The 142,616-nt window shown below is 35.2% G+C and overlaps 1 protein-coding gene and 1 pseudogene across 1 annotated transcript; both read left to right on the forward strand.

Annotated features, from left to right (window-relative positions):
* The first annotated feature begins 14,138 nt into the window (after positions 1–14,138).
* RRAGD (Ras related GTP binding D) lies at positions 14,139–104,769 on the forward strand. The gene is made up of 9 exons (XM_074310305.1): positions 14,139–14,261; positions 14,456–14,515; positions 38,670–41,159; positions 61,048–61,343; positions 76,750–76,949; positions 78,202–78,316; positions 79,820–79,962; positions 98,925–99,073; positions 104,405–104,769. The coding sequence occupies exons 3-9, from the start codon at positions 41,009–41,011 to the stop codon at positions 104,554–104,556; spliced, it is 1,206 nt and encodes a 401-aa protein (XP_074166406.1). The 5' UTR covers positions 14,139–14,261; positions 14,456–14,515; positions 38,670–41,008; the 3' UTR covers positions 104,557–104,769.
* On the forward strand, positions 67,965–72,692 carry LOC141541230 (large ribosomal subunit protein eL6-like; annotated as a pseudogene).
* Positions 104,770–142,616: the final 37,847 nt, after the last annotated feature.

A 142,616-nucleotide genomic window follows, 5' to 3' on the forward strand; every position in this document is an offset into this window, starting at 1 on the left:
TACTTTTTCCATCTCTCTATCTCATGCTGATTAAAGAATAAGGTGATTATTATATAATCATATAGTAGAAAATATAATCAAAATAGATCTACCAATCCATACAAGAAAAATCAAGCTGGTAAAGAATTCATATGTCCTAAATATACGAATTACTGAATTATTCTAACTATATATCTTAAGTAAGATTGTAAATGGTCAGTGAGTTAGCACTAGAAATGAAAATAAGAAAGGTAGAGATGATCTCTGAAGGAAAAGAGAGAGTAAATGCAAGCTATTATCTATCACAAAAGTACATTTTTTGAACATCATATTTTCCTTATGATGCTATATAGTTGAAAATAATGAAACATTCTCATTATCATTTTTCATTCATCCTATTAACCTCCTTAATTTCATGTACATGTCTCAAAGGGAGACAAAAAGTTATATGCTGAGTGTACATAATTAAAAGGATCTGTGTATATTTTTATATTCACTTACAGTCTCCCCATAAGAATGTATGGATACATTCTTGGATGTATAATATGGATGCATGGATAGTAGTGTTCAGTTCATTTCTTGTATTTGTATTCACAACAATTAGTACAATATCAAGCACACAATAGGAGTTTAATAAATATTTACTGATTGACAGCATTTTAAGGTTTGAAAAGCATTCTGTACAACCACCATATAAGATTGATAGTACAACTCTAATTAAGATCTATATGTGAGTCATCCTAATCCCATGTATCATATCATGAAGATAAGCTTTGTCCTGTATTAATCATTGTGGCCACTTCAAATGCCCTCTCTTCATTTAGGATGCAGTTCAAACACCGTACTTTGCATGAAATCTTTCCTTATCCACCAACCGCTATTACCACCCCCCAAAAAAAAATCTGTTTTGTCTATAATTGTATTTCTTAATTTTATATATTACTGTGTATGTTTTTATATTCACTTGTAGTCTCCCTCTTAAAAATGTAAGTCATGGAATGTAGAATTTATTTCATTCTTTACATTTGATTTCACAATGACTAGTCCAGTGTCTAGCAATGAGTAGGAACTTAATAAATATTTACTGATTGAATGATAGCACTTTAAGGTTTGAATAGTATTTTGTATAATACCCTATAAGATAAATGGCACAACTCTAATTGTTGTACCATTGCAAATGGGAAGACCCAGGGCAGATAAATTGCCCGTGGTTATATAGCTGGTAAGTATCTAATGTGGAAATCAAATTCATGTTCTCCAGACTCTAAATCCAAGACTCCTTTTGTAGATGATGCTGGTTCTCCATATCTCCTATGAGTTTTAATGTAAAGACACAGGGAAAAATAAAAGGAGAGAAGGGAAGAGAACAAGTATTTATTAAGTGCCTACTATGTGCTAAGCATTTTACAAATATTTTTCATTTGATTCTTACAACAGCTCTGTGAGGAGGTAATAGTTAAGGAAATTAAGGCAGAAAGTTGTTATGACTTGCTCAGGATCATACAGCTAAGGTTTGAGGCAGATCTTCCTAACTTCAGGCCCAAGGCTTTATCCTCTGCTTTTCCTAGCTATTTTGAAACTGGAAACACAAATTGAAAACAATTAGAAATGTAATTAAAATGACAAATAGAATTAGGGTTAGAAAAAGATTTAGAATTAGTATTAGAATAGAATGAGAAGATAAGTTATCATTAACATTTATGGAAAGAAATAGTCATGAATCCAGTGAAGTATCCAAAAGAAATAATGAATAAGTATGACCACCCATCAGAGAAAAATATAATTTCAAAAATAATTTGGCTTTGTAATACATTTTCATTATAAATTCACAGTAAAGTGTCTTTCTAGTTGTATTTTGCTTACATTGATTTATAACTAAGCAGCAGTTTCTGCTTAGTGTAATAGAGATGGCTGGCCTTGGCAAAACAAATCCCTTCATTGACTGTGTCCAAAAAGAAATATATCTGAATCTGTAATCTGAGCCCATAACATCTCTCTCAGGAGGTATGTAACATGCTTCATTGTGATTCCTCTGGAATTACCTCACAGAGATGTTTTAAGGATCAAACAAAATGATATATAATAATAATAACAATAACTTGTCAGACTTAACTGGTGTCCACAATCACTATACTTTAACACTGTCACACAAAAATTAGCAATAAGATTTTAACAGATGTTGCCATAACAAATACTGATAATTACTGATTGACATATAAGAAAAGCTTTTGAAATACAGAAATCTTCAGAAATTCTTTTTCATAGTGACACCCATCTTCAAAATCTTCTCAGCTATTTCAGAATGCTGGAGATTATAGGTAGAGACACTTCCCTTGCCAATGAAATAGCAGTAAAAGGTTGAAATATCAATAGTTCATGAATGTAAATGTTATTTCCTACAAAATTATCAGAGACTGAAGCTGGGAAACCACACAGATTTGCTGAATCTTTACGGAGAAGTTCTCATGCAAATTTTTTTAGTGTGGCTTCAAATATGTTTTAACCAAGAATTTGAAAAAACTAAAATTATGCAAAAACAGGATGGGCTCCATTTCATCCTGTCCAGTAAGGTCTGCGACTGGAGTTGTCCCCAAGATGATTCAGTTAACCTATAGAAGGTGTAAACTTACATTCTAAAACTTCAATTATAAAAAGAAGTTATTTTATCTATTTGTGTAACACTATATAAAACAAAGGGAAAAAAAAAACAAAACAAAGGATAGCAATTTGTCCCAGGAATGTTTTCTGAACTCCTTTGGAATAATGATAATGATAATAATAATAGTACCAAAAACTATAAGAACATGACCTATTGGTTGAAGATAAAAAAGAACATTTTCTTTTTTATTTATTTATTTAGAATTTTTTTCCCCAGTATATATGCATGAGTAATTTTCTTTTCTTTTTTTTTTTTTTACAATATTATCCCTTGTATTCATTTTTCCAAATTATCCCCTCTCTCCCTCTACTCCCTCCCCCTGATGACAGGCAATCCCAAACATTTTACATGTGTTACAACATAACCTAGATACAATATATGTGTGTAAATACCATTTTCTTGTTGTACATTAAGTATTAGATTCCGAAGGTATAAGTAACCTGGATAGATAGACAGTAGTGCTAACAATTTACATTCACTTCCCAGTGTAAAAAAGAACATTTTCAAAAAGCACCAGAAATACCTCAACAAACAAGAGCAATTTGTTCTTAATCCCATTCTCAGTGAATAAACTGCCTGAAAACTACCTAACATTTATAATGTCTTTGCTGATTACTTCAAAGATTTTGACTCCATTCTACACTGATGGCTTATTCATATACTACAACTATATACATATATTAATAAACTTCAAATATATGAGTTAGACCCACATATAATGAGAACTAAAGTATTCAACGTTCATTAGGAAAAAAGTTCTCTATTTAAAACTTACCACTAACACAATAGGGTAAAAAAACAATTAATATAAAAAGTGGCATTTTTCAAAGAGATAATTTAAGCCCATTATAGTTTTAAACCTACCACCTGGCTCAAAGCTATTATTTTTATCCCTCCAAGGAAAAAATGGAAATTTAATGAAATGGTGGACTTTTCAGGTATTCCTGTGAGGGGGGACTTTTTTTTAATAGCCTATTATTTTCAAAATACATGCAAAGATAGTTTTAAATATTCACCCTTGTAAAATCTTGTGTTCCAAATTTTTCTCCCTCCCTTCTACCACTCTCTCCAATAAATGTTAAACATATACAATTCTTCTACATATACTTCCACATTTATCATGTTGCATAAGAAAAATCAGATCAAAAAGGAAAAATAAATGAGAAAAAAGCAAAAAGCAAGCAAACTGCAACAAAAAAAATGAAAAAAAAAAAACTATGTTGTAATCCACGTTCAGTCTCAACAGACTTCTTTTTGGATGCAAATGGCTCTCTCCATCACAAGTCCACTGGAATTGACTTGAATCACCTTGTTGTTGCTGTGTACAATATTCTCTTGAGTCTACTCATTTCATTTAGTATTAGCTCATGTACTCTCCAGGCCTTTTTGAAATCCTGCTGATCATTTCTTATAGAACAATAATATTCCATAACATTCATACACTATAACTTACTCAATCATTCCCCAACTGTCAGATATCTACTCAGTTTCTGGTTCCCTGCTGCTACAAAAAGGGCTGCTACAAACATTTTTGCACATGTGGGTTCTTGTCCCTTTTTTACGATCTCTTTGAGATACAGGTCCAATAAAGTAGCTAGATAAAAATGTATGCACAATCTGAGAGCCCTTTGCTCTCCAGAATGGTTGGATCAGTTCACAATTCCACCAACAAGGTGTCCTAGTTTTTCCACATCCCCTCCAACATCTTTTACTCTCATCTTAGCCAATTTGAGAAGTGTGTAGTGGTACCTCAGAGTTGTCTTAATTTGCACTCAAATCCATTATTATCTCACCTAAAAAATAACTAAATATGTCTTCAATTTAAAGAAGTCAATTTAAAACATCTTAGCAATTATCTAATTTACTAAGATGAGATAAAATATTGTTCCATTGAAAAATTGATAAAAATAAATCCTTTATTCAATGACATATACCAATAACATCAAAATATGAGTTGAACTTGATAAATGTAAAATTTTCAATGTATATCAAAGAAAAATTGATTGTAAGTTTCAAATGCAGAACCAAAGGTTCTTTGAATCAATAAATTAATGTGATATATTACAAATACTTACTCTTCCCAGGAAAGAAAAAATAGAATAGAATAAAGTTATCAAAGGTGAGTCTGAGGCTGAATAGGTTAAGATTTATAGCTGTCCTGAAATCAAATCTGGAAAGGACACATTGAAAATGATTAATACTTAAGCAATACTAGTTTTCATGTGCACTTTCAAAATAGATCATAACAAGTTTGAAAAGTAACCTTACAAAAACCCAAACAATATTAAATAAATACAGGGCCCATCAACCTTAGCTAACTATATAGTAAGGCTAATGCTTTTTCACCAAGAAAAAGGAAAAAGAGGACTGACAGACATTCTTATGAGGTCAAAACCTGTCAGAAATATTTTTAGAAAAAAAAGCAGATACCACCTCATCAAGAAATGGTAAAGTGCTGGTAATAGACGTAAGCCAGTAGATTTGTTAAATGAAACCAAAAGAAGCTCAGTTCTGGATGAAACCTATGAAATGGCTTAAGATCCAAGACCAGTATCAAAGAGCTTCCAGGGGCTATATCTGCATCCACTCAGCCAATGTGTCAGCAAAATAGCACCAAACAAAAGGCGGAGTCATGTGGATTAGTTTGTGGAAATAAGAGTTTTTGAAGGCAATTCAGGACCAGGCCTGGAAAAAAAAAAAAGCCACTAAAAATGATGGAAGTTTGTCTTTAAAGAGCCTAGATGCAGTGATTAGAATATAGTAACACAAGGAAAAGACATTCAACATTCCACTACAGACTGTAAAAATTTAGTACTTACCAATAAAATACTTAACAAGACATGCTCTAGCAGCTAGTGTTAAACATGAGACACTCTTTCATGGAATAACATGACAAATGCTCATATTACAGACACAAACCTCAAAATATCTTAGAAAATCAAACCAATACAATGTACCAGAACTGAGCCATCATCACACACTAAATTAGCACCAACCATTACCAGAGCATAACATGAATCTATAAACACTTAAGAACAATATTCTTAATAGATAGTTCCATGTCAAGTAATCAGTCTCCAAGCTACAGGAAAGGAAATGTTTTAATAACACAGAGACCTAGGAGAGGAGATCAAAAATCATGTGGGAACAAGATGGGATATGTGTGTGTGTGTGTATATATACAGACATATGTGTGTGTAGCACACATAAATTCTTGCTGTTCTCTCTGATTATAGAATTATATTGGGAATGCTTTTGAGTTTTCTTGTACAAAATGATATGTACATGAATAATATATATCTGATTGCTTCCATCTTAGGAAGTAGGGAGAGAGGCAAAAAAGGAAAGGGATAGAATTTGAAATAAAGAACTTTAAATTAAAATGCTATAAGATTTTTTTAAATAAGACTAAAATAAAAAAGAATAACCAAACAAGGCATTTTGCCTATTGTAAATATTCAAATTAATTATCAAGGACATATGAAGAAAACATTATCTACATCCAGAAAAGGAACTGATAGAAGTATATATAGAATAATTTTACATAGATACATATGTAGATATTATGTGTGTGTGTTTATATATGTGTGTGTATGTCTAATGGTAGCAGGCAGCAGAGAGGGCAAGGAAGACTAAAAAGAAATTTACATTATAATTTTATTATATATTTAATAGGAATAACAAAGTTGTATATAATAGATTTGCAGTTTTGTATGCAATCATTTTCATAATGTTATGTTATAAAAATGCCAGCTTTATTCCATAAATTTATAAATTTTACATATATATATATATATATATATATACACATATACACATTATATATATTAAGCTCTTCACAGGTGTTTCATGTCATGCTCATAACAATCTTGTGAGCTAAATGCTATAGATATCTGTTTTGTAAAGTTGAGAAATCTGATGTTTAGAGATTAAGTGATTTTCCCAATAACAAAAATGATTATGAGGCAGAATGAAAACTCAATTAGTCCTGCCTCCAAGTGCAATACTCTTGCTTTGTTATTATAAATTAATAAACTTTAAGATTCAGATATTCTCCAAATGACTTCAGTGTACCTCGGAATCTGTACATATTCTATCCATATTTCTAACAAATATTTTTAAATGGATGTACAAATTTGATTAATCTGTTTTATAAGAACTAATGTCAGGTGTATCATTTTAATAAAAAATGTTTTAGTGTTCTTTTTGCATTCTGAAATCTTAATATTTCTTTAAAATGAAATTGTTTTATTTTCAAATCTAATCATGCTACTTTTAAAAAATAATTCTAATCAAAGATAAGATTTTGAACTATTCACAACAATAGCAGAACAAAGTGCTACAGCAAAACTCAATGGACAATATATTAATTATTGAACAAAGTAAACTCAAAAAGTAGGAGATGAACAGAATATGAGGAAAAATAAATAGGCAGATGTAAAAGTTGAAAAAATACATGTGTAATAAGTGTTGTAACCCCATGAAGCATGCAGGAGTGTGAGCTATGTTGTCCTTGTCACCTCTGTGGAAGCATGCTCACCTACAAAAGACCTGTAACTTTAGAATGATGCAATAAAAATAAGATGTTCCCCTAGTCCCTCATCCTGTGATGGCATAAGGGGGAAGAAACAGATACAGCTGGTCCCTAATATAGGACGAGTAGTTCACTCAGTGGTCTTTGAAAAAAAAAAGTTATTCTGCGTTCTCTGTCTCTCCTATTTTTCTTTCTTCCTCCATCCTTCCCCTCTTCCCTTCCCCTTTTCTCTTGTTTTGATTCTCCAGGTATTATCACATAACTCTAGCACTTCTTATGAGAGATGCCATCACAGTAACTACTCCCACGCAGCAGATATGGCTGGTATTTAGTTTGGTGAGCTTGAGCCTAGACTTCTTTGGTTGCTTCCTTTGTGTTTCTGTGTTTATCTGCTTTGTGTTTCTTTATCTAACCATAGGTGACCAACCCCTATCAAAAATTGTTCATAGCAGTCTTGGAAATAGAGTCCTCAGTATACTATGTGGTCTCTTTATATTCACTATAGTTTGATGATCACTGACAAGAGGCTAAATTCAAATGATGGCCTAGCTTGTCAAAAGACATGGATCTGGACAGAACTGTTTGGACAGAATAGAACAGAAGTGAAATACTTATGGGTCATGTATATTAAGCGCTTCTTTCTAGTTCATCTTTAGATGAGATAAAGAGCTTTTCTTTACCTCATGAATGTTATATATTATCATTTTTTAATTCCTCCAGTTTTCTTAAAGAAAGTTCTAGATATGAGCTCAAACACTTCAGCTTTAATTTTCTTCAGGGCTTCAGGATCAGAGTATAAGGATCAGAACAAATAAGACAATAATCTAATTACTCTTGGAAGTCAGGCTCCCTTAGACTTGAATCTGGCCCAAAGTGGGGACCCTTAATGAAGGAGTAAGAAAGCACTACCCTCTATTCTATTTAGTGGTAGTAACTATTAAAAATATTATATATATATATATATATGTATGTATGTATGTATGTGTATATATATATAAATATATATATATATATATATATATATATATATATATATAAAATAAAATGGTTAGGAATATATTTTGTAATTAAAATATAAAATGAAATCTCTTTCATCTACCTCCTCTCCTCATAAGTTATCACTTCTTGCCTACACTATTGCTAATACCTTCCCAACTGGTCTCTTGGCTTCTAGTTTGTCTGACCCACTTCCAAATTCGTGTGCCCAAATCAAGAAAGCTATCTTCCAAAAGTACCAATTTGACCATATCACTCCTTTGCTCAAAGACTTTCCATAGTTCCTCTCTTCCTCTGAGATGAAATATAAATTTCTCAAATGCCTTTAAAGCTCTCCACAAATTGATACAAGCTTATCTTTTGAGGCTTATTTTACACTATTCTCTTTCATTCTCTAGTCAAATTGGATTAACTGTTCCTTGGACTTGATCTCAAGGATCATACAGTTTATTGGCAGACAATATTTTCATAAATAAATATATGGAAAATGAACACAGGATAAATTTTTTGTGGTCTAGAAAGCCTTCATTTAGGAGGTATCACTTGAGCAGAATTAGGGGGAATTTTATTTTATTTTTAAATTTCCATACTATCTTATTTTTCCAATTACATGCAAAGATAGCTATCAATATTCACCCCTGTAATATTTTGAGTTCCAAATTCCATCCCCCACCCAAGACAACAAGCAATCTGGTATAGATTATATCTCTCCCTGGATGCAGATGACATTTTCCAGTCCAAGTTTATTGAAACTGTTTTAGATGACTGTATAGTTGAAAAGAGCTAAGCCCATCATAGTTGGACATAAGACAGTCTTGCTGTTATGGTATATGATGTTCTCCTGATTTTGTTTACTTCACTTTGAATCAGTTCATGTAAGCCTTTCCAAACTTCTCTGAAATCAATCTGCTCATCATTTCTTATAGAACAGTATTATTCCATTACATGCATATACCATAACTTATTCAGCCATTCCCCAATTGAGGAGTATCCACTTAATTTCTAATTCCCTGCCACCACAAAAAAGGTGCTAAAAACATTTTTGCACATATGGGTCCTTCCCTCTTTTATAATATCTTCTGGATACAGAGTAAATAGTGGCAGTCCTTGCTGGATCAAAGATTTTCTAGCCTTTGGGCACAGTTCTAAATAGTTAAGCAGAATTTTCAAGAAAATGTATGATACTGAGAAGCAAAAGATGGAAGTACATTCCTAGAATAAACAAAGGCTAGTATAGAGGTTCAGAGATTATGTAGAAGGAACAACAGGAAGGCCATTCTGAACCAGATTGTAATAAATGAGAATGTACTTGCAGTCCCTGACAATTATAATCATCATTTAACTAGAACTTATTCATCCAGAGATCCCCATAATCTTCTCTTCAAAAAGCACATCTGAAGTACCAAGAATCCACAGCGGATCAGAACTCTTCCATGGGTAGTATTTTCCCCATTAGAATGTGAGATTTTTCTAAAGAATTCTGGGAAATGAGTGTGAACCATTACATAGAATTCCCAATCCCTCTATTTTTTATTTCCTTCAAAGGCTAATTGTACATTATTTCAAAGTCTGATTCTTCTTGTGCAGCAAAATATCTATATGGACATGTATAGATATATTGTATTTAACATATTTAACATGTATTGGTCTACCTGCCATCTGGGGAAGAGGTGGAGAGGAGGAGGGGAAATAGTGGAACAAAAGATTTTTCAACTGTCTATGCTGAAAAATTACCCATGTATATATCTTGTAAATAAAAAGCTATAAAAAAAGGAAATAAAATCCTTAAATCTAAAAAAAAAAAAAAAGAATGTGAGCTCTTTGAGAACAAGAACTAACTCAAATAAAAAATACAAGTGGGAAATTGAACTAACTTTTAAAATATAGAGAAAGCCCTAGAAGGAATTCTTATTATTCTCCCCAAGCTTCCAGTAATTCAATGGAGGAAAGGAGAGTGAAGAATTAACAAATAAATGCAAAATATTAGCACAAAGGGAAAGCTGGAAAAAAAACCAAAACTATGTAGAACAAATATAAACAACAAAAAATGTTGTAAGCCACCTTTTACTACAATAGACATCAAAGCTATTCTGGAGTACTGTCCATCCTAATATTCAACATAATAAGTCTTCTACCCCATTGTTCTAATAGGTATAATACCTCACTTATATTCAGTAATAAAGACTCAAATACAAAGAGTCACAATACATTATGCTACATTGTAAATGTGCTTCAGTTCATCATCATCATCATCATCATCTAATCTTTTCTATTAGAAAGAAGTAAGAAGTTTAACAACAAATCATGATGTGAAAATGTGGAACAACAAACATTTATTAAAAATAGCTACTGTTGCTAAGTACTAAGAATTCAAGATGAAAAGGAATAGCACAAGCCCTCAAGGAGCTTATAATCTATTAGGGGAGACAAGTTTTTTTATACTTTTAATGGTTCTAAACTTAGCAAAAGACATTTTACTTCACAGCAGGTGTATGGAATAAATCTACACATCAGTATATTTCTCTTTGTGTGTACTCCTTTAAAATTTTATGAAAAGGACATTTAGGGGAATTCAATCATATTTTGCAAGTATTTCCTCAACATTTTTCAATCTGTTTCAGTCTGAGACCCACTTGCCAATTTTCTTAGAGACATAAGAATAGTCTCTCCCTCTCCTAATCGAACCAGCTATCTGCCTTCCTCCATCCATTAAAGCTATTGGCATCTCAACCAGCCCAGACTCATGCAAAAGCTGGCAAACAACAATAAGGGAGAGATAGAAGATCCTGTGAAAAACATCCATAACACTTGCAGTCTTCAAAATTTGCCACACATTAATGAAGAAAAATCACTAACTAGTTAGATAGCTCATAATTTCAAGGAATTTTGTGGTAGATTCTGTTGTAAACTGTTAGATCCTCTTGTGATTTAAAAAAAATCTCTAACATCTCTTTCCTGAATTCAAAATTATGGGTCTTCTTACATAATGGCACTTTGTAAGTAGCATATAAAGGTGAGAAGAGGTGATATTTATAGTATGATGGTAAAGGCACCAGACCATAAGTCAGTCTACTCTAAACTTTTCCATTTTGAGCAATTCACTTAATACCTCAGGCCCTCAGTTTTCTTCCTTTGTAAAATGGAGGGAATTGAACTAAATAATATCCAAGGTCCTTTCAGTTACTTGGCACAGAAGAGTACTATAACTTCTGTCAGAAAACTTATGTTAAAATTTCCTGTTTCATTATTGTGAGAGACCTGAGACTCTGGACAAAAATCACTCAACTCAGTTTCCTCACTGGTAAAATTGGGCTAATACATGCTGTATTTATATCAAAAGGTTGTTATTGAAAGGAAAGCACTTTTCAATTCTTTATATTCTAATTCTGTGATAAGGATCTTGCTTAGTTCCAAAATATGACTTCCTAACCATATTTCCATCACCCTCACCAATTCCTGTCCTTATCTCTAGGTTAACTCTATTGTGAGTTCATTCTGATATATCCTCATTCCCTCTCCCAATATAATGTACTTGTCTATGGCTCAATACACCTCAAAACTTCCCTGGAAATGAAATTTTTTATTCTAAAACAAGTATAACAAGTTGATTAGATAGAGCAGAAGTTCTTAAATTTTTCCACTCCCAATCCCTTTTCACCAGAAAAATTTTTATGCTTCCCAGTTATACAAATCAAACATTTACTGAAAATAAATCATAATTTCTCTTCTTTCCCCTCCCCCCCATTCAGTTGCAATCCCACTTAGGGTCTTGACTTAGTTTAATAAGCTTTGAGATTGATCACAGTGAATCATATGAATATTTTATACAAAAACTATTAGACCTAATAACCATAATAATAAGAATCTTAATCAAAACTGCTTTTGAAAGGATCTTACAGTGGTAGTCAGTTAGATGTTTAAAATCTTACACAATATTCCTGAACAATTTGCATGAAAATAATCTACTACACAGGGAAGCAAATTTTTTTCTTATAATTCTTTCAGAATTGAAGTAGAAGGTTTTTTGTTTTGTTTTTCATTTGCACGTTCTGGATAGTTGGATGAGATTTAGCCTCCACAAAACTGGCTCAACACACCCACCTATCCCAACCCAGGGTTAACAAATGAAGGAGGGAAAAAGCCTTCAGTTACAAGAGTTATGAACAAAACAGAGAACTGAACTTCAAATCTTTTTAAAGTTTTCTTTCTTTTTTTTCCCCCTGTGGTTTCTGCCTCATTTTCAAGCATGCTTTTTTCAGTGTTTGTTTCTCAGTTAACAAGTTCTGTAAGACTTATATAAGCAGGTCTTTGTGAAAATGTTTATTTTTTTTTCTCTTGAGAGGGCTTCTCAATAAAAAGGAAACATGTATGAACAAAAGATTATCATGTTAGCATTGCTCCCCCTCTTCCCAAACACCTTCCCCCTCAAAAAAAAAATCCCCCCTCCCAAATAGCTCATTAACTATGAAATACATTCTTGGCTGACTTTACTGTCACCTCTAAGTCACAGGGAGCAGCGAAAAGATACAGGAAACCTCCCCCCGCCGCAAGCCAAACCAAATACAAACCAAATACCCTCATGGAGCAAACTAGCTGAAGTACTTGGTTACCACAGCCCAGGGAGATGACACCTGATGACTCTATAAACTTCAATGCAGCCAGTGGGAAAGAATAGCTTTACTCAGGGTGGCTTCCAAATCTCCTATCTTCCAACCCGCCAGGGAAAGAACAGCAGCATCCATTCAATCCCCCTCCCTATAAGGGGATTTTGAATAGGCCGTGTTTTGAAAAGTTCCGAGTGGAGAAGAGAGTGGTGTTCTGAGGAGTAAAGCTGTCCCCACCTCTGCTTCCTGAGGCCTCCAAGAAAAGAAGTGCGATTTATGCATACAAAAATAAATTACCAGAGCCTCGGGAATTCTGGATGAAACCAAGCGGATCAAAAAAGACACAAACATATTTTCCTTAACAACAAGCAAGCGCCTCCTACGGTGTGTCACAACGTGAACTTAGATGGAACTGCAGCAACCCCGGTCCTCAAAGAGCTTACGTTCTACTGGGTGTTGTCCCTCATAGCAGGGATTTTTAACCACTTATGCAACCTGGAACCTTTAGTAGTCTTTTGAAGCCTATGGATGCCCCATTCAGAATGTTTTTAAAGGTATAACACGAAATACATAGGATTAGTAAGAAAATTATACGGAAATATCCTTATCTACGTATTTTATAAAAACAAGTTCAAGAATCTTAGGTTAAGCACTTTTGCAAAAAGAGTTTCCAACTCCAGCTACGGCTACAAGTTTTCAGAAGTGTGTAGGGGCAGAAGATGAAAAAGTTTGAAATTCCGAGAAAAGTTTTAAATTCTCAGTAGGAAACTAAGGGGAAACGAAGGAAAAAACACATACCCGCACCCATCGCCCACTCTGGATAGTCTGGAGGGCTTTCCGGGGATCCCAGCAAGAGGGGGGAGGAGGTCTTTAAGCCCTCCACGGACAATCATTCAACAGGTGGGAGGGGGAGGTGTCTGACCTTCTAGCCTACTTCTGCTCTCTTGCCCCGAGGAGCAAGGACCGGGAGGAAACGGGGGGGGGGTTTGAGTGGGAAATGGAGTAAAGGAAGTGGGGGGACATTACTCTGTACCTTTCTCTTCCATAATCATGCAGGCATCCGCTCCGCCAGGGCTTACGATGCAGGAAACTGGGGAAGTGGCTAAAGAAAGGAGCAGCCCGCCCGCTCGCTCCGAGGGCCCCTCCGGACCTGGCTCGGCACAGCCGGCCCTACTCCACCGTCTCCAGCCAGGCCCCCACCTCTCAGCAGCAGCAGCAGCAGCAGCAGCCCTCTCTCTCAGCAGGTTACCTGCTCCCAGCCCCTCCCTCCCGTGCCCCGCCCCTCTCCTCTCCGCCTGCATCCTCCCTTCCCGGGAGCACGGAGTTCTTTGATTAAGGAGGCAGCGCCCCCGCGTGTCCGCGGAGCGGGGAAGGAGCAAAGTGAGGAAAATGGAGAGGATAAAATTACACCCACCCCAACTGGCTATTATTCTCCAAGTGGCAAAGTGAATAGGCCTGGAACATAGGATCTTCAGTCTAGAGCTCAAAGGTGCCTTAAATGATTATTCGCTACAACCCACCCGTTTTTTACGGATAAACTGAGGACCTGGAATGTGAGATGATGATCATGTTATTAAGGGCACTAATAAATAGAGTCTGGATTCAAAGAAGCTGTGATTTGAAAATCTGCACTCTTTTCATACGGTTGCCTGTAATGATGATAATTTTCATTTTCTTTAAAAGTTTAATGTAGCTGTTTGTCAAGACTGTGTAAAGGTAAAGAAATCGGGTTTGAAGGTTCAAGTAAGTCACTTCAGATCCTCATTGATGTGATTTAGGAGAGCAATTTCAACTCAAATGATGTGATTTATGTAGGCACCAAATGTTAGAGTCATGTAAAGAATTCACAATGGCCATTCTCTTTGGCAAAAGGTATTTTTACTTAGAAGAGGTTACAGACAAAATGAAGAAATACAATAGATAGCAGGAATGGTAAATATGAAATAGAGTTGGAAGAACATAGAGTCAGCAAGGAAAGGAGTTTAAAAAATTAATGATGGAGATCACTAACCTTGAAGTCAGGATGACCTGAGTTCAAATTTGGCTTCAGACAGTAAACACATCCTAGCTGTATGACCCTGGGGTAAGTCACTTAACCCCAATTGCCTCAGCAAAATTAAATTAAATTAAATTAATGATGGAAAAGACAAATTTGCTAATGGAACTTAGAATTAACCAAGAGAAAAGGAACCCCTCCTAAAGATGGAGAATGTCCTTAGCTGACAAGCCAGATTCATAGAAGAGTTTAGCAAGCTAAAAGAGTTAGTGAGCTATAAGAAGGAGAAAGACACCATGAAACAAGGTATGGTGAGATGAGGAGAGGCACCACGTGGCATAGGAGAGGAATAAGGAGAAAGAAAGACATCTAGAGGCAGAGTGCCATGGTGGGCTATAATCCCAAAGGCATTCTGCAAAAATGGCATGAATTATGCACAGATTTATAAGGGAAATTGAATCTCAGGGGTTTGTCCTAACTCAGATTTCTGACCCACATGGAAAGATGGGGCTGCCCACCACCTCCAAATGGGTAGAACTATGAGGTTAAATTGATCCCTATTAGTGCCCTTCCCTGTTTGCTTCAAGGAGTAATTCCCTCAATTCCTCAAGACTTCATCACTGATCATCTCTGTTCCTGGAGTAATGAAAGAACAGCTTTAATGGCAACTATTAAACTGACATTCCTAAAACACAGAGCTGATTAAGTCACTCCTCTTCTCAAAAAGCTTCAGTAACTCCTTATTTCCTCTTAGATAAAATAGACTCTTCAGTTTTACTTTTAAAATCCTTCACAATTTGATTCCAATCTATTATTTTAAACTGATCACAAAGTACTACTCTGCCTCACAATTTCTATCTGCCAGTTAAACTGTCCCACTTACTGTTCCTCCTATCCAACATTCCATATACTGTTTCCCATTCTTGGATCTCCTTCTTCACCTGTATTTGATGGAACCCTTAGTTCCGTTAGGTTTTAACTCAAGTAAACCTACAAGAAGACTTTATTGATGAATGCTTCTCCCACATTCATCCTATGTTAGCTATAACTTTGCATGTATCCTGTATATATTTTATATTTACTTATTCATGTGTTGTCCCCTCCAGTAAAATGCAAGTTTCTTGAAAGCAGGGGCTAGCACAATACCTGCTATTTGTCAAATTGAGTTGTCTGACCTTGGACAGTTTACTCCCTATATCCCTCTGAGCCTCATATGCTCTTAAGTAAAAGGAAAAGTTTAGACTAGATAACCTCGAAGTTTCCTTCTAGCTTTAAACCTATGTTCCAAAATTTTAGGGACAAGTAGGTGGTATAGTAGATAGAGTGCCTGGCCCGTGTCAGGAATATTCATCTTTATGAGTTCAAATCTGATCTCATAGTTATTAGCTGTGTGACCCTGAGCAAGTCACTTAAACCTGTTTGTCTCAGTTTCCTCATCTATAAAATGAGCTGGACAAGGAAATGGCAAACCATTCCAGCATCTTTGCCAAGAAAACCCCAAATGAGGTCACAAAGAATCAGTCACAATTGAAAATGATTTAAACAACAACAATAATTATACTAGAAGAATGGAACATAACTGAAATGACTAAACATACTCCCACAATCCTGACAATCCTACCCTGAGAATGGGTAATGAAAGTGTTAAAGGACCATATTATAGATTTGTAAACAGAGGTTCCAAAAAAATTATAAGGAAGGGAAAATGAAAGTTTAGTAGTCAGAATAAGGAAGGTTTATTAATTATAATAGCTGACATTTATGTAGTGATTTAAAATTTGCAAAGCACTTTGCATACAGTATCTAATTTGATTTCATCCAATTTTCAGGGCAGGGATTGCCTCATTGTTTACTTCAGGAGATAGCAACACATTTTTTTCTATGAGTAGGCATAGAGAAAGAAAACAGTTCCTTAGCTCTTTTCCACCTATTTCCTAGCACATATCTCTTATGTTCTCAAAGTTACATAGGTAAGAACTGGGCTTGCTTTGTAAAAATGAAATAACAATAACCTCAATGAATAATGAATGCTGATGATTCATGGACACTATTGGAGGCGGGAAATGGAGCCTTTATCCCACAATACTCTTACTTTTCTGACTTCACTGAAGTCACTACACATTAGTCAGGTTAGAGAAATGAGCATGCTCTGTTTATTATCCTGAAATAACCTTAAAGAGCTCTTAAGTACAGAAATGCCTCATGACCCCACAAGGCCAAAAATCTGAGAATGCAATTCAGAATTAGACTAGCTTCTTAAGCCAGTCCTTAATTAGTCTTTAAAGCTTATTTTAACTTTCTTTTACATACCTCCTTTGAAATAGGCCCCTAGTTTCTAGCAAAAAGGAAAGACTAACCCAACCAAATCTACACTATCTAGATCATGAGGTATAAGCATTTTTGTGTTATATACTCCTCTGATATTCTGATGAAGACTTGGATCCCTTTTCAGAATTTTTTTAAATATATAATTACAGAAAACAATTAATTTCAGTTATAGGTTAGATAAAATAATTATTTTTTTTCCATCTAAGCTCATGGAGCCCTTAAATTTAACTTCATGGATCTCTGCTCTAAATTCTGGGGAATAGAGCTTAATTCTCCCTCAAGGTTTCCTCTGGCTTTATTCACATATATCATAAATCCAGGGAAGAGAAGAGGATTTCTCCAGAAGGAGATCAAACACTTTTATTTTCCCCAGATGCTAGGGGAACTAGCTGCCCACCATCCTGTTATCAGCAAGGCTGACATTTATCTGCAGAGGTCTGAAATATCATTAGGTAAAGAACTAAAAAGACTAGGTAACCTTCCCTGAGCCCCTCACTCTGACACATTTTGGTGGTAGTATAATGTTTGCCAGATTGAGTCAAAGTTCCTCAGAGGTCTTGGGGATATAAAGATAAATATGAAGCAATCTCTGTCCTCAAGAAGCTTATATTCTACTATGACAGAGGACACAAAATATACACAGATGAATAAATGACAAATATATACAAAACAAAAGCAACCTAATTATGATGGTAGAAAGGAAGGTGGTTCACTGAGAGTCAAGAGAAGCATTAATTACTGAGGGAATCAGGAAAATCCTCTTCCTATGTAACTTTTATTTCATAATATTTCTTTCCACCTATTCCATATTCCAGCCAAACTAGACTATTCTATGTGGTTTGTTCAAGCCCTCTAGCATATCTGGAATAGATTTCCCTTTCCTATCGTCTCTCCAATTTCAATATACATCTGGTCTATTTGGGCTCCCACGACCCCACTCAGATGCTACCTCTGCTATAAACTCATGATTGCCCCCTCCTCCTTCATATTTCTCTATAGCCCTTTTCTTTGAGGTGTTTTTTGTATTTCTCTTCTTTTTAATTAGAACTGCATGTACCTTTTTCTTTTCCCTACATGAATGTGAACTCCTTGAAATCATGCTTTGTGTCATATCTCACATAGGACCTTGAATAAATTACAGTATTTTATAATCCCTAATATGGATCCTTGCTCCACTGATCAAAATTCCTTCCAATACTCAGAAGACAGAGAGGCAGAATGATATGATAGCTTGTCAGAATATTAGGAGATACCCAATTTTCCAGAGCTAAGATCCAGGAAGCAGGCTATGTCCTGAGCTTGGCAAAACAACAATTCTTTGCACTCACCCTCAGGATGATCTCATCCACAGCAAAATTCCACAATTGGGGCTTATGATTTCCTTATTTCACAAGGGACTCTGACATGAGAGGTGGAACTACAGCCAATATATTGCAGCAGAAAGTGATCAATCATATCTCCTGATACTCTGAATAAATCCCTGCTCTTGTAATTGCTGAGTGAACTGAACCTAGTGCTTTGCTCCTAGTTCCCATCATGCTAACTCTAGTTCTGTATGACCCTTAAGGCTTGAAACATGGCGGCAGCTAGGTGGCAAAGTGGATAGAGCACCAGCCTTGAATTCAGGAGGACCCGAGTTCAAATCTGATCTCAGACACTTAACACTTCCTAACTGTGTGACCCTGGGCAAGTCATTTAACCCCAGCCTCAGAAAAAAAGAAAAAAAAAAAAAGAAAGAAAGAAAGAAAAAAAAAAAAAGGCTTGAAACAGTCACAAGGCTCAATGATTCTAATAACTTGAAGACTGCTCACACAGAATCCAAAAATGCCTGTACATTTGGGCCTGCCATGGGAACTGTTTACTCAAGACCTAAGAATGACTGCCTTGGTTCTATCTTTTTGTGGTTTTCATGCTTAAAAACCTTATCCCTGCCACAAGTAAGCAAGCCCTCCTTCTCAGGATGACTTCTGCTTACAAATATTTTCCTGACTTTGAAATTAAACTTCTGTTTGATTTCTGACTTTCTTGTTTTTAACCTGCTTTGTTCAGCTTTCTTCACGCACAGCTTAGAGGCTGGTTCCATCCAGTTGACAATCTGGACTTGGAGTCAAGAAAATTAGAGTCCAAATCTCACCTCAGAAACTTATTAACTCTGTGAGTCTGGGTAAGTCATTAGAACTCTCTAAACTTCAGTTTATTCATTTATCAAATGGGAATTGTAAATTAGAAACAACTACTCAGCCAGGTGGTACAGTGAATAAAGTGCTGGACCTGGAGTCTCAATGATTCATTTAGCTGAGTTGAAATATGGCCTCAGACATTTACTAGCCCTGGACAAATCATTTAATCCTGTCTGCTTCAGTTTCCTCATTTGTAAAATGCCCTGAAGAAGAAAATGGCAAAGTACTCTAGCCTTATTACCAAAGAAAACCTCAAATAGGTAAACAAAAAGTCAAACATAGCTAAAATGACTGAATAACAGCAAAGGATTTTAAGGATCAAATGAGAAAATGCAAACTTTACAAACTTTAAAGTGCTCTGTAGGTATGAGTTATTATTTATGAATTGCCCTGTGGCCATTCTTTCATTAAACTTTCAGTGATTAATGATTAGTCTTTCAAAACTCATCTAGACTTGTCCTAGAGTAAAAGTATGGTCACCAGGATCATTTTTAAAGTCTTTCCAACTTGATAGATCCTACAGAGCCTGTTACAGCCAAAGTTATCTCCATGATATGATGAAAAAACTTAAATGGAACTCTTGGCACGTGGTAGATATGTAACAGAAATTTGCTGAATTTGTTGAATTCCTTTTCCCTTATCTTTCATAAATAATTACTAAATATGTGATTTCTTCATCTGAAACATCTCTCACTTCTATCTTTTTCTTTCTCCATTACCTTTAACTTAGTTCAAGCCTCCATTATCTCCTTTGACTACATACAGTAACATCCTAACAGGGATTGTTTTTACTTTTCTGCCTCCGAGTGTTATTTATACAACTGCCAAACTAATATTCATCTATGCATAGATTTGATCATTGAAAAAATTTTCATCACCTCCTACTAAGTGAAGTTCAAATTCTTTGTTATTCTAGTTCACAATCTGGGATGCCTCTTTTAAATGACACAGACTCAATCATATAGATTCTCTTGATTTCTAGCTTTGGATCCACTCCCTGGTGAATTGTTGTTTTGTTTTCCTATGTGGAGGCTACTAGAGGCTCAGAATTATACCAATCAGATATCAAATCTCTCAGGGGTAATCATAACTGTTCTCAGATGCTAGTATGCCTCAATGGAAAAGTGGTGCTGACAACCATAGTGCCAGTCAAAGTTGACACCAGGCTGGGGATGTCTATCTTAATTCTCAATCATGTCCATATTCCCACATTTCAAGGCATATTATAAAATTGAATTTAATTCTCTCAGGAAAAATTCCAAACAACCTGGGTGCTGGGAATCCACACCCAAACAACCCTGACAACATGTGTACTGACTCACTATAATAACATTCCCTCACATTTGTACAGTCAGGTTAACCAATTAATCTTGTATACACAGAGCTATAACCTACTAATATTGGTGCCCAGGGCAAACAGCATGAATTTCACAAATTCCAAGCAGCATAAGTTCACTTAAAGGGGGGGGTAGTTAATAAAATGTCTCACAGATAGGTGTTATTAACAATGCTTACCATATTTGGTACGTTCTCTATTTAATGATGCTTGGGGGCATTAAGTTCAATTGTTTATGTAACCTATTTTTTAAATTGTATACTTTTTATAAAAAATTACCCAAAATTTGCATGCCTTCTAAATTTTAATTGCTTGTGACAAAGACACAGTTTCCCTGCCCCAGCGGGGAATTATTTATTCTGATTATTTATTATAATTATCTACATTGTCTCCCCACAAGTCTCCCCACAAAGTCTCCATATTGTTTCCCCTATAAGCCTCATGACAGCAGGCATACTTTTTTTTTTTTAGTTAAAACTTCCCTTCTCTTGATTCCTAAAACAATGCATTGCAGAAAATGTTTAATAAATGTTAATGGCACTGAACTATCACACTTTAAGTTATTATAAGCTCCTTATGAGGAGTGAATTTTCTTATCTTTACCTATTTGTTCCTAGCACTATGTCCCCTGGCACATAGTTGTTGTTTAATAAATGTTTATTCAATTAAACTGAATTAGTGGCATATCCAGGACTAGAACTCAGCTCACCTAAATTCTAGTTTAATGCTCTGGGGAGTTCTGAGCTTTCTGAACATTTCTATCTTCCTGATCAATGACAGCTCTTGCCTTACTCAACAGGCAAGAAAATTCTCTTGGCTACCTCCTTCTGAAGTCCTTACAAGGCATTCCAACTAAGGGATATTAGGAGCTATACCAATTAATCAGGGCCCATAGAGAATTGTTGCCTGATTGGTTCCTGGTAGCTTTCATATGTGATGCCAGCTGGCTTAGACCTTTAGTTTCTTTCAGCAAAATTAATGGGTAATTTTTCTGAGTGCACACAAACAGAGCTAGAAAGAATCTCAGTATTGTTTTTTATGGTGATGTTTTAAAAGCATTAGCAGATGGTTGAAGCCTCTCACAATACAGTAAAACCTTGTTATAGATATCATATCATATCATAGGGTTGAGAACTGAAAGAGACCTTTGAGATTATCTAGTCCAACCCTTTCTTTAATGGATGAAAAAACACTGCTACACAGAGTGGTTCAAATGACATACGAAAGACTAAACAGTAAATAGAGGAGTTGGGATACAAAACAATGTTCCCTAACAAAAGAACAATTAACAGTGACTTCTTAGCAGGAAACCCCTGAGAGGAAATAGACAGTATGTATCTTTGTCTTTTCTTCCCTTCATCACCCACATCTAAATAATTGTTAGGTCCTTTTACTTCTGCTTCTGATAGACATCCACAAGTCACCCTCTTTTTTCTTTTCCATTGCTATCAATGTAGAGGCCTTTCTTATCATCCACTTAGTCAATTATTGTAATAGTCTCCTGAGAAATTTCCTTAACTTCAGGCTTGCTCCTTTCTAAATATCCTTCATATTGTTACCAAATTAATCTTATTTATGCACACATCTGCTCAGTTCACTTCTCTGCTCAACTTCCTTCAACAGCATCTACTAAGTTAAGTAGCATCATACTTCTTTGCTAGTCATTCAAGGATTTCTATAATCTGGTACCATCCTCATTTTCTGTTCTTATATTACATGATATCCACCCAAGCATCTATCCTATATTCCAGCAAAACTGGACTACTTTCTATTCTTCCTCATTGCTGGGACCCTATCTCAGCAAACTATGTCATATCACTAATATTCAATATGTAGATATCTACATCTATCTTTCTATGATAACATACACACACACACACATGTTATCTCCCCTTTAAGAATGTAAACTGCAGGGTAGGCATACCATTTCTATAATACCTGCTCCTGAGAAAGCTGAGATTGGTAGATTGCCTGAGCTCCAGAGTTTTAAGCTGTCAGTAGGTCCAAGCTGACCAAGTGTTCTCACCACTTCTGATATTGATATATGAGCTTCTGGAAGTAGGGGCCACCAGACTGCCAAAGAAGGGAAATAATTACCACAGATCAGTAAAACCTGGCAAGTCATGGCTTCAGTGATAATCACTGATGGGGCTGGATATGATGATGATGATGATTATGATGATGATGATAGTGTCTATATGGCATGTTTGGAAAATGCTTTGCATATATGGACTCATCTTTGTGCATTCAAATTCAACCTTAGTCACATATTAGCTATGTGACTCTGGACAAGTTACTTAACCCTATTTGTCTCAGCTTCCTCTTCTATAAAATGAACTAGAGAAGAAAATGGCAAATCACTCCAGTATCTTTGTTAAGAAAACTCCAAATTGGGTCTATCAAGAGTTGGACACAATTGAATGATACACAAATAATTACACATTATATCATTTTCTCCTCACAATCTTGTATGGTAAGAGCTATTATTATCCCCATTTTTCAAAGGAGAAAACTGAAACAAATAGAGGATAAGTGATTTGGCAGATATCACACAGTATCTGAGGTGGGACTTGAATTCAGGACTGTCCTGACTCTAAAGTCAGAGCTCTTTCCATTATACCACCTAGCTCCCTTCAAAAATTGTGGATTAATTGATACTGTAAGCTGTTCTGCATCTTTGTTTCTTATACTCTTCCTCTAATTTTTGCCTTGAAATTCTTTCCATCACATACATCCCAGTTTATTTAAATTAATACAGGCCCACAGATCAAGAGCCAGAAAATAATAGTTCATTATTGTTTAATATGATTTGTGTAGGTATATGTTTTGTTAACAGGTAAAGGCAAGATGATCTAGGAGGGAGAGAATTCTTTTATGATGCCTTCCCAGATCTTTGTTGTTGTTGTTTGTCCTTCATTCTAGAAGAGGACCATGATATCAGGGAGGTGATGTCATGACATGGAAGTGAATTGGATTTAAGTGAAGGAGGGCTGTGCAAAGTTACTAGTCTCACTTTCTCCTTTGGAAATATATGGGATTCGTGGAAAGATATAGATCAGAATAACTGGAGATGGCCCTGGATGCAGTGGGAGATCATAGCTTTTTTTTTTTTAATAGTTTTTATTTACCAGCTATATGCATGGGTAATTTTACAATATTGACAATTGCCAAACCTTTTGTTTCAATTTTCCCCTCCTTCCTCTCCCCCAGATGGCAGGTTGACCAATACATGTTAAATATGTTAAAGTATAAATTAAATACTATATATATATATATATATATATATATATATATATATATATATATATATATATATGTACAAACAGTTGTTTTGCTGTACAAAAATAATCAGACTTTGAAATAGTGTACAATTAGACTGTGAAGGAAATCCAAAATGCAGGCGGACAAAAATAGAGGGATTGGGAATTCTATGTAGTGGTTCATAGTCATCTCCCAGAGTTCTTTCCCTGGGTGTAGCTGGTTCAGTTCATTACTGCTCTATTGGAACTGATTTGGTTCATCTCATTGTTGAAAATGGCCACATCCATCAGAATTGATCATCATATAGTATTGTTGTTGAAGTATACAACGATCTCCTGGTCCTACTCATTTCACTCAGCATCAGTTCATGTAAGTCTTTCCAGGCCTTTCCGAAATCATCCTGTTGGTCATTTCTTACAGAATAATAATATTCCATAACATTCATATACCACAATTTATTCAGCCATTCTCCAGTTGATGGGCATCCACTTAGTTTCCAGTTTCTGGACACTACAAAGAGGGCTGCCACAAACATTCTTGCACATACCGGTCCCTTTCCCTTCTTTAAGATCTCTTTGGGATATAAGCCCAGTAGTAACACTGCTGGGAGACCATAGCCTTTTAAAACTAAGTTCTTTAAGGGGTCTCAGTCACCTAAGAGATCATCCAAACAGTGATTAAGGCTAGGCAAGAAACGAGGTAGAGAATGATCTCTTTTACCTAGTTTTATACACATACACACACACTTAATATTGTGTGTGTGTGTGTGTGGGGGGGTGTATCTAACCAAAACAGAAACAATTGCTATTTAAATTCATTCTGAGCCAATTAGAGATCAAAACATGACTGACTGGGATTTGACCTGGGACCTATTGTTGGATAATCAATGAGAGCTAAAGTGATTTTGGTTTAAGGCATGATCCTAAGCCCATAAACTCAAGATAAGTGTCATGTTTCAGCAATCAAATTTTACATTCCTTTGGGGAAAGTACCTGCTGATAAGGTATGATACCCTATATGGACAGAGGGAAAGAAAAAGAGAGAAGAAAGAAAAGAGTAAGAAATCAGATCATTATACTCTACCTTCCTGTCTTCTACTATATATAATACATATTTTCACCTATTATATGTTTAGAATATATCATTTTGTTGTATAATATTTGCATGTATATTATAGCCCTATTCTAGACTGTGGACTTCTTTTAAGTTTTCCCCTAGTACCTAGAATTTATGTTTACTTCAGTTAAAATTGAAATAATGAACTTATCTACTGATAAAAACCCAGTGGTTTACTTCTTACGTTTTTCCACAGTCATAATAAAGACTTGTTAGATTGAATTGGAAGGGATTTTTTCAAGAATGCAATGGACACCCAGAAGAGCTCAGCTATTGATGCCTGCCTTTTGTCAATGATCTTGGAACAGTAAAGCTAGATAGATGAACTTTTCTCCATATATATTTCTAGCACCTAGTACTCCTTTTTTTTTTTTTAAAGTAAAGGCTTATTGATTAATTAATTAAAGGCAATAAGAAAGGCTTATTGATTAATTGATTAATTTGGTTTGCAGTCCTCCTGGAACCATAAAAATTGATCATCCTTGCCCTGTAGTTAACTATTAGTCTTTGCCATAGTATTTATCATTAATATTACCCAGATCAATATGATAATTTGTTTTGCTTGATTAAGTATATTTATTACAAAGGTTTTAATTGCTTTCCACCCATCACCTAGAGAGAGATGGGAGGTAGGAAAGGGAATGGTTGGAAATTTTTTTAAATTAAAAAAAAATTTGAACAGAAGCATCAGTACCAATAGTAGGACAAGTAATATTGTAAAATATGCAAAGCATGCAATAAATTCCTTCCTGTTTCCTATATATCCTTCCCTAATTCAAATCTCAAATTCCTTAAAATACTTACCTCTCTGGTCTCTGTTGCACATTCAAGAATTAACATTTAATAAGAACTCTTTACATATTTGTAAATATCAGGCATTTTTAGGGGGCATTTGCATCTATCTTTGTGCAAGGAAAGATTATATTCTAGTCAGAGAAATATAAGAAAGTAGGAAGGGCTAGATTAAAAAAAATGTTTTTCTCCCTCTCACCTCACTATCCCCCAAATCCGGAGGGAGTCAGGAGAAAGACAAACCCATACAACAAATATACATAGTCAAGTCAAACAAATTCCCATATTGGCCACATCCAAAAAATGTATATCTAATTCTATATCCCAAATCAATACCTCTCTGTCAGATGGTGGACATTATGTTTCATCATCAGTCCTTTGGAATGAAGTTTGGTCATTGCATTTATCAGATCTTAAGTCTTTCAAAATTGTCTGTCTTTACAATGTTATCATCATTAAATTAATTGTTTTTATTCTGTTCATTTCACTCTACTTCAGTTTATACAAATTTTTCCAGGTTTCTCTGGAGCCATCACAAGAGGGTAAATATTTAAATAAACCCCTGAAATCATACCACTATTATTTTGTTTGTTTTTGTTGTTATTATTCATCAGTCATATCCAACTCTTCTGACTTTATTTGGAGTTTTCCTGGCAAAGATACTGACTGGAATGGTTTGCCAGTTCCTTGTCCAGCTCATTTTACAAGAAATGGAGGCAAACAGGATTAAGTGACTAGCCTAAGGTCCTGAAGTTTGTAAGTCTCTAAGGCTGGCTTTGAACTCATGAAGATGAGTATTACTTATTCCAAGCCTAGCACTCTATTCATTTCACCACTCACCTGCCTTTGACTACTACAATCCATTCATTCTACTTCATCTCCTGGTAAAATGATCTTCATAAGAAATTTCCCCAATATTCAACCAACAGCAGAGGGCTCTAGTTCTCCTATTACCCATTCAGGATCCTCCTGCCCAGGGATGCTGTGACAATGCTCCTTGCAAGCAACCCACACTTTTTTTTCTCTTTGGGTTTTGAGAGCAGAGCAGAGAAGAAAAAGTAAACAATTTAAAAAAAAAAGAAAAAGAAAACAGTTTTGTTTTTCAGGAAAGGATTTGGAACTCAGTCTCACTTAAAAAAAGTTAAAAGGATCACAGATCAAGAAGGAACTTCAAAGATCCATCCACATTTTACAGATGAGGAAACTAATATCCAAAAAGGCTAAGAGATTTTTCAGAAGGTCATAGAAGTAGTAAATATCTCAAGTGAGAGATGTTTAACACCACAACCAATACTTTTTCCACTGGACCAAGCTGATAAAAACTAAAAAAAAAAATTCCTTTCCTCCCACATTAAAATTACTATAGTTATTGTTAGTATGTTGCTTGAATTTTTTTTTAAATTTCAAATGCATTATCTCATTTGAACCTCAAAAACTATGGTTGGTGCTATACGTTTTTCTTACCATATGAAAAAAACTGAGGGTAAGAGATTAAATGTGACTTGTCCATAGTCATACAGCTTGTAAGTATTGGAGGTGAGATTTAAATCCAGGCCTCTTTGGTTCCTTGTCCAATATTAATCAACTCAAAATTAATAAAGACTCAAAGCAGTTTTCTCCATCATTCTTATTCCCACAACCAGCCTCCAGATCATATAATATCAGGAGGAAAGTAGGTGGAGAAGTGGATAGTGCTGGATTTGGAAAGTTGGAAATCTTCCATAAATAATTACTAGCTGTGAGACCTTACACAACTTTGTCTCAGTTTTATCATTTATAACATGGAGATGATAATAGCTAGTCTGTCCCAGGGCTGTGGTAAGGATAAAATGAGATAACACATTAAAAGAACTTTGCAAATTTTAAAAGTGCTATATAAGTGTTAACTATTATTATAAGTTATTATTACTGATATCTGGTAAGTACCAAAAAAAACCCAAAAAAACAAAAAAAAAACCTCCCGACACTGGAATTGGCTGTAATTACTCTGGGGGAAAAAAAAGCCTCTTTCCAATTGTCTTTTTTTTTTTTTCTTTGATTTTTTGAAAGGCAATTCAGCTTAAGTGGTTTACCCAGGGTTATTCAGTTAGTAATTTTTAAGTATCTGAGTACAAATTTGAACTTAAGTCCTCCTGATTTCAAGACCAGTGCTCTATCCACAGTACCATTTGGCTGCCCCATTTTATTGTTTTTGAAAAAAGTTAGAGAGAAAGGGTGGTCTGAAGTTAGGTCTGAATTCAAATCCTGTCTCTGCTGCTTAATATATATGTGATCCAAGGCAAGTCACTTAAGTAACTTTGTTGAGCCTCTAAATTTCTTAAACTATGCCTATATATCCAGGTTTGTGTAAAAATCTCTTGGATAAGAAGGGGTCGTGAATGGAAAAAGTTTAAGAAGCCCTGGACTAGCTAATATTTAATGGTTCTATGTAGCATTTGATGACATTATTACCAGCTGCCATTTGTAGTCCTAGTTACACTTATTTGAGGTGTGAACTGTCCCTTTCATGTAAGTTCACTGTTCAGATATGTCGCCTTCATGCATGGTCCTTTTGTGCATTTACACTCTCCATCAATGCTATGCATTTGGTGAAAAAGTATTGGCTAATGATTGATGTGGGGAAGTATGTGGGAGAGCCCCCAGGCCTCAAATGCACTTTTAGTTTACATACTGCCTTTTGGAACCTCTGAATTCCTTTAAAATTCCCTTTCAAGTGCCATGGGAAGCATTTTCTGGTCATCTCCAGCTATTTGTGCCTTCTACCAAAATTTATTTTTTATTATTTATCAGTCATGAAATAGTAATTATTGCAAATAGCTGCTGTTCTGGGTCAGACATGAGCTATACACTGGACTAAATCACCTCCACAGTCCCAGCAAACTTTAAATTTATGTTCATGCGATACACAAGCATAACTAGCAATCTTTAAACCTGGGACAAGCAGTGAAAAAAGGAAGGGAACAGGAAGAACTTTAGGGAATCATGAGGTTGCCATGCTGCTGAATCATGGGGTTGTGGTCAGATATAACAAATGTCAAGAGCATAGGCAATAGCTAAGAAAGTACCTTTTGAATATTGTGAACTTTTTAAACTACTAAAAAAGGGAGGAAGCATATAATACAGTTATTCCTTCCAGATCTCAACTTTCCCTATCTTGGTTTTGATATATCAAAGGTCACGGTAAGAAACTAAATTGTGAGAGTTTTGTGGAAGCTGGAGACAATAAGCAAAAGCCAGCAGAGGGCATAGTAAAAGTTTTGAAACTCAGAAAAGCATAAAATATATAAACAGTACTATATAATATCAAATCAAATTTTATAATAAAGCATAGTAAATATCCCACAAAAGAAAAAAAAGAAAAAAATTAAACAACTTCTTTGGTATGAAGGGAGGGCTGAAAAATTTTATATGGATTTACCAGATAGTGAAGATGACACGGAATAAGTGCATAACATTTATATTATGTGCCAGAAGCTTTACGAATACTTCAGCTCTTCCTCACAACAACTCTTTTATCGTTGAGGAAACTGAGACAAATAAATGAAGTGACTTGCCCAAGCTCATACAACTTATAAGCATCCAAGACACCAACATTCACTAACATAGCCTTATTTGATCTATTACTGATTACCCCCACTGACACTGTGTATTTGTTAATACTTTTCATTCAGATAGCCCAGCTATCTCTCCTCCCATTTCATATCCACTTATTATAGGATTAGAGGTCAGTTGCCTGGAAGGTGTCTAGGGACTGATGAAAGTCATCAGATAGTGTTATTGGATTAACCCAAATCATTTGTCACTCCTAAAAAAACTATATAGTGAGTAGCATCATTGTTTTATACAAAATATTATCAGTTACACAAGGGATTTCATTGGTATGTTATAGGCAAGGAAACTCCCTCTTACAATGCAGGTTAGTGGACTTTCTCTGCTGAAAGTTACTTGCTTAAGTCACAGAGAGGTTTAAGTAAGTTGCCTGGGCCACAAAGCAGGTAACATTTGATCTAATCTTTCTAACTTCATGGCCAGCTCTCTAGTCCGTTATGTCTAGGTAGCCTTTTGCACAATGTGAGTGACAAACATTTGTATCCCTATTTTATAGTGAGGAAATTAGCACAGTCATGAAATCTCAGGCATCTCCAAGATCATCTAGTTCAAATTAGCACTGGAACTGGAATGCCCTCTACAACCTTCCAGTCAAGTGATTACTTAGCTTCTGTGTAAAAACCTCCACTGATGGGTAGCCTACTGACTTTCAAGGCAATCCATTCTGCTTTTGTATTGCATGAATTTTTTTCAAATTGTTTTAATTTTTTCAATTTGTAAAAATCTTGTCTTTTTTCCCTCCCACCTCCCAAACCCAATCCCAAATGATAACGAAAGAAAAACAAAACCTCTGTTACAAACATATATGGTCAAGCAAAATAAATTTTTACATTGGCCATGTCCAAAAAAGAGTTTTATTCTGCACTGAGTCCTTTACAAAGAGAGCTTTCAGGAGGTGGGTAGCATGTTTCATCACAAATCCTCTGAAATCATGGTTGGCCATTACTTTAGTCAGAGTTTCCAATTTTTTCAACACTGTTTCTCTTTATTGTATTGTTGCCATTGTATACATTTTTCTTTGACTTCTGTTTATTTCACTCTAGCATTTAATCTTTAGAATGATGTTTCTTATTCTTGTAATTCTGTCCTCAGGGGCTAAGGCTAATTCTTCTATCTTTCATATAGTTGAAGACATTGATTATTTCTGTTCTAAATTTTCTCTTCTACAAGCTATATATTCTCCAATGCCTTCAACTAACTGTCATATAACAGTTCTCAGTCCCCTTACTATTCAGATCATCCTCCTTTGGACTGGAGCCATTTTGTTTCTGTTTGTTAAACTATGATGCTGAGAGACTAATGATTTGCACAAGTTAAGTATCAAGATTTTTTAAAGTACAATTTGAAACCCAACTGTCATATTTCTAGACTGAACTATTTGAGCATATTTTGAACTCTTTGAGTCTAAACACTAATAAAATTATATGCATGATATTCCTTCTGACTTTCCCAGACAATAGTTTATACCGAGTGAAGAAAAGTCCACCTGATCACACATACAAAATTTTCAAAGGGGTTAATATGGATTGAGAACTCTATTCAGCCCAGTAAGTTTTCTTGTTTCCAAATATCTCTTCTACCTTCTGCCTGATACTCCAAAAAATCCTGAATTTGAATCAACACTACAACCCATAGTTTTCTAATTAGCATTTGAAGCCTAACTTTTCTATATCATAAGTCAGACCTAGGTTACAACTATAACATTTCCTTTTCACTAGATTCTTTATCAGGATCACTCCTGATTCTATCATGCTGACTTCTCCCACTAATAATAATTGCAAGCCAGAATCATCTAGCTCATGAACCTTTAATACGGAAAAAAACCCCTATCTTACTAAATTAATTATTCTTCAACTATCCCTAATCATAGCTTTCACTTCATCAGAGCTAATTATGTTTTATATCCTATTGAAACAACCCTAATCCCTACCTTTATTATCATTATCCGATGAGGAAACCAAAATGAATGACTTAACCCAGGCCTATATTTCCTCTTCTATACACTAATCGGATCTCTTCCACTTCTAGTTGCCCTCCTTCATCTACACACAAACCTGGGCTCCCTTCATATACTAATGTTTGAAATTCCTTTAATGTAAGAAAGCCTTTTATCACACAATTCAGAAAATATTTAAAATAAAAAATAATTCTAGATAAGATAATGTATAGTGTGGACTAATCACACTATGGAGTTAATGACTGATATCAGATTTTTTTTGAAAGTCTGTTTTTGATAAGGGAAAAGGCTCTAAAAGGTGTAGAGTTGGGGGGAGAACAAAATATGAAGCTTGAAAACAAACTTCTTACAATTCACCTACACTGATCATTCTTAACAGAGAAATAAATGATAGTCTTATTTATTTTATAGACTAAAACAAGCATTTTTATAACATAATAAAAAGACAATTGTACTTGAAACTACAAATCTACTGTGCACAACTTGCTATTCCTTTCAAATATACAATGAAGTTATCATGTTAATTTTTTTTTCTCTTCCCTGTCCCATCCCCATAGATAGCTCACATTAGGCACAAATATATACGTATATATATAAAATTATTCTATACATACTTCTGTTTGTCAGTTCTTTCTTTGGATGCATTCATATATCTTATTGCTTATTTGGGTATTTATAATAGGCAAGATTACTTATTTAGTTCATTAATTGAGAGATGGCAGAATAAGTATAGGATTGTGAATGAATATTATTGTACTACAAGAAATGATGAGATCAGTGATTCTAGAAAAAGATGGTCTTATTGTCTGAAAGATGTCACAGGAAGTACAGTTATTTCTAGAACTAGAGATGATTATATATTTTTCAGCATATATTTCAACATAACTTGTAACGAGCTGTCGTCTCCAGAAGCTGCTGGATCGCTCTCTGGGAAGAGATCTGCTGTGTCTACTACTCAAATCTCTCCGACAGATTCTTCTTCCTGTAACGAACCGTTGTCTCCAGGCAGTTGCTGTTAACTCTTGTCCAAAGAAGTGACTTCCCTTCCTGCAGAGAGCCCCGTCAGGCCTGATGAAATGCAGAGAGTCTCCTTCTTTCTCTGAGAGTCCTCTCTTTTATTCTCCCAGAGAATGGGCGTGGGATAATGCAAAGGCTTCTGGGAAGAACCACCCCAGCCAATGAGCTTGCCCCCTCTTATCAAGTCAACCTGAGTTCTCACCTTGTAATTGTCCAGAAAACCTGAATTCTCACCTTGTCACCCTCCAGACAACCTGAGTTCTCACTTAGTAATCCTAACATCTCCCCCTTTCTTTTGATTTAGAACATAGGACAGTCATGACCTTGAAACATAAATCCATCAATATGGGAAGTATTACAGATAATTACATAAATGACCTTGAAACATAAATCCATCAATATGGGAAGTATTACAGATAATTACATGAATTACATAAGCACATAGTAACATAGTAACATAACACATGCTAGAAGTATATAACATAATCATAAATTGAAAATTTATAAATGTCCATAAGTCCATTGTCCATTTTTATTGCTTGTGGCACACCCATAATTGCAAAAGCCTGTATAAGGAATTCAGTGACCACTCGGGCTGTCTCTTTTGCTGCTGGCATTGCAAATGTGAATCCTGAAAAGGTGTCTACCACAACATGAATAAAAGATAGACGACCAAAAGATTTATAATGGGTCACATCCATTTGCCAGATTTCATTGGGTCTCAAACCACGAGGATTCTTCCCTGGAGGGAGTGTAGGAGCGTGGAAAGGAAGACAAGCTGTACAGCTTTTTACTATGCTCCTAGCTTCCTCTCTTGTGATTCCAAATTGTAAACGTAAAGCTCGAGCAGCCTGATGATATTTAGAATGAGATTCTTGTGCTTCCTGAAATAAAGGACTACTGACTAACATGGTTAGAAGGCTATCTGCCTTTGAATTTCCATCAAAAATGGGACCTGGAAGTCCACTATGTGAGTGGACATGCAAGATATAAATCTTGCCTGGATGTTTTCTCACTTGCTCTTGAAGTTCCTTAAAGAGCTGATAAATATTGGAGGCTGCAAATTTTATTTGGGCTGTGGCAATTCTTTGTACTACACCTACTGAATAGGCTGAATCAGTAATTATATTTACGTCTCCTGGGTAATAAGTGAGAGCTAGCATGATAGCAAATAATTCATTCTGTTGAGTGGATTGAAAAGGAGTCCTGATTACTCTCTTTATGGTTAAATCATGAGAGTATATGGCACAAATATTTTCTTTGGAGGCATCTGTAAAGATTGTTGGTCCTTTAAGAGGAACCTTAGAAACCTTTTCTTCAAAAATCCATCGCCAATTATGTAGTAGCCGGGTAATCTTTAATGGAGATCCATGTGCAAAATTTGGAGCGGTGGCCAATAAAATTTGCCATTCTGGGATGGTCTCACAGCATACATTAATTTGTGCGTTAGTATAGAATGTGTATATTTTTTCAGGACTTATTCCAGATAATTGTGTTACTCTCTTAATAGCCTTTAATAAAATCCTAGCCACAAGCACTGGGTAAGGTGTAAGGCTTTGTTCTGGTTGTGCTGGGAGGTTCACCCACTCAATCACTCTGTCTCCTTGATGAAGGACTGCTGTGGGTGCCTCTTTTGTAGCAAAAACTGATATTTCCAAGGGTTTTTGAGTGACTCTTTCAACCACATTGGATAAAGCCAGTTCAACTTCTCTCAAAGCCTTTTGTGCTTCTTTTGTAAGCTGGCGTGGTGAATTTAAAGCACTGTCTCCCCTTAAAATGTCATATAGTGGTTGTAGTTGATTGGTAGTTAAGCCTAACACTGGACGCATCCATTGGATATCTCCTATTAATTTTTGAAAGTCATTTAAGGTGTTCAACTTCTCTGTTCTTAAAGAAAGCTTTTGTACTGTGAGTGTCTTAGGATATACTTCATATCCTAAATATTGAAAAGGAGCATGTCTTTGAATTTTTTCTGTAGCTATATGCAGTTTGTAGTACTTTAATGTTTCCATGGTCCTTTGTAGACATGCCTCTAACATTTGTTCCTCAGGTGCACATCCCAAAATATCATCCATATAATGTAACAATATTACTTTTGGAAAGGCTTTTCTTACTGGAGCAAGAGCAGCTGCAACATACATTTGGCACATAGTAGGGCTGTTTTTCATTCCCTGTGGCAAAACTGTCCATTCATATCTTTTATAAGGCTCAGCCAAATTAACACTAGGCACTGAAAAAGCAAATCTTTTCATATCCTCCTTATCTAGAGGAATAGAATAGAAACAATCCTTAATGTCTATAACCCATAGAGGCCATTCTCTTGGCAACTGAGTAGGAGATGGAAGTCCAGGCTGAAGAGTTCCCATAGTTTCCATCTGTTCATTTACTCTTCTTAGATCAGTTATCATCCTCCATTTTCCAGATTTCTTTTTCACCACAAATACTGGGGAATTCCAAGGACTTAGAGAAGGCCGCAAGTGTCCTTGGTCAAGTTGTTCTTGCACTATGTCTAATAAGGCCTGAATTTTATCACTTCTTAAGGGCCACTGTTCTACCCACACTGGTGAATCAGTCTTCCACTGAATAGGAACTGGTGAAAGTGCAGGTAGGCCTTCAACAGCAGCCCTGCCTAAAAAGCCGAAGTGCTTATTTGTAATCCTATCTGCTGTAAAATGTCTCTTCCCCACAGATTGATGGGGATTTTTTCAACCACAAAAGGAGTAAAAGCTCCTGTTTCTCCTTCAAATACCCATCTCAAAGGTCTAGCACTAACTTCTGCTGCTATTGATCCTCCCACCCCAGACATATAGGTGTCTGCTTTAATCTTTGGCCAGTGAACGGGCCAATTGGCACCTCTAATAACTGTACGATCTGCACCCGTGTCTACCAATCCTTCAAATGGTATTCCGTTTATATAAATAGTAAGCATAGGTCGGTCAGCTGTCACAGCTGCTGTCCAATATATTCCTGGATTTTGTTCATTGGAGTCAAAATCTAGGCGACTATCACTAGGTTGCTTATTAGGGGTCCGTAACAATAAGCCTGATGCTACTACTTCTCCTGGTTGATAAATCACACGTTGTCTGCCTGTGTTAGTGACTGGGATATTAGATACACGTTCTCCAGTCTCCCACATCAGTGTATGGATGGACACTGTTTTGTAGGCACTCTCAGAAGGTGAAATGGTCAAGCCTACTGTGCCTGGAGGCAAAGGATCCATAGGCTCAACAGGAACAGATTTCACTTCTCCAGGGAGTATCTCGGTAGTCTCTACTGCACACAACTCTATTTTTCCTAATTTCAATCCCTTTCTTCCATCTGATTGCCTTTTGGCTGATTGATCGTGTCTTAAAATTCTCTGGATGTAACCTCGGCTGCCATCATGCCCCACTTGGGGGGCTGAAGCTGGGTCCCACCTGTCATTTCCCTGGGTCAATCTACATTCGGAGGCCCAGTGGAGGCCCTTGTGACATTTTGGACATGGAGTTTTAGGTCTTCTCTCACCCTGTCTTCTCACTGTATCTCCATATCTACACTGAGCTCTTAGATGCCCAATTTTTCCACATTGAAAACATCGCCGAGTTTCTCTAGAAGTCCCTTGCCAGGAGGGACCCTGCCTTTCCACATTCATCATTGTCCGGGTGTAAAAAGCATTTGTTCCCACTGTAGCACAGCGTCTTATGATCTCCTCTAAAGGAGCATCTTTGTCTAATCCCCATATAATTCTTTTGCAAATCTCATTGGCATTTTCCTTAGCCAGATGTCTGGTCATTATTTCTGTAGCTGAATTTTCTCCAATAGTTCTTTTGACAGCAGTTTGCAAACGTCCCACAAAATCTGCAAAAGGTTCATTGGGACCTTGCTGTATTTTAGTGAAAGCCTCTCCACGATCTTTCTGTCCAGGAAGGACACCCCAAGCTTTTATTGCAGCCTTAGCAATTTGCTCATATATTGTCATGGTATAATTAATCTGTTCCGAATTCTCTCCATACTGACCTTCACCAGCTAAGTGCTCAAAAGTGAATTGTGTGTTAACTCCTATTTCCAAATTGCATCTGACTTGAATTTTACATAATTCATGAAATTCCGCAAGCCATAATAAATTTTCTCCAGGTTCCAGACATGTCCTTGCTATGGATTTCCAATCATTCGGGGTTAGGACTTCATAAGACAAACCATCTAGTAACATTTTGACATAAGCTGATGTAGCCCCATAAAGGGTACAACCTTTTTTCAAATCCTTAATTGTATTCAAATCTAAAGGTGCATATCTTCTCCTTTTTTTACCTACAGAGTCAGTATTTTCAATCACAGGATATGCATGTATAAAATCACTTATATCCTGTCCTTCTCTCTTAGCTTTAACCAATGCTTTTTCTAATCTTGTCATAGGCTTAGGCTTCTTCACAGGCAATTCTGTTTGTGTTTCTGCCTCTTCCCCTCTTTCTTCCTCCATCTCTGAAGGTGGGGTTGATGTGGGCCTGTCAATAATCTGTTCTCTAGGCAGGGTTGAAGCTTCTTCAAGAGAATCATACCATAATTCCTCATTTAAATCCTCTTGCTCTAGGGAAAGATCTTGATCTTTCCTTTTTTCCTCACACTTCCTCCTCTGTTCATTTTTAGAACTTTTCCTTCTCCTACAACTTGCTTGATAGTTTAAAGCTAATTGAACTATGTTGTAGATATAAAATACTTCTGCAGAAATTGAACGAGGCCCATTTTTTGCTTGAAATTCTTTCATTTCATATCCCACTAGCTTCCATTTATCTACATCTATCTTTTCTTCCTCTAAGAACCAAGGGGATGTGCGTCTTAATGCAGCCAAGAGTTTAGCAATCTGTACCCAGGTTACAAGTAAACTCTGCTCCTCAATTATCTTGATTATACTCTCTATAGTACCACTCCTGAATGGAGCTGAGGTTGCGTCTGGGGCTAGCCGGCTAGCTCAGTCGGTAGAGAGCATGAGGACTCTTAATCTCAGGGTCGTGGGTTCGAGCCCCACGTTGGGCGCCAATTGTAACGAGCTGTCGTCTCCAGAAGCTGCTGGATCGCTCTCTGGGAAGAGATCTGCTGTGTCTACTACTCAAATCTCTCCGACAGATTCTTCTTCCTGTAACGAACCGTTGTCTCCAGGCAGTTGCTGTTAACTCTTGTCCAAAGAAGTGACTTCCCTTCCTGCAGAGAGCCCCGTCAGGCCTGATGAAATGCAGAGAGTCTCCTTCTTTCTCTGAGAGTCCTCTCTTTTATTCTCCCAGAGAATGGGCGTGGGATAATGCAAAGGCTTCTGGGAAGAACCACCCCAGCCAATGAGCTTGCCCCCTCTTATCAAGTCAACCTGAGTTCTCACCTTGTAATTGTCCAGAAAACCTGAATTCTCACCTTGTCACCCTCCAGACAACCTGAGTTCTCACTTAGTAATCCTAACACCACCCCAGCCAATGAGCTTGCCCCCTCTTATCAAGTCAACCTGAGTTCTCACCTTGTAATTGTCCAGAAAACCTGAATTCTCACCTTGTCACCCTCCAGACAACCTGAGTTCTCACTTAGTAATCCTAACAATAACTAATTTTAAAATTGACAACACTGAGATGATTTTGACAAAAAGGAAATATATATATTAAATTATTTTATTGCTATTATAATATTATTCATTCTTGAGACAAAAATAAAATGAAACATTGTACAGCTATACATCTGTTTGCTTCTCTTAACCAATCAGATGTGCTGAGGGGTACATTAATTTACCTTTCTAGAATATTAAGTTTTAGTTACATCTCTCAGGTTATTTAACACATTAGTGCCTTCTAGGGGGGGCTCTATGATCAAATACCATTCTGCCCTCTCCCCTTCCCTGAATTATGGATTCCTGTGGAAGGAAAAAGATTATCTGATGCTTAGATAATCAAGAAAGAATATCATTTGAGGCTTCTAGAATCATTTTTGTATAGGGTCACAAGGTTTTCAAAGTAATTTTTTCTCCTAAACTTTCTTGGATTGTGGAAGTATTATTAGTTCTAAGAGTCTGAGGGGTTCAGTGACCATGATCACAGAGAATCTGGATTGTCTGATCCCAAGATCCATGCTCTTCTCATTACATCATGAAGTTAAAGGGTCCCTTAGCTGGAACTTCTGAATTTTGGAGGAAAACCATGGTCCTGAATATTTGAGTCTGGGATCAAGGCTTGGGCTAGCTCAGAGATTTTTCCCAAGCAGACAGACGAATTTTTGAGGGAATCTTGTTAACTAATGACAGGTTTCTTTTTAATCCACTCTTTATCCCATGAAGTTGACTTTCCTGCTTCTAGGAAGAACCTAGAATGACCTCTGCTCATTCAGGAACAGAAGTTCTGAAACAGCCTTCATCTCCAGGAATGACTGCGGCTAGACTCACACATCTATGGACAGAGAAGCTTGGTTTAGCCCTGGAAACTTCTTTGGAACCTAGTCTCAGAGGACCCAGGTAAATATCTATAAGTACCTGGCACGTGTCAGGCACAGTCCTAAGCTAGGAACCTCTCTAAACCATTGATTGGATGGTCTTCCAACAGCTCTGTTAAGGTTTGCAAAGTAGTCTTACATATGGTGTCTCATTTGATAGTCAAAATGACCCTGTAGGATACGTGCCATTATTATCCCCCTTTTACAGATGAGGAAACTGACTCAGAGGAATGAAGTGATTTACCTAGTCAGAACAGAGTCTGGAATTCCAATACAGCTTTTCTGATTACAAGTCCAATTCTGCCACTAAACTATATGTAATTACATATACATAAACATATGTGTGTATTTGTATATATGTACACAAACACAAAAACATTCATGTTCAATATGTGAGCCAAAAGAGTAGTAAAAGTAGTTCCACCTACCCTTTAGTTATACCTCTGTATCTTCTCACCTGTACCTTCTGGTGTGTGTGTGTGTGTGTGTGTGTGTGTGTGTGTGTGTGTGTGTCCATACACATAGACATACACAATGCTAATCTACCCTGGTACCTGACTGGTTTGAATCCTTTCATTGGTCATCCCATTTATCTTACATTGCACTCCTCAGAAGGAACAACCAGAAAGGGTAGGTATAAAATGCCACATTTTGTAATGAAACTAAGGCCTTTGAATAAAATATGTTTTATTCTAACCTTCTATCTCCTTCCACTCCCCAATTTTGCTGCCAAGTCTAAATTATAGGATTTAAAACTCATAGATCCTAACTTTATTTTGTGTTCAAACTTTCCTTCTCCCCCTCCCCCATTTTTGTGCCTGAATCTTTGCTTCTCTATTTGGGGTTTTCTTGGCAAAAGATACTGGAGCAGTTTGCCATTTCCTTCTCCAGCTTATTTTACAGATGAGGAAACTGAGGCAAACTGGGTTAAGTGAGTTGCCCAGGGTCAAACAGCTAATGTCTGAGGCCACATTTGAACTCAGAAAGATGAGTCTTCCTGACTTCCCCATCCAGCACTCTAGCCCTTTCACCACCTAGCTGCCCCCAACTTTATTTCACAAAAGAGGAAACTGAGGATTAAGCCATTTTACCAAGGTCATGAAAGAAATTGTTAAATCAACAAGCTTTTGGCTTATTCTGTGCCAAGTACAGAAAACAATCATTTAAGCACCTATTACGTGACAGGCAGTAACGTCCTGAGGACTTTATGAATAGTATCTCATTTGATCCTCACAGCCACGCTGGGAGGTTGGTGGGATTTGAACCCTAGTCTCCTAGAAATTCATGAAGACGCTGCACCGTCGGCTGATCTGTGGATTTCTCTCTGGAGAGCTAATCTTTGGCTTCTAAAGCAATTCTCTCGCCTGGAAGACTAAGTACGACCATGTAGGGAGTGGTCGAACTTGTTACAGTGCCTGGGTACATCAGCATAAGTCTACAAACAGTGCAGTGCATTGGTGCCCGGATATCTTCCAGCCCCCTCCCCCTCCCCATGCACGAGGGATAACAATGTGAGTGGGGATAGGGTGTGTGTGTGTGTGTGATGTACTGCGGTGCTTTTTCGCCAGAGTAAGAACAGATCTGCACGAGTGTGTGAGGAGCAACCACGTGCAGGAGCGGTGGGGTATGGGGTCCCCAGCGCATCTACCGGATTGCGGCCCCGTGTGTGCGCGCAGTGCCCGTGTATGGCTGCGTTTGTGCGGGCAGCTTGCATGAGTAGTTTTCTGTGTGTGCTCGGTTTCCCAGTCCCGGCGCCGAGGGAGTGTGAGTGTGAGTGTGTGTGTGTGTGTGTGTGTGTGTGTGTGTGTGTGTGTGTGTGTGTGTGTGTGTGTGTGTGACAATGTGTGTCAGGTGACTCGGGTCACGCAGTCTCTCTCTCTCTCCCTCTCTCTCTCCTCGGGGAGGAACTGGTCGGTTCGAACTGACTCTCCTTCGCCGGGCAGGGCGGGAGGAGGGGGTGCAAGCTTGGACACGGTGGAAAAGTCCTGGCCCGGGACCCCGGAGCCCGTGAAGAGGGCGGGGGGGAACACTCACAGACAAGGCTCCATCACCTCCCTCCTCCCCTCCCCCTCCGGGAGGGGATAAGAAAAGAGGAGGCGAGCAAGCCAATTCAGAAACAGATTGCAGAGCGGCAAGCAAAGAAGAGTTGTCCACTCCCTCCCCTCTCTGCCTGGAGCCCACGCTGGTCGGAGAGAGACCCGCCACGATGAGCCAGGTACTCGGAAAGCAGCAGCAGCAGCAGCAGGAGCAAGACGAGGAGGAAGAGGAGGAGGAGGATGAACTGGTGGGGCTAGCGGATTATGTGGACGGGCCCGACTCCTCCGACGCGGACCCGGAAAGCGGAGCGGAGGAGGGAGGTATGAGTCTCAAGCTACTTTTGTCTCCTTTTCTTCTCCATTCCGGTGCTTTTTATTCGCGCCCCTTTCCTCCCTCGCCGGCTACCCCGGGGTGTTTCGAAGCGCCCCTTTCCAGTCCCGGCTCTCGGGCGCTGCGCTTTGCCTGGCGCTCTACATTTTCTGCTGCTCCTCCCCATTCCCCTCCTCTCTCTCTCTCCTCTCCGCCCGCCCCCCTCTAGGTTTCTCTTTACTTGGCTGGAATAAAAGAAAACGAAGAAAGGAACTGAAGTGTGGGGGTGGGGAGGGGAAAGGAAACTGGAGATAAAGGGAGGGGGGTGTCCAGGTGTAGGAGGTAGAGCTGGGAAGGAGAAGGAAGCCCAGAGATTGTGGTTTAGGTAAAGGGAGAGAAAGATAATTTTTCCCCCTTAGAGGAGAAACAATAGGTACTCTTTGGTACCTTCCAGGTTAGTCCATCTTCGAGCACTTTGCTTTGGGTGGATGGATGGGACGCGATTTGAGAGGAGGCGGGAAGGAGGGAGGGGAGAGAAAGAATTGACTTGGCCCTCGTGTAGGATCACACTCCTAACTCCACTCCACCCCCATCTCGGTGATAGTGATGGTAAAGCTGAGGTCAGACGTCGGCTAAAAAAAGGGCAGCTAGAAACAGCGTGACTGTGGCAGGGTCGCTGGTCAGTTCTGCAGCTGCGAATGTCAATCCTACAGTCTGTCACTTGTGGGGAGGGGAGAAAAGGGGGAGAGAGTGTAAGTGTTGTTTCTGGCTTCAGCATGGAGGGAAAATTCCTCTATCTGTATAAAATGAACTTGTGTGTGTGTGTGTGTGTGTGTGTGTGTGTGTGTGTGTGTGTGTGTGTGTGTGTGTGAGAGAGAGAGAGAGAGAGAGAGAGAGAGCATATTTGCTTCTTTGCTTCTCATGTCTCCTAATAGATATAACAGTTATCATCTGTGATCAAAGTCCAAACCATGTTGGTGATGAGGATATTGGTAAAGGGAATGAATTTCTTTTTGGCTGCTGTAAAAGCTCCTTCTGTTAAAAAGGAATCGAACTGCACTAAATTAGCCTGTAAAAGGAATTTTGCATTTTACCCTGCGGCCTAAAAAACTACTCTACAATTCCTAAGATTATAGTTTTTAGCTGTGTGAAGGTTTGGGGTAGGAGAAAGAGCCTTTAATTTTATGATCCTTTGGAAAATTCCCAATTGAAAAGGGCACTGAAATTCTGTTAAATATATAACTTCAGGGTGAAGTTTATACATTAGTGAAGAAGTAGAAACATTTCATATATTTTGCACTGAAAAAAATTGTGCAAAAATGTTTTGTGTAAAGTATTTTAAGGGCAAATATATTTTTGTGAGTGTCTTCTTTTTTTAGTGTCTCTTTTATTTATATATATATTTTTTTATTGAGAGTCCGCCAACAAAGCTATAAACTTTATACAGACAGTCACAAGGAATTTTTTCCCAAGCACCATTTCCTGGTAATAATTTTACATGCTGGTAAGTGACGTTCAGTCGAGTCCAACTCTTCAGGAACCCAGTTGGAATCTTGGCAAAGATAATGAACTGGTTTGCCATTTCCTTGTCCAGCTCATTTTACAGATAAGGAAACTGAGGCAGACAGTGTTATATGACTTGTCTACAGTCATATAGCTAGTAAGTGTCTGAGGTCACGTATGAACTCAGAAAGATGAGTCTTTCAAACTCCAGCTCTGACACTCTATCCAGTGCATCACCTAGCTACCCACAGGTATCCTTAATATGTACTGAAATCTTGTCATACTAAAATTTGGTATAAAACTGCTCTCTTATGGAAACCATGGGGGAAGAATTTAAGTTATTGATATATTAATGCAATGAAAACTAATAACAAGTTTATGTAACATTTTGCCTAAGGTTTTTATATATAAGAAAAATAGAAAATTACCTCCTTCTCTACTATCTATTACTTTGATTAAGAAAAGAAAGTAATCTTAAAAAAGTTTTTGAAATTAGAACACTTTTTCAAAGTTTCATGCCCATCTGAGAGTATTATTACGGCTTTTTCATTTTCTGAAACTGGTGCACTAGGCCCTTACAACCTCCTTAGTATGCTGGTAGTCTATTTCCTCAGCTCTACTTGTGATTGGTCTTCTAGTACTGATCTTGCAGGTCACATTTTGTGGATGAAACTTTTCTGTACTTTAGTCTCTTGGGCTGCTTCCTTTAGTAATTCAATTGTCCTGACTGTGACATTCTTTGACTAATTGCATTTGTTAGCTCCTCCTAGATTCACTGGAAACACTCAAGAGACTCAGAATGAGGACTATAGAGAGTCAGGAAAGGAGCACCAGACTTGAAATAGTAAACTCTTAGTCTGATTCATTGCCCTAAAGATCTGTACTTGAATGGGAAAATGCAATAAAATAGGACTATATCAGAAGTAAAAAAAATTTTAAAGTCTAAATTATGATAATGCTGATAATGATATGATAATGCTCAAATGCTGATCATATTGCTCAAGTCAGCCTTTATGAGGCATTTTGGTGTGAAGAAAAAGACTGAAGTAGCAAAAACTTTGAGACTTGGGATATTTCATGGAATTGAATGTTTCTGTTAATTATTCTTAAATTGGAAACTGACTAATATACTTTAGTGTTCTCTACTAAGAGAAGACCCTCCAAAGCATGCTCTTTTCACTCAATAAGGTTGCTGTTTACTAAGAATTGTTATCATTGGAGGATTCGGGGAGGAATTCAAGCAATTTAACTGTTGTAGGAAACGTGTGTATGTGTAAAGGAGAGTTATGTGTATGTGTATAATATGAAAATATATGAATTTATCTTACTTTATATTCACAAATATATCAATATATCAATTTGTAATTACACCTTGATGTGGTGTTCAGAGGAAACAAAAAAAGGAGGAAAAACTATAAACTAAAAAAGTACACAGCTGAGAAAAAAAGAACGATTTGCAGGGGAGAAAGATGTACTTTCATGAATATAATTTCATGTATAAATAAATACATTTTGAAGAAATTGGCAATTTATCATTGCTAAGGCTAGTTGGATGGACAGCCCTTAGAGCTTGTTCATTAATATGTATCTTTTTTTTTACATAATAGTATTTTATTTTTTCCAGTGTAAAGATAGTTTTCATCAATCATCTTTGTAAGATTTTTTGAGTTCCAAATTTTCCCTCCTCCCTCCCTAACTTTCTCCTTCCCCACAACAACAAGCAACCTGATATAAGTTATACATGTACAATCATATTAAACATATTTCCATATTAGTCATAATGTTGTGAAAGAAAAATCAGAACAAAAGTGAAAAATCACAAGAAAGAAAAAAAACAAAAAATGAAATAGTATACTTTGATCTGTATTCAGTCTCCATAGTTCTTTCTCTGGGTATGGATGGCATTTTTTAAAACTTTATTTTAATAGTTTTTATTTACCAGATATATGCATGGGTAATTTTACAACATTGACAATTGCAAAACCTTTTGTTCTAATTTTTCCCCTCCTCCCCTTCCCCCCTCCCCCCCAGCAGATGGCAGGTTGACCAATATATGTTAAATATGTTAAAGTATAAATTAAATACTATATATGTATACATGTCCAAACAGTTGTTTTGCCGTACAAAAAGAATCGGACTTTGAAATAGTGTACAATTAGTCTGTGAAGGAACTCCAATTGCAGGCAGACAAAATTAGAGGGATTGGGAATTCTATGTAGTGGTTCATAATTATCTCCTAGAGTTCTTTTCCTGGCTATAGCTGGTTCAGTTCATTACTGCTCTATTGATGGATGGCATTTTCAATCCCAAGTCTATTGGAATTGTCTTTGATCACTATACCTGAGATGAGCCAACTCTATCATATTTGATTATCACACAATCTTGTTACTGTGTATAATGTTCTCCAGTTTTTGCTTGTTTCATTCAATATCAATTCATATAAGTCTTCCCAGGTTTTTCTAAAGCCATCCTGCTCATCGTTTCTTACAGAACAATAGTATTCCATTACATTTATATACCACAACCTATTCAGTCTTCCCCAATTGTTGATCATTCACTCAATTTTCAATTCTTTGCCACCACAGAAAGAACCACTACAACATTTCTGCACATGTGAAATCCATATCTATATCTTTAATAAGTTGTGAATGGATAGGAAATTGGGCTTAGAACTAGATAAGGGCAGGAAAGTGGGTTGGATTGCTTTTGAGGAAATGGCTATGCTTTTAATGACCCTTAGCTTCTTCATGAAACAAGAGACTTTATTTTTTTTTAACCATCAGCATCCACAGGATGCTGTTTCCCTGAGAGGCATGGAAGACCACAGGGCACAAATAATTCTAGAGGGCAATGAAGAGGCTTATGGTGGGCAAGAATAGGCTGCAACATGTTATCAATGAAAAATTGCACAGGATAATTGGCATAAGAGATATCATTACATTGATGTATAACTGGAGGTAAACAAGAATCAGGGTTAACTGTTCATGAATAATTCTCAAGCTTCCTTGGTATTTGGAAAGGTTGGGAGATTGACCCCTTTCATGTGGGGCAAAAGATTTACCAGATGATAAGAATAAGAGTCCTAAGGGATAAGACTGGTGATTTGTCACTGGAGATCATAAAGAATACTTCTACCAATCAATCACCAGCTTAAAGTATAGAGAAGGCAGACATCTTAGAAAAGAAATTCTCTCACTCCATTCATCTCTTTGGTAGAGATCTATTTATTTTGCAGTTAACAAAGGATAAGGGTAAGAAGATACTTACTGAATTTGACATGGTGGCGGGATGTTGAAAATTTAAGGATTATAGCCTTGTTTCTTAGTAGTAGAATTATATTAATTTAGAGACTATGTCACTGATGACTAGGAATTTCACATACAGGAAAACAGTGGAAATAAGCATCTTCAGGTTCCATGAGAGAATTATCTCAACCAAATTCTGCCTTTAGCATAGTTCTGTTATACATAGAAAATTTTTGATATTTTGGTGGATTTTTTTATTTCCTTGAGGAGGATATAAGCTCCAGTTATAGAGATTGTAACTCATCTAAATCTGGACTGTCATGAAAGTTAAACTGTTAGGTAACAGTCCTTTTGGTAATTTAAAAACTTTTGTACTACAGCAACAAGATTATGTGGATGATCAGTTGGCTCTTTTCAACAATGAGGTGATTCAGGACAATTCCAAGAGACCTGTGATGGAGAAAGCCATCTGCATCCAGAAAGATGATTATGGGAATTGAATGTGGATCACAATATAGGGTTTTCACCTTTTTTGCTTGCTTTTTTTTTCTTTTTCTTTTTTTTCGATCTGGTTTTTCTTGAGCAGCTTATTGAATGTAGAAATATGTTTAGTAGAATTGCACATGTTTAACTTATATTGGATTACTTCCTATCTAGGGGAGAGCTGTGGGAGGCAGGGAGGAAAAAAAATTTGGAACACAAGGTTTTGCAAGGGTGAATGTTGAAAACTATCTTTGCATGTATTGGAAAATAAAAAACTATTATGTGAAAAAAGAATACTTGACTAGTCTGATTCAGAAAATTAAAAACTTCTTCCTAAACCTGAAAAAAAAAATCAACACTTGTACTTAACTCAAAGGGTTGTGAGGAATAAATGAAGAAGTGTAAGTAAAGTGCTTTTGTTAACTATTATCAAATGTCAGTTGAGAGGCAGCATGGTGGAGAAGACTAGTCTTAAGTCAGGACAACTTGGCTTTAATCTTTACTTTTGATACATATTTGCGTCATCTTGGACAAGTCACTTGTCCCAGCTCCGTGTCCTAAAACTACAAATAACAGACCAATTGCCAATTTACATTGGTGGAAGGTATTTCCATGTGGAGAGTTTCCTAAACCAGTGTAGTCATTTTTGTTGGTCACTCATTTCAGTAGTGCTTGACTCTTTATGCCCCCATTTTGTTTTATTAATAAAGAAACTAGAGTGATTTGCCATTTCCTTGTTCAGCTCTTTTAAATACATACATATATATATATATATATATATATATATATATATATATATATATATATATATATATATATATATATATAAAATTTTTTTTTGGCTGAGGCAACTGGGGTTAATGACTTGTCCAGGGTCACACAGCTAGGATAGGTTAAGTATCTGAGATCGGATCCCCCTGACTTCAGGACTGGCTCTCTATCCACTGCGGCACCTAGGTGTCCCTTTTCAGCTCTTTTTACAGATGAGGGAACTGATGCAAACAGGGGCAAGTAATTTGCCCAGGATTACATAGCTAGTAAGTTTCTGAGTTTAGATTTGAATTCTGGAAGATGAGTCTTTCTGACCCAAGCCTGGAACTCTAACCATTGTGCCATCTTTCTGCCCAATGTAGTCATTAGTCAGATATTATCATTGTTCCTACTCATGAAACATTAGTAATTTTTAATCTTCCACATGTTCCCTGAGAACACAACCTTATAGCAAGTTCTGCCTTAGCAAGATTCTGTAGATTTTTTATTTCTTTGGTGAGGGTACCAACTCCAATTATGCAGATTGCAACTCATCCATCTCTTGTCTACCTTGTGCAATCCTTGATGTGATATTTCTAAAGGATAGATTTGATTGTGTGCCTGTCCTTCTCAAGAATCTTCAGTGACTCCTCTTGGCCTCTAGTTTAAAATAAAAACTTCATTATGGCATCTGAAGATCTGCTTTGACATCTAAATCCCTTTGCAATCTTGTTCTAGCTTTTATTCCCATACTGACTTGATATTACTAATCCTCAAAAATTCTACCATACAGCCAAATTGACTTATTTGTTGTTCCCCATATCGCCCCGGACTTAGAATGTTATCCTTTCGTATTCTTTTGAAGCACTAGATCTCTTCAAAAAAACCTTTTCCTGTAATCTCCTGTAATTGTTGGTGCTTTCCCACCTATTACTTGCATTTGTTTTATATATCTATATCTATATATATATGTGTGTGTGTGTGTGTGTGTGTGTGTGTGTGTGTGTGTGTGTGTGTATATGGATAGATAGATAGAGAGAGAGAGAGAGAGAGTTTTTTTAAATAATATTTTATTTTTCCAAATACATGCAAAGATAGTTTTCAACATTCACCTTTGCAAAACTTTATGTTCCAAATTTGTCTCTCTTTCCTTCCCCTGTCCCTTCTCCAAGACAGCAAGCAGTTCAATATAGATTAAATGAGTTATGCATATATTTTTATTTATTAATTTATAGGCTACTAAAAGGGCATCTAGGTTGGCATAGTGGAGAGAGTACTAGTCCTGGAGTCAGGAAGCCTGAGTTCATATCCAACCTCAGACTGTAGCTTTGACATCCTGAGCAAGTCACTTAACCTGATTTGCCTTTGTTTCCTTATTTGTAAAAGTGGGTTGGACAGAGAGAAGATCTAATTCAGTTCCAATTGATGGACAGAATCAGCTACACCCAGAGAAGGAACACTGGGAAATGAGTGTAAACTGTTTGCATTTTTGTTTTTCCCTGGTTATTTTTACCTTCGGAATCCAATTCTTCCTGTGCAACAAGAAATTCGATTTTGCAGACATATATTGTATCTAGAATATACTAGAACACATTTAACATGTATGGAACTTCCTGCCATCTAGGGGAGGGGGTGGAGAGAAAGAAGGAAAATTCGGAATAGAAGTGAGTGCAAGGGATAATGTTGTAAAAAATTACCCATGCATATGTACTGTCAAAAAAAGTTATAATTATAAAATTAATTTTTAAAAATGTAAAAAAAAAAATAAAATTTTAAATTTAAAAAAAAAGTGGGTTGGAGAAGGAAATGGTAAACCACTTTCAGTATCTTTACCAAGAAATGGGCAAATGGGGTCATGAAAAGTCAGATGTAAAATCGACTAACAATAATAAATATTACTAAAGCTTTAAGTCTGTGAGCTTCTTAAAGTCTGATGCTATTTATGTTCTTCACTAGGGAATCTGCCCAAAGTTCTATAACTCTGAAAAAGAAAAAGAAATATCCTTTCCCCAAGATAACAATATTTTTAAGCTATTCTACTCATCTTTCTTTATTTTGTCTTCTGTCACAGTTCCTTCTTTGCCTTTTATTTCTACCATTGACTATCCACGAGTTTATTCCCTTAAATCATGTTTCTGACCTTCCCTTCTGTTTTTTCCTTTTCTCTCCGATTTTAATGTCTATCCCTTATGTTGTTTTCTAATTTTGTCACACTATTTTGACACTCTCCTGAAATCTGCTCTCTTCTCATTCTGACTTCAGCGGGAAAGTTCTTGGACATGGTACAGTATCTTCCTTTTCTACTCTTACTTTAAGATTGGCTTAATGTGACTTTGGAGTTGAGATCCTTAAACAGACTTGGGGAAGTGAAGTTCCTGGTTGGATTCTCTAATGGCATATATTTCCCTTAGTTTCCACACTAGGAAACCCAGTGTGGCCATTGCTGCTCACTTGCCAGAATGGCATGGTCCACTGCTTCATGCCAGGTTTTTTGTGTTGGTTGGGAAAAGGAATATACATGTACTTTCAATCTAGGACGTTTGAGCAATCTCTCAAATTACTTAAAAACAGAATCCAGCTGATCTTGAAAGGATCCTGTTTTTCCACAGGTTGTAATCCCTTAGTGGTTTGGTCAAATTTTTACTGCAAGTAAACATGTATTAAGTGTCTGTTGTATGCAAGACCTTGTACTACTCCTTGGGTTCTAAGACAAAAAATGAAAACTTCTTGCTGCCCTCTGGGAGCTTACATTCTTTTTGGGGGGTGGTGTGAAGGGAAATTGCTTAGTGTATCTGAATTCTACTGTCATCTTCTGTAAGAATATTTTAAAAAGATAATCATTTAGAAGAAGAAATAGAATTTTATATCTGGATGTGACCTTTAAATCATATAATTTAATTGTCATATTTTGTTTTTTCCTTTTTAAGAAATTTTTATAATAAAAAAGTCATGAACTTAAGAGTATCAACAAACATGAATATTTCTAATATATAAAGAACAGAAAAATATGAAATTGTAAACTGCTATGTACAGTTTTTAATATGTACATTAAATTTAACTTTATAACAAAACTGCCCTGCTTGTTTATATCCCTTTTGAACTTCCTTCTGAACATGACCCTCTCATTTTTGCAGATGATGGAACAGGGCCAGAAAGATTGTAGATTAGAGATTTAGAGCTGAAAAGGACCTTTATAATCCAGCTCCCTCATTTTACAGATTAGGAAACTGAGGCCCCATGGCACTAAAAAAGAGATGACTAGAATCATAGAAGTAATGAATGTTAGAAGTGGCATTTGTTAGTACACATTCCATAGAATCTCATTTCCTCTTTAAGTGAGGTGACTTAGTAAAAGCAAAGGGCAGTTATGTGAACTTTTTTTCCCCCTTAAACTGAAAGCTAAGAAATAAATCTGTTTGGTACTTGGTAATTGAAGTAAAAGGATTGAGAGATTTTGTCCCTTTTTCTTCCCCCCACACATACACATTCACACACCCAACCCTGGAAAGGTGCCTTACGTTTTTTCTTGCTTAGTGGGGACTTAGCCAGTCAGGACTGCTTTTTCCCATGGCTGAATGACTGCACAGCAATCTATTATAGTAAGTGTGACTGATTATCCCCTGGCATTCCTACTGCAAGTTGCCCAGTAAGTTGTCAGACACTACCCAGAGGAATGCAGGTTGTAGGTAGACAATACGATTTTCATTTCCTATTACTCTTCATTCACAGGGAAATCTCTGATCCTGTCTGAACCCTCATGAACTTAGGTTTGAAAGTGTATTTTACTAGAGAAGGGAGCTGAAATTCTCCTGATCAAGGACTGCCCCGGGGTTTTTAAGGCCATTTCTGTCCCTTCCATTACTGACTTAGTCACCTTTTCCATGTCCTTTCTAGGAAGCCAGACTGACATACTTTTTTTTGTTCCCTTCCTAGCTAGATAAGACTGCTAGGGAAGTTACAGCAATTAAGGAAGTTTAGGCAAGCCACTAAAAAATTCCATTAGATCTAATGACTTTTGGGCAGTCATGATTTTGGGTTACTTTCTAAAGGCCAAAAAATAAGAAGAACTGGAGTTAAAGTGAAAGAGATAACAGAAAATAAATTTCCTTCACAAAATTCCTCCAGGACAGTTTCATAACTTGATATGGAGACTATATTCATCCATATCTAAGTATTCATCTAGTTTCCTCATAATATAAAATGAGGGGTTTGGAGTATAATTACTTGTAAGGTCTTCTTTGGTTCTAAGTCTGATTCAGACTTCCTTTGTTTCTAATACAATATGTGGTCTTTGTCAAGATTCATGGCTATGGTTGGGGAAGAATGTGAGCTCTTTAAGGGCAGGTATTATTTCATTTTTGTCTTTCAATCCCTGGCACCTAGCATAGTTTCTGATATCATATAGGGCCCTTAATAAATGATTGTTTAGATTGAATTGAACTCTGAAAATTGAAATTTTCAGGAAGTTGTTAAAAAAAACAGGGATTTTGAGGATTTGAATAAACTGTCTTTGGTGATTTTTAGAGACTAAATCTTTTCTTTACAGACTCAATCAGAAAGTGATTTTCTTCTTCAGAGAATTTCATTACTATTAAACAGTTCATCTTCTCATTATCCTTTGAAAGTTGCTAAAGATAATTGTTCCTAGCCCTTCTGATAATGGGACTACAGTCCACACTGTAAATAAGGAAGATGTCAAAGATTAGGACAAATACCTGACTAATATAAATGTCCCTTTGTTGAATATAAAAAGTTCTTTCCCTCCTATTCTGTGACTACCAGAAATTTATTTAGGGCAGTCTATTTAGAAATAGAGGTGGACTAGCTTGAGATTCTTTCTGTCTGTAAGATCCTAGGTATTTTAAACATTTTCATATTTTTTATTAAAACATTTTTGACTGGTAACTTTTGGATTTACATAGTCTTCATTTCCCAGGATATCCCTGTCTTTTTTTTCCATGTAGTTATCCCCTGTGACATTGAATAAAAGAAAATAGAAATAAGGCTCCACAAAACTTAATCTACCTGTCAATCCAATCTGACAGTACATGCAATGTTTCTTGCTTGTAGTCCCTCACTGAAGTAGAGAAGGAGGTTTTGTAAACATTTTTTAAAAGAAGTAAATAGATAGCAAAGCAGTCAGGTGATTTGACAAAGCTTGAAATATATATGTAAGCACACATATATTCATGAGCTTTGGGTGGGTGTATTTTACCAACTTCCACTCACACTGGTAGTTATGGTATATTTAGAATTACCTGCTGTATCAGGATTTTGGGGGTAACCCTGAGTGGTTAGGCAATTATTTTTCTAATATTAAAACTCTTATGAACTCCTTTCCTCATTAGCATGCTTTTCACATTGATTATTAATTTATGTCAATTAGCCAGCCAGACTTTTACAAATAGGCATTTAGTAAGGTGCTATAGTAAGAACTATAGGTACAAACAGTCTCAAACAACCCCTTCTTCTCACCAAAAAAAATTAATAATTGAATAAAATTTGGTACACACTCTACTACAAGTACAGACAAAAACAAGAGGGAAATGGTTCTGAGGGAAATGCTTAAGTTTACAGAGTTTATTTGGCAAAGGGATTAATTTGCAACTTCTGATTATTAGAACTAGAAGTTATTTTCTTTCCTCATGGAATCTTGATGAAGTTCTCCTTCATAAAAACTATAATGTAACATTCTGCTGGGCTCCTGAAGCTGTCTCCTCAATATGACTAATTTGTCTTCAGCTCCCACTTAATTTGCAGCTTTCTGCCACTGCTGTTCCAGGGATCCTGATAAGACACTTTTTCTGCAAATGATTCCTTTTCAGAAGTTTGGTTGGAATTATTTCCACCATAGAGTCACTATTGAATGGTCAGATTCTGAAATGAGTTGATATTTTTTACAAGCCTCACAGGATAGGACTAGGTCTCTTCAGTAAGTCCCAGTATGTTTCTTGTGTAATGTCCTTTCATTTCACCCAATTACTTTTATTCCTTCCAAATTAACTAAGGATTTTTCTCAATTTTGGATTCACTAGTAATATTCTTACATTGTAAGTGCATGATAAATATTTGTAGATTATTAAGTATTCACCCCTATACTTAACTGAGAAAGATATTATGATCTGTTTCTCTTATAAAGTGCTTATGGTGTGATCTTTAATGTCCATGTCACATTCAATTTGAATTTTTGGAATGTGGTGTAAGATAGTTGCGCTGAGACTGATTTAGACCAGATTGCTTTTCAGCAGTACTTATCACATAGGGAATTCTTTCCTAGGTAATTTTATGTTTGGGAATTTATTGAACCATGGATTATTGGCTTCAGTTATTTCTTATTCATCTTTGTCCAATTTCTGTTTTTTAACTAATACCAAATGGTTTTTTGGATTGTTGCTAATATACTAATACTATATTAATATAGTATGAAATCTGAAAGTACATTGTTCCCCTCATTCCTACCTTTTTAAAAATTATAATTTGGTTCCTTTTATTTTGATTATTTCTTTTTTTTAATTATCAACAATTGTTAGTTGATTTAAGGGATTATTAATAACCAAGAGATTCTAACTACTTCCAAAGCTTGAATGAATTGTAGTCAAAGATCAGAAGACTCTCTTGGAGCTGCACTTTTTGATTGGTGGGGGTAAAAATAAGAAACATGTGAATAGAAACCTCCAACAATGTTTTCTTCCTTTCTTCAGACTACAGAATCAAGTACACAAAAATTTTAGCTGTAGGTTACTTAAGCAAAGAGAAAGAAATTGATGGGAAGTGAATCCCTTAGCATTTTACCATAGTATGACAGACCTCTGTTTATTTTTTTCCTGTTACACTTCTGTGTGAAATGAACTTTTAGCATTAAAGTAGAGACAAGGCCCCATCTGATTAGTTGGCAGGCAAGACAGCTAGCCAAAGCATTAAGGTACCCCAAGGAAAAGACAGAAAATGACATGAACAAAGTAGAAAAGACCCTCATCAGCACAATGTACATTCTCTCAGGCAGAAGCAGTTGCCCCAGCTACATCTTTGAGTAGTAGAACCCCTCTAAAACTTCAAGCTCTGCCTCTTGCCTGACCCTTTTACTATTTTCTAGAAATTGCCTTTGTTCAGTCAGTAGCTCCATTCTTTGTAGCCACAGGTGCTGATGATCCAGAAAAAAAAATTGTTTTTTGGGACCATGAAATAGTTCAGATGTCAAAGGGTTGTGGTTGTATCACTCAAAATGAAGGATATATATTTTCCTTTTGTACTCTTGGCATGTTTGGATACCTTATCATATAGATCACTTAGTCTTAAAATCTGCTCTGCTGTTGTACCCTGAGAACCATTGGGCCAGTTGCTATGTGCCCTGCCTTTGTGTCTTCCGGACCTCTAGGTCTTATTCTACATCCTCTGGTCCAGGTATTCTTCCATATCCTGTCATATGAATTCCCAATGTGTTTTATATGTGTGTGTGTGATTTAATGTGAGAAAAAGTGAATTTGTGTATGTCCAGCATAAACCAAATGAGATTGATTTGTATTAATGATGCTCTAGTCAATTGTTTCCCAGTATAATGGTAAAATGCTAGATCTGGAGACAAGTTTTAGGTCCAAATCGTTTTCTACTTACTATTGGTGTAACACTGTAGAATTTACTTAACTTTTCTGGTTTTCAATTCTTCATCTATAAATTAAGAGGCTTGAGTCAATAATCTCTAAAGTTATTTGTTGTTCAGTTATGTCTGACACTTCACGACCCATGGACCAATGCATGCCAGGCCCTTCAGACCTCCATTATCTCCCAAAGTCTATTCAAGCTCACATTTGTTTCTTCCATGACACTGTCATATCATTCTTTGCCATCCTCTTTTCCTTTTGCCTTCAGTCATTTCCAACATCAGGGTCTTTACCAATGAGTCTTGTTTTCTAATTATGTGGCCAAAGTATTAAAACTTCAGCTTTCCTATTTGTCTTTGAATTAATTATTGATTGATTTGATCTCCTGACTGTCTACGGGACTCTCAGAAGTATTTATTACCACCACAATTTGTGGTACTCAACTTTCCTTATAGTCCAACTCTCATAGCTATACATTAATATTGGAAAAAACATACCTTTGACTTTGCAATTTTAATTACTAGAGTAGTTTGCTATTTCCTTCTCCAGCTCATTTTACAGACAAGGAAACTGAGGCAAACAGGGTGAAGTGACTTTCCCAGAGTCAAACAACTAGTGTCTGAGGCCAGATTTGAATTCAGGAAGATGAGTCTTCCTCACTCCAGGTCTCACGGTCTGTGAACCTAGTCAGCTGCCTTTATAACAGCCCCCTTTCCACCTCTAGATCTTATTCCGTGCTATATACTCTTTGAACCAGTGACTGGCTTCTTGGCATTTCTACAAATAAGAAATTCTATCTCTCTTGTCTGGGTATTTTCTCTGACCATCCCCCATACATAGAACACTCCATTCTCTGCTCTGCCTTTTGATCACTCTATTTTCCGTTAAACTACATCTAAAATCCCATCTTTTATAGGAATCCTTTCCCAACTCTTATTCTAGTTCCTCTTCTCCCTGTTAATTATTTTCTATTTTTCCTGTATATAGCTTGTTTTGTATATATTTGTTTTTATGTTGTTTCCCCATTAGATTATAAAAGCTCCTCGAGGTCAGGAACTGTATTTTGCTTTTTTTTTTTTTTTTTTTTTTTTTTTTTGTATATCCATCACATAGTAAGTTCTTAATAAATGTTTATTGATTGGTTATTCATTCATCTAAGCTCAGGTATAAGGAAAAATGGCAGATTTTCAGTGATTTTTACTGATAAATGTCATCTTTATAAATTAAAATTTTAAATACTGGCTTAATAAATTCCTTACAATCCTTCCTTTTCTGTTTCATATTGTTATGGTTCGACCTCCCTACTCCCTCCAGTGCACTATGCTATTGATATATAGCTTGTGATGATTATGCTATAATGAATACCACAAACTCAGTGCTGGAAGTGAGAGGAAGAAAAAGGAAGTAGGAGATCTCATGTACTGTTTCAGTTGAAGAAATAAGGAAACAGGTTGCTTTAAGTACTGAGCATGATCCTTTTAAACGAGACAGCTAAAATTTAATATTATGAATTTAGGTCTTCCTGAAAAGGAATGTTGCACTGATACGACACTTTAGGTGCTCTGCCACATACCATATGTCAAATCAGTTTCTATACGCTGATATCAGTCGTGTCTCAGGGATTTACTTCTTTCTTTAGTTTTTCTTTTCCCTCTATTTCTGGCGTCTTAAATGACACAAAAGCATAAAGGGGAGAGGAAAGGTTGTTCCTCACAAGAAAATAATTTGTAGAAATCATATTTTATGATTTATTAATATTTCTTTTTTAAAATGGAAAATGAAAATCACTCAAGAAACAATCTTTGAAATAAGTTGTTTTATAGGAAATTTGTTTTTGTTTTTTCTATTTTCATTTTGACTTACTAGGCCATTTGTTTGTAATCACCTATTAATTGCCTTCTGTATGCCAGTTATTATCCTGGGATCCGAAGTCATACATGTTGGGTTCAGAATTGACATCCTTCCTTGTTGAATCCATCACACTTATCAGGCATATTGTTCTTTTTGAAAGAATTTCTAAATTCCAACTTTAACTAAACTTTTTAAAAAGAGCATTTCTACATAGAAAATGCTAAAAGAGAATTCAGTATGGAATTATGACTTTTATATTACTAGAATTTTAAAAAATGTTTAATAAAAGTCTACATGTTACTTTCAAAATTATTGTGTTTGTCTTGTCTTCTTCAGCACATTATAAAAATGTTCCAATAGATCCCTTTTTTTGATGTAACTGTTGCTACTCCTGTCTCTGTCTTTTCTTACTGCCCTTCTTTCTCCAATTAATCTAGAATAAGAAAATAGGAGGGAAAGTTTGTAACTAGTAAGTATAGTAAAGCGAAACTAATCCATACTGTGGTTATATCCAAAAATGCATGACTATAAATTGTGTCCATCACTCCTTTGTTAGGGGATGGTTAATACATCATCTTAAGTTTTCTAGAGATAGTTTTCATCAGAACTTTTATGTCTTTCAAAGTTGCTTCTTGTTTTCTTCCTATTTTTTTCCCCTCCTGATTCTGTTCACTTCATTCTTTAATGTACCATCTAGGATTCTTTGAAATTTTGTCTTTTGTCACTAAATTCAATTACATTCATAAAACAATTTGCTCAGCCTTAATTATATTATTTTTTGTTCTTGATTTTATATTTGATTGTTCTCTAATTGTTTCATATGTATGAAAACTGTCGTCCCAACAATGATCATGAAAAAACACATGAAATTCCTGGATATATATATACAAGGAGAGAATACCCATATGTTAAGATCCATTGAAATAAATGAAGGTCACTTCCACCTTCTTGGCAGAGTAGGCAACTATGGAAGTAGAATGCATCTACTTTAAGTTGTTTTCCTGATATTCTCATTTTTCTGCTATTCTTACTTTTCTGATTTCCTAATATTCTGAGAATATTAGTTTTACTAAACTGTTTTAAAAGTTATTTGTTATAAGGGATAGTTCTCCAAAAAGGGAAGGAATTATGTAAAAACAAAAGGTAACAATTAAAATTTATTTTAAAAAAGTATTGAGGTGTGAATATTACCCCCTTTTGTAATTATTTTTCATATCCTCCTATTTAGTTCAAACAGAAATTTTTTCAGTTCACTTTCATGAATGCCAAAATTATAAAGTGATGTGTATATTATAAAACATAAAATGCATGGAATTTTTTTTGCTTTATCAACATGTATTCTTAAAAATATTTTGAAATAATATGAAATTAAACTATAAATTAAAGAAAAGAGAAAAGGTCAAACATAGGATTTAATTACAACAGGTGAGGGAAGGAAATAAGAAATGAACTAAGAGCAAAAAATAAAATAGAAAATACTTGCATGATATCCGTATTTTCTTTTATTTTTTTAAAAGTTTCCTTCCTGTTCTTCTGTACTGAATATGGATTCTTATATATGATGAAAAAGATAGGCAGAAAGACTGCTTCAGAGTAGAGGAACAGTATAATAGTACAATTTAAAAGAATTGTAAAGCCTTTGAGAGTTGATTTTTTTTTAAATTCTAAATTAAAATTTTGTTTTACTTTCAAGTCTGTATTCCCTTTCTCCACTTCCAATCTTCTTGCAAGCGTAAGAAAATAAAACCTGATACAAACATGTAGTCAAGCAAAACAGACTCCTCTTATTGTCCCTGTTCAAAAAGAAAGTTAAAATAACTTAATTTGTGCTGAGTCTCTCTATCTGGAAGCAGGTAACATGTTTTAGCATGAATCCTTTGGAATTGTGGTTAATTATTGTATTGATCAGAATTCCTAAGTCTTTCATTGTTTGTCTTTACAGTATTCTTATTATTGTACTTCTCACTTCACTGCATCAATTCATGTGAGTCATTTTATTGATCTAAATCTTTAAAAATTGATTATCTTTATAATATTGCTGTACCCATGAACACTGTTCTCATGGTTCTACTCATTTCACTTTGCTGTATTTCATACAGGTCTTTCCAGATCTTTTTGAAACTATCCCCTTCATCATTTCTTACAGCACAGTAGTATTCCATCACATTTATATATCATCACTTGTTCAACAATTCCCCCAATTGTTGGGCATTTCCTCACTTTTCCAATTTCAATAAAATATGTTTTATAAATATTTTCACACAGGAGACCTTTTCCTTTTTTATCTATTTGTATGTTTGGGTTAAAGGATAAGCACAGTTTAATAGCTTTTGGGGCATACTTCTAAATTATCTTTCTGATTGGTTGGACCAGTTTACAATTCTATGAACAATGCTTTAATTTTCATTTTTCCACAACCTCTTCCACTGTATCATTTTTTTTTTATTGGTCAAACTTGGCCAACCTGATGGATTCCAGGAAGTACTTCAGAGTTGTTTTAATTTGAGTTTCTATAATTATTAGTGATTTAAAACATTTTTATATGACTTTTGCTAGCTGAAAAATGTCTATTCATTGCCTTTGAAGTCCAGGTAAATCAATCTAGCAGAGCCATAGATGGATACCCATCTCTTTATGTTTCTGTATCCTATACTTTATTTGACAATTGAGCCAAACCTAGAAGTCCTAATAGAAAAAAAAGATTAATGAATCAGTAGTATATTGGATTTGGGGGAAGTTTCTCAATTTAAACAAGACTGGATTAAGAATATTTAGATTCTTTTCTGTGGACTATTCCATATTATGCAATCAAGAAATCAGGCTTCTCTTGGTAGTTCATTGTGTTTAAGAGTGGGAGAAACATGATATTTAGAGAAAGGCTAGTTTTTTAAATTTATGCATTTTATGAAGTAGGGATCTTTGGTAATAGTTTCCAGTAAAAATTTCCTATTGAAGCCAAACTGTAGTTGATAAAATAGAACCCTAGGTAACATTTGCTCTGTGTTCCAAATAGGGTTGCTATACTTCAAGCCCATTTGCCAGGCACTTGTTTGTGATCATCTCACCTACTGGTTATTTTCTCCTTTGGACCAAAATGTGAGCTTCTTCAGCAGGGTTTTGTTTATGTTTTCGGGTTGTTTTTTTCCATTCCTTGATTCTTCAGCACTTACTAGCAAGAACTTGACACAGAGAAAGAACTTAATCAATCAGTGCTTGAAGATTGACTTGACTGATTGGTGAGTTTCCAATTATTCTGCAGTTTAAATACTTATTTATGCACATTTTATCTTCTATTAGAATGTAAGCTCCTTATGGACAAGGTCTGTTTCAAAACCTTTTTCTTTGTCTCTTCAGCACTTAGCACAATGCAAGGCACATATTAAATGCTTGTTATTAGTGTTATTTGCTGCCCTGCTACATGGGTACAGCAATATTATAAAGATAATTTTTAGTCTAATTTTAAGTCAACATCTTAACTGTTGATTTAAAAGATTCCATTCCATCTTTTCAGGTATCTTGTATACATCTATGAATACGCATGTTTTCTTTCTCATTAGAATGTAGTCTCTTTCAGAGCTGGGAGTGATAACTTTTTCTTTGTGTTCCATGTTTTTAAATACAGTTTCTGGCACCTAGTAAATGTTGAATGCTTGTTGATTGGTAATATGGCCTTGGACAATGGTTAATGAACATTAATCAAGGCATCTCTTGCTCATGTAGTTAAGACTATTTTGAGGGTGTAATACACAAGTGTAAAATACAAACAGCTTATATTGTGTTCCAACCACAACCTCACATGTCTCTGAAACAAATACATCTCTTGGTTCTGGGCATTTTCTCTGGCTGTCACTTCCCTGGAATTCTCTCTTTTCATACCTTCTGACTTTCTCACCTTCTCTCAAGTTCTAGCTAAAAGATGGTCTTTCCCAGTCCTTCCTAATTCTAGTGCCAATCCTCAGCTAATTATTTTCTATTTACACTTAAAATAGCTTATTTATGTATAATTTGTCTATTTTCTCACCCATTATATTATAAGCATCTCAAGGGCAAATACTAGTTTTTTTCTTTTTTTTGGTAATCTCAATTCTTAACGCAGTTCAGCACATAGTAGGTACTTAGTAGGTACTTAATAAATGTTTACTAACTGAGTGATTATTTGCAGGCCATTTTTATTAAAGCTAAATTCTCCATTTATGAAACAGGGATACTAACACAAATGTTCCTCTTTTTGAAACAGAGATTTGGTAAGAATGAATGAAGTAATGAATGCCTTGAGGATTCAAAGGCATTTTGGATATTAATTCAAAGCAACAAGCATGGTCAATCTTAGCATAGTGTTCTTAATGTTTAGTAAAACCAAAGTAGGAATGAATGGGACTCATGAATTACATTTGAAATGGAAGTGAAAGTCTTCTAATTAACCACTGTGAAAATATCTCACTCTCATTTTTATTTTGTGGTTTCTTCAGTTCTGGACTTCAGCGATCCCTTCAGTACTGAAGTGAAGCCAAGGATTCTGCTTATGGGACTGAGGAGAAGTGGCAAGTCATCTATTCAGAAAGTCGTCTTTCACAAAATGTCACCCAATGAAACCCTGTTCTTGGAGAGCACTAATAAGATATGCCGAGAAGATGTCTCCAACAGTTCCTTTGTTAACTTTCAGATTTGGGATTTTCCAGGTCAAATTGACTTTTTTGACCCTACATTTGATTATGAGATGATCTTCAGGGGCACAGGAGCACTGATATTTGTTATCGATTCCCAGGTAAAGTTAAAGATCTAAGGTTATCACTCAGAGCCATAACTAGGATAGGATGCCAAATTTAGAGGGTGATGAAAACATTTTTCAGTTTATATGCATTTTAGAAATAATAGGGTTTAGTGCCTAGATCAGGAAGACTTATAAAATAGGATGTTATTCTTCAAGCTGATCCCAACTTGATTTCTATCTTATTTCATCAATGTTCTCCCTAACAATATCTTGCTTGTATAGTTGATTTGAGGATGTATTTTCTGCCATTTACCCTGTGATATCTCAGATGCAAAAAATTCTGAGTTATAAATCTGTCAGAGCTTCATGTTAACCTATGATCTGGCTAAACTGTCCCACTTACAGAGAGAGTGCATCTAAAAATTAAATTTTAATTTGGTGCCTTGAAACCCAAAAAGCATTTTCCAGTTGAATGGCATAACAAATAATGGTTAGGTTCCTAGCCCACAAAGCCCACTCTATTAAAATAGATTGAAATATAGTCCTATGTCTTGGCAGACAAAGTGATCTTTCATTGTGCCTTTCATGTTACACAGGGCTCTCCTCTGTAGAACTCCATAGTAGTACTTCCAGTTTTTCTCTTTTCTTTATACTTCTCTTGTCTCATTTCTTCAGGACCCAAATGTTCATTGTAACTATTTTTATTAATGTATTTTGTTTTGATATAACAGATATTATCTAACAAATACTCAAACATCACTCCCACAAAAGTATATTTCCCAAAATATGTAATCCTCCTAAAACACCCACACCCTCACGTTACATTCCTAAAAAATGTCACTATAAGTTTTCCCTTTTCAGAGAGGATATGTATTTTGATTCAGTTTTCTGAGTAAATTAACCTAAGATGCGTTTGTTAATAGCTATCACTTGAGCTTAATATGTTAAGGCTTGGAAGTTATTTAGTTCTTTTTAAACAAAGAACTCTTGAAAATATAATACCATTCCTAAGAACCAACCATTTATTGGTTATTTAATTCCCTCCCTGGAAAGTCCAATATGATGCTTATCATGATATGGCATCGAATCCCTTGAGATTTGGAAAACTGTGGCCAAGGAGAGTATATATTCCAGTAGCTTCTATCATGCATAGTCCTTGCAATGCTGTGGCTAAAAACCTCACTCTCATGTGGCTAGTCTGCTATTTATAAGTCCCTCCAAACTCTGAAATGGAGCTTCAGGGGGGGAAAAAGAGTTATTTCTCATGGCAACCCACAAAACAAAAAAGAATACAAAATGGTCTCTTGCCCTCCCTCTTCCATAGTGACAATGACAGAATGGCAGAAAAGATAGCAAGGGCTAAGATTCTAGTTTTTAGGCCATCTATAAATGTTAATTGTGCTGTTGCTAAATTAAATGTGAGCTCATTGTCCAATAGGTGAACTAAAGTTATTGAATCTTATTAATCTTGAAATTCTTCCTATAAATGAAACCAGAAAAAAAAAAAAAAAGGAAGTTGCAGCTAAAGAGGCTTGGAGAGGTTGTGTTTATAGTTGGTTTTAATGTGCACCCAAAGGCCAAAAAAAAATTCATGGGATATTTGTATTGCAATGTTTATGACAAGTATTTACAAAAAAAAAAAAAACAACAGAAAAATAATTGTAGTTTCTGTATGAACATATGTCACAGAACAACAAGATGTAGAGAAATTCTTTGGAAAGACTATATATGATTCTCCAAATTAAATTAATATATATTTTAATGCTAGATGGCTTCCATGAAAACTTGGGCATAGGGGTGAATGGTAAAACTATCCTGGAAAGTGTCTCAGGTAAAAGTTTGAAGATAATACAAAAGCTATACTAATTTGATATGAATATTTTTAAGAAAATAGTTGAGAAATACTGAATATGACAGGAACTAATTAATAAACCCAAGTAATTACATTTTAACAAAGGAAACAATTTCTAATTGAGGTGGGAAATCATTCCCCCAAAAAACTGTTTTGTGTTTGATCAGACCAACTGATAAGCATTTGCTAAATACTATGTTCTAGGCATTGTAGCTACCAACTAACTTGTCAGAGCAAAGATCACAATTGACAAAAATCTTTGAAATATGAAAAAACGAAAAAAAAAGATATAGCATGCAATGAAAATATTTCCCACTTCACCTATTTAAAAAATTGTTGATGCCAAAAAATGAGAAGTAGAGGAAGAGACATTAGTACAATTAACCATTCCCTGAAGTTTATGTTACAAATTATTTGCTAAAATAAAGAGCTCAAAAGAGCCTAGATTGTACCTTAGCCACCAAGCATTTGATGTCTTTGACAAGAAGAAAGTATGACAACCAGAAGCAATATCAGTTCAGGATATAAACTAATTTATTGAATTTAATAAAGAAAGTATAAAAAATTATGAGTAACATTGCTTCGCAAAAATGAGAAGTAGTAGAGGCATAAACAAGTTTAAAGAAATTTGGGGAGACCTTAAAATAAGAAAAGTAATCTTATCACAATTTAAGGATAGAACTGGAAGAAAGAGTATACTAAATACTGAAAAGATCTGTAAACATGTAATTTTTTTCCTCCATCAATTACAGTAGAGCAAACCACATTTCAGTAACTCCAACATCACAATATTGGATGAATTGCTTGAGGAAATGGAACTAATACTAAAGAAAACAAAGATGGGAAAAGTAGTGAGAAAAAACTGACAAAGTCAAAGTTCTGAGGTTATTGGGGGATTGATTCTCAAAATGTATAAAGAAGGGAGGATACCAAAAGTATGGGAAAAGTCTCAGATTTTATTTTTACCCAAATACAGTGAAGGGATATTTGTAACTTTAGTATTAGTAACTCTCTAAGACTACTTAATAGTATTATCCTGAAAATAAACTACTTAAGCACTGAAAACATATTGAAGATCTAGTAAATGTTCCCAAGTGATCTTCCCCAGTAGACTACATCTCTACAATAATAATTAACTGAAAGGATCCCACAATCGTACAAAATTCCTTCAAATATATAACAACATATATAACCATTTGAAGATCATCTGATTATAAATATCAAGCTTCAAGGACATGCTTGATAAAAATATAGTAGGCTTTCATGAATGACATTATACTATAGAACAAATCTCTACAATCATAATTAATTAAAAGGATAAGGTCCCACTGTACTTATTGTTTGAAGACTACAAAAAAAGGACATTTTTCTAATATAGTGCCTCCTATATTCATGTCATGATCACATAAGATCTCTTAATATATGTAACTGTTCAATGACTATCAAATTATTGATATCAAGCAAAGTTACATATATTCACCAAAGAAATATATTCTATATATTCAAATATATGTTATATATATATATATATATATATATATATATATATATATACTTAGATTGGCACTTTAGATGATAGGCTGGGCCCAGAATTCTATAGAAAGTAGGAGGAAGAATGCAACCTGGATTATCTTTGGGAAATTGCATTTAAAAAAAAAAGATGCCTGAAGCCCTGAAGCTAAGGCTCATTTAAAAAGAACCATCGTATTTCTTGGGATGATTTTATCAAAAAAGATAAAAATTGAGGGGCAGCTAGGTGGCACAGTGGATAGAGCTCTGAAGTCAGGAGGATCTGAGTTCAAATGTGATCTTAGACACTTAACACTTGCTATAGATGTGTGACTCTAGGCAAGTCATTTAACCTCAATTGCCTCAGCAAAATAAATAAATTAATTAATTAAGATAATTGAGATTCACCCAAAGAGGTCCAAGATATCTGTCTTGTGTATAAGGAGCTTGGGAAGCATTGCACAGAAGTGTTGTAAAGGCTGCCATCAAAGAAATATATAACTTTAAAAGAAATGCAGCCTCATTGAGAAGGCTGGAAAGTCTACAGGCTCTAATGGTATTCAGGCATTGTCAAGAAAAATTGAGAAATGGCCCCTTCCAGGGCCAATGTCATTTTGAGAGGATGTGAACAAAAATTACATAGGATGAGTGGGCCTGAGTGAACTGTGATCTGTATTACTGAAGGGAATGACCACAATGATAAGATCATAGATCCATTGCCAAATAATTTCACTATGTTTGTGGCTGTTTTATCACATAAGGTCAGTGTAGCTTCTGGGTTTTGAAGGGGAGAAAATACTTCCTGACTAATATTAGCAGTCAGTAATTGAAGAGCTGCTATTTAAGGGTTATGGAGTGAAGCATTGTGTGGTAAATGGAAAGTAGAAGTCATGGGGCTTTTGGTTCCATTTCTCACCTTCAGTAGTACCATCTTTTGGCAGTGGGGTAATTCAGAACTCTTCTCAAACACTAAAGACTCTCCAGTCCTGTAACCCTTATATGAAGAAGTGGAATGAACTTCTTATTTTTATAGGCAGACCTAATAAAAGTAGGAGTTTTCAATTTATATAATGTTTTAAAGTATGTTCACAAAACTCAGTCACCCTTCTAGATGACATGGACAAGTGAGGGATTTTGGGAGCTCAGAAATGAATAATAGACCTAGTGTAGATCTTGGGATGAAGATAAAAGGAATGAATGAGTTGCAAAAGGAAAAACATTTATTTATTAAGTACTTACTGTGAACTAGGCACTGTGTTAAGTTCTGGAGATACAAGCTGATAGGAATGACATGAGATAGCTCAGCTGCAGGGCAGATGGAAGAGAACCGCCTTAGCATTGTGTAAAGGTAGTAGTAGATTGTGTATTTCATTACATTTTAGGTAGAAGAATAAAAGTGTGTGTGTGTGTGTGTGTGTGTGTGTGTGTGTGTGTGTGTGTGTGTAGGTATATATGTAGAGAGAGCACACAAGCACCAAATTAGCTCTTAAGAAGAACACTCCTGTGAGATAGATACCATTTTAACATTACCATTTAACAGGTGAAAAAAGAGATTGAGAGAGGTAAAATGACTTTCTCAGGGTAAGTCACAAAGCTTATCATAAATGTCTGATGTGGCTTTTCTAACCCACTGTCTCCTGACTCCAAGCCTCTTTTTTCCTTTTTTTTTTTTAAATTTAAAACTTAAAAAGAAAATAAAAAAAGAAAAAATTGTCATGTGCCCTAGAAGAAGATGAGAGGACTAAAAATACATAACAATAAATTTCCATTTCAAGAAAGCATACATAATAATAGAAGACATTCATGACTATCCATCTTTTCTTTGCTTCCTTATATAGGTTTTCTTTTGTTCTCTGCTGTACACTTTTTTACTTTATTATTTTTTTCCCCTTTCTCCCCTTCCTCCCTCCCTCAAACAGGCTTTAGTTAAGCATAGATATATTTATGCTTACATACATACATACACACACACACACACATGCATTATCTCATTTTCTGCCCCTGCTCTTTTACCTTCTACTTGTTAGCTTGTCTTAAACTTAACCTCTCCCCATTCTTTCCTGCCCTCTTTATCCTTTTCCCATAAATCTACACATCTTATTCCACTTTGATTAATCCACATACCCTTCTATATTCCTCCTTATCCTTTTCCCTCTACCTGTTATTTCTTTATAGATTTTGAAGAGTATTATGTGTGTGCATATATATATATATATATATATATATATATATATATATATATGTATATTGTTAGTTACTTATTTAACCCATTTCTGATGGGTTTCCTTCCCCCCCCACGCCCCATCTAATTCCTCTGTGTTGGTTCTTACTCTCTCACCTCATTCGTTTGGCATGATAGTGTTTTTACTATTTCCTAGATGGTTTTGTTTTTTAGAATTACATCATAGTCAGCTCTACCCCAGTCTTTCTTTTGGATTACCCAATTACTAATGACAATCTTAGATATATGGTTTGCATTTCCACATATAAAACATAAACAGTTTGTCCCTAATGAGTCCCTTGAAATTAGTCTTTGTTGTTGGTTCTTATATGTCAAATTTTCTTTTGAATTTGAGTTTGCAACAGAATCCTGAAAATCTGATAGTTCATTGAATGTCCATTTTTTCCATTCAATATTATATTCAATTTTGTTAGATATTTAATATTTCCAGCAATAGCCCTAATTCCAAACTTTGTTTCTAAAATAAAAAGTCAGGCTGCTTCTCAAGAGAAAGATTTGCTCAAGTTCATTTAAGAAGTTGATTTCTTTAGCTACAAGAAAGTAACAACCAACCAGAAGTCTACTTTAGTGTAAAACTCGATAATAACTGGCATTTGTATAATGTTTAATGTTTACAAAGAGTTTCTCTCATAGCTCTGTGAGGGAAGTAAGGCATGTATGCCCATTTTATAGGTGATGAAGCTGATGCCCAGAGAAATTGGGTGATTTGTCACCTAATCAATAGCAGAGCCAGAATTTGAATCCAGATCTCATTCCATATATGTACTCTTTCTCTTGTGTTACATTGCCTCCATAAATTTTAAGTTTCTTTGACTCATTAACTGGACATGTAAATATATAGTTATTGAGGTGAATATTTTTAGTGGTTTCCTGGAAGGTCCTTCCTTCCTTCCTTCCTTCCTTCCTTCCTTCCTTCCTTCCTTCCTTCCTTCCTTCCTTCCTTCCTTCCTTCCTTCCTTCCTTCCTTCCTTCCTTCCTTCCTTCCTTTCTTCCTTCTTTCCTTCCTTCCTTCCTTCCTTCCTTTCTTTCTTTCTTTCTTTCTTGCTTTCTTTCTTGCTTGCTTTCTTTCTTGCTTGCTTGCTTTTTCTTTTCTTTCTTTCTTTCTCTCATTAAAGCTTTTTATTCACAAAGCATATGCATGGGTAATTTTTCCAAAATTGACCCCTGCATAAACCCCTGCTGCAAATTTTCTCCTTCTTCCTCCTATCCCTTCCCCCACCCAGCAGGCAGTCCAATACATGCCAAATATGCCAAAGTACATGCCAGATCCAGTATGTGTATACATATTCACACAGCCATCTGGTTGCACAAGAAAAATCAGATCAAGAAGGAAGAAAAAGAAAAACTGAGAAAAAAGAAATAAAATACAAGCAAATAACAAAGTGAGAATGCTATGCTGTGTTCCACCCTGTGTTCCCATGGTTCTCTCTCTGGGTGTAGAGGCTTTTCATTACTGCACAAGTGGAACTGGTCCGAATCATCTCAATGTTGAAGAGAAGGCTATTTTTTTCATTGCAAAATAATTTTTAACGGGCTAGCTAGATGGCACAGTGGATAGAGCACTGGCCTTGGAGTCAGAAGGACTCGAGTTCAAATCTAGCTTTGGATATTTAATATTTCCTAGCTGTGTGACCCTGGGCAAATCATTAAACCTCCCCTCCCCCCCAAAAAAGATCCCTATTATTTAGGTCAGATGAATACCTTATCCATGAATTGTACTTCCTCAAACAAATCACTGGATTAGGAAGGGACTTTGGAGGCATCATATTTCAAGCAGAACCACTCTAAACAAGTGAGAATTTGCTATTTTTAAGAACCCCTGAGGTGGAGATTCCATAATCTCTCACAGCAGATACAGTCAAAAACTGTTCTCGAGGATCCCAAAGGTTACTTATAAAGAAGCCTTATGTGATGTCCTATTGAGCTGAATAAATGCTTTCCCTGGTCTGTAGTCCAAAGAAATGAATAGAATTTGTAGTGTGCTTTCTAGATCTCCTACCCTGGGGTGCCAAAATATGCCATCCAGACTAACTCTCTTGTGGATCTTGGGACCAGCCTGAGTCCTTCGTCTTAGTGGAGGAGTGTTGAGGCAGGGACCCATGAGGATGGTCAAATATGAGGTCCATTTATTTCAAGTTCTCTCAACCCTAAATACCTTAGTAAAATTATATTATCACAGCACACTGAGCATGTGCTAACTGTAAGCACTCTGCTATTATTATGTAAATGCATCTTTTACTGTAAGTATCTCTTCAAATAGAAGAAAGGTTGTAAAGCCTACCACCCCTACCCTGCCCCCTACTTCTCGGAAGGCTGAAACTCCCCAAGGAGAGATGAGAGCCAAATCAGACATTGTCAGCAGGTTCCCTCTGGACTGAAGGGTTTTATACCTCACCAAGAGTTCCTGCACTGTCTGTGACTCTCTACAGAATTATACTCTCCCTGCCCTTTCTCCCCTCACCTGTCATAGATCAGGGCCAGGTATACTTAACTCCTAATGAATCTTATTTGCTGCTTTAAAGAGTAACAGAGAGGCAGATTAGCTATCATGTAATTATATCCAAACTGGCTTTGAAGATCATGACATCATTATATATTAATTGTAATAGTAATAGGCAACATTTACATATCTTTTTAAGGTTTGCAAAGCCCTTTTCCTCCCTCCTTTCTTCTCTTCCCTCCTTCCCTTCCTTCTTTCCCTCTCTCCCTTTTTTCCATTCCTTCTTTTCCTTCCTCCCTCTCTTTGCCCCTCCTCTTCCCTTCTTCCTTCCTTTTCTTCCTTTCTTCTTTTTTTCTTTTTTCTTCTTCCTTTCCTCCTTCAGTGCACTGAATAATAACTCAGTGCTCTAAAAAAAGATATCTCCTGACATGGACTTGTCAAGGATTGGTTCAGACTTCTCTTTCCCTTCTTTCAAGATGGTAAGCAAAAACAACTTCCAAAAAAAGAACAAAAAGGAAGCTGCTGCTGAAAAGGCAATGAAAAAGCCTCAAAAACACACAGTTGGAACTGAATCCTGGCTTGAGGGCTCAGTAAATACTCCAGGTCTGCAGTGTATTTCCTGTGAGCCATATATAAGTGAAAATATGCTATATCAAAAACCTGGAATGAAAGGAAAAAGAAAGAAAGTGCCTGCTACTATCTCAAAGTCAGATGATGGTAAGAGAATAGAGGAATCCAGAGTAAAGATCTGCAAAATTCCTAAGCTTTACCCTACTGAGGATGTGCTTAGAAAGCTGCTAAGTTAGGATAAAAAGCCCTTCAGCCAGCATGATTTTCCTGAAGCAGTTGGCTAGTGGCTTGCTACTGGTGACTGGACCTTTGATAATCAACTGTGTTCCTCTGTGAAGGATCCATCAGAAATTTGTCATTGCTACTTCTACCAAAGTTAATCTGGGTGTAAAAATTACAGATCATCTTATTGATATTTATACAGAGAAGCTTTGACACCAAGAAGGAGAGATTTTTTGACACAGAAAAAGAGAACCACAAGATTATAGAGCAGTTCAAGAATAATCAGAAAAAACCAATGGACTTTTAGATCTTGCCCAATATCAAGAAAATTCCTTAGCTCTATGTCTACTTATGTTCTGTATTCTCTCTCTCCAATGGAGTTTATCCTTACAAATTGGTGTTATAAATGCAGGGAACTCTTATTAAAAATATTTGGAATAGCTTTAAAAAAAAGGATTGGAACAGACTGAGAAAGAACCTAGAAGTAGAGCAGGTCACTAAATTGGATTCTTGAGACTAAAACAGGTGATTTGTTTAGGACTTAGAAAGGCATCCATGAAGTCTAAGAAAATGGATGGTGTCAGTAGTTGTCTTTGCCTCTTAAATATCTAGTGTGCTCAAAATAGAATTTTGGGACCTGATGGTGTAGTAGGTCCCATGTGTGCTAAAGGAAAGAAGGGGCTGGAGAGGTCACCTATCTCATTTACTTCTATTTCCCACCATAATTTGTATTACTTTTGCTGCCATAGTTGTTAGAATGGGCAAAGGCAGCAGCCTTTTTTTCATGAGTAAGTAATTTATCTTTGGAAAATAGCTTACTCCTCTTCAGGGGCAGCTAGATGGCATAATGGAAAGAGTACTGAACCTGAAATCAGGAAGACTCAACTTCCTGAGTTCAAATATGTCTTCAGACATTAGCTGGGTGATATAAATCACAACCTCATTTGCCTTAGTTTCCTCACCTGTAAAATGAGCTAGAGAAGGAAATGACAAACCATTTTAGTATCTTTGTCAAGAAAACCCCAAATGGGGCCATGAAGAATAGGACATGACTGAAATGACTGAAACACAAAACAAATAAATCAGTCCTCTTCATTTCCAAACAATGGATCTCCCTTGGTTTCTATTTCCTTATCTGTTAAATGAGGATTAAATGAGTACCAAGTTTGTTTGTTTGTTTCTTCTTCCCTCCTTCCCTTCTATCCTCCCTCCTTTCTTCTTTCCTTCCTACTTTCCCTCCCTCTTCCCTTCCTTCTTCCCCCTCCAAAAAATATTTTTAAGCTATGTTTCTGCTATCATACTTTACTAAGTCATAGATTGCAGTGAGGACAAGAGTTTCAAAGCAGTGGTTCACATTTTTGTGTTGTGATGTTTTCCTTCTAATGGATTAATTTAGTTATTCCTTTTTCTCTTCCCTCCAATGAAGAAAGTTTCCACAACTGGAAATTCTCTGTATATTGATGAAATTACAGGTCGTTTGAGTATTCTTTTATGATATGTCTCTGCCAACCTGTTTGGGATGTTTGTGATAAAAGTTTTTCATTGCCCTAAATAGGGCTTTAGCAAACTGGTCTAAGAAGCCAAATCTGGCCATTGCTAAGAATGGTTTTTATGTGTTAAAAAGAAAGTTTTGTTGTATTAAGAAAAATGTAAAAATCATTCCTAGTTTGTGCATCATAGAAAAACAGTCAGATCATAGAAAAACAGGATGTATATCCAATTGCAGGCCTTAGTTTGTCAATGCCTGATTTTAAGTAATAGATTTGTTGAATTTTAGAATTGAAGAGACTCTAACACCTGTCTGGAACAATCCATAGCTGCAAAGGAATCCTCATTATAGCATACCTATCAAGTGGTCTTTCAGCCTTTGATTGGGCCGGTATCTTACTGGACAGAGGATTGGGCCTGGACTTAGGAAGATCTGACTTTAAATCCAAATTCAGACTGGCTGTACTAACTTCATGAACTTGGACAAGTTACTTAATCTGTTTGTCTCAGTTTCCTCATCTATAAAATAGAGATATTAATAGCACCTATCTTGCAGGTTGTTATGAGGATCAAATGAGATAATAATTTTAAGTACCCTTAGCATAGTGCCTGGCACATAGTAAACAACATGTAAATGATTAGCTATTAGTAATAGTAGCAGTAGTAATAATAATGAGGAACCGAATTGGTCAGATTTTATTTTAAAAGAAAATAATCAGGTTTACTTTCTACATTATTTGAAGTATAAACATCTAGCTTCTAAAGGCTTTTTAAAAAAATGAAATATAGGGTAGACTATGTTTCCCTATAAATCATCCCTTTGTAAATTGCATTTTAGTAGGAAAATTTTGGGAAAACATTTTGATGTCTGCCCTTTATTAATGATAAAGAATAATAAAATTACTAATTTGAGGTCCTATTCTCTTGCTAGGTAGTAGATGAAGCTTATTTCCTATAAATGATTATTGCTTTCTTTGTTTTTATAACTACCCAAAATCAAGATTTGGAACGAGAATCAAAGTAGAAAAAATGAAGCATTTCTATTATTTTAAACCATTGCTCAGTTAGTCAGACAATTTATTTTAGTGGGGTGTGTGTGTGTGTGTGTGTGTGTGTGTGTGTGTGTGTGAATTATTCATGATCACAGGATTGCCAGATTTAAAAAAAAAACTGCAGTGAAAAAACATTCTCACTGAATTATGTTTTTTTCATAGCCTCTGTGAGGTTGTAAAGAGATAATTTTGACAATATCAATAGGGATTTTTACCTAATTGAAAGGTAGGTTACCTAGCAGGTGTTCCACCTTAGAGCTGCTTCCTTTCTTCAGTGGTTAACTTACTGACTGGATTTCTGATGCTGTTCCATAATGTTTGACCAATTTGTAGATGGTTACTCTGCTGCTAATTTAAGCTTTTCTGAGGGAGCAGGTAAGATATGTTTGAGATAAGTCTTTTAAAAGAAACATTAAACATCTACTATGTGTAATGTGTCATGTCAAGTTCTAAGAACACAAAGGCAAAAGACAATCCCTAGTCTTGAGGAGTTTACAATGTAATGAAAATGCAGTATGTTTCAGAATACTGATACACATTTTCATGTTATGATGTCTTCCCTCTGATGTTTTGTAACATTCTCTCTATCTGTCTCTTCCTCCCTCTTCCCCCTCACCCCCAAAGGTTCCACACAGGACAATATATTTGTATTTAGAAGGGCATTAGAGACCATCTAATCTAATGCCTTTTTTCTCAAATGAGGAAATTGATTCCAGGAACAGTAAAGTAGTTTGTACAAGTTCTACAGGCAGGATTTGAAACCAAATCTTGATTTCAAAGTCAGTGCTTTTTTCTTTTTGTATAGTGCTGTCTTCTAAGCTTAAAAAATGAATAAAAACTAATTTGATGCATTTTTGTGAATTTCATAGTAATACAATAGACATGTTAGGTGTTGCAAAAACATTTAAAAATGATTACTTTAGTCTATATATGATGTTCTTTTCCTCTCTTGGTTCAACAAAACTAAAATCTGTGTGTCTAAAACATAATGCATGCTGGGGTTTTTTAAGCTTCCTCAAGAGTGGGTAGTTGATGAAAGACACTTTTTAAAAAATCTTTTGTATCTCTTTTTGATGTTATGGTGTAAGGGGTTACTGTGAATAGGTTATGTTTATATACTGAAAAAGAAAAAGGAGCATTGCTTTGTGTTTCAGAGCCCACAATGAAGTTAAACATTCCATCTAAATTTTATGTTATAATTCTGGATAGTTACAAGAGGTATTAAATGACTTGGTCAAAGATAACAAGCACAGTTATAAAGTGTCAGAAGTCACATTTGAACTGAATTCTTGACTGTATTTTATTGTGCCACCTAACTGCCTCCTTACTCTCGACAATACATTGTGATAAACAGAAATTATTCTTTCACAACCTAAGATCAGTGCTTAATTATAAATTCCCATAGAGCCCTAAGGCATCAATTGCATATTGCCCAAGAAAAAATGTTGTATTAAAAGACTACGTAGTACAGTGGAAACACGGTATCTCAAGTTAGAGGCTGTTGTCATTGTCCAGTTGTGTCACATTCTATGGGAGTCTGTGGACCATAGCACAATAATATCCACGAAATTTTCTTGGCAAAGATATTAGAGAAGTTTGCTCTTTCCTTCTCCAGTTAAGGTGGTTAAAGACGAACAAAGGTTAAATGATTTTCCAAATCACACAGCTAGTAAGTGCCTGAGGTAACATTTGAACTCAGGTCTTCCTGATTTCAGAGCTGTTGCTCTATTCACGGAGCCTGCCTACCTGCCTCCAAGGCAGAGGACCTGGGATCAAATTCAATCTCTATCACTTTTAGCCTTGGTAAACTTATACAAGTCTTAGCTTTTTTTTTTTTTTTTCCTTTAATAAAAGCTATACATGTGTAGTCATATAAAACATTTCCATAATACTTTCAACTTAATCTAGAAGGTTAGAAAGATTCTTTAACTGCTTTCTTTGGATATTATGTTTTTCTCTCTAAAATATTAAATTTGTAAAGAGAAATATATCTGTTAATTTCTACAGACAAATGGTTCTATAATCTTTTCATCACATTTCTCATCCTTAATATTCCCTATGACCTGTATCTTTAATTTTCCTTTGAAACTTCAAAGAGCTTCTATCACAAAAACTAAGACTAAAATCATGAATGAGAAAGGTCCAGAAAAGAAGGAAGAATCATAGATCTAGTTTAAAGAGACCTTAGAGGTCATAGGTCATTTAGTTAACGTATTATTTTATAGATGAAGAAACGGAGGCTCAGAATGATCAAACAAGTAATGACAGAGCCAGATTAGAAATCATGTTCTATGACTAAAATCTATATCCTTGCTTTGGAACCACACTAAAGAGATCCCTCTCTATTCATATAAGCATAATTTCCAGTGGCTGTAGCCAGACAACTAGGCAAAGGCCTCTTGATCTGCTCTTTGTGATAGCTATGGAGTTTCTAAACCTCAGATTGAGTCATAATGATCTAAACCATGCACATTTTGCTTCCCTTTTGCTTTCTTGCCCTGATTAATAAAACCCATTTTGAGATTAAAACCTCAGCAAATCCATTTTTCCCATGGACCTTTAGAAAAGATCTTGTTTTGGTTGAGGATATCCTGAACTAGTTTTTCAAAATTATAAAAATGTGTGAAATAGGACCTGAAAAGTACATGGATTTTATGAAACTAAGCTGTTTAGCTTAGTTAATGACCTGTCTTTTAATTTTTTTTAATCTCATATTTTCTCAGTTAGTATAAAGACATTTTTAATACTGATTTTTTACAGACAACAATTTTATAAAGTTTTTCTTTTCAAAACATATGCATAGTTTTCAGCATTCATCATTTTTTCTTTAAAAAATTTTTATTATAGCTTTTTATTTTTAAAACATATGCATGGATAATTTTTCAACATTGAAACCAACAATTCAAAATGGCAAAATCAACACTCACTTTTAAAAAGTATATTTATTTTTTGAAAAATCAAAAATTTTTTATTATTACATCTTTTTATTTACACAACATATGCATGGGTAATTTTTTCAACATTGATCTTTGCAAAACGTTCTGTTGCAAATTTTCCCCTCCTTTCCCCCACCCCCTCCCCCAGATGGTAGGTAGTCTAATACATGTTAAAGATGTTAAATTATATGTTAAATTCAATATATGTATACATATCTATACAGTTATCTTGATGCACAAAAAAAAAAATTTAGGATCTGAAGAAAGACAAAAAAACCTTAGAAGGAAAATTAAAATGCAAGCAAACAATAACAGAAAGAATGAAAATGCTCTGTTGTGGTCCACACTTAATTGCCATAGTCCTCTCTCTGAATGTAGATGACTCTCTTCGTTACTGGACAATTGGAACTGGTTTGAATCATCTCATTTCAACACTCATTTTTAATAAAAAATTTTGAGTTCCAAATGTTCTCCCTCCTTCACTATCCCACTCCCCTAAGCTTATAAACAATGTGCTATAGGTTATATAGCTGCAATCATTAAAATTTTTTTTCTAATTACATGTAAAGATAGTTTCAGCATTTATTTTTTAAAAAATCATGAGTTGTGAATTTTTATCCTTTTCCTCTTTCCCCTCCCCAAGACAGCAAGCAGTCTAATGTAGGTTATACATGTGCAATCATGTTAAATATATTTCTACATTAATCATGTTATGAAAGAAGAAACAGAAGAAAAAGGGAAAAGGAAAAAACAAGAAATCCAAAAAAAAAGTAAAAATAGTATGCTTTAATCTGCATTCATAATCAATAGTTCTTTCTCTAGATGTGGATACCATTTCCATCAAGAGTCTTGGATCATTGTGTTGCTGAGAAGAACTAATTCTATCATAGATGATGATCACTCAGTGTTTTAACAAATTTTGAATTCCAAATTTCCTCTTTCCTTTGCTCAACTTCCCCCATACTGAAATAGTAAGCAATTTAATATATAACATACATTCCTCTATTAGTCATGTTGTGAAAGAAGATATTAGTGATTTGTGTTAACAGAATTTCCCTAACTATTTAACAGCTTAGGGGTGTGAGCTGCCCTTCAGGTTCTTTGATCTTGTTGAAGCCTTCATAGGAATTCCTTTTATTTTCTTATTAGGATGATTATATGGAAGCCTTAGCCAGGCTGCACCTCACTGTAACTCGAGCCTACAAAGTACATCCTGACATCAACTTTGAAGTGTTTATTCATAAAGTGGATGGCCTGTCTGATGACCATAAGATTGAAACCCAAAGAGATATTCATCAGAGGGCAAATGATGACCTTGCTGATGCTGGATTAGAGAAAATTCACCTCAGGTGAGAAAAGAGACAAACTGAAAAGAAGCAGTCTTGGGGTTCAAAGCCACTGTCATTCCACCTGGCTTAGCTCTCTTGCACTAGGACAGGATTTTGAAAGGGTGGGCACTGTGTTTTTCTATCAGAGAGTCTAGGTAGAACAGATTTTTTTTTGCATATGTTCAAAGTTGATACCTTATAATTAAATCCTAATGACTAATTAGTAATGAGATGTGCCATTCCTAATAAATACATCTGTAGATAAAACCACAATCATTGGATTTGAGTTTACAAAAGAGTTTAAATAGAAATAATTGCAATGAGAACCTGGCTTTCCCAGGGATTTTTGTTGTGGTATGGTATCATTCAATTAAAACCTACAATCATTCTTCATTATTTAACATCCATAGGCCTCAGTTTTCTCATCTTTAAGATAGACTAGGTGGCCTTTATGAAAATACTATCTAAAGTGTCAGTTATTATTATTGTTATTATCATCATCATTATTTTCATCATTTATTTGGCAAATTGGTAACAATAATGTTAGAAAGTAACATAATATAATGATTATTATTACTGGACCTGGGATGAAAGTAGCCCAGTCTGAGAGTAGATCTTCAGGATGCTGGCTGTGATGGTTTGTATGGCAACATACTTTACATGGTGCCTATTAATAGCCACTTAATGAATGAATAAATAGGCATTTATTAAGCACCTACTCTATATGAAACTCTTGTGCTAAACGTCTTACATATATTTAATTTTATCCTCTCTACTTAGTAAATAAGAATATTCAGTGCTTGTGCTTTTAATAATAATTTCTAACATTTATTTTGCTCTTTAAAGTTGGTAAAGTGCTTTACATTTATTATTTCATTTTATCATCACAACTACCCTTTATGTTATCATGGAAAAAAACTTGATTCTGAGAGAAGTTAATTAATTTGTTTATGATTACCCATAGTAAATATCTGAGATGGGATCTGAGCTTTAAGAGTCTTCCTGACTCTCAAGTTCATTGCTCTATCAATACCACCAAACTTTTATAAGATGCATTTTACAAAAAGAACCATTGAGGTTTTTTAAATGAAAGCCAGAGTTTTCCGAGGTCCTCTTGATTCTAAATAGGAAAGGGTGGGGGGAAGAGTTGTGCATCTCTTCATGAGCATATCCCACAAGGAGCAGGGGCATTTGTTTTTAATGACACAAGCAGCATATTCCTCGTAAACAAGAGAAAAAGAAAACTATGATGCAACATTGTTTCCTCTTTCAGCTTCTATCTGACAAGCATATATGATCATTCTATATTTGAAGCTTTTAGCAAAGTGGTACAGAAACTGATTCCACAGCTCCCAACCCTGGAGAATTTACTAAACATCTTTATCTCAGTAAGTAAAACGTATACTGGAGACATTTTCCAAGTTTGAGAATTGCTTCATGAGATTTAAAGGGAAAAAAAAGCCTGTTATATTCTGCTTCTGTGGATTGAAAATATTTCCACATCTCTCTATTATTCCATGATTTTATGCTTTGAGATAGCAATAATGGAAGAATTGGGAAATTGATTAAGTTCATTGAAAAAAATTAATTAGCCTATATATATTGAATTGGATCAATTAACATGTAGGCCTTTAGAGTTGACCTTGGTTAACAATGAATTAGATTTTGTCCCATTTTGGTCACTGATGGACAGATTTTATGGCCAAAGTTGAAACCTTGATTACTCTTGCAAGAATTAGTGCCTAGATGAGTAGACACCAAAACCTTAATTATTATAGTTTAGTTGCAGTAGTAATCAGTCATTTATCAATTAACAAATATTGAGCATCTATTATGTGTAAATCCTTGTACTGCCACAGTGTTAGATATTACTGCCCACCTTCAAAAGAGTTAGAGACACAAGATATTCATGTTGTCAATACCTCAGAAAACTATGATTTTGTAAAATACAATGTTTTTTAAAAATCAGCAATACTGAACAAGGCAGCATAGAATGATTGCAAATTGGACAGGAAGTATAAAAGTGGTGGTATGTTAATCAAGGTTGCATTTGTTATAACTAAATAAAATTTTTTATCATGTACCATATTTTACTAGGGAAGGAGAAAGAAATAAGCATTTACATAGTGTCAGGAATAAGAACCTTATTTCCTTTGATTATTATGATACTGTGAGGTAGGTTATTATTCCCATGTTACAGATAAGGAAACTGAGGAAGATAGAAGTTAAGGAAATTGCTTACAGTTGTATAACTAGTAAATTTCTGAGGTTCAGATTTGAACTAAAGTCTCCTTAACTTTATGTTCAGAGCTCTGTCCACTGTACCACCTAGCTGCCTATAATATTGCTAATTGTCAGTTTCATCACCATCATCATCATCATCATCACTATATTTATATAGCTCTTTAAGTTTTGCAAAGTGCTTTACAAATATTATGTCATTTAATCCTCATAACAACCCTGAAAAGTAGGTGCTAATATTATCCCCATTTTACAAATGACGAAACTAAGGCAAGCAAGTTAAATTACTTGTCCAGGATCATGCAGCTAGTAAATGTCTGGGGCAAGATTTTAATTCATCTTCCTGACTGCAGGTCTAGGGCTTTATCTACCATAACCTAAGTTAACCTCTTCAAAGTCAAGAAATTATTTTTGCAGCTTTGTTACTTTATTACACATATTTCTACTTATGTATTCTGATGTAATTCACTTATAAAAAGTCTGAAATTTGACTTTCTCTGTGTCACTAACCAGTATAGTAATCTGTCAACCAATTAGATATATCTTCACCCATTTTGTTGATCATATTTGATGTTCACATATAATTATATAACTGTATTGTTACCTGAAAATAAGAGTCACTTTAAGACAACATTTTTCCTTTATTGCAGAATTCTGGAATTGAAAAGGCCTTTCTGTTTGATGTGGTCAGTAAAATTTATATTGCAACAGATAGTACCCCTGTGGATATGCAGACATATGAACTCTGCTGTGATATGATAGATGTGGTTATCGACATTTCTTGTATATATGGGTAAGTCAAGTGAATTGTTATTTAAACAAGACCATTCCCTCACATAACATTTTGTTTTAAGCTGTTACATTATTTAAGGTATTTAGGGAAGGGGAAAGAGGTGAGCATTTGTATAGGACCTATTATGTGCTAGGCATTGTGCTAACTGTTTTTATAAGTATTAACTTCTCGGATCCTCACACAGCCCTGGGGGGTAGATGTTATTATTATTCCCATTTTACAGTTGAAGAAACTGAGACTAACAGGTTAAGTAACTTACTCAGAATTTTTTTAATCAGCTAGTAAATAACTGACATTAGATTTTAATTCAAATCTTCTTGATTCCAGGGCCAGTTTTCTGTCTATTGCTCTGCCTTTGGAATACCTCAGTATTAGAAAAAGCTAGGTTCCTTTTGTACAGAAAACTGTGAGAATATCATGAATACTACACTTAGAAAGTAATAGGATATGCTAAGATAATAGAAATCTGTAAATGCTGAGTTTAATGTCCATTGTTAGAATCTCCTTCAGGAAAGAGTTGAGATTATTTTGGCCACACTCATAAATTATTTCTCCTATTATGGAAACCTTAGAAATGCAAACCAATGGGCATTATGTGCTTATTATATCCCAGTAGAACTGTATATATCATTGTAGATATCTTATTTGAAAATAGCTCCACACACACACACACACACACACAAAAAAAAAAAAAAAAAAAAAAAAGAAAAGAAAAGAAAATCGCTCCACACAAATTGAATGTAATATAAATTTAACATTAAAGGGAAAGAACATGGCCTTATTTCTTGATCTGATAATGCTGAATTTAGCTATAATATTCCTAGGTGTTTTCATTTGGGTCTCTTTCAGGAAGTGATTGGTGGATTCTTTCAATGACTGTTTTGCCATCTGATTCTAGGATATCAGGGCAATTTTCCTTGTTGATTTCTTGAAAGATATTGTCCAGACTCTTTTTTAAAGTCATGGCTTTCAAGTAGTCCAATAATTCTTAGATTGTCTCTCCTGTCCCTCCTTTTTTCTAGGTTGGTTGATTTCCAATGAAGTATTTTACATTTTCTTCTATTTTTAAAATTTTTTAAAATTTTATTTGACCAATTCTTCTTGATGTCTCATTGATTCATTCATTTCTATTTGTCCATTTCTAATTTTTGGTAAATTGTTTTCATGGATTAGCATTCTCTCCCCCTCCCCCCCTTTTGCATTTGGTCAATTGTACTTTTAAAGTTGTTTTGTTCAGTGGATTTTTTTCCCCATTTCACCAATTCTATTTTTTAATTCTTTTGTCAATTTCTGTGATTTTTCCCCAAAGTGGTTAGGCTTTTTTCTCCAAAACTTTCATAATTCTCCTGCATAACTCTTATTTCTTTCCCCCATTTTTCTACTCTTTTCCTTTTTTAAAAAAATGTTTTTTGAGCTCTTCCAAGAAAGTTTTTTGAGCTTGAGAGCATGTGGGCATTTTGCCATTGCTGTCCTTGGTTTGTGTTCTCATCTTTCCTGTTACCATAGTAACTTTCTATGATCAGGAATTCTTTTTGCTTTTTTGCTCATTTTTAGAAGTTGAACCCTGCTCCTATAGCACAGGAGAGATTGTCCCTTTTTTTCCCCCAAAGAGACAAGGCCTCTCACTGACTTTCTGCTGTAGTGGGGCTGGCGGTGCTGCAGGCTTTCTGACTCCTGGACTAGGCCTGGCCTAGTCCTGCCTATTATGCGGGGGTTTGGTGGCTCACAATTTGCCTTCTGTGGTTGTGTTGGAAGTCTCACAGCTGACCTGCTGATCCACTGGCCCTTTGAACCAGGAAGTTCAGCATAGCCAACACTGCTGTGTTTTGGCTAAGAGTCTCCCACTAGATTTCCTGCTTCTGTGCTAGGCTGCATTTCCCCCTTGCCCAATTCAAATAGACTTTTCCTGAAATCCTTCCAAGATATATATTAAGCTAGAAAATTATTATACTCTGAATGTTTGTGGGTTCTGTCACTCAAAAATCCATTCAGAGGCTTGATCTAGTGTTAGGGGGGGAGGAAGAAAATCAAAATTCATATAAAAAATATAATTAAACAAAACAAATTCTCACATTGGCCATATCCAAAAATGTATGCCATGTTCTTTATCTTAAGTCCATAACCTCTCTATCAGGTAGTATGTAGAATGTTTCTTTTTTCCCTCTGGAATTGTGATTGGTTATTTTATTGATCAGAATTGTTTAGTCTTCAGAGTTGTTTTTCTTTATAGTATTTTTATATAAATTGTTCTGGTTTTGTTTCCTTCACTTTCCATCAGTTTATATTAGGCTTCCCTGATTTCTCTCAAACCATAGCTTTTATCATTCTTATTGGTACATTAATACTCTGTTACATCAAAATACCATAATTGGTTCATTTATTCCCCAACTGATGATCATCCCCAATAATATCAATTTATTACTGCTATGAAAGATAACTTGAAAAAAGGAGAAACTTTAAACAAAGAGACCAATTTGGAGGTTAAAGGTGATGACCACCTGAACTGGGATAATCATATTTTGGATTGAGAAGAGAGAAAGATTTTAGAGGTTGTGGAGGTGGAATCTATAAAATTTGACAACTTGAATATGAGAGATCAGAGACAGAAAGAAAATAGTATTAGAAACAAGCAGACTCCAAAAGGCAGGTAACACAGAAATCTTATTGAGAGAGAAAATCTAGAGGAATTGAATGTTTCTGACCAGAAGTGGGCTTAAACTCTCTGATAGGAAACACTAGGTATAGAAGCAGACGAGATTTATGCTGTTAGTTCATTGCAGTTCCCTCCCCCAAAGAATGGATTGGTCAGTTCCCCTTAGGGTTACATCATTTTCTACATGCTACTCCTAAATATGTTCCCCCTCCCTTGTCATACATTCCATATTCTGTTAATGAGGTTCTAATTCTATTCTGGGTCTGTCAGCTTATATGCATTAAGCAAGCACAATAAAGAAAAGCCTTTTCCTGGTCCTTGAAACCTGGTCAGTTTAAACCAGTTTCTAGCCTAGAACTCTTTATCAATAGTTTGAAGCCAAGAGTCTCTTTTCCTGAAAAATCATTGGTCAGAGATACTTATTATCTTACATGACCTTGAGGCTTACAACATTCTGTGGAAACTTAGCTTTCAGTATTTCTCATTGTCTGCTCATGGTTTCTGAGGAATTGAATTTTAACTGTTCTCTGGAAAGTTAACCTACTTTGTCTCTCCCTGTAGGTGCAAAAATGCTAATGTCCCTCAGGGAAATAGAAATATTAAAAAGAAGGTGGAGGGGAGAAAAGGTAGGGTTTTAGGAGAAAAGGTAATGAATTGTGCAACTCTTTCCTGTCAGCATTTTACACAATATTGTTCACAATCAAGACCTTACCCGACCAATTTCAACTCTTAGAAGTTGATAGTCAAGCTGTTCTCAGTATAAAAAAATTTTAGTTTTTCAATTTTAGTCAGTTTTTATTGATTGTTTTTGTTTTAAAATTACCTACATTTCACCCTACATAACTCCCTCCTACCCCTTCCCAGTGAAACATCTTTTGTAACAAGTAAAAAAAAGAAGGAAAAAAACTTAAGCAAAACTGATATATACTTCCAAAATTTTCTTTTGAATGTAATGCTCCATACTTGTGAACCTCCAGATCTGCAAAGGAATGACATATTTCTTTAAGGCTTGCTTTTTTGTCATTGATTTCCTTGGAGTCTATGTCTAATAGTAAAATCTCTGTTTGAAAGTGTATAGACAGGGGCAGCTAGATAACTCAGTGAATAGAACACCAGCCCTGGAGTCAGGGGAACCTGAGTTCAAATCCAACCTCAGACACTTTAACACATACTAGCTGTATGACCCTGGGCAAGTCACTTAATCCAAATGCCTTGGGGGGAAAAAAAAAAGAAAGAAAGTGTATAGACATTTTGGTCTCTTTATTTGCATAATTCCAAATTACATTACAGGAAAGCTGTAGGAATTAATTGCTCCTTCAATAATTCATTAAGGACATGTCTTTCTACTACCCTTTCAGCCTGAATTATTCCCATTTTTTGTCATGTTTGTCAGTCTTCTTGTGTAAGGTGAGACCTCAGTATTATTTTGATTTATATTTCTATTAATGTTATTGACGTGGAGCTTTTTTTCATATGGTTGTTGATAGATTGTAATTCTTCTTTGGAGAAAATCAAGTCAACAAGTTTATTAAGCAACTTCTTTGCTTCATATATTGTATATGCACTAGGGACAAAAAAAGAGGTGGAAAGAAAAGATTGAGAGTGCTAACGATCTAATGAAATGCTTATTAATATCCTTTGGCCACTTATCTATCAAGGAATAACTTTTGTTCTTATATATTGTTAGTTGTCTATGTGTCGTGAATGAGATACTTTTCAGAGATATTTGATATTTTTTCCCATTTCAACTACTTTTCTTAGGCTGGAAGCATTGATTTTATTCAAGTAAAATCTTTACAGTTTCACATAGTTAAAATTGTCTGTTTTACCTTTTGTAATTGACTCTAGCTTAGGATAGTTAAGAAAGCTCTTTTTTAATTTGAAAAATATTTATTTTAATAGTGTATTACTTTTCCAATTACATGTAAGGTTTTTTAAAGTTCATTTTTGTAAGATCTTAAGGTTGAAAATTTTTATCTTCCTCCATCCCAATGTTAGTAAACAATCTGATGCAGCATATTATACATGTACATTCACTTTTTAAAAAATAGTTTTTATTTACCAGATATATGCATGGGTAATTTTACAACATTGACAATTGCCAAACCTTTTGTTCTAATTTTTTTCCTCCTTCCCCTCCCCCTAGATGGCAGGCTGACCAATACATGTTAAATAATGTACATTCACTTTTAACCTATTTCCATATGAATCATCTTGAGATAGAAAAATCATCACAAAAGGTAAAAAATCAAGAGAAAGAAGAAAGCAAAGAGAAATTCTAAAATAGTATGCTTTGATCCATATTCAGTCTCCATAGTTGTTTTTCTAGATGTAGCAGGCATTTTCCATCCATAGTTTATTAGATTTGCCTTGGATCACCGAATTGCTGAGAAAAGCTAAGTTTATTATTGTTGATCATCACAAAATCTTGCTGTTCTTTGGTTTTGTTCACTTCACTCAGGATCAGTAAATCTTGACATGCTTTTCTGATGTTAGCCTGTTCAACATTTCTTTTTTTTTTATTAATAGTATTTTATTTTTCACGTAAAGATAGTTTTCAACATTCACCTTTGCAAAACCAAGTGTTCCAAAATTTTCTCCCTCTCTTTTCACCTTTCCCTTCCTCAAAACAGCAAACAATCCAATATAGGTTAAACATGTGTAATTCTTCTAAACATATTTACATATGTTTCATGCTGCACAAGAAAAATCAAATCTAAAAGGAAAAGACACAAGCAAACAAATAACAATAACCAAAAAAGGGAAAATACTATGCTTTGAACCATATTTAGTCTTCAATGTTCTTTCTCTGGATGCATCACAAGTCTATTAGAATTGCCTTGAATCATTTCATTGTTGAAAAAACCCATCACAGTTGATTATCTATCACATAATCTTGTTACTATATACAGTGTTCTCTTGGTTTTTCATTCAGTATCAGTCCTTTTAAGTTTTTCCAGGTTTTCCTGAAATCAGCCTATTCATCATTTTTTATAGAGCAATAATATTTCATTACATTCATATACCATAAACTTATTCAGCTATTTCCCAATTTATGAGCATCCACTCAGTTTCCAATTCTTTGCCACCACAAAAAGAGCAGCTACAAACATTTTTGCAGAGTTTATTTTAATGTGCATTTCTTTAATCAATAGTATTTTTTTTGAGAATTTTTTCATGAATGGATGCCCATCAATTGGAGAATGGTTGGGTAAATTATGGTATATGAATGTTATGGAATATTATTGTTCTGTAAGAAATGACCAGCAGGATAAATATAGAGAGGCTTGGAGAGACTTACATCAACTGATGCTGAGTGAAATGAGCAGAACCAGGAGATCATTATACACTTCAACAACAATACTGTATGAGGATGTATTCTGATGGAAATGGATATCTTCAACAAAGAGAAGATCTAACTCAGATCCAATTGATCAGTGATAGACAAAATCAGATACCCAGAGAAGGAACACTGGGAAATGAATGTAAGGTGTTTGCATTTTTGTTTTTCTTCCCAGGTTATTTTTACCTTCTGAATCCATTTCTTCCTTAGCAGCAACAACAACAACAACAACAAAATCAGTCTGCACACATATATGGTATCTAGGATCTAGGGGAGGGGTTGGAGGGAAGGAGGGGAAAATTCAAAAGAGAAGGGAGTGCAAGGGATAATGTTGTGGAAAATTACCTATGCATATGTACTGTCAAAAAATGTTATAATTATAAAATTAATTTTAAAAAATAAAGAGCTAAAAAAAAGAATTTTTTCATGTTAATAAATGTTAATTTCTTCATCTGACCTTTTTTCATATCCTTTGACCATTTATCAATTGGGGAATTACTTTTATTCTTATAAATTTGACTCAGTTCCCTTTATATTTTAGAAATGAGGCCTTTTATCAGAAACACCAATTATAAAAATTGTTTTCCAGATTTCTGCTTCCCTTCTAATCTTGGCTGCATTGATTTTGTTTGTGCAAAAACTTTTAAATTTAATATAATTAAAATTACCCATTTTGCATTTATAATGTTCTCTAGTTCTTTTTTGGTCATAAATGTCTTCCTTCTAAGATCTGATAGATAAACTCTCCCATCCTCTCCTAATTTACCGGTGGTATCACCCTTTATGTTTAAATTATATACCTATTTTGACCTTACCTGGTATAAGTGTTAGATGTTAGTCTTTTTTCAATTGTCCCTGCAATTTTTTTTTTGTCAAATAGTGAGTTCCTATCCCACAAGATAAAGTATTTGAGATTATCAAACACTAGATTACTATAGCCATTGACTGTTGTGTCTTGTGAACCTAACCTCATATCATTGAAACATAACACTGAAATTTCTATTTCTTAGCCAATACCAAATGGTTTTGATGATTGCTGCTTTATTATTCAGTTTTTAGGTCTGGTATGGCTAGGCTATCTTTTTTGTGCATTTTTTCCATTAATTCCTTTGTTAATAATACACTTTCTATTCAGGAAAAGTTGTAAAAGATATAGTATTTGTTTTTCTTCTAATTGTTAATTGTATGATTTTTTTTCTATCAAATCAAGGTCTATTTTGAATTTTTGCAGAATGTGGTCTAAAATGTTGGTATAAGTTTAATTTTTGACAAACTCCTTTCTAGTTTTCCCAACAATTATTATGAAATAGAAAATTCTTTTTCTTTTTTAGAAACAGTTAAGGTTAAATGACTCATACAGGGTGAACCAGCTAGTAAGTATCTGATGTTGGATTTGAACTTGGTCCTCCTGACTCAAGGGCTAGTGCTTGATCCATGTACTATCTAATTACCCTTAAAGAGTTTTTCCTAAGGTAATTTATATGTGGGGATTCATGGAACCCTGACTTATTTAATTGTTATTTTTTATTCTTCCTTGTCTAATTTTTGGCGCTGCTTAGTAATATATTTTGGTGTCTGGAAATACTATTCTCTCTTTTTTCATTATTTCCCCTGAAATCCTATATATTTTTTCTCTGAATGAATATTTGTGAAATAGTTTTGTGTTCTTCAAATGTCCTTTCCTATATATCTGATGATTTTTCTTCTGAATGCTCACACAGTGTTTGTTTGTTTGTTTTTCTCATTGGAATTGTTAAATTTTTAAGGGCATAGAATTTGGTCTTTGAGTTTGAAGTTTATGATAACTTTTCTGCACCTGCAGATTTCTTCAATTAGTGCTTTCCCCCTTTATTCAGAAGTTGTAGACAGTTTTCTTGTATTATTTTCTTCACTACTGGGTATAAGTTTTTTGATTTATCATATTCTTCTGTAACAGCTGTGACCTTAAGTTAACTCTGCATAGGACAGCATTCAATTGTCTTTGAATAATTTCTGCTAGGAAGGCTATCAATTCTGACATTTGTCCTCTTCTAACTTCTCCTATAGTTTTTATTCCTCTTTTGAACTATTCTGGAATATTTTATTGTTATTCTATTTTCTTTTGAGATTCCACAGGGAATAGATAGAATTTTCTTTGTAATGCAATAGTAAGACAGTTTTGTAAACTCTTTGAGGATTTAGTACTTATCTTTTTGTCTAATTTTAGTATTATCTTTATTAATTTATCTGCTTGTTCTTTAAGTTTTTAATTGGATTTTTTTTGCTCTTAAAATCCTTTGCTTTTCAGCCTTATATCTCTAATTTTCTAATTGCTTTCCCTTGTGATGGGAATACCTGTAGGATTGGTGTGCAGAAATTGCTTTAGTGTTTTCTTAATGGGGATTTACTTTTCCTTATTCTCAATTCCTATCCTAATTATCTCCAGGGGTACAGGACATAGATGAATTTAAATCTGCTTTCCTTCAGGCCAAGAGCAGCCACTCACACAGGCCCCCCTCCCCTCTAACTCTCTAATGCAGAGCCCCATCTCAGGCAGAAAGCATTCTGATTATTACCCCTAATATCATCTCTCATGTATCTAGGTAAAATTAAAGTCTGCTGCTATTACAGAGGGACAGAGAATAAACAGAGAGCGCTTCAGAAAAATCTGAAATAGAAGGGAAATCTGTGTGTGACTCTCAGGTACAAGCCTGTGGGTTGTTTGTGTGGCCCAATGGAATATGGTGGAAGAAGGATAAATCAAGGATTAGTGTACTCTAGTGTTAATTAGTGAGGTTTTTACTGTATCAGGCCTTTTGCTTTCATATCATTGGAATTCAGCTGTAATTGCTAGTGCATAATTTTTCTTGGGGGGAGAGGAACTTTTAAGAGTGAATGGGGACTTGAGGAAATGATTAGTTTGCCATCTTTTTGGTCCCTAATTAGAAGTCCTTGTTCTTTAGACATGGGCAAGTCTCCTTCCTATCATATTCTTTTCTCTTTTTTTTTTTAATCTTTTTTTTTTTAGTGCTAGTAAACTTTTAAAATAATAGCTCTTCATTTTCAAAATATATGCAAAGATAGTTTTCAGCATTCACCCCTGCAAAATCTAGTGTCCAAATTTTTCTCCCTCTCTTCTTCCCACCCCTCCTCTAGACAGCAAGTAATCCAATACTACCATATTATTTTCCAGTGGAACTATTAGGAACTCCTTTGCTTATGTATTACCAATTGCCATTTTTATCATATCAGTAGCTGCAGGTAGCGATTATTGTTAATTTTTTTTTCCTGAGGCAATTGGGGTTAAGTGACTTGCTCAGGATCACTCAGCTAGGAAGTGTTAAGTATCTGAGACCAGATTTGAACTCAAAAGTCCTCCTGACTTCAGGGCTGGTTCTCTATCTACTGTGCCACCTAGCTGTCCCAGCAGTTACATTTTTTATGGGATGAAGCTTTTTACACTTGGGAATTCTACAACCCAATCTGATGCAAGCAGTGCTTTGGATGTTACTGATGGGGTTTTGGAAAAAAATTGATTTTGCTTATTATAATCTAGAATTTTTTTGCAAAAAAAAAAAAGATAATGCCATAAATATATGCTGAGTTTGATATGCCAAGAGATATCCATTTAGGCATATCCAGTAGTCAATTGCTAATATAGGAATGATGACCTTCTCCTGGCTCTACTCTCACTCTATGGACTTTGCTAGCATGCTTCTACTACCTTCTTGCCTTGGAAATTCTCATCCTGGAGTATCCTTCCATCCTTGTTTATATGTTATCTTTTCCCATTAGAACATAAATTCCTTACTTGTATTTTATCTTCGGTGCTTACAACAATACTTGGTGCACAATAAACATTTAATGAATATTTATTGCCTTGACTAGAGCTGGGTATATAGATCTGGATTCATCATATAGAGATGAAAATTGAAATTGAATTGGAGTGTATGTATTTGTTTGTGTATGTCTTTTGTCTAGAATGAAAAGGACATGAAATAGGTAGTATTTCGACTCTGCTTTGCCTGACTTATGGTGACTCACGATAGGGAAGTGGTGATTCCTTGGTATCTTATTACTTTGTGAGGTTCCTCTTCAAATTTGGATCTTAATCTCTCTCAAATCACTGATGATGTCAAAAGTTTGTAAGTGTTTCCTTAAAAATTACACTGTGTCCCTTTGTTCCTCTTCAAGTCTTCCTTCTTTAACCTCAACTCCAGATAGTGGTCTTTTGCATCTGCATTAACTTTCCTTGAGGTAGCAATCCTTGTATGTGAATGTATTCTGCTGCACCCCACTCCCACCTATAACCAACTAAAATACTGAATTAGGTTTTTTTGAAGAAAGTATTTTATAAATCTTAAAATGCTGTATAAATATGAGCCAATAGTATAAATTTTCCTCCACCAAGATAAGTTCAGGTTGAGGAGGACATTAAATAATTACTACAAATAAAATTGATTTAGATAGTTAAGACAAACCCTGTTAAATTAGTACAGCAAACCATGTACAAATTTTATGAGGTCCTATTGTATTTGATTAACCTTCGAACCTGTTCTGATGAACTGAAACATTAGAGGAAGTGGGACCAAGGAAGTGTTCTTCTATACTGAACTGAGGTTGGATGGCCACATCATCAAGCTTTAGATCAAGTTTCATTTCAATAGAAACTTGCCATTTTGTAACTTTTTAAAAAAGTTATAGTGAACATCATTTTTGATGCATGAGCAACAGAATGTAAAGATCTGAATATGAGAAGAGATTCATATTCAAATAAAGCTGAAAACAAAATTCATTTGTTACAGGTATAATCATATGTAGTTAGGCATACTTGGTAAACAGGTGTTATGAGCTCTAATTAGCATTTTTCTTACCGAGACAAAAATAAGTTCTTTGGGGAGTAAATTGGGGAAAGGATAGAAGGAACTGGATTAAATTATTAGTCCCTAAGATTAGGTGAATGGAATGAAAATATCTCTTCTTTTTCTATCAGGGGTTTCTTATAATCTCAGATGTTAAGATAATTAAGGGCCTTAAATCCTTTTTTCACTTTTACATTTTTGGAATCAGCCTTATCAAAGGTGGAATGACCATTCTCTTACAGTAGTTTAATTTTGTTTGCTCAGATTGTTCTTCCTTTTTTTTTTATGCTGAACTTGATAGACATCTGCAAACATGAAATGTCCATATACAAGTAACAGAAAAAAAGAATTGTATTTGAATCCAAGAATCTCTATGATATATTGATTGTTTATTAATGTAATATATGTTTCAAAAAACTAAAGCTAAAGGAAAAGACCTGTGTCAAGGGGTTGCGGAAAAAAAATATGATAGGAGAAGAAGAAGGAGAAGCACCATGGAACACATAAACATTGAAGTGAAGCTAGACACACTTTAGAGGAACCTATTGATTACCCTCAAAGACATGGGGTTGTGGCTCCTGTCAGAAATACTGATGTAACTATTTGTTGATTGATAATAACAATGGAGTAGTCTCCTGACTTCCCTGAATCTCAAATGTATCTAAGACATGATCAAAAACAAACAAGTCCAAACCTTCTAGGGATTTATGAGACTGGGTAACTACTTCCACTTGGGGCAACATTGTCAAAAGAATCCTAGAAAGCACTGCTAAAGATTATGAAGTTTTAGGGAAGAAATTGTTCTTTACTGAATTCAAAGAAATCAAGAGAGAAATATTGAGTGAGAAGTAATTGTTAAGAAGATGGTATCTGAGAATGAGATCTGGATTTCTGAATCCTGGCTTAAAATATGGAAATGATAAACTCCTGACCAAAGTTGGAGTGCATTTAACAAAGTCTAATAAAAATGCATTCCTTGCCCATTTTGTAGTGGCTAAAAACTGGAAATTGAATGGATTGCCCATCAATTGGAGAATGGCTGAATAAGTTGTATATGAATGTTATGGAATATTATTGTTCTGTAAGAAATGACCAGCAGGATGAATACAGAGAGGCTTGGAGAGACTTACATGAACTGATGCTAAGTGAAATGAGCAGAACCAGGAGATCATTATACATTTCAACAACATATTGTATGATGATCAATTCTGATGGACATGGACTTCTTCAACAATGAGATGAACCAAATAAGTTCCAATTGTTCAGTAATGAAGAGAATCAGCTACACCCAGAGAGAGAACTATGGGAAATGAGTGTGGACCACAGCATAGCTTTTCCATTCCTTCTGTTATTGTCTGCTTGCATTTTTGTTTTCCTTCTCAGGTTATATTCACTTTATTTCTAAATCTGATTTTTCTTGTGCAGCAAAATAACTGTATAAATATGTATACATATTGCATTTACCATATACTTTAACATATTTAACATGTATTGGTCTACCTGCCATCTAGGGGAGGAGGTGGGAGGAAGAAGGGGGAAAGTTGGAACAGAAGATTTTGCAAGGGTCAATGCTGAAAAATTACCCATTCATGTGTCTTGTAAAAAGCTATAATTAAAAAATGCATTGCTTAGAGACTTAAACATATTAACAAATGATCTTTAAAGTAAAAAGAAAAAACAGGAACAAAACTACCTGTGTAGATCTTTTAAACTAGATTCTATAGAATACCCATGATGTAGAGGGAAAAAAAATAATAGTTTAGTCACTCAGAAATTCACAGAACTCAAAATTCAAGAAAGGAGCCAGCAAAATAATCCATTGTGAGTACCTATATAAGAATAGATGTGTAACAATCAAAATAAACCAAAGATCCTAATGCAATGAGACAAGTTTGAGAAATACCTATTGATATGGTTTTGATAATGATGAGGTGTAAATTGTGGTCTAAACAAAGATGGGTCAGTTCCTTTCTCTCTCTCCTTCCTTCCCCAAAGTAACCAATGGCGGGTTCGGCAGCAAAGGAATTTGCTACTTAATGCTGTATGGAAACATAGTCTTTATTGATTAGAATGGAAACACCGGAGAGCCAGTGGGCAAAAAGGCTGCATGGTACAAGGCCATTTGCAAAGAGAAGATCCCCGAGTTCTCTCTTTTATGCAGTGATGTAAATAAGATAAGGATTATCTTGTTTTGTTTGGCATAAGCAGGACTGCTAATAATTTTATTTCAGTCCTAGGTGACTGGGAAGTCAGAGAAATACATGGAAATTAGAAAGAATATTAGACTTTGGGGGAGGAAATTAATTCTCTTTTGTTTTTATTGAGTTTGAGATGCATGTGGATAAATAGGTGATTTCTAGGAGGCAATAGGATTTAAGAGTCCAGAAGAAAGAAAAGAGCTGGATATTTAGATTTGGTAGTGATCTATTTAGAGATAATAGTTGAACTCATGAAACTGATGAAGGCAGAGGAGGGAGGAAGGGAGGAAAAGAGAGAGAAACAGAAACGGACACAGACTGGGGGGGGGGGGTTAGATAACTTTCTTAAAGTCACATAACCAGTTTATGTAAAGGAAGTCTCCTAATCTGGGAATTCCCATTAATTTAAATCCCAGGTCCTGCTGCTATCCTTGGCTATGAAAAGATAGTTAACAATGATAACTTGAGCAATTGATAGGGAAGGGCTAAGGTTTGTTTGTTTGGGGATGGGGAAACCTAGATATGTTTGTTGCAGCCAGTTGGAATATTTTTGTCAGATTAGAGAAGTTTAAATAGATAGAGAAGAGATTTTGGCAGGAAGGGGCAAATTTTACTAGTAGGGATAAAATGGGGACACAGATTGAGGGGTTGAGCTCCTTCTTCCTCGGAGATCAATTAAGATAATATTTGTAAAGCCCAGAACTATTAACAGTGCTCAGTACATAATAGAGCCTATCTAAATCTTAATTCTTCCCTTTTCCCCTTAGAGATGAAAGCAAAGAAAGAGGAGAAAGATGATACTGAAGATCTTTTCAAAAAGAAAGCTCATAATAGATGCAGAAAGTTAGAAATATACACTATAACTTCTTTTGCAACCTTTTTCCCAGAGAAAGATTTCAGATTGAATTTGGTAGTTTTTTCAAAGCAAAAGATTGATAATTTGAAGATTATTTCATTTTATATAACATCAATTCTATTTACAAGAGAATTTTGTTTTGTTTATATCTTAAGTAATCTATGTTAGAAATTCACTCTTGACACTGTAAATTAGATGTCAAGGAAAATATATTTTACAATTAATGTGGGAGTGCTGAGTACAGAAGTGGGAGAACCTTTATACTTGCTAGTGTGGTGCAGCCCCTCCCTTCACGGAATGGATTGGTCCCTTTCTTCCGAGTTTCTTTCTGAAACACTACATGGGTCTGTGGTTTTCTCAAAGCTACAAGATTCTTTCTTTCTGATTGGTTGAATCCACCTGTTCTTTTCTAGCTCCCCAGTTCCTTGTTTGCTCTAGGCTTCTATTGATCACTTAATTGTTCTGTGAATCTTAACCTTCCTTAACCTCTCACTTTCTGAAAATCTCTTTGTCTTGGTATTCACTATCCCACACTACCTCAAAATTTATAACACTGTGGAAGCCCAACTTTTCAGCATTTCTCACATCTAGGAATCTAGAATTATCATGTATCACAATCCCCCCTTCCCTTTAAATATACCAGATTTTACTCATTAGTACCCATTTCAAAAAGCAAACTATTTGAAACAATGTATAGTTGTATTTCTTTAAAATTTTTAAAATTCAGACATTTTCTTAAAACACATTGGTCCACATTCCTTCCACTCCATCAACTGGATGGGTAAGGTTCTGTTGTATTCGAAGCAACTAAAGCTCAGTCAAAGAAAAAAGTTAGAATTCTCATTAATTTTAGCATTCTAATACAATAGGACTGTGGTATTTTATGAAGTAGTGAAAAGGGCTCTGAGCATGTGTCCATAGTCTCATAGTAGTAAAAAGTGGTAGTCACCTATGAAAAAGCACCATGGTTAAATGTTCTCTTTTGTCATTTCATATCTTTTGAGATTGCTCTGGAATTTAGGTTTCATTCATTTGAGGAAAATATGATGGTGGACAAATTTGTATTTAGGAATCCTTTGGGAAGTAATTTTAGTCTTTTTTTCTCTCTTTTTTTAAGGGCCAGAATGATAAAATTTTAAAATAGTTAGTATGTATGTGCATAATTAGGAATTATGTCCTAATATAATTTTATAGATCTGTTTTGAGCTGGGTTAGAGGTTCAGTATAAAGAGAGTATTTGATAATATTTAATCATGTAACAGGGAAAATAAGACATAGAGCATAGATAAGGTCCTCATCTGACAAAAAGAACACAATTCTTAAATAAATGAATGAAAAGTTAACTTTTAAACAGATAATAATGTTTGGAGTTTCTAATGGATAAATATTCATGTTATACTTTGAAATATAAAAAAAATTTAAGCTGCGTAAATGAAGAAAATTGAGTATTAAAGTTTGATAGGTCTATTTTTTGACATAATATGCTGAATTGTTTCACTATTATTATACTTATCTTAAATTTTTTTCACTGGATGAAAGATACTATAGCATAGTGAATAGAAGGCTAGCTTAGAGTTGGGGTGATTTGGATTCAATTCCTTCCTCTGACATATACTAGTTGTATGAGCCTGGGCAAATCTTTTAATCTCACAATGACCCAGGCAACTCTTAAGAATTAAATTACATTGGCAGAGGGAGTTTCTTCTCAGGGAGCTCCTGAACAACAATAGGCCCTATTTATCCAGGGTATGAACCTCAGGCTCTCTTCACTCTGATGTAAAAATCATCTTTTTTGTTATGGTATTGAATTTTTTCTGGCATTTTATTAATATAGTCAATCATGAACTTTATTACAAAATATGAATTCTGATATGTACTTTTCCTAACACAGAAAATGCAGTACTACAAAATAAAATTGGTAATACGCAAAATATTTTTGTTTGCTAATAATTCCCTAGAATTTATAATGCCGGAGAAACTGAAGCAAGATAGAGATTAGAGAGTATTTAATAATTTATTTAAAAGGGAGAGATTTACTGGGACCAAATGGATCCATGGTTTGGTCCCAGGGCTGAATGATACTATTGTCTCCAAGAATCCCGCCAACAATGTGAGTTCTCAATGACATATATATATATATATATATATATATATATATATGTGGCTCAGATTCAGGGGTAGAGTGAGGCAGGGGTATATTGCTGAGAATGGGAACTAGACTCTGACAATCAGTTCTGACTGGGTGAGGGGAGGCATGGGGGATATCTGATAAATGGGATTACAGAGTGGGGAGAGGCACCCAACATTCTCATGATGCCTAAGATAAGAAGATCTTTCTCCTTATCTGGATCATCATGATTAGGAGGGTGGGATGGTTGAGCCGAACAATTTGGGAAACCAAAGACTGAGTCAGGATAATTAGGGAAATGAATCAGGACAATAGAAGAGAGCAGTGCCATAACATATTCTGTGACTTTTTGTCTGAACATTTCAATTAAAAAAGGATTAATTTTTATAATACATGAAGTGTACAGTACCATAAATATAGCAAATTAAATTCTTAAAACTAAAATAACTTTTAACCTGAATCTTACCTTCCACTGTGTCAAATGGTCGTATGAGGACATTGTACTGTATACAATACTGTTGAGGTTGGGAAGGGGACCCCAAAAGTTTGGGGTCATAGACTGGTGTCACAAGGTGTCTCAAAAGAATTTGCAGGCTTGAACCCATTCCCTAGTCAAGGGGCAAAGCTTATTGTAATTGTTACAAAGAGACACATTTATCCAGCTTTCTATCATTGACATGCTAATTCTATGGCCCAAAAGTAGGAGAAGAGTGGTCTCCAGAATTTAGTTCTCACTAACCAGATTATCAGTCAGCAATAATTTGAAGAGTGGACTATTCAGAATCAGACAGATTATTCTTAAACTGGGAGTGTAGGAAGTCTTTGAGGCAGACTCCAAAACCAAAAGATTTAGGATGTATTGACTTAATGTTAGAACAGAAGCCATCCCCAAATCAGGGGGCTACAAAATCATATTACATCAGTGCTATTGTAAATCTTCCTACTTTGGGGCCCTCTGAAAACCAGGGGAGAGATTGTTGGGATTTTAGTCACTGTTGTTGGAAATTTGGTAAAGTTTTGATATCACCTCCAACACTTACACATGTGAATAATGTTGGAGATCATTAAGTATACACTAGCTTGAAATAACCTTATCTCAATGTCTAGTTCATGTGCCATTTGATATCCTTAAGGGTTTCCTAGAGAGCAACAGCTATAGACATTATAACATGAAATTTATCTAATAGCTTTTTTCATTTTTTTATTAAAGCTTTTTATTTTCAAAATATATGCATGGATAATTTTTCATTATTGATCCTTGCAAAATCTTGTGTCCCAAATTTTCCCCTCCTTCCCCTTATCCCCATCTCCTAGATGGCAAGCAGTACAATATATGTCATACATGTTAAAATATATTTTGAATCTAATATTTATAAACATATTTATACAACTATCTTGCTGCACAAGAAAAATTTGATCGAAAAGGGAAAAAATGAGAAAAAAAAATGCAAGCAATCAACAACAAAAAGATGAAAATGCTATGTTGTCATCTACACTCAGGTCCCACACTACTCTCTCTGGGCGTAGATAGCTCTTTTCATCACAAGATCATTGGAACTAGTACCAATCATCTCATTGTTGGAAAGTGTCACTCACATCCATCAGAATCTATCATCATATAATACTGCTATTGCCATAACAACTTTATTTTCTCACTAAGCCACTTGCTCTTAGAGCCCAAAGGACTCATGCTATATTTTGAGAGCATAAATACACCACAAAATTTTTTTATTAAAGCTTTTAATTTTTCAAAACATGTGTGGACAATTCTTCAACATTAGCCTTTATTAAGACTGTGTGTTCCAGTTTTCCTTTCCTTCCCCTATGCCTTCCCCTAGAGGGCAAGTAATCCAATATATGTTTAATATGTACACCACAAAATTTGAGTTTTAAAGACAAAGATGAAAATGTGCAATGAATGCACCTAGAGCTCTTTACAGTTGTAGGGTGAATAAGACAGTGCAGCTTTGCACTGAGCTTCTCATTTTTTCTCTATCGCACATAGGTACAACTATGCATTTGCTAATAGGAAAGTTAAAATAAAGTCACTTGGATGCTTAAATTAGCAAAAGTTAAACATGTGAATTTTGAAGACTGACTACAGTCATTTTTATGTCATATTTATGTCATTTTATTTCCTTTTGTACATTTTAATATTTATTTTAGAATTAAGTAGTAAATGCACAAAGAACTCTTTTTTAAAAAAATCAGTATTTGTGTTTTGGATGTGAAAGATAGTTTAAGGTGGAGAATGGAGAATAAGTAGTTTGCCAAGAGACCCGTTTTCTGCCTGTCAGCAATATTTCTTAACCATGGTTCTCTCCTTTCTTGACTGTTTCTAAGGTTTGGATCAGATGAACCAATGAGTTGTCCTTTAATGGAAATTGTTTTAGTTCATTTGAGCCAGTTTTCTGATAATAGTCAATAATAAGATGAGAAATTATCTGAAGAAATAAAGGACCTTGGCAATCTTTTGTTAGATGGAGGCAAGGCCAGTGTCAGGAAAATGCCCCTTTGACTGGCATGGGACACAAAGAATTGCCTACCTTTCTGATCAGCTTAATGTCTTGTAAATGCCTAGTTATCATTATTATTATACTAATGCTTTGATAATAAAGAATACAACCTTTCATTCAGAATTGAGAAGGCACAATCATAGAGAACCAAAATAGCTAATTTCCCCCTATGTTCTTTAGGTACCCTAGAGCATGGGTTGCTTAGCTCTCACAAAGTATTCAACTGGATCAGTAGAAAGGTGACTATCATAAGTGTTTATATTTATGTGATTGTATATTTCTCCAATCTTTTGCTGAAAAATACTTGTACAGATAAATGTTACCATTATTTTAAGTTCTTTAAATAATCAAATTCATCTGTCACTGGATTAAAAACTGATTATTTCTTAAAAGTGAAATGCCTTTTTTGGTTCTTGTCCACTTTTAGCCTCCAAGAAGATGGAGCAGGAACTCCTTATGACAAAGAATCAACGGCAATTATAAAGCTGAATAATACAACAGTTCTATATTTAAAAGAGGTGACAAAATTTCTGGCCCTCGTTTGTTTTGTCAGAGAAGAAAGCTTTGAAAGAAAAGGTATTTTTATTTGTGGGGATGAGGGGAGGGATTTCAAAAATACCATTTAGACCAGGAGTTCTTAACCTTGTTTTTGTCATATTTTGATAACAGCATTTCAATATAATTGGTTTCTTTTGTAATCTTGTGTATTTCATTTTTTGAATCTAAAATATTGTTATGAAAAGGAATCTTTAGGTCGAACCATATTCAAAAAAGGATAGGACTTTAAAAAGTAACATCTTTCCTTGCTCTATTGAGCTTAGGGGTAACTTCGGTACCCTGCAGTTTGAATACATAGATAAATAGATTGAGAGCATGATCTGAGTGTGTCCCTTTCTCCTCTTCATCAGGTTAAGTTTCCAATCAGGATTTCACTTAGGTCTAATAGAAGAGGCTACAATATTGGAAGCTGAACCTTTTCCTCTTCAGTGAGTACAGTGGGCAGATTTTCCTATAAGTGATCTACAGCAAAGCAGCTTTTGAAGTACTTCATTACAGCTGTCCTTTTGGTGACCATAAACTCCTTGTTCTTTTCTGTAACTTTTCTGTTGCTTTATGAAAGGACATGGAATAAGTTGCTGTGGGCAACCATGTGATAACAGCCTGTTCTTCCAATATAAATATCTCATTTGATCCTCAAGGCAATCCTGGGAAGTAAATGCTATTATTATCCTCATTTTAAAGTTGCAGAAGCAGAAGCAGAGAGAGATTAAGTGACTTGGCTAGGGTCACACAGCTAATAAGTTATCTGAGGGTAGATTTGAATGCAAGTCTTCCTTACTCCAAGCCTAAAGCTCTAGCCACTGTACTACATTGTTGCCAATATATAGACCTAGAACTCTCTTCTTTTATAGATGAAGAAAGTGAGACCCAGAGAGGCAAAGTAATACTTACCTAAGGTTTTACAATTAGGGAAGGACAGAGCAGGATTTTAACCCAGGTCCTTTTAAATCCAAATGCAAGGCTCCATCTATTATACTAGTAGTATCTCAAAACAGAATGGATGAAATGTTACCTGTTTTTAATATACTACTGTTTTACAAATATCTTCCTTTCCCTTTTCATTTTTGTAAATAAGAATTTAGAGATGAAAAGAGTCTTAAAGATCATTGAGTCTAATATACTTATATAGATAAGGAAACTGAGACCCAGAGGTGTTACATAGGATTACTCCAGGATACTCCAGAATTACATTGTGGCAGAACTGGGATTAGGAACCAGTCATACAAAGCCTTTATTCTTGCAGTGCTGGTTCAATATCAAGAAAACTATTAGCACAATTATTTCAATAACCAAACTAACAGAATTCATATGATTAGATCAATAGATGCAGAAAAAGCATTTGACAAAATCCAACACCCATTCCTATTAAGACTAGAGAGCCTAGGAATAAATGCATTTTCCACAGCCTGTGTTCTTTTCCATCATGCCACATGTTTTCTTGTTGAGAAAAATATATTTCTGGCATTTAGTGGTGATGACTGTTTTAATTTCTATTTTTAGAAATTGGAAATACTTAATTATTCTGCAGAAATCAAAGTAACACAAAATAGAATAACTGAAGAGAAAACAGAACAGAGACCATGCAAAGGAAACAGAGGAAGTAGTGGCTGCCTGGCACCTGGGATGATCTGATTATGCTCTCAACTGAATTTGGTTGAGTTTCTGGGCAGCTAATGCAACGCATTGGGTTACATCTTTCATGCAGGCTCACTTGCTGTAACAAATGTATTACTCAAGTAAAACTCAAGGGACTTTATAATATAGACTTTTGGTAAATCATTCTGGGATCAAATTCAGAGGCGCACTTTGTCTGGTTATACAAAGTTTGTAGAGGCAGTTTGGGGTCATTTGTAGAAAGCTTGCGTCCAGGAATATGTGTGTTCAAATATTATCTTAACCTAATGAGTAATGACTGTAAAGGCAATTTTTTAAGACTGTTTATTTGCAGAGGATATGCTGGCCTTCATTCACTGGTATCTATTGGTAGATAAGAATCAAGAATTCTTATCTTTATCCTCCTTTTTAGAAATCATCCTTCTTACCTTAGGCTTAGGCATTATTTCCATGAGTGGGAATAAGAAGGGTAAGTAATTGAGAAATATAATTTTAAGTAATACCATCATTAATGTGTGAAATAATGTGATTATCTTAAATTAGAATTTGATTATAGAGTTGTTTTTCATCTACCATTGGGCTCCAAGTTGGCAGACTTGGATTTAAGTCTTAAATCCAATTTACTTGCATCACCTCCCTGATGTCATGGTCTTCTTTGAGAATGAAGGACATACAAAAATCTCTGTGAAGGAAAGAAAAGCTGCCTTATTGAGGATCCAACTGGCATTGACCAGTTGGACAACATAACTTCTTTTCTTTTCTTTCTTCTTTCCTTTCCCTTCTCTCTGTCCACATAGGATATTAAACGCTTACCTACGTGTGCTCTTCTCAAAGGAATGTAGATTTTGTTCACTGAAACTTCACAAGATATCTTGGGGTTTCCAGCCTAGGACCATGCCTTGAACCCAAACAATTCTGACTCTCAGTGATTGACCAACAAGTCAATATACTTAGTCATGGTTTGAACTCTCATTGACTCAGAGAAAATGTAAATAACAGTTGTTTCTATTTTGGCTAGAAACACACACACACACACACACACACTAAGTAAAATATATATTTCTGGCATTTAGTGGTGATGAGTGTTTTAATTTATATTTTTAGAAATTGGAAATACTTAATTATTCTGCAGAAATCAATGTAACACAAAATAGAATAACTGAAGAGAAAACAGAACAAAGACCATGCAAAGGAAACAGAGGAAGTAGTGGTTGCCTGGCACCTGGGATGACTGGCACTTAATAGTGCTTTAAGATTTGCAAAGCACTTATTACATATGTTATCTTCTTTAGTCTTCACAATCACCCTATGAAGTAAGTGCTAATATTATCTTCTTTATATAGGTGAGGAAACTGAGACTGAGACAGATTAAGTAGCTTGGCTGAGTAATACAATTAAGAAGTGTCTGAGATAGTATTCACACACACTCAAGTCTATACCCCAAGTCAAACATTCTACTTAAATTTAATTCCCCCACAGAAGTCCTTCTTAGATGCCTCATCATGACATGAAGGATTGCCTAGGTTTTCCAAGGCTGTATCAACAAAGTATAAATTCTGGAAGGTCCCAATCAGCTAGGGAGGCTTTAGAATAGGCTTTTGAGTGAACACTTCAAGGTCCAGCACAGATGAATATGAAGGACCTTTTCTTCCAGCTACCAAGAATTGATTTTTTTTTTCTTTTGGCAAGCTCATGAAATTATTTACTAAGGCATAGAGAAAGTGTGGTCTTTTCAGTGGAGAGACAATCCATACTGATGAAATCAAGGCTATTTGAAATATTTTAAGCCAAGAGTCAAACCTTGTTATGTGATATACTACTTTATTGCAAACATAATAAAAATTTCTGAGGTTATGCCTACAGTTTGTGTCTACAAAAACCTTGTTTGTTTGTTTCTTGATTTCATTGTCTGAGAATTCTGCTTTTGACAGTATGCAGAGTGCTGTCAAATTCTAGATGTGATTAGTTAATTGCTGCTATGCAACCAGCAGAGGGCACTCACCTATTGCTTTTGGTGCAAAAGTAACTGATTATTTAATAGTAAACTTTTTCCTTAACAAAGAAATGAATGATATCTGAACATATCTAGCATATTTTCTGCCTCTCCTCCACTTCTCTACTTTGCTATAATGGGAATTTTTGTTGATGAATAATAGCTGACGATTAAAAGCAGAATAGTTTGATGAAACAACAGCTGATATATAATAGTTTTATAGGTGTTAACCCATCCCCCCTTTACTTATGAAGCTGAGAGAGGTTAAGGTAACTTGCCTTAGATTTAGGGGACAATTAAAGACTGTCTGATAGAGGATTCAGACTCAAGAATTTTTGATCTAAAGTTCTGCATTCTATCTACTGGACCATCTAGAACTCTTAAACTGGGAAGTATGCAAAATAATCTAATTTAAACTGGGGAGTTTATAAGAAATCTAGTTTGCCATCCTGGCTCTGCCATTAACTAGTTGTATTCACTTTGAATGCATCAGTTCACTTACTTGTGCTCCAATTTTCTGGTCTGTTAAATATGGTAGAATAATAAAATGATCTCTAAGGTCCCTAAAGATTTATGGACTTTGATCTGGAAGGGACCTCAGAGATCATTTATATAATACAGAAGTGTCAAATTCACAGTTGGTGAACCTCATATGGTTCTAATTCTTCCTGAATGTTGGAAGAACCAGATTAAACTATAATTGGGAAATATTTAATAAAATAAATAAAAATATAATTCCACATAAATAATACTAATTTGTAGTTTTCTTAGTCAAAATGTGGCCATAAGTATCTTTTACATTTGAATTTGACACAATTGATTTTGTCCAAACCCTCATTTTTCACCAGTAAAATTTTTTGATTTTGTATCTTCAATTTAAAAGGGGTTTTGCCATGCAACCCAAAGCACTAAAAGAGAAACAATTGTTTAGAATGTAATATTGGTCCTCTCTGAAGATATTTTATTAATTATTAAAGTTGATAAAACTATCTTCTCATATAGATTATTTTCTTGGGTACCCAGTACAGTATAATTTTTTAAAAAGATATTACTGTATTTTAATAGAATGAAAATGCTCAGACACATAAGCTGGATCCTATTCATAGACAATCTCTAGGTGGCTCTGTGACTCTGGGCAAGTCACTTAATAATTCTGTTTGCCTCAGTTTCCTCATCTGTATAATGATTTGGAGAAGGAAATGGCACACCACTCCAGTAACTTTGCCAAGAAAACTTCACAAGGGTCATGAAGAGTCAAACACCACTGAAAAAACTAACCAGCAACAATCCTAGCCCCTTTAAATTTTCTAGTAGAGTTGAGAAAATAAAACATCACTATGACTTCATAAGCTCAGTTCTGTGGCTTTGAAATTTCCACTGGGGGGCAGCTCGGTGGCGCAGTGGATAGAGCACCAGCCCTGAATTCAGGAGGACCAGAGTTCAAATCTTATCTCACTTAACACTTCCTAGCTGCGTGACCCTGGGCAAAGTCACCTAACCCCAGCCTCAGAAAAAAAAAAAGAAAAAGAAAAAAAAAGAAATTTCCACTCTACTAATTTATAAATCTTATTACTTAGGCAGAAATCATAATTGACAGAACTCTAGGTTTAGAACTCCTCAGGGTCAAATTGTTGAGCCTGAGGGCCTCCCATTCTTGGTCTAGTGGTGGTACAGAACATACTATGCCTTGACAGTTAATATTTTTTGTTATTTTTAAACTACTCTGCTCTCTTCTCCAGGGCTCATTGACTATAATTTCCACTGTTTCCGCAAAGCCATCCATGAAGTATTTGAGGTGAGAATGAGAATAGCAAAATCTCGAAAAGTGCAGAGTCAGATGCGGAAGAAAAAAGGAAACACTCCTAATGGGACACCTAGAGTTCTACTCTGAGATTTTGGTGACCGCTTTTGAAATCAAGCCTATTTGATGAGACTGCTACTTGGAGCTGTACTAGAAGAAGAGGAAAAGAGAAAATTGGACACAAGACTTGGATTTGTTATATAACAATCAGTGCAACACACTCGATCTTTTTAAAAAAGTAATAATAATAAAGTAAGCACTTTCAGCAACGAAACACCTTGTATATTAAACAGTAAAGTGAAATCTGTTGTAAGAATGTTCTTAACATAAAAATATACATTTTGTTTCTTTTTGGTCCATAGTAAGAAAAATCACTTGTAATAACTGTCAGGTACTGTACATATTTTGTACTTTCTCATGTTTTTTTTCTCATGGAACAGAACTTTGATAAAAAATTAATTTTTTAGCTGTTTTCCCCACATGGTGTCAGTGGCAAGTATAATAGAGTTCATTTGCACTTGGCAATCCTAGAATCAGCCAATTATGTTGCCTCAACACAATGCTTTTTTTTTTTTCTTTTTAAAAGAGTTAATGAACATTTGGTACCAGTTATTCAATTAAATATTTCCACCCCCACCTCTAATTTGTAGCTGGAGCAATTTGGAGCACTGTGCTCCTGTGGCAATAAGAAATCTTCTATAAATTATTAATTCATTTATAAAGATTGGGCAGCTAGGTGGTGTAGTGGATAGAATGCTAGACCTGGAGTCAGCAAGACCATCTTTAAGTTCAAATCTGATTTCAGACACTTAACACTCCCTAGCTGTGAGACCTTGGGCAACATTTAACCCCAATTGCCTCAGCAAAAAGAGAAAAAGAAATGACTCAACTACAAAAAGAGCCAAACTTTTTTAGAATCCTGGCAGATGCCCCATTCTTTTTCAATCTTTTTACTATTTTACCTCAACAGTGAGCTCCATAGTAATTTTATACCTGAAGGATATTAATTTTGTAAACCTACTCATTGCTACATTACTGTTTTTACAACACTGGGGACCAGATTTTCAAATTAAGTGTCCACAATTTCTGCAAAAAAGGATGCTGCTGAAACACTAGTATGTTGTTTGACTTTTTTTTTTGCACCTGCCATATGGAGTTAAAATGACCTCAGGCATTGAGTATATACCCGATGGCATGTGTAGGCTTAGATGAAGAGGGAACAGTTTTGAAGCTTTGGATCCCTTCGAAAAGGGTGGGTACAAGGAAATGTAGAGCCACAGCACATTTAACAAGTTTACTCAAGGGTCAGTTTCTCATTTTGCCATGTACTGTTGCTGAATGTATCCCTGTTCAAAGCACTCCCTAAAGGATGGCCTTTTTTAGTCTATTTATCATATTTGCTTTTCTCTGTTATGTGACTGTGTGTTACTTTTTTCTGGGATTAAAATGCACTGAGCTTCCCTTCTGGCATTCTTTTAAGGCTGTAAAGATATCCTAGAAATTCCTGAAAGGCAGTGAGATATTTAGGAACCCTTAAAAGTAACAAGATATTTGTTCCCATGAAAATCAGTCATTATTATTCATTTTATACCAGGAGAACTGGGAAGGATTGTCAGTTTCGCCAGGATGAGAAAAACCTTAAATTGATAACTATGGAGGTTGGACAAGAATGGGACATTTAAGGGGATTATCAGTGCTGTTAGATTGTAAAGGAGTTTGTGAAAGTACTAGATTAGGTCCTAGGAAAAATGGTAAGATAGTCAAAGTTTGTGTATTTTGGCTCTCTCCTGCTCCTCAAAAAACCTGCCACCTGAAAACTAAAGTGTGAACTGGTAAGAATTTTGGGCATGGCTCAAAAGGGTCATAAAACTAAGGAGTTTAATTTTTAAAAATGCAATGACCCATAAGACTGGGCCAGATGAGTATTTGTTCTTTAGCATGGCATAAAAGAGAAAGTTCTAGACTTGGAGTCAAGAGATATTAGATTCAAATCCTGTCTCTGACACTAGCCATATTAACGGTGGACCAGTGGGCAAATCATTTAAACTTTCTGGGCCTTAATTTTCCTCATTTGTAAAATAGAAGAGTTGGACTTGATCTTAAGGTCTCTTCCAATAGAATCTATGATCTTATAGTTCCTTGCAATTATTGGACTTTTGGGCTCAAGGGAGCTTCTGCTAATGTTTCTTAAGGAAGCTTTTAATGTGCTTTTGCCTACAATCTCAATCTACATTTATGTTGGCTAGTTCTCTGCACAGTGAATAAATAAAAAATTGTCATGCTACTTCAAAAAAGTCATGGACTTTAGTAAATCTATTCTTTAAATTTTTCTAAAATTTGTTTCCCACTTAACAAGTCAGTTGAACAAAATGAAATTTTAAATGTGAATTTACTCTGAAGCTAGAGCCATTCTTATCTCTTTAAATAATACAGCAAATCATTAAAATATACGTATTTTAATTATTTTGGCTCTTCCAATATTATAGATATGTAATACATTCATAAATGTTTAAATATACATTTAGGTATATAGACACATGTGCCTTAAAAACATATCACCTTAATAGTTTGAGGGGAAAGACCAAAGCAGTATCTGCTGTAGGTTGAATCCCAAAATGGTGTAATAAATGCTTGTTGACTGACAGTTTATCTTCTTAGCATTGGAGAACTCATATTAAAAGTAAACATTGGCCATTTGCTTATGGAGAATGATGAAGTTTATCTGTGACTTTTTAGAGGAGTAAATTGACATTTCCAGTCTTAGCATTTATTTTTTATAAAATTTTGAGTTCCAAATTCTCTCCTTTCCCCTACCCCCAAAAGAATAAGCAATTAGATATAGGTTATACATATGTACAATCACATACAAATGTCATTTCCAGTCTTAAAGATCTATGAAATAGAAATGAATCTTGACAATATTCTCAATTTTATAGGAGTCAAAAATTGAGTTTGATACCTGTGGCTATAAACTCAAAGGCCAGATACAGCTAAGTACATAGATTTTTTTAAATTTTGTTTTGTTTTTGATAATCTTCAGCAACAGAGATAAGCCCATAACACACTGCTTCTCGGGTACTTTCAACTATAAAGAAAATTAAAACTAATATGGAGACGTGAGTAAAATAATTAAATTTGAAAATGACATTCTCCTCAATTATTTCAGTGATGTAGATTATTAGTGCTTTTGGCCAGAGTATAGAACATTTTAGTGAGGCATAATACAAAAGCCAGGATGACACTGATGCAATTACCAAACCACATGTCCTGGGTCCTGGAAGTCTAGAAAAGCCCACATTAGAATAATAGCATTATTTTCAAGTATGAAGCCCATGGGGGTGCTGGGTATTAAAACAATTATGAAAAAGATGAACTGTTCTGATAACTATTAAAAAGTATATATACATTCAACCTGTATGAATCCGATATGAGTTTGTCTATTTTCATTAAAGAGAGAAACATGGTAATTCAAGTTCTCAGTTTATAAAAGCATGGTTAGTGATGGGATTGCTTGCAAAACTCATTTTTAGGTAATTAAAACTTATTTACAGGTTTATTTCCATTTCTCTTTAAAAGTTCAAGTTAGACACAGCATGGCATTGTGATTATTTTCCTGCATGACACTGAAGATCTACAAGAATATTCATATTTGTGTTTTACATGATTATTAGTAGAACAATTTATTCTCATTTCTTCCAGAATTTCTCGAAGTATCAAAGAAAGTCAACAGATTCGATTCCATTCACGGTCAACTGGCCTTGGAGTAAGAAAGACTTACATGATTTCAAGTCCTGTCCCTGATATGCTGTATGACTTTGGGCAAATTATTTAAAATCTCAGTAACAAAGGGAACTTGACTAAGATCATTAAGCTATAGAACAGCTATGGATTTATATTAGTGAAGAGAATTTCCAATCTGAGAATTATACAAACTGATGAATTCATATATTCAGGTCATTGCTCCCTCCCACCCACTCCACCCCCCACCAAAAAAAAAAAAGTGGAGGGAAAAATTCTGAGTAGGCAAAGTTGTAAATATTAGCTTGGGTAGGCTTAACACTAAGCTTTCTTTCTGGCATCAAGACAATCTCTCCTTTGGAAAAAAAGGGCAGGATAGCTGAGGTCACTGGGTCTTTGAATATGTCATTATAGACTTAGATGGATTCAATAAAATGTATTAAAACTAAATTAAATTGAAAAAAGCACACAAATTAATGTTCAAGACATAATATTTCAACTGGATTGAATCTTCATATTCTTGTTGCAAAAAATAATAACAAAATTCTCCAGTAATTCAGATTTGTCTTAGGAATGTACCTACTGGGATAAAAGCAGAATGGACTAATTTAGTAATTTAATTTATTCATTCCTCTTGACCCTACCCTTATTCCTCATAATACAAAACTCGCCTGGAAATTGTGTTGCTATAGATCAAACCTAACCTCTTATTCAATAACATTCTATCTTGTGGTGACATTATAAAAGATGTCCTGGATGTCTTAGGGCAGATGTAAGCTTTAATGGCATTATAAAACTATAGAATAGTTCCTCTATGGGAATAATTCCAAACCAATTTATTGTTCAGGGTCTCTTTGGGAATTTGGTGAAGCCTATGGGCCTCTTGTCAAAAATTTTTTTCAATGCATAAAATAAAATTCATAGGCTTACAAAGCATACCAGTTATACTGTAATAAAGTTATGGGAATATTTGTGAAAAGTTCACAGACTCCAGTTAATCTCTGTCCTGTAGTGTTTTTTTTTTAATAACATTGACTTAAATTACAATACTTTAAATATTAAGTCTAAATATTCTTAGTGGGAAATGTGACATGAAATACTGTATTTTCAATAAATAATTTTTCCATAAAAAGAAAAATCCAATACTTAATAAACACACAGTAAAATGTATATGAATTTCCCAGAAAGTCTTTCTTAAAAACCATTAAGGTAAGGACCAAAAACTTAAATTTTATCACTGTTCTTATATAAAAGGGTTCATGGACCAACTTGTTAAATAAATAATTTTAAATACAAAAATCCTTCTTTCCTGTGATGACTGTGAAGACCTACAAGTATTTTTATATTTGTAGAATTGCTTCTTGCTAGAAAAGTTTATTAGCATTTCCTCCAGAAAGGCTTGAGGAAGAGAAGTCAACAAAATTTAGATTTGATTTCCTCTAATCCACTAAATAACTGAGACAAAGCAGTATATACTGAACCTGTTCCCCAAATATGCATTTTTACCTGACCTTATAGCAGAGGATTTAAAATAGGGAAGATAGCCAATTAATTGTGAACACTCATTGGATTTTCTATTTAGTACCAAGTGCTGGTAAAATTTAAGGTCAAGCTTTTGTTTATGATATAATTCAGCTTTTCATCCATATGTATTTTTAAATGTGTAAAAACTCACATAATGTAAAACTCTGGATTTGGTGTGTTTTTAATTATATGTAGAAGACAATCCAAGACTTTAAAGTTGATGATTCAATTTGAAGTTCCAAATTAGTATTAGGAAATAAACAAATGGAGTTCATCCAACCTGACCACAATGCCCTACACATAGCAGGTGTTTTATAAATGCTAATTGAATTGATTTGAATTGGTAGAGAATAATTTAATCTATGTAACTTTGGGCAGCTAGGTAGTTCAGTGGATAAAGCTTCTTGCTTAGAATCAGAAAGATCTGAATTCATATATGGCCTCAGATATTCATTAGCTGTGTGACTATGGGCAAATAACTTAACTTCTGCTTTCTTTGATCAACTTGAGAAGGAAATGGCAAATCTTTCCAATAGGCTTATCGAGAAAACCCCATAGACAGTAGGTTATACAGGGTCACAAAGAGTTAGACTCAACTGAACAGCCAAAGCTTTAATGAGAAACTGATGATGACTGATGAGAAATGCCTGATTTGCCTATAATTCAAACTGTATTACTAAGATCATTGCTTCCCCTCATGCCTGTTCTCTACTAGAGTCCTTGATGCTGTCATGGAAGCCATTATGAACAAAATATTGCTTTTGGAGAATCTTTAAATTCCAAAGCAGAGAAGTCAAAGGAAAGGATCTGTGAAAATAGAAACAGTTCAGGAAATTTGATCTTGAGGGTAAATTTAATGGGAGACGGCTTATATGAGTTTCCCACTAGTCATTAACAGGATATTGTTGGTCTTAATTAAGACTCCCATTAATCTTAACTAGAATTCCTTTTTTTTTATGTTAGCCTTTTTCTTTTTTTTTAATTATAAATTTTTTGACAGTATATATGCATGAGTAATTTTTTTATAACATTATCCCTTGTATTCATTTTTCCAAATTATCCCCTCTCTCCCTCTACTCCCTCCCCTAAATGAAAGGCAATCCCATACATTTTACATGTGTTACAGTATAACCTAGATACAATATATGTGTGTAAATCCCATTTTCTTGTTGCACATTAAGTACTAGATTCCGAAGGTATAAGTAACCTGGGTAGATAGGCAGTAGTGCTAACAATTTGCATTCACTTCCCAGTGTTCCTTCTCTGGTTGTAGTTGTTTCTGTCCATTGTTGATCAACTGGAAGTGAGTTGGATCTTCTTTATGTTGAAGATATCCACTTCCATCAGAATACACGGCATTGAAATGTACAACGATCTTCTGGTTCTATTCATTTCACTCAGCATCAGTTGATGTAAGTCTCTCCAAGCCTCTCTGTATTCCTCCTGCTGGTCATTTCTTACAGAGCAATAATATTCCATAACCTTCATATACCATAATTTACCCAACCATTCTCCAATTGATGGAAATCCATTCATCTTCCAGTTTCTAGCCACTACGAAAAGAGCTGCCACAAACATTTTGGCACACACAGGTCCCTTTCCCTTCCTCAGTATTTCTTTGGGATATAAGCCCAATAGCAGCAATGCTGGATCAAAGGGTGTGCACAGTTTGATAACTTTTTGGGCCTAGTTCCAAATTGCTCTCCAGAATGGCTGGATTCTTTCACAACTCCACCAACAATTTAACTAGAATTCCTACTAGAGAGGCTTGTTGTTGAGTCATTTCAATCAAGTCCAACTCCTCATGACACCATTTAGGATTTTCTACTCAGTGTACTGGAGCAGCTTCCCATTTCCTTCTCCAGCGTATTTCACAACTGAGGGAGTTGAGACAAACAGGGTTAAATGACTTGCTCGGTTAGTAAATATCCAAAGTCAGATGTGAATAGAGATCTTCCTGAGTCCAGATCCAATACTCTTTCCAAGGTAGATGTGGAAAACTACTACCCCCAAATACCTCTGACAGAATCCTCCTTTTTAAAAAAATTCTAAACTTAAATACCAAAAAGGGAACATTTCTATATATGTAGAAGAACACAAAAGTAGAACTGAATATTGCTTACTTTTAAAAAAAACTATATAATAAACTCTATATGTTTCTTCCAAAAATGTTCTGCTGATCTCTGCTTCTTTACAAACTTCCTTCAATTTTTTTCTGTGCAGTTTAAAAACTGTTTCAACATCTTCTGAGATCTACTCTTCTTGAGGTAAATTAATAACAAAAAAAAAATAACTATGAACATGAGACTTTCTAGTTTTGTGGTGTTTCTGTATATATCTGTATGTTTTTCTAAGAAGCAATACAATAGAAATTAGAATGGTTTATGAGAAGAATGTGGGATGGGGTTTGTGAGAATGTGAGACTTGAGAGTGTTGTGTATGTAAGGTTACTCAGTTCTGTGTGGTGATGAAAACACCTTTTCTGCTGACCTTTTAATTGTGAAGTTTCCTATACTTGAACTGAGCTCAGAATTGATAAAAAATTTAAAACAATAAATTTTTTTCAATAGTGCTTTCTGAAGGTGTATTGTTATTACCTACTCATTAAAAACAGGGAAAAACAATACATAAGCATAGCCAAATGAAACAAAAGTAACACAGTAACTACAAGTAGCCTCCTTTAATACCTAGCAAGCTGAGGTATGTTAGGAAAGACCTGGGAGTTTTGATAAAAGTACAGATGAGGAGAAAAAAGGAAGATTGCTTTATTCAGTTATCTAGAGGTCCAGGAGGATAGCTTTCAGTATGATATTGCAATGAGAGACCCACTGCAGTATGAAAATAGTGATTACTATGGGGCCAATGTAGGAGATAGAGAAGGGTAATAAAGATGTGGAAGGATACCAAAGACAATTTTTTAATTTCAAAATTTTGTCTATGGTTTTCCCTGGGCTCAAGAAATACAAAGAGGCCTTCTTCCTCAAACTTGAATTCCCTGGCTCCTGCTCTTAGGACCTGCCATTGAGGCTAGTGATATTAGGACTACAGTTTAGATATAGGCTATGTACCTCAACAGCAAACATTTATGAAGCACATACTATGTGCCAACTATTGTTCTAGGTATTGGTGAAACAAACAGAAGCAAAAAAAGAATCCCAACATTCAACGAATTTTATATTCTAATGGGGTGAATGACACATAAAGGAAACTCATGGGGGGAGAAAAGATCGTCATAGGCTTCTGTGGTTTTGTTTGGGAACTTAAACACTAGATCTGAAAATAAATTTATCGGAAAAAATGTTTTCTGAGTTTCAAAAAACTGATCTGAAAGTCACCTTTGGAACCTGTTAGTAAGTTGGAGGTGAGGTAATGGAAACTCTTGAAGTCAAAAGATTAAGTATACTTGCAATGGAATCTTGGCTTTGCTCCTTACTAGTTGTGATATCCTGCCAAATCACTTGAATTATCTCAGTTATTTTACTTGTCAAATAAGGTTAACTAGGTGATTTTTAAAGGCTCTAATATTCTATAATCTTTCACAACCTATATTCTGAATTAAATTTTAAAATCCAAGGTTACATGAACAAAAACTCTCATGAAGTCTTTTTAAAAAAGAAAAATGTTCTTAACTGGCTTAAAGAGATTGCTAAACAGAACCAGGTGATCATTTTACATGGTAATATCAATATTAAACGATGACCAATTCTGATGAACATGACTCTTTCCAACAATGAGGAATAGAAAGTTTTCAGAGGAAGAATTTCAAATTATCAAAAACTACATTTAAAAAACCCCTCCAAATACCTAATAATTAGAATAATTCAAATTAAAGCAATTCTGAATTACAACCATTAAAATATCAAAGTTGACAAAAAAAGAAAATGATAAATGCTGAAAGGATTGTGGAAAAACAGGTACACCAATATACTGTTGTTGGATCTATGGATTTGTCTAGCCATTCTGGAAAGCAATTTAATTATTAAACTATACATGCCCTTTAACCCAATAAAATCATAATTAAAGCTGTGTCCCAAAAGAGATCAAAGAAAGAAAGAATCCATTTGTACAAAAATATTTATAGCAGTTCTTTCTATGCTGGCAATGAGTTGGAAACTGAGGGGGTACCATTAACTAGGAAATTGTTGAATAAGTCATGGCAAATGTATATGATGTAATGCTATTGTCCCGTAAGGAATTATAAAGGGGGAAGTTTCAGAGAAAACTGGGAAGACTTGTATAACTGAAGCAAAGTGAAATAAGCAGAATCAGAAGATTTATATAATAGCAACTCTGTTGTGAAAACAAACAATCAAAAGATTTAAAAACTGATCAACACAATAAGCAACCACTATTATAGAGGAATGATGATAAAATATGCTATTCACAAGCTTTGATATATTAAATATATGTATGTGTATATATACACGTAAATATACATACATATATACATATGTGTATGTATTTGTATATAGACATGTCCAATGTGGAAATGTTTTGTTTGAATTTTTATATTCATTACAACACTTTGTTTTTTTCTTTTTTTTCAATAAAGCATGGCAGGGGACAAGTGAAGAAGAGGAGAATGTTAATAATTGAAAAAAAAAATTAATTAAAAAAGAAAACCTAAAAAGTAGGTAATATAATGGAGAAATTGTTTGATTTAAAATCAGGAAGACCTAATTTCAAATATTTCCTCAGGCACTTTAACTGGATGACCCTGGGAAAAAAATAACTCTGCCTCATTTTCCCCACTTAGGAAAGAAATTGGGAAAATAATAAAACTTAACAGAATGTTATAAGAATCACATGGGACAACATGTAAAACTCTTTGTAAGACTAAAAGTGCTATATAAATACTAGTAGTAAAAGCAACAGCAAGAACAGTGGTTATCATTAAAAATCTCAGAATGAGTAGAAATAAAATGAGATGATTCACAAGTCTGGTTATCTGAATTGGATCTCCACAATCCATATGATTCCTTAAGGGCTCAGATCTTTCTTGAAGAAGCAGTAACGATGGCAGACAATTCCCTTTTCTAAACTCACGCCTTTGGTGGTGACAAAAAGAGTTGAAAGCTAAAGATATCAGTGGTAAAGAATAAAACTTTTTTTTAAATTTTCAGTGTTTTTTTCAACATGATTAATGTAGAAATGTTTTATATTTATTGCACTGTATACCCTATATCAAATTGCTTGCCATCTTAGGGAAGGAGGGAGAAAGGAAAATTTGGAACTCGAATGTAGAAAATTGTCTGTACATGCAATTGGGAGGAAAACCACTACTAGTAAACTAAAAAATATTGTGGGTAATTGCTAAAGTAGCTGAAGACTTGGTGGGGGGTAGGGGAAAAACAGATATAGAGGAATTAAGAGTCCTTAAACTCTTCTTATTTCAGTGAGATGTAACTGGCACTTATTTCTAAACCTGTTCTTTTATTCCAGTATATATTATAACTGATCTAATCTTATTGCTCATAAATATCTCTGGTTGATTTTGTCCTTTGAATTTTGTTGTGTGATTTTGTTCACAGCATAAGAGTCCAGGAGAGTGCTAGGGATTAAACAGGACTAGTATTCCAATACTCCAATCCATTGTTAGATAGTTTTTTCTAAATAAGGCATCATCATTGCTTAATAACTATATTTATAAAGGCAGAATTACTAACTTGGATTTTTAAATCTGCCTTATCCTGCCATGATTTTAATGTAGGATTGGTATTGTCATAATTTCTTTTGCATAAAAGGGTTCTTTCCTTTTATCTTCAATCTTTTTGAAGTATATGCCCAGTAGTAATATCTCTGGAACAAAGGATAGGAGTAGTTTAATGAATTGTGGGCATAGTTCTAAATTGCTTTCTAAATGGTTAGAATAATTCAAAATCATTCAGATAGTGCATAAGCATGCTTATCCTCCCATCATTTATCTCTATGGATTATGTTTAGAGTGTGCTTCTTATAAATAGCATATTCTTGTATTCTGCTTTCTAATCCATTCTGTATGCTCTTCTCTTTTATGAGTGAGTTGATTCCATTCATATTTGTGGTTATAATTGTTAATGGTGTTTTTCCATTCATCATCTGCTCCTATATTTTTTCTTCCTTTTATTTTCTCCTACTTTTTTATAAAAAAAGGTGATAAAAGAAAAGAACTATGATCAGTACTAGTAATCCATCACTGATATGGTCTGATCTCATTTCTCTCTCTGTCTATCCCAGATCCTGATCATAGGTTTTTATATTTCTTTTCTCCTTTTTTTTTATCCCTGACTTTTTTTTTCATCTACCAAATTTGTAATTTATTTGACCTATAACTATTCTCTCCCAGAATCTGTCCTTTCCTCTATTATCCTTGTCCCTTCCTGTTTCCATGCTGAATTTAATATATTTCTACACCAAATTTTGGGTTTTGTGTGTGTGCTCAGCCATCTGTATTGAAATTGTCAAAATATTTTGGGTATACCTTGTTTCTCAAAGCTAAGGCCCAGTGGCTGTGTCTTAAGTTTGGCATAACAATCATTTTTTGTGCTCTGGATGATATTACCCTCTGGCAAAGTTTATTGCTTGGACCCAGCACCAAGTGTTCATTGAGGAATTTAGTTTCCCTTATTTCTCAGAGTTATCCATTGCATGTTCACAGTTCCTGTTCCTTGTCATTGACAGGTACTGCACCCTGTTCTTGTCACAGAACTGTGTTTCGATGTCCCACAGGATGGCCATGATCCCCCAGAACTTGAGACAATGACTTATCCCTTGGGACCAAAAAACACCTGTCTTGTCCCAAGTAACACTAATAATGAAAACTATCTCAAGATTTAATAATGATTGTTGTAAGCCAAACCCTTTCCTTTGTGTGGCTCCAGTCTATACAGCCTTAAGCCCTCCTTCTTAGGAGTGGGAGCTTTTGTTTGCAAAATATCATTTTTCTCACTCTGAAATTAATTAACTCTCTTGTCTCTAGCTTGTATTATTGCCACTCTAGCCACCCACAAATTAGAGGTTGATTCCAGTCCAGTTGACAAAACAAATGGATATAATCTCATCTAATATGGATTCTATCAAATGCCTATATGTGTGTGAAACACTCTACTTCTCTTTGGGTTTGGCTTCTTCACTCCAAGTTGCTCTCACACTTAAATTCTAGATAGATGATCATCACATGTTACATTCAAACTTATAGACTAGGGATAATCCTGATGAGGGGAAATATAAAAAGCCACTTTTTTCTCCTCCTTTAATCAACTACTCCTGAAAAGGGTCTTAAAAGACAGTGGGGTTTTTCTTGTGGAGCATGATAAGTGTGGAAATATGTTTAAAAGAATTAAATACAATAAATTGTGTTTAACCTATATTGGATTACTTGCTATTTAAAGGACAGGGGTATGGGGAAGGGAGGGAGAAAAGTTTGGAACACAGGATTTTGCAGGGGTAAATGTTGAAAACTATCTGCATGTATTTTGAAAATTTAAAAAAAAACTATAAATAAAAAAGGAGAAAGAGATAGTGGGTCTTTCATATCCATGGTCACCTATCCTCTTCTATATTTATAAAGGAACAGGTAGTATAGTTCTGGACCTGGAGTCAGAAAGATCTGAGTTCACATATATTATCTTTGTGACTCTGGGCAAACCATTTACCCTCTGTTTGCCTTAGTTTCTTCTACTGCAAAATGTGGATCATAATAGTATCTACCTCATAGGACTGTTGTGAAATCAACAAAATGCTATTTGTAAAAGAGTGCTTAGCACTCTATGTGCTGGCACAAAGTAGACCCTCTATAAATGCTTTTTCTCTTCCTTTCTCCTTTGCATGTTCTTCCTCCCATGTGTTCCAATTATGAGAAATAGCAAGTTCCTTCATTTTTTAAATTCACTTCTTCCCTAGTGTATTCCTTTTTTTTCCTTTCTTTAAACCAGTAAAACAGAACAAAACCATTTCAGGCTCTGTATTTATCTTTCTTTACTTCCTGTTACCCTTGAAACCATAGGTATTGGTCTAAACTAATCTCTACTTAACTTTGTAAAGACATTGTTGCTTCTAAAAGGATTGTGAAAATTTGCTTTGTCAATAACAAAAGTTGAGATAAGAATCCATAAATGTCAAGTTTGGTTAATCAAAGGAGTAGAGCTTAACAGACTCCCAGAGGATTATCAAGTCAATAACCAACTCTGAGTCATGAGTCCTCCATTCATTTTCTCCATTTTGGCTTTTTGGGCTACTTTTTGCTTTATATGATCATGATGCCCCTAAAAGTTCATGTTATTTAGTATCCTGGATCTTCAATTGCTGTTAAACAATTCTTTGTTTATCTTTTATTTACTTATTTCTGGGATATGTTTCAAACTCTCTACAGCCTCTCTATAGATAGGAAAATAACATAATAGGAAAAGCTCTAGATTATTAAATTTAGATTTCTAAAAGGAAAGGTTTCCATTAAGTGAACTTGGAGGTCTCTTTCAGGTCCAAATCTGTAATCTTATGACCTCTTATTTTAGTATCCAGCATGAATTTCTTCCATTTACATCATTTTTTGTCTCAAAACTTTATAACTACCATATCTTCTCCACCTTAACACCCTTTTTATCTAGTTTCCCCTTTTTAAAGCTGTCTCATGAATTTGATATTTTCCTTACCTCTCTTGCATATTCCATTTCTCTATTTTTTTGTCCTTTAGTTATGTCTAATCCTTCATGGTCCCATATAGGTTTTTGTGTGTGGTGTGTGTGGGGGAGGGGGGATTGGCAAAGATAATGGAGTAGTTTGCCATTTTCTTCTCTAGTAGACCTATTTTATCAAGTAATCTGAGGAAGGAAGTATTTGAGACTACATTGAACTCAGCTCTTCCTGAGTCCAGGCCCAGTCTATCTACTGAACCAAGAACTTTTTATTGGCTCCTTTCCTTTGGTTTTAAAAATTCCATGATCCCAGCACCCTTTAAAGCTACTGTTGTATCTCTTCTTTCAGAGTAAATCTTTTAGAAAGAATTTTTATGTATTCTGCCTCTATTTGCTTGTAGTCTTCTTAATCTATAATAGCACTCTGACTTCCTATTCTACCATGTAACTAAAACTTTTTCTTCTGTAAGACAACAGTTAAATACAATAGTCATTCCCAATGGCTTATATATTCTTAGGCAGCTAGATTAGTAGTAAATATTATGCTAGTGTTGGAGTTAAGATAGAGTTCAAATCCTACCTCACATGCTTTTTAGTTGTGTGACTCAAAGAAAGTCATTTAATTTCTCCCCATCTCAGTTTTTTTTTTTCATCTATAAAATGTAAATAATAATAGCACCTACTTCAGGGGTTGTTGTAAGGATCAAAAGAGATAACATAAAGCCTTATATAAACTTAAACTGCTATATAAATGCTACCTGCTATTATTAGATCTCTCTTGGCTTCCATGACACTATGCTACCCTGTTTCTCCTATCTCTCTGAGATTTTCTTCTGTGTCTAATTGCTTCTTCTTTCTCCAACTACACTCTAAATATGGTTATTTTTATCATGACTGGTCTTTTCTGTCTCTGCATCTGTTTATTTGATGATCTCATCTGTTCCCATAAGTCACTACTTAGGCCAATGACTTTCATATTTTTATCTCCTGTTGTGACCATTCCTCTCTGCAGTACCAGAACTGAATATTAAATAACCTACCAGACATTCCACATGAATCTCCTGATACTTAAACCCAACATCTAAACCCAAACTTAACATTCTGCTCTCCTTCTTCCCCTGCAAACATTCTTGCTCCCATTTCGACACCATAATTTCCTCAGTCATCCAGACTGGAAATCTCAAAATCATTTTTCACTCAGACCACTGTCTTGTTTCCCACATGCAATTAGTGAGTAAAATTCATCAATTTTCTTTTGTAATATTTTTTGCATCTGTCTAATATACTCAATATTGCTACCCTAAATCAGGCCCTTGTTACCCCACATCTGGACCATTTTAATTGCTTCCTAACTCTTCTATCTTTCTTCCTCCAATTATAATGTTTCTATTAGACAAATCTTCCTAAAGCCCTTCTTGTTTGGCACTCCTATCTTGCATAAAAAATACCACCACCAAAGCTCCATTCAATAGGTCTATACTGTCTATTGAATAAAGTACAAACAACTGCTTTAGCATTCAAGGCTCTCTAGAAGCTGTCTTCAATTTGTCCTTTTCAGTTTTATCTATTACTGTTTAATAGAATCAAAGATTATAATACAGAATTTCCCTTTGTCAGTTTTCCTAATTATTCCAAGCAAAAAGGAAACCAGACTTCATGTTATTAATCTGGCACTGGCACTGATGGGTTACTGAGTCAATAGCAGATTGTATTAGTGATTTTATTGTAGGAGTATACCCCATAGCAAAAGATAGGTTGTGAAAATTTAATGAATAATTTTTCATTATAAGAAAAGATGCTTACTGAAGCATTACTACTGTTATCATTAGCAAACAGTCAAAATGAGAAAGAACAAAAAGCAAGTTGTTCAGTATCAGCGACATTGCTTTGTAAGAAACAGAACTCCAACTCAGATCTTTTTGACTGTAAGACCACAGTCCTGTATGCTATATAATGTTGTTAGAAATACACCCTTGATACTGAAAATCATATAACAGAGGAGATTTATTAAAGAAGAATCTTAAGGAATCGTCTTAATGTTTCTGGCCAGATGCAAACTCCCTTCCTTTTTGGAAGAAGGAACCCAGAGCACAGAAGTGGGAAAGCCTTTATACTTGCTAGTTTGGCACAGTCCCTCCCTTCAGAGAATGGATTAGTCCTATTCTTCCAGATTACAATCTTTCTTATATGCCCACTACATGTTTCCCCTTAAATATGTATAAACATGTTTTCCCTCTCTCATCATACATCCCATGTTAAAAAATGGTGAAAAATTCTTCCTACTGGGTGTTGTTTAATATTCAATTAGACTACTAAGCAGGCACAACAGCAATATGGCCAAGTCAGGTCATTGACTCCAACCATTTTGGGCTGGATCAGCTATTATTTTAAGTTTGTGATTTTTCTCAACCATAAAACTCTTTCTTATTAGCTGAATACACCTGTGCCTTCCTAACTCCCCAATTCCTTGTTTGCTCAAAAGCTTCTATTGACCACTTAATTGTTCTGTGGAATCTTAATCTTCCTTAAGATTCCTCTCACATTCTGAAAACCTCTTGGTACCACTATCCTGCACTACCTTGAAGCTTATAACACTGTGGAAACCCAATTTTTAAGCATTTCTCATAATGTTGATTTTTTATAGCCTACAAATAGAGAAAAATTTTTAAAAATTGAAAAGCATTGAGAAAGAAAAAAAAAGAATGGATGGATGAGTAATATCTTTGAAAAATTTACTAGATCTCTTACAATATTGTCAGACCGAATTATTTTTGGAAATGACTTACTAGGCTAGTTTAGCTGATCTCCATGGAAATCTGCCAGTGAATATAAAATTCAGATGTGGCAGCTAAGTGAAAGAGTATATAGAGTCCCAGGTTTGGAGTCCGGAAGACTTGAATTCAAATGTGGCCCCAGACACTTGGCTGTATAACCCTGGGCTGTCATTTAATTCCATTTGTCTCAGTTTCCTGATCTATAAAATGATCTAGAGAAAGAAATGTCAAACAATTACATTATCTTTGCCAGAAAACCCCAAATGGGGTCATGAAAAGTTAGACACAATAACAATAGCAAAATTCAGATGACTCCTTTAATTGTGCCCTAAAACCATCCCATCCTTTCTTCTCATAGTTTGCCCCTCTTTTTTTCTTACTCATTCCTTTTGTTTCTAATCTACTTAAATTTTTTGATACATTTTATTTGATTTATTTTTAATTATACCTTTTTATTTACAAGACATATGCATGGGTAATTTTTCAGCATTGACCCTTGCAAAATCTTGTTCTAACTTTTATCCTCCTTCCCCCCACTCCCTCCCCTAGATGGCAGATAGACCAATACCTGTTCAATATGTTAAAATATATGTTAAATACAATATATGTATATATATTTATAGTTATCTTGCTGCACAAGAAAAATCGGATTTAGAAATAAGGTAAAAATAACCTGAGAAGGAAAACAAAAATGCAAGCAGACAAAAACAGAAGAAGTGGAAATGCTATGTTGTGGTCCACACTCATTTCCCAATATTCTTTCAATGGGTGTAGCTGGTTCTATTCATTATTGAACAATTGGAATTGATTTGGTTCATCTCATTATTGAAGATAGTCACATCCATCAGTATTGATCATCATATAGTACTGTTTTTGAAGTGTACAATGATCTCCTGGTCCTGCTCATTTTACTCAGCATCAGTTCATGTAAGTCTCTCCAGGCCTCTCTGAAATCATCCTGTTGGTAATTTCTTACAGAACAACAATATTCCATAATATTCATATACCATAATTTACTCAGCCATTCTCCAATTGATGTGTATCCATTCAATTTCCACTTTCTAGCCACTATTCAAAAAGAACTGCCACAAACATTCTTGCACATACAGATCCCTTTCCCTTCTTTAAGATCTCTTTGGGATATAAACCCAGTAGAAACACTGTTAGATCAAAGGGTATCCACAGTTTGATAACTTTTTGAGCGTAGTTCCAAATTGCTCTCCAGATTGGCTGGATGTATTCACAGTTCCACCAACAATGTATCAGTGTCCCTCTTTTCCCACATCCCCTCCAACATTCTGCACTACCTTTCCTTGTCATTTTAGCCAATCTGACAGGTGTGTAGTGGTATCTCAGAGTTGTCTTAATCTGCATTTCCCTGATTAATAATGATTTGGAACATCTTTTCATATGGCTAGAAATAGTTTCCATTTCTTCATCCAAAAATTGTCTGTTCATATCCTTTAACCATTTATCAATTGGAGAATGACTTGATTTCTTATAAATTAAAATCAATTCCCTATATATTTTGGAAATGAGGCCTTTATCAGAACCTTTGACTATAAAAATGTTTTCCCAGTTTATTGTTTCCCTTCTAATCTTGTCTGCATTAGTTTTGTTTGTACAAAAACTTTTTAACTTGATATAATCAAAATTTTCTATTTTATGATCAATAATGATCTCTAGTTCTTCTTTAGTCACAAATTCCTTCCTCCTCCACAGGTCTGAGAGGTAAACTATCCTAAAGCATTTTATTTTAAATATTATTTTCATTTCTGAATATATTCCTTCCCATCCCTTATCTAGTGAATCTATTCCTTTTACTAGTTGAAGATAAAGAGGAAAAAAGAACAATTCAGCATAACTAACCAACGAATGGAATCTAACAGTATATGCATTACACCTACATTACTCTTCAAAAATAAAATGACTTATTTATTTTCAATTTCTTTCCTATCCAGTTTCCTTAAAGACCAGTGTCTCACCATTTTAAATAAACAAACAAAAAACTTCTTCCCCCTATTATCTTTTCAGGCTTATATCTCCTTCCTTTTGCAGCCAAACTCCTGGGGGGAGGGGGAAAGGAAAGAGGGAACAACAAATCAAATTTTTAAAAAACCAGACTCAACCTGTTGTCACTTGGCTTCTAACTTCATCATTCATCTGAAACTGCTCTTCCTCAGATATATTAGTTGCCAAATCCAATTCACTTTTCTTAATCTTTATCTTTTTTTATTTTCCTACAACAATCAACATAATAGATTAATTCATCCATCCTAGATATTCTCCTCTTCCTGAATTTTTCTGACACTGCTCACTTCTGATTCTCCTCCTTCCTATCTAGCCCCTCTTCCTAGGAATCCTTTGTTGAGTCATGACCTATGTCTTGCCTTCATGTATAAATGTGCTACAGGAGACCTTATCTTGGACCTCTTTCTCTACACTGTCTCTTTTGATGATCTCAGTAGGTCTAATGTACTTCACAATTCATCACTAATCAGATAACTCACAGATCTATACATATAGTGTTGGTTTCTTTCCTGAATCCTATTCCCACATCACCAGCTGCACAGTGGGCATTTCCAACTGGATGTTACAAAACCATCTCCAGTTCAACTTGTCAAAAACCAAATTATTTATCTTTCTTTTAAAATTCCCCTTTCTTCCTTATTTTTCCATTTCTTTAAATGGTACTACTATGCTTTCATTCACCTAAGTTCATAAATCTTATACAGTCTCTATTTTTTTCACCCTCATATCTATCAGCTACAAAGCCTTTGTACAACTTGTTTCTACATTTCTTACATCTATCTCTTATTCTCCACTCACATGAATACCACCTCACTTAGACCCTTATCACCTCTTTCTTGGGCGGAAATTTGGAGTTTTTTCTACTGTTAGACCATACTAGCACTCAAGGATCTGTTGCAGAGCAGCTAGACTATAAACTCGATTATTAAATTTCAATGTGGGCATTTACACATCATTTCAAATCAAGTGCTTGATGTCTTATCAATTGTAAGAAAGTGATGGAGAAAATGCTAATGGTGGAGACTAAATTTAAACTAAAATTTAAAAAGAGTGGATAGAACACCAGCTCTCAAGTCAGGAGGATCTGAGTTCAAATCTGACATCAGACACTTAATACTTCCTAGCTGTGTGACCCTGAGCAAGTCACTTAACTTGCTTCAGCAAAAAGAAGAAAATAATAATAATAATGTTAAACATTTGCTAGCACTTCCCTACTAGCATTTCAACTCCATTTAATCACTTAATATCAATTAGTTTTTATAAAGGGATATTTATTTCAAAGACATAGCAAGAACAAACAAAAGCATTTCTTCACCTGACAACTACAGGGGCATAATCTTCTTTTCTACTACCTTAGTCTCTAGGGGAGTACTCAAACTTTGGCTCAGTTCCAACGTGGTATCAAATTCAGGCTCTGAAATGCTGGGATGTCAGGCTATCTTATAACAACCATTCAAATTCACTAGATATTAAGACTCCTTTCCTCTCACCAAAGAGCAAATGAAAAGACCAAGAAATTAGACTGATTCTTAGGGCCATGTTGCTTTTAAGGAGAAAAGGCCTTGTGACCTATTTCCTTATTTTATAGTGTCTAACCGGATTTCTTGAGCTGAAGAATCAATCAGTGAAGTGTGGGTGTTTAATGTTAATAAGTATTAATAATGTTAATGTTAATATGCCTCTAAACTAAAGAGTCCCCATTTTACATCATGATTGCATATTCCAGGTAGGGAAGAATGTCTGTGTGATGGGGGTGTAAAATTGTGTTCCCTTTAATCTGTAAAATTATCACTCTAAAATTGTGTACCTTTTGATCTGTTAAGAAGGGAGATTCTAGTCTCGGGCCCTCTTGGGAAGCATATCTCTCCAGACTCCAGAGAGTCTATGAGAGAGAGCATATCCTCCTGGCTGGCCTTTTCTAAGGCAAATCACCCCATTGATACCCTTTTCAGGAAATTCCAAATTCCAGTAGCCTTCAAAAGTGATTTCCCATTCAATTGGAGATCTAGGCCTGGGGACTTTGGCTTTCTTTTTCAATCTGAAACTGGAGCCTCAAGATTCCCTATTAAAGGGCAATTTTAAAGTCACTTCTTTGCAGAATGTAAAAACAGATGCATGGCTTGTCTCTTAGTATAGCTACAAAGACCCTGCTGGCTGAGAAGGCATTTTCTTCTCAGTGCCAACCTCCATTTCCCTAATAGGACTTTGCCACTATGAAGTCAGTCTCTTAGCAAAGCTTACTTCTCATCCAACAATAAACTTCCATTTTTGCCACCTAAAACTCTTTGGGGTCGTGAATTCTTTCATGAAGAGCCTGCACCTCCAACCAAAAGGGGATTTCACAACTCTCTGACTGCCACTAGAACCCCATCATATGCATGTCCCACTGTCTCTCTGGGGCAGATTCCTTCTCCTGGAAACTAACTCCTTGACCTAACAAGGTAAAGATGACATCCCAGGCATCCTACACATGTACCAGATCCCCATTATGCTTTGACCTCTGTCTTGTAGATTATCTAGCTTTAAGGCTCAGCTTAAGTACCTTTCTTAACCTTTACTCATCCATTCTCAGTTTCTACAGTTCTCTGTACAAGGAATCACTTTATATTCAATTATCTGGATTTTATGTTGTCTTCTGATAGACCATAAGCTTCTTAAGGACAGAAACTATTTTATTTTTGGCTTTGTTTTCCTAATAGATGGTTAAGTGATACTTATTGAGTAAATGAATTAATCTTGGGCCTCCATTTAATTTTTGTTCCTGGTTTGCCTATCTCCTTTTATAATATTTCTGTGAGACATTTTGGCAGAATGTTCAACCTCTTAGAATGATACAATTCTACACTAATACTAATAGAGTATTCATTTATAATCTTGTTAAAATATTCAGCCCTTAAAGAAGAAAGCTTTATTTGGCACTATTTTAAAGTTGCACATACAATCTTTTTGTTTTATTATGCTTTTTTGGGGGGAAGAGTGGGAAATACTCATCTTATTTGGCATCTAAAGTTCAAAATAAAAATGATTTAAAAACTCAACTCCTGAATTTTATTTTTATAAATTTGGATACATTCCCCATACAGCTTAGAAATGAGTCTCTCATCAGAGAAATTTGCTGCAAAGGTCTTTTCCCCTCATTTACCTGCTCTTTAGTTTGAAATGCCTAGCCTGATTATATCTTTGCAGACATAAGTTTCCATCTCAGTCTGTCTTGGATCTGTGATGGAATTGGGTAGTAAGTGACAAAGCTATCAGCTGGCACTTGCTTCTTCACTCTGTACAAGATTGGGTCCTTTTGCATAGGCTTGAGGCCTCTTCTTGTCCTAACATCTTCAGATCTTTTTTTATGCAGGAATACTCTGCACCAAGCACTCCTGGCTGTACCCTAAATCCAGTGTATACAAACATCTATATCTATTTGTTAATCCTGTGCTGGAAGAAAATGATTTTCTGTGATTTTTTTTTTCTTGGATTCTTTCCTGATCAGGGCTTGACTTGCTGTATTTTTCAGATCTTTGTTGAAGAATTGTGATGGGGGAAGTAGACTTCTTTCTTCTACTTTGCCATCTTGATTCCACTTTTTCAACCCTTAAATTGTATTAAAGCCAGAAATTATTATAAAGCTATGAAGGACTTCAATATAATTAATGCCTTTAGTTTAACAGTATGAAAAGGATCCAGTATGACCCATATGGCTTTCTGTCAGCTAGTCAAAAATAACCAGACCAATTTTAGCTTTCTGAGGAGCTCTTGGCCTCAGAAAAAAAGTTTGGCCCTGTTGCATCAGAATGGGGACCTGAGCTAACTAATAAATAATTCTGCTTAAGTTTCTTTAATTATCAAGTGACTAAAAAGAAGCCCAAGGAATGACTGGTTGTGGTGAAAGGGTAAGGGACAAAGGAGAATTTGAGTTTTAGAGAAAAGATAAAAAAGAAGAGACTATATGTATGCTATGCCTTAGCTGTCTATTAGCACACTCAGCCACAAGACAGTCTCCAGAAGTATATTAAAATAATAAAGCCACTTCCTGCTGTTCCATCTCAGTTGTAGGTGTCTCTTTTGAAACTAAGTTTAGATCTTAGAGTGATGCTCATATTTATATCCATAAAAGGAGGTTGGGGGATCAGCCAGTGGTTCAATGGAACAAAAATAAAAGCCTAATTGTTTACTCATTAAAGCAACTCATGTTATATATAAACAAATGTTTGTATATATGTCCGTAAAAATATGCATGTGTATATATGCACATATATAAATACATGCATGCAAATACATAACTGTTATGGGCCAGAATTTGAAACAAGGTGCTAAGTCAGGGGAATTGATAGAGATAATAGTTATCTAATTTAGAATGGTGCTTTACAGTTCTCTAGTTCAGTACATGTACTTAATACTTACTATAGTTCTACAAGATTCACACCTTGATAAGAGAGCATACATAAGTAAGGAGCCTCAGCCAAGATTCAGTCGGGGATATTCAGAAGCCAGAGAAAGCAGGTGGAAGCTCAAGCTCTCGGATCCAAGGCTAAACTGAAAGGCTCTCCAGAAAGCTACCCAGCTCCAGGAAGGAGATAATAAAGGGTCTGGACTATAAGAAAGCTAACTGGGCCACAGGAAAGGAGTCAAGACTCAGAAAGAAACAATAAAAGATCTGGACTTTATCTCCTGGCTGTACTCATGTGGTGATTACTCTGAACTGAAACAAAGGCTGCCTCCAGAGATCCCAAGAAAAGCTTAACAGAGAATATTACATTTTAGAGAGAATATTACACATAACCATATATATCTATGTATTTTTGTGGGGGGGGGGTCTAAATCTATGATATAATCAGTATGAAAACTACTAATATACAGACAACTCTTTGGTAAGCTTTTTAAACCTTTGAAGAGCATCTTCTAGGTCACTGAGATAGTGAGTTATTCATAGTCATATAGCTATTGTGAATCAAAAGCAGGACCAGAACCAGATTCTTCCTGACTCCAGGATTTTTAAACCTTTTAACCACTATGCTACAATATTGGTTTTTCTGTCTGCCATTCTCTTGATATATAGCAATTGTTACTAGTATGTGCTAAAACAGAATTTAGAATATATTGTTTACTTTAAAAATTCAAAAGAACTACTATTTGGTGCCAGATATATCAAAAGAATATCTGTACAAATTACCTGGGACATACATATACACATCTATCAAGTTGAATTTAGGGAGGAAACAAACTCATAGATTTACAGATGGAAAGAAGAAACTTGAGATCCATCAAAGTGGAAATGACTTGAGGTATAGATAGTATGTGACAGAACCAAAATTTAAAAATAGATCCTTTAATTTCTACTATATTATATTGCCTTACATTAAGATGCTTTATATTTACATGGATTCAAAAGTAATTTTGTTAAAACAGTGCCCAACATGAAACTTTGTCCTTGGGTACTTAAAAAATGTTTGCTGCATCAAAATAGCTACCTACTAAGTACCATATTTAGAAATTTGTTTATTGTTTCTTTGTTGCTTTGAATATGTCTGGCAAGGGTTAGTAGAGATCTTAGAAAGGAAACACCTGCCTGAAAGGAAATGATACTGTGCTAATTTAAGTTTGAAAGAGCACATTCTGTACTCGTGGAGACTAGTTACACTGAGGACTTTAGATTTCTCCTTTTCATTATGCTTTATATCCTAGCTTGATTCATCCTTTTAACATTTTCTTATGAGTAAAAATTAATTAGAATTAAGATTTTAGTCATGAAAAACAATCAGCAGATAAAAATAAATAATCTGAATTATAAAAAGGAAAATGAAAAGAAAAGCTGAGAAACAGGGGACTGATTGATTAGAAGGGGTGAAATGAGTTGTTTTCTTCAGGATAGCTTGTCTCTGAAATTCATCAGATGGAAAAACTGAAATAAGCACTGGCATCTACATAAGCTAAATAGTTTCTGCATTGCCAAAGGGTGGAATAGGGTATGGTCTGCTTATTCTTTAGATAAAAAAAGTTTCAAAGCATGATGAACTCTGAAAACTTGGGCATCCAGAACACGAACAAGAGGCAATGTGGTATAGTGGAAAGAAAGTTGGCCTCAGAGCTAAGAAGACCTGAGTTCCCCGATTTCAAGTTTTGTCCTTGCTATATAAAGTGTATGATCTTAGACAAGTCTCCTCATCGCTTTAGACAACTAATACTATAAGTTGCAGACAGGGTGCTGACAAAAATTAATAAGAGTTTCTGTACCAAGGAATTCCTTGTAGCAGTAAAATCACATGTCCAGTCACTAGTACCCCTACCCTTATGGATATTAGCTTGTAGTTATTTGTCCTCATCTTTGAAGAATACCAATAACATCATGAGTGATATCTTGACTTGCATATGAATTAGATTTGCTACTAGGAACATATGTGAGAGCTGCATAAAGAGCTTATGGGGAGGTTAGTTTATACTTTTTACTTTTACCATTCATCAACTCCAACAGCTTTTTCTCAACCCTCAACATTTTCTGCTCTATAGCATTTCAAAATGTTGACTGATTCTTCCTTCTTCATTATTTTCTTTTAATTTTTAAAATTATGAATTTGACAGAGATGAACAAATATGATTATTAAAATTTTTTTTATTTTGTGTGATTGCTTAAATCTATAGATGCAGCTCTTGGATGGCATGATAGATATAATCTGAGGTCTGGCCCAACTTTACAGAAAGAAGGAAAGCCAGGGGCTGCTTGTGCCCCCAGCACACCAGCAGACACCCATGCCAAAACTGGGTACTCTTCCTGTTTCCAAGCATGATGCTAACCTAAAATTATATCTACCTGCCCTTCCTTCCAAAAATGGGTAATTTAAAGAATGACAGATCCAGAACAAAAACATTTTCTGTTTACTGATAAGTGGAATATAGCTTTTAACTTACACTCACAAATTTAGTCCCTTCTCATCTAATATCTATATAAAGACATATATTTCAAATAAGAGAATTAGCAAAATAGTAAACAGAATTTTTAAAAGTTACATTGATTAGAATATCCAAAAGATACCCAAGGAGAGTGAATATGTTGACAGGTGAGAAATGAGGGGTGATCCTTAACAGTGATGGGGGTACCCAGGTCAGTGTCACAGGTTTTCTCCAAAGGATTCACAATCCCGATCTACAGGCAAGGTTTGTGGCCAAAAAAGAAAAAAAAAAAAAATTAAAAAAAAAAAAGGGCAGGGAAGGGTTTATTACACTGAGAAACAACTTTCCAGTGGGCCAGTTCCAGATAGGAATTAGCAAAGGTTTGGGTTTCACAACCTTGATTATATTTAGGTTTCTATGATTGGGGCTAGGAAGTGATCTCTAGATGGATTTGAGGGGCTGGAAGTGATCCAGATGGATCGATAATGGATGGTAATTATGCCCCAGGCCAAGATCTCCAATTAAATTGTAGGTGGAGATTGTCATGGGAGTTTCTTCCCATGGAGTTTTCTTCTTCATGGAGTTTTTTCTGACCTGGGTTCACCCCCAGCAAAGATCAGGGGGACACATTTCCTATTACATCAACCCTTTACTTGGGACCAATATAAGATCTCAGCTCAATACAGAGGAAAGAAAATATCACCCAGAGGGGATCCATTTTTAGCAGTTTCTAGAATTTTAAGCAAATCTATTGGTATACTGAGGTTGAATCTCCATCCATATCTGCCAATCCAAAATCTTTCTCTTTCTCCTTCCTGATGTTCTCTGTCCATATGTCCTTCAGAAAAAGGTTTGAACTATGCAAGTCCTTACACATTGCTAATTGGGAGTCACGTTTTTCTCTACACATGCAGCAGGACACAAAATAACACAGGTTTGGCTGGAAACAGAATTGCAAAAGTAGATAATAAATTCAACTAGTTACTTTCAAAACTAGCCTGTATACCTCTTCTTATATCTAAACTTACTTCTTTACCTTCTGTGTATCATTTTGTATCTTCTAATCTGTTAGAAATATGTTGCAGAGATAAAAAGGACACAGGGGTATATGAGGTAAATTGGTTTATTTATGGGTCTTGCAAGAAACAGGGCAGTTCACCAATGGGTTTATAGGCAGGGATTAAGCCTTTTATTTCCTATCCTGAAGCACAAGGTCCCCCCCATCATCCCCTAATTTGGTTGGAGATGATGAAATCAACCAACTTCTTGGTCCTTTGATTGCATATTCCTCCCTGACATGTTCCCCCTCCCTCATCATACAACTCATATTAAAAAATGGTGGAAAATTCCTTTGAAAGGAAACTAATATTTTTAATAATAGCTTTTTATTTTCAAAATATATACAAAGATAATTTTTAACATTCACCTTTGCAAAACCTTCTGTTCCAAAATTTTCTCCCTCCTTTCACTCAAGTCCCCATCCATAGATAGCAGGTAATCCAATATATGTTAAACATGTGCAATTCTCCAATACATATTTCCACATTTATCAAGCAGTACAAGAAAAATCAGGTCAAAAAGCAGGGAAAAGAAGAAAGAAACAAAGTGAGCAACAACAAAAAAAGTACAAATATTATGTTGTGATTTATATTTAGTTCCCACAGTCCTCTCTCTGGGTGTAGATGGCTCTCTCTGATGCAATAGGAACTGTGTCCCCCTAATCTTTGGTAGGGGGAAGGGAGGAATGGATGGAATTGAAAAAACCCTAAATCTCAACCCCTCCCACCTTTGGGAGTAACCCCATCCTTCTATTTCTAGGGGAAACTCCCATAATAATCTCCATCTACAATTCAATTGGAGAGTTTGGCCTGGGCATAATTACCATTCATTATTGATTTGTCCCTCAAATTCATCTGAAGATTACTCCCTAGCCCTGGGTCATGCAACCCTACATATAATCAAGTTTGTGAAACCCAGATCTTTCCTATTCCCTATCTGGAACTGGCCCACTGGAAAGTTGTTTCTCAATGTGAAATTAAACCCATTTTTCTTTGGTGTGCTAAAACCTCACCTGGAGATCAGGACTGCGAATTCTTTCACAAAATCTTGCAACACCGGCCTGGGGACCCCATCACTATTAGGATATCTCTACCCCTCATTTATCACCCCTCAACATCTCCATCATAAGTCTATTGGAATTCGTCTGAATCACCTCATTGATGAAAGAACCAGGTCCATTATAGTTGATCATCACATAATTTTCTGTGAACAATCTTCTCTTGGTTCTTCTACTTATTTCACTCAACATCAGTTCATGTAAGTCTCTCCAGGCCTCTTTGATGCTGATGATTTTTTTTACAGAACAGTAATATTCTATAACATTCATATACCATAACTTATTCAGCCATTCCCCAACTGATGGAGATTCACTCAGTTTCCAGTTTATTGTTACTATAAAAATGGCTGCTACCAACATTTTTTGCATATGTGGGTCCTTTTCCCTTTCTTTAGGATACAAGCCCAATAGAGACACTGCTGGATCAAAGGGTATGCACAGTTTGATAGCCTTTTGGACATAATTGCATATTGCTTTCCAGAATGGTTGCATCAGTTCACAACTCCACCAACAACATATTAGTGTCCCAGTTTTCTCACATCCTCTCTAGCATTTATCATTATCTTTTCCTGTCATTTTAGTCAGTCTTAGAGGAATGAAGTGGTACTTCAGAGTTATCTTAATTTGCATTTTTCTAATTATAGTGATAAAATCATGTCTCTTATGTATAGCTTTCTAACAGCATATAATAAAATTTAAAACAGCAATCCCAATGCTGTTCTGTTTGTCTCTTTCTGAATTTTCTTCTACTGTTTATTTTATACATGTATCACTTATGGTCTTTTATTTGTTTTTTAGGACATCACTCTTATTACTCCTCTCCTCATTCCCTTTAAATAAACTAACAAATAAAATAAATTCCCTCCTTTGTAACAAATAAGTATAGTCAAGTAAAACAGATCTGTACCTTGGCCTTATGAGGAAACATATCTTGTTTTGCACCTACATAGTTCATTTGCCTATCTGCCAAGAAGTGGGAGTTATTACTTATCATTCATGTTCTAGAGTCATGAACCCACTATTCTTTGTTGAAACTGTCTCTTGCCTTAATTTATGTGGCATTGCCTTCAAAGTGGCTACGTACCTTGATAGTGGTATAGATGAACTGAATTATATGTAGTTTGGTAACTTTTAGTATAAAATTTCCATTCTATCTCCTAGGGACCATCTCCAGTTGTCATCTTCTTTATGTCTTTGATCCTTTTCAAGAATAAATGACAACTAACAACTTTTATTACTATTTTTTTCTGGTTCCTTTTGCTTTGTTGGTGTTTCTTGGGTTTTTTTTTTTATATATATTTTTCCAGTTGATCTTCTTCTATTCCACAGGTTCAACATCACCTCATTCTTAAATCTCCATATCTGGTAATTTGCCTGCTGGTTATCTCCACCTGGATAGCAAAGTCAGTGTATTCAACAATGAACATATCATCTGTCTTGCCAAAAAAAAACCCTTATCACTTTCCTGTAACCAATGATATCTCCACTTCCAGTCATCTCGACTTAAACCTAGAAACCAAGAAAAATATATTTTTTTTCCTTGGCCTTCATATGTGAACTTTACTTCTACAATGTCTTTCATATTCATTTTACTCCATTCCCACCCTATCACAGTAGTTCAGGTCATTTTGGTTTCAATTAGTCCAGGAAATGGATAACTGATTTGTTTTACAGTCATTTTCACATACTGACAGATTAATCTTCTTAAAATGTAGTTCAAATTAGTATAGGATCTCAGAACTAGAAAGATCCTCAAAAGCCATTTAATTCAACTTGTACCCAAGTGAGAATTTCCCCTACAACCTACCTGAAAAAATAAAAATAAAAACAATAAAAACAAAAAATCATCTAGGGTGATTGTCACTTCTTTGATCAAAAATCTTCAATGACTTCTAATTACTTAGTAAATGAAATCCAAACTATTTGGCTTTACATTCAAGGTCCCGGTTGACCATCTTGTTCAACTTATGTTCTTTTCTCTCACATCTAGGTGAGACATAAGATCCTTCAGCCCAGAGGGAACCTGTTGACAATGTCTAGTTCAGCTCCCCATCTCCCCAAGGGCTCTTGGCTTTCCTGAGAAGTCAGGCAGCAGTGACAACCTATGTTATAATTAAAGCAGAGTGATACCAAGTGGCAAAGAGTCATCTACATACAATAGCAAGTTGTTTATCTAGTCTTTGGTTATATAAGGGTATTAGGGTATATAAGGCTGAGAGAATATGGAATAAATGGACTCCATGTTTGACCATCAACACATGAGTTTCACCTCATCACTCTTCTTCTAGAAACAAGGACTTGGGCTGGTACTTAGATCCTCCACGAGAGCTAGTCTGGACACATCATCCAAGCACTGGTGACAATTAAACACACACACACACACACACACACACACACACACATATATATATATATATATATATATATATATATATATATATATATATAAACACATAAAATGCATACAAAATATATATGTAAAGCCATCCTATACATATTTCTACTTATCAGTTCTTTCTCTAGATGTGGATAACATCTTCTTTCACTATGTACTATATACATTTTCTGTTACTATGTTCTCTTGTTACTGTTCCTTTCATTTTTCATTATTTCATGCAAGTCTTCTCATGTTTTTCTAAAATCAACCAGCTTGTCATTTCTTATAGTACAGTAGTATTCCATCATTGTAAGGGCCCTTTAAATGGGCAGTGCCACAGCGCAAGGGGAGATTGAGTGCCCCAGGAAGTATTCTCTGTGGATATAAGACTGCCCAGTGGGTGGGATCTTGGCCACATTGAGATAGCTTCGTAATGGGTGACTCTCTCGCTGATTGGCTGTGTGTGTGACCTCAGAGGCCCTATATAAGCCCACTGCAGGCAGCAGTCACTCTCTTTAACCTGGTGCTCTTTAACCTGGCTCCCTGAGCCAAGTGGATGGATAGCCCAGAGGTAAGGAGTTTGGTAGTGAACACATGGGTCTTCTGACCAGTTGTTCACTAGGGAACCAACAAGTCAGAGCATTAAGTCAGGGCATTATGTAAGTAAGTATAATAAAGGCTTTTAAGATTACACGTGGCTGTTCTTGAGCGTGCTACTGGTTATTAAACTACAGATTCAAGAGATCATGGCCAGAGACCTTTGAAGGCCTCAGAGGAGGCGAGCCGGGTAGAGTCAAATGTACTCTGTTTGGCCTAGGGCAGACTAGTAATTGTAACTGCCAGGAGTGCATGTTACACATCATAATCATGAATTACAATTTATTTTGCCATTTCCCATGTATCATTTTAGCCAATACGAAAGATATGATATGTCAGTTATCTTAATTAGCATTTCTCTTATTAATGATTTAGAATATTTTTTTCTTATGACTACATATTTTGATTTCTTCATCAAAAAACTTTCTTCAAAGAATTGGCAATTGAAGGGATGTCCATCAATTGGGGAATGACTAAACAAATTGTGGTATATGACTGTAATGGAAAATTACTGTAATGTGAGAAATCATGAGCAGGAGGATTTCAGAAAAATCTAGAAAAACTTACATGAACTGATGCTGAGTGAAATGAGTAGAATCAAGAGAACATTGCATATAATAACAGCAATGATGCAGTTAGTGGCAGTGCAGAGAGTTATGGGAATCCCCTCTGGTTGACACAGGTCCAACGTGAAAGAATTCACAAACCTGAACCTGGCTGAGAAGCCAGCCTTGCTAGGAACTGACTTCTCAGTTGCAAAAGGTCCTGACAGAAATAACAAGAAATTATCACTGAGAAGAAAGTCTCTTCACAACATGCAGGAGTCCTGGTAGGCAGCTGTGCCAGGAGGAGAGGTTCCTTGGAAAAGCATAATTCTTATTTCAGACTTCTAAAAAGATATGAGTTTAAAATTGTCTTTTTATAAGAAATCAGAGACCTGGGTTTCTATTGAATGAGATTCTTCAATGTTGTCACTGTCCCCAGGCCTAGATTTCCAGGTGAATGAGACCACTTAAGTTATATCAGGTTCAGATCTTCAGCTGAATGAGACCATTTAAGTTTGAGCTAAGTAGGGAGTGGTCCTGGACTAATCAATGAAACCACTTAACTTCTCTGAAGGGTGGATCTCTGTCAGAGGAGAGTTTCAGAGTTCACCCCAAAAGTCAAGGAGGACAGTTTCAGGGTTCACTCCCATTAGCAACATTGTATGATATCAACTTTGATAGGCTTTGCTCTTTCCTCATCAATAAAATGATCTAAAACAATTCCAAAAGACTCGTGATGGAAAATACTAATCACATCCAGAGAAAGAGCTAAGGATTTTGAATGCAGATGGAAGCATACAATTTTCACTTTTTGTTTTGTTTTTTTCTTTTTTGTGGTTTTTCCTTTTTGTTCTGATTTTTTTTTTTTTTTACAACATGACTAATGGGGAAATATATTTAATGTAATTGCATATATATAAATAATCCAAATCAGCTTGCTTGCCATCTAGGAGAGGGAGAGAGGGCAAATGTTGAAATCTATCTTTACATGTAATTGGAAAAATTAAATACTATTAAGTGGGGGGAAACTGCATGTCTGTATCCTTTGAACCAATTAAACTATGATTGCTAGAATTCATTTCACAATGTCTAGTTTGTAGTTTCTCTGATCTGTTTTATAAAGTGTATTATACACCTCCCAGATTGGCTAAGATGACAGCAAAAGATGACAATGTTGGAGAAGATGTGGGAGAACTGGGACACTAGTACATTGTTGGTGGAATTGTGAATGGAATTCTGGAAAGCAATTTGGAACTATGCCCAAAGGGTTATCAAACTGTGCATACCCTTTGACCCAGCAGTGTTTCTACTGGGCTTATATGTAAGGGCCCTTTAAATGGGCTGCGCCACAGTGCATCATTGAGGCCCGGAAGTAATTTCTGTGGATATTAGGTCTGCCTTGTAGGTGGGATCCTGTCCATGATGAGATAGCTTTGTAATGGGTGACTCTATCTGATTGGCTGTGTGTGTGACCTCACAGGCCCTATGTAAGCCCACTGCAGGCAGCAGACGCTCTCTTTAACCTGGCGCTCTTCACCCTGGCTCCCTAGCCTGGGTGGCCAAGCCAAGATGGATAGCCAAAAGAGGTAAGGGTTTTGATAGTGAACACGTGGGTCTTCTGACCAGGTGTTCACTAGGGAACCAACAAGTCAGGGCATCAGTCAGGGCATTATGTGAATAGGTATAATAAAGGCTTTTAAGATTACATGTGGCTGTTCTTGAGTGCGCTACCGGTTATTAAGCTATAGATTCAAGAGATTGTGACCAGAGACCTTTGAAGGCCTCCGAGGAGGCGAGCCGGGTAGAGTTCACACTGCTAAGCACAGTGGTCAAAGGTATTCTGGTGGGTCTAGGACAGACTAGTAATTGTAATTGCCAGGAGAGCACGTTACACTTATATCTCAAAGAGATCTTAAAGAGGGAAAGGGACCCACACGGGCAAAAATGTTTGTGGTAGCCTGTAAGGGTCCTTTAAATGGGTGGGCACAGTGCAACAGGAGGTTTGAGTGGCCCAGAAGTAATTTCTGTGGGTAAGGACTGCCCCATGGGCGGGATCCTGGCCATATCGAGATAGCTTCTAAACAGGGGAAAGCTCCTTCACTGATTGGCCATGTGTGTGACCTCACAGACCCTTTTTTAAGCCCACTGCAAGCAGCAGGTCACTTTCTTTATCCTGAGGTAGCTGAGCCTAGTGGAGTTTCATAGTGAACACGTGAGTCTTCAGACCAAGTGTTCACCAGGGAATTAACAAGTCAGGGCATTACTGTGAGCATATATAATAAAGGCTTTAAGTTTGCAAGTAGCTATTCTTGAGCAAGCTATTAGTTATTAAACTACGATTCAATAAATCGTAGCCAGAGATTTCTGAAGGCCTCAGAGGAGGCCAGCCAGGTAGAATTAAGTTGACACTGCAAAGGTCAGTAGCCAGAGATATCTGATGCCCTGGGAATTAGAAGAGACTGGCATTGTGAAATATCATGTAACCCCAGAGCTTTCATAGATGAAGTGATTGCTCAGGGTTAAGTAATGAAATGATATTTTTCAGCAGCCCTTTTTGTAATAGCAAGAAACTGGAAACTGAGAGGATGCCTATTAATTGGAAAAAGGCTGAATAAATTATGGTATATGAATGTTATGGAATATTATTGTTCTATAAGAAATGATCAGCAGGATGATTTTAGAGAGGCTTGGAGAAATTTACATGAACTGATGCTAAGTGAAATGAGCCAAAACAGGAGATCAATATACATGGCAATAACAAAATTATATGATAATCAATTCTGATGGATGTGGCTCTTCTCAACAATGAGATGATTCAGACCATTTCCAATAGACTTGTGATGGAGAGAGCCATCTACACCCAGAGAAAGAACTGTGGGATCTGAGGGTGGATCACAACATAGCATTTTCACTCTATTTGTTGTGGTTTGTATTTCTCTCTCATTTTTCTTCTCCTTTTTTTTTTTTTAAACTTTTTGATTTGATTTTTTTGTGTGTGTTTGCAGCAAGATAATTGTATAAATATGTATGCCTATATCGGATTTAACATATATTGTTACTATGTTTTAAAAAAAAGAATACAGCTTTAACTGCTCCCCCCCAAATTAAATAAAGTGTATTAGCATATGTTTGGTTCTTAGAATTTACAACTAAGTATTATCCTTAAGCTGAAAGTGGAAATAATTGACATTGCTTGATAGAGAATATAAACATTTGCATGTAGCTATATCCAAAAACTGTGACTTTTTTTTCCCTTGTTGGGATCTTTGAGGAACTTAAATGGTACAGTGGCCAGAGAGTTAGATTGAGAATCAGGAAACCCTGAATTAAAATTATGAGTCACACAATTATTAGTTATATGATCTTGGGCAAATGACTTGAACTCTCTCTGCCTTAGATTTCTCATCTGCAAAACAGGAATAATAATAATACCCACTCCCCAAGAATGTAGCTGGATCAAATAAGACAATATTGGAAAGTGCTTTACAAACCTTAAAAGCACAATATAAATGTTAGGTATTATTATCATTAATGTATTGGAAGTTTATTTTCCCCCTCCTCTATGTTGGCTTTCAAAGAGAAAAGTTATATGCACCTGTGAGAAAGGAAATTTGTTATCTTACCTGAGAACAACCCAGAGTAATGACCCTTGGCACAGGCCAGGCAATTTAGAAAGAATACTCAAACCCATACTAATTGATTACTATAAGGTACATGTACAATTTATTGTTTGTCCCTTCCTTTGGCTTTTGCCTCTGTGACTAGCTAAGGTCTCTTCATATCTGCAAAATTATTATATCATAGATAAATGTTTGCCTGGGCCAAAACAGCCTCACAGGACCTGGGGTCATAGATAATTTTCTTCACATCACTCTTGTTAATGGATCTCATTGAATAAATTGGCAATAGGGGAAGGAAAGGAGAGATGGGAAATCAAATATATCTCATCTCTTTTTACCAATTACAATACTTAAAGATACTAAAATATAGGTGTGAAAGCAAAGATAATAAATAATGTAACTCTACCAAAAGCCTGAATACCCTGAAAATTTAGGGAATGTAACCAGAGATACAGAGCATTTTTTAATCATTTACCTTATATCAGACTTTCTGCCAAGTTCTGGGGATGCAATTACAAGCAAGTGCAACAATCTCAAGAATTATACATTCTAATGAGGAATATGCTTCCTCATAACATAAAAGGAGTTTGAAGTGGGTGAATGGTTAATAATTATCCAGAAAGTGGCATGGAAACTTGGTTCTGAGAGTTCAGTATCCTAATAATGGAGACTAAAGGTGCTGGGAAAGAAGGAAAAAAGGGCATTTTGGGTATGTGGGGTTAGTAGAGAAAGGAAAATGAGGATGATGTTCAAAATTTGGGCAACATGGTGAGATGTCCTAGAAATGTTGTGGAGGGAAGCCTGAAGTGAGGCAATTTGAGAGGAAAGATTGCCTTAACTAATGGCTAGAATTCAGTATTACAATGGCTGAAGGTGAGAATGATGATTGGAATTTGCAATCCTAAAATCACCTATTTTGGAAGCAGATTGGCAACAACTTGGATCCCTTCTGCTTCTAGCCAATCTTAAATCCATCATAAACTTTTCTGAATAGCCTTTAAATTTTTTTAAATTATATTTTTTCAATCAGCAAAAATTCATCCTTTTCCCTTCTATTTCTCTCTCCCTTTACACTGAGAACAAAAGAAAAATAAAACTCCTGTTATAAACATGTATACTTAAGCAAAACAATCTTCTACTTTGTCCATGTCTAAAAATACACATATGTATTTGTGTTTAGTTATGTCCCATTTCACATTTCAAGTTTTTTATCTTTCTGTTAGGAGGTAAGTAGTATGTTTCATCATTAGTCTCCTAGAATTGTGGCTGGACAATAACACTGATCAAAATTCCTAATTTTTTCAAAGTTGTTATTGTATATAAATTTTGGTTCTGTTCACTTAACTATATCAGTTGATACAAATCTTCCCAGGTTTCTTTGAAACCATCTTTTTTTTTTTTTTTTTTTTAATAATTTCTTATAGCATAACACGTTTTTAACCTAGAACTTGTTCCACTCTTGCCCAATTTAGGGAAAGTCTTTCAGATTCCTATTCTTTGCCATCTCAAACTCCCCTCCCCACAGACTAAAAATATTTTGTACATCCTTAGTTTGTTTTGTTTAGGACTAATTTCTCTCTTACTCTACCTTACATATCCTTTTAGCTTTATTTCTAAATTAAGTAAAGTCTGTTTACTGTACAGAATATCATTAATATCATTTGGACACATAATTCTTGTATGGAAGTTTTCTTTTTCCTTAAGCAGATACTGATTTAACATATCCAGACTTATTTGGAAATGCCTTTCTGGCACAAGTGGGAATTAAAATGAATAAGAGAAATAGATTAAGTCTCCTAATTTTGAACTTTACACAAAGAGTAGTCTTGTGTATGGAATGGGCAAATTGAGTGGGAGTTCTGAGGAGTTACATAATCTTAGAGTATAGAAATTTCCGAAAAAGAATATAGAGTATAAATCAAGTGAAAGGAGGCATTTCCAGTATTCTGAGCAGAGACAGTATGTATCTCAATTTCAAGGAACTAGAACATCATGGACCTCTCTATAACAATTTTCACTTCCTCTAGAATTTCTGAGTTTTGTATGGAAACATCCATCCTAAGTTTCTTCTCTGTTCCTTCTATGTTTCCTGAAATTTCCTTTTTTTAAAAAAAAATTTATTAATGCTTTTTATTTACAAAACATAGGCCACAAAACGAAGTTTTCAACATTGACCCTTGCAAAACCTTGTTACAAATTTTTTCTTCCTTCCCCCCACCTCCTCCCTTAGATGGCAAGCAAGCTATTATATGTTAAAATATATGTTAAATTCAATATATATATATATATATACAAATTTATATAGTTATCTTGCTGAACAAGAAAAATTGGATCAAGAAGGGAAAAAAAAAACCTGAGAAAGAAAATAAACTGCAAGCAAACAACAGAAAGAGTGAAAATGCTATTTGTGGTTCATACTCAGTTCACACAGTCCTTTCTCTGGGTGTAGATGGCTCTCTTCATCACTGAACAATTGGAACTGGTTTGAATCATCTCATTGTTGAAGAGAGCCATATGCATCAGCACTGATCATTGTATAGCCTTTCCTGGTTCAGTTCATCTAATGGTTTTGATAACAGCTGCTTTATAATATAGTTTTAGATCTGGTACAGCTATGCCACCTTCATTTTTTTTTTTTTTTAATTAATTCCCTTGAAATTCTTAACCTTTTGTTCTTCCAGATGAATTTTGTAAATTAGTCAGTGAAATAGTTTCTTGGGAGTTTGATTTGTATAGCACTAATCATTTCCTGAAATTTTATACCTGTCTAAAAACAAATAGTTAAGAGACTATTTAGCAAAACAAGTCTATATTTTTGGAAATAGCTCACTTGTGAAAATACAATTTTTGATTCAATAATACCTTGATTTCCAAATTAATATAAATGATCTACAAATCCTCTAAAATTGAATCATTTGTTGCTTCCTAAACAGTGATTCCTTTTAAGTTATAACAAGATAAAACAACTGTATGAGAAATCTCAACACCTTTCTGTAATGTTCGAGCTAGCTTTCTGGAGGTCCTTCAGACGGGCCGTGGTCTCAGCAGGATAGACACCACAAGAATGGTCAAGAATAGAGGTCTAGATTCTGTATTCTGACCCAGTCTTGATCTTAGTGAGGAGGCATGAGAGCCACCACAAGGCTGATCAAAGATAGAATGTTTTTCTTCCAGTCCTTCTTAGCCCTTATATACCTTATTGTAATTACATCATTATAGCACACTGATTATGTGTGAACTAGAGAACCATTACATCATCATGCTAAGTATATATGTGAACTAGAGAACCATCATCTCATCAGTTCCACTGAGTTAATACCTTGTTTAAAGTATA

This window comes from Sminthopsis crassicaudata, chromosome 4 (genome assembly GCF_048593235.1).
Source record: "Sminthopsis crassicaudata isolate SCR6 chromosome 4, ASM4859323v1, whole genome shotgun sequence".
Lineage (NCBI taxonomy): Eukaryota > Metazoa > Chordata > Mammalia > Dasyuromorphia > Dasyuridae > Sminthopsis > Sminthopsis crassicaudata.

Excerpts from the sequence above, each read along its gene's own strand:
- RRAGD (XM_074310305.1), top strand. The coding sequence starts at position 41,009 with ATGAGCCAGGTACTCGGAAAGCAGCAGCAGCAGCAGCAGGAGCAAGAC. Across the intron at positions 61,344-76,749 it reads TATTTGTTATCGATTCCCAG|GATGATTATATGGAAGCCTT; the intron begins GTAAAGTTAAAG and ends TTTTCTTATTAG. Across the intron at positions 76,950-78,201 it reads TTAGAGAAAATTCACCTCAG|CTTCTATCTGACAAGCATAT; the intron begins GTGAGAAAAGAG and ends TTCCTCTTTCAG.